Here is a 112,961-nt window from a genome sequence, read left to right as displayed (position 1 = left end):
ATTTACTCACCCTCATGACACCCCAGAAGTGTATGAATTTGTTCTTTTTGCTGAACACAAGCGAAATTGTTTAGAAGAATATCTCAGCTTTGTAAGTCCATTCAATGCAAATGAATTTTGAAGCTCCATAAATCACATAAAGGCAGCATACACGTAATCCATAAGACTCCAGTGGTTAAATCCATGTCTTCAGAAGCGACATGATAGGTGTGGGTGAAACATATCAATATTTAAGTCCTTTTTTTACTCTAAATCTTCACTTTCACATCTGAAAGTCACATGTGATAACTTTAGTTTCACTTTCACATCTGAAGATTTAGAGTAAAAAGGGACTTACATATTGATCTCACCCATTAATGTTAAACTCACCCATAGTTCCATTTATGTTATTCCATAATTTTGGTGACTTTACTATTATTCTAAAATGTGAAAAAAATTAAAAAAAAATAAAAATAAAAATAAAATATATATATATATAATAAAGAATAAGTAAGTGTTTCAAAACTTTTGACTGGTAGTGTTTATATATAGACATTATAAACTTTTTTCTAAGCCACTTGTGTCAGATTTTGCAATGATGCACAAATATGCTGTCAAATGTGACAATGCTGCCACATTCAAATCTGATTGTGCTACAAAGAAAAGACAGAGTACTTATTTTGTTACAGGTTTATTTATTTCAAACATACAACATCAAAATTCCAGCATAAACTCTGTCACACAGGGGTCAGACTCAGACTTCGACCTGTGTGGTATGTTTGTTATATAGACAGGTTTGTCTACACTTGTGAGGGCCAAGTGTCCTTATCAGTTAAAAAAAAAAAAAATGCTCTTAAATGGGTCAGATGATGTTGATCTTAAAATCTAGTGATGTGCACATGTTTGTGTGATGGTTAGGTTTAGGGGTAGAGTTTTGAAATAGAAAATATCATTAGCTTGATATGAAATCAATGGAAGTCAATGAGAGATCACTAATATAATCAAACAAACCTGTATGTGTGTGTGTGTGTGTTTTCTGCATTGTGGATGTTTTATAGGATCACCTCTTCATTTTTGTGTGGTAGTGTTCTGCGTTGCGTCTGATTTATTGATATTTATTTGACAAATGAAAAAAATCTCTGACACCTCAGATTTTTACTACCATTTAGACTTATCGAATCAAGTCCAGATTTTGTGTGTGTGTGTGTTTAGATAGCTAGTGGAGGAAAAGTCACAAAGTCTTGTACCACTCAGATAAATTCTCAGACCATTTTTATTAAAGAAACAAAATCAAAATAGGTAAAAGAAAATTACCCTAACACCACATGAGGGTTAACTGACATATAAGGACATCTATGTGTAATTGGCAAATTAGATAAACTGGTAGGTAAGATAAGCACTATCCTGTTGAAAAAAAAAAAAAAACAGCCAAACCAGCCTAGGTGTTTGGTTGGTCTTATCTGGTTTAAGATCCCAGCCTGGTCAAGCTGGAGCTTAGCTGGGAGGCAAGCGTTCTCCAGCCCGAACTACCTCAAAAAGTGTCCCAAACCCTTCTAAAATCAGCCAATTGAGGCCACATGACCAGCTGCCATTTAAAAAAATAAATAGGAAAAACATTGCATGATCTATTTGTATAAAAGTGATTAGTAGAACACTAATTCGTTAAAAGTGTTTTGTTGCCGTTTTCAGATGAATCAAATGGATTTTAGGGGATTTTATATTTCTGTGTGCGCTTAACTGATCGTGGAACAAACAACCGATTCGCTGGACACGCAGTGGGAGACGCTGTGTTTCGTAGCACAGCACAGACTTTAGCCTCCACATCCCAGGATACCATGCCCACCACCTGAGTAGCGGCTAGAATGGTATCCGGTGGGATAGTAGAGGTCTCGATTTTGAAACATCAAGACAATGAATCGGGCTTGATGAGCCCAGGAGCTAAAAAAGGATGAAGTTGAAATGGGTGAAAAATAGTGCCCAGTGATTCTGTCTAGAGTTAAGATGTTTAGTGCTACGAATGTACTCACTATCTTATGATCAGTCCAGACCACGAAAGGTACCCCCGAACCCTCTAACCAATGATGCCACTCTCCCAAAGCCAGCAAGCAATTCTCTGTTACCAATGTCGTAGTTCTGTTCAGCTGGTGTTAAGCGCTGTGGAATAAAAACACACAGATGCATCTTTCCATCTGAGGAAGAGCACTGCGAAAGGACTGTTCTGACACCAACCTCCGACGCATCGACCTCCACCACAAACTAACATGCAGGGTTGGGAGTTATCAAAATTGGCGCGGTAGAAATCAGCTTCTTTAATTTAGAAAATGTGGCCTCGGTCCGCGGGGACCAACAAAAGTCAGTGTGGGTTGAGGTGAGATCTGTCAAAGGCATGGCAAGTAAGCTGTAATTATGAATAAACTAATGATAGAAATAAGCAAACCCCAGAAACCTCTGCAAAGCCTTGCAAGAATCTGGGGTTGGCCAATCAGAGACAGCTCTGACCTTGGCAGGGTCCATGCACACACCCTCGGACGAAACGATGAACCCCAGGAACGGAAACGACTGTGCATGAAAAGCGCACTTCTCTGCCTTGACGAACAGCCAATTCTCTAGCAGTCACTGAAGCACCTGCCTGATGTGCTGTACATGGTCCTGGATATTCTGAGAGAAGATCAGAATATCATCTAAATAGACAAACACAAAACGGTCAACCATGTCTCTAAGCATGTCATTCATGAGCCCCTGGAAGATGGATTGGCATTGACCAATCCGAAAAGCATAACCAAATATTCTAAGTGCCCCCATGGGTGTTAAAAGCCATCTTCCACTCATCCCCCTCCCTAATCGGGACATGGTAATAAGTGTTGCGTAAGTCCAACTTCGAAAAGACGGACACTCCCTGGAAGAGTTCAAAGGCTGAGAACATCAACGGCAAAGGATAACAATTCTTCACCATGATGTCATTCAGCCCCCGATAATCTATGCAAGGTCTAAGTGAGCCATCCTTCTTCTCCACGAAGAAGAACCCCACCCCTGCTGGTGAAGAGGAAGGGCAGATGAGACCTGCTGCTAGAGAATAATTGATATATCTGTATATGGCCTCCCTATCAGAAGCCGAGAGCGAATACAGATGTCCATGAGGAGGAGAAAAGCCAGGGAGCAATTCAATGGCATGGTCATACGGACGATGAGGAGGAAGGGTCGCAGCCCTCAAGTCATGGTATGCCAATGGTACTCCGGATAAATCCGCCGATTCATCCTGCAACAAAACACAAGACTGGACAGTGAGAGCAGAGTTAAGACAGTGTGACAAACAGTAAGAACTCCAAGCAAGAACAGTATTGGTTGACTAGTCTATGTGTGGGTTGTGCATTACCAACCAAGGATGCCCCAATACTATCGCCGCCAATGGAGATTGGATCAGGTAAAAGGACAACTGCTCCGTATGATTTCCAGAGACGAAGGTGACTGGCTTGGTGGAATGGATGATGATTTTCAAAGGCATGCCGCTGAGGGTGTGGGCAGTGACAGGTTCGTCCAACTAGACCATCGGAACTCGCCATTTGGAAGCCACATCAAAATCCATAAAGTTCTCTTCGGCTCCAGATTTCACCAATGTGGAGACAGTGTGACTGGTTGATCGTACTGCAGCCGGGCCGGGAGAAGCATGCGTAATCTGTGGGTTTTGTCCAGGGGTTCTGCACTCGCCAGTAACCCCCTGACTACTGACAAGCGGTGGCTTTTACTGGACAGGAAATGGAGAAATGACCAGAACGGGCACAATGAAAACAGAGTCCTTGAATGAGGCATCATTGCTTCTTCTTATGAGAAATCTGAGCCCTACCGACCTGCATGGGCTCTGCCTCAGACCGTGATTCCGGTGACCTGGCCAAAACTGTGGACTGGGTATGGTGGTCAGCCACCCGGGTAGGTGGAAAAGGGGGGTGGCGGCGGTGGCGGCGGCGGCGTAGGGCCAGACGTTGATTCACTTGGATGGCCAGATCCACCAAGTCGTCGAAGTGGGAAGGCAGGTCCAAGGGATAGATTTCCTGGATGTCGTTGGAAAACCCATGCAGGAACCAATCCCACTTGGCGTGATTATTCCACTCACAAGATGCAGCAAGGGTGCGGAACACAGCATAGTCCGCGACCCACCGATTTCCCTGAGACAGTCCGGATAAAACCCTTGCCGATTCACAACCTTGAGCCTAGCGATCAAACATCCGGCAGAGCTCCATGGCGAATGCTTGAAATGAAGAGCAACAGGGATGTCTGTTGTCCCACATGGCGGTTCCCCATTCACCGGCCCTTCCGGTGAGGAGCGTGATAATGAATGCCACCTTCATTGTCTCCAACGGGACAGCAGAGGGCTGCAATGTGTAGAACAAGGAACATTGTGAAAGGAAAGTGCTGCAGGACCCCGCCTCACCTGAGAATGGGGCTGGAGCATTGATGCGAGCCTCTGAGCGTTCAGAAACGTGGGGAATGGCTGGAGCCGGTGAGGGCGCTTCTGGGTGTAACCAGAATCAGGAGGCTGGCGGAGTTGTTGAACGGTAAAGGTGAGCTCAGCGAGCTGTGAGGCCATCATCTCCAGAGAAAGAAGCGATCTGATCCTGCTGATGTCCCAGTAAGGCTCCCTGCTAAGACAGGGCAGAGCAAAGAGTAGATTCCTCCGCTGATTGTTCTGTCACAAAGGCGAGACAAAGAGACCCAAGAGCAGAGAAACATTTCAAAGGATTAATTAACAATAAATTATAACTTCAACAGATCCAGGTGAAGTATGGAGATCCTGGCACCGACTGCAGCAGAAGGTGGTGGGTGTGTTTGTTGATGAGTGCACGGGAACAATCAGTGGCGACAGCGCCAGAGACACATGAGGGAGAGAAATAATAAAACAAATAGAACAGACTGACCAACTCACCGGAATCATGACAACACATCTGGGATGGCATGAGAGTGAGTAAATGATTTTTGGGTTTACTATTCATTTAAGTGTGTTGTGTATGTTCATCGTCAATTATGAATGAGTAATACATTTTTTATTAATCAGCCACTAGATGGAGGCAGTATAAATGACTTTGCCTGTGTCTCATGTCCTTTACAAATTTGACTTGGGGCAGTTACCCAGTGTGAGCTGCTGCCCCTATGTGGTACTGTCTTGCACACTCAATTGTTCCTCTTTAATGTTTATGGAATACTCGACTGGTTACAGTTATTCTGGTCCTTATAAAACTTTCATTGTTATTTAATTGGTTTAATTGGTATTAAATATTTTACTTAAACACACTCCAACAATATTTTAGCCTATTTTGCATATTGTTTTATTGCTATTACACATATACTAAACAGACAAAACTCTTCTACACTGAGGACACTTACAAAAGAAAAAAAGGAAATAAGAAATACATAACTGCAAAATGTAAATACAAATAAAGAACAGCAAATATATAGACAGCAAATATACAGTATATATAATTTCCAAAAGATATGGAAGAGGGAAGAAAAAAAAGGATAAGTAAATATTAGGAGAGGAGGATAATAGAATAATAGCAAATACAAATTAAGAACAACAAATATATTTGTCTGTAAACATTACTTTCCATTTACAAACACACACACACACACACACACACACACACACACACATATATAATTAAACATTGCTCAATTAAATTGAATAGCATTTTGTTATGAAATTGTTATGAAGTGCATAAATCTAAAAATTATAATTGACTATTATTATTAATAAGATTGCAGAACCAATTAATTTATGGGTTGCCACATGAAACAAATTTTAGGTTATGCTTTACAGAATGCTTTATTAGTAGTAGTGTGCTACTAATAAATTGTGACATATTTAGATAAGCTAGTCTGTCTAGTATGTACATGATGATGGTTCATGCATCCAACATATTATTAAAGAGATAAATGCAAATGTTTGCCAATTTAGCTTACAGAACAGATTCGAAAATCATGGCGAATGATGGACGTCTAGGCCTATTGTACTGTATCTACAGGTAGGTAGTGCCCAGAAAAGTGCAAAATCTATCTCCACCCTAAAAGTACCCTTGTTGGGCAACAGTAGCCTGCAGAGGCATAGAAACCACCCCCACCCAAAGCTACAGCACGAGCGCCCGTACGTCCCCATTACTTCATTTACAGACTGTCACTTGGAGTGGATATACCGGGAATGGGATCTTCAGCGAGAGCTAAGAAAAACTTTAAATTTTTCCGCGTTTATGCTCTCCAGAGACTCCTCTTTATCTTGAGGGAATAATCAGGAGAGACAGAAAATAGGGGATATTGTATAGGCAATCAATGTGAAGAATTGTAGAATAGTTGCGAGTGTAATAAGTTTCCTGAAAAGAAATACGAATGGGATAAATTTAGTAAACAAGCTTTTATCAAAATCATTTTAATATTCGGAACCTTTCCCTAAATCAATTTGGAAGATTCAATTTAGTCAATCGTTGAAAAATAATTGTCCAATCGTGCGTAAAAGGATAGGACCAATTGAACGCACAACAAAGTGTTTTGTTAATAAGGTTATAAAAAGTTCAGTGGACAAAAATCAGTATTTATATTAATATTTATAAGGGCCACAGTCAGTGATATTTTGGGAAGTTTAATAATTTGCTGAAGGCGTTGCGAGTGTGTATGGAGAGTGGCGTAGACACCTGTGCGTATTCGTTGTATTTTACCAGACGCGGACATGGCGAAGTGGTTTAAAGATTTCCCAACTAGTTTGAAGACTGGATCCGACCGGATCCGTTCAGCTTCGGAATCAGGAACTCAGTCCCGTCCCAAACCGGTTCTGACAGTCGGTACTGGTTCGAAGGGGAGTCTGCGTAAAAATTCTGGAGCGGATAACGGTGGCGGCGGCGGCGGTGGTGTGGGCTCGCTGCTCCACGGAAGAAATCGCAAAAATTCGGCCATCGAGCTTGGACGGAACCACTCAAGCACCGGTTCGATAAAAGACGGGAAGATTTGGGAAATTCTGATCCCTGGAAAAAGTAAGAAGAATACTAAAATGGAGGGATTTGAAGACCATCGCACCCTGCGGACAACCAGCCTGGCTGACGCATACATGAGCAGAATGATCAAAGTTAATGATCCAAAATCAAGTACAGGAGGATCATCTCCAGACAGTGAACGGGCCAAGTCACCAATCAAAACAGAAACGGTAAGTTTGAGTTTGAGAACGGAGCAACAGTATGTAAAATAGCAACAATGATAATTATTGAACTTATATAAGTCTTTATTAATTAGTCCTAAGATTGGTTGTGGTAAAGACAGATTCACAGTAGGTCGCCTTTGATATAACTTTGTTAATCACCTCAATAATTAAAAGATAATTTAGGCTCCATTTGAGGTTCCTCAGATGCCAGATTGGTGGAACCGTTTGGAGAACCTCTAGGTATCTTAAAAAGGATTCTCAAACATCCTATTTATTTACTTAAAGGGCAACAATATAATTTTCAAATGCCCTGAAACCTTTAAAACAACAAAAAGCTAGATATCTATGGTACAAAAAGCCTTTAATATCACATGGCTCAGTACAAAAAAAGAAAAAGAAATGGCCCTGAAACCTTTCCCATATGTTTCCCTTATGAGTTACTGAGAAAAAAATCAGATGTAAATTTAAGAAGTTAAAAGGTTACTAGAGGTTCTCCAGGGGATTCTGTAAGTGTGGCATCTGAGAAACCCCAAATGTTGCTTCAAGAATCATTTAATATTTACAATGAATGTTTCCTGAAAATGCGGTAAAGACAAAAAGAAAGAACAGCCCTGATCTGAGCGATAAATAGGCCTCCGGGAGTGATGTTTCTTTCAGGAGCTTTTTATAAGTTCTTTTTAGTACATGACATATTCCAGTTTTCCCAGTCACACTGTTGACTGTGAGAACCAAAGTAACCTTTTTGTTTTGAAAAATCAATATCTCTCTTCCAGTCCTTTGTTTAAGCAATATCTTCTTCTCCCCACCCTTGGTCCCCTCTTCTCTCTCTCTTTCTTTCTTACACTTCCTCCCTCCCCATGGCTCTCTTCTTTTCCCTATTCCCTTTTCAATGAGCTGCTGTATTATAACCAGACAGAGTGGAGCTGAAAAGCAACAACACAATGAGAACCATTTCCCTGCCTCTCTTCCTGTCTCTTTTCCTAGTCATACACACATGCACACACACACACACATCCATTTCTCTCTTCACTCTATCTTTCTGGGAAACACACATCTGTGCACACACACTCACAAGTTCACACACCCAAGTTCACAAATACGCAAAGAATACAATGCATGCATAACACAATGGCTTAGTCCCTTTCTTCCAGTCCCTAGTGAAGGCAGTGTTTGAAGAATTATGTCACCTGATATACAGGTTGTATCCTCTCCCATTGACGGACATCCCCTCCAGCTACACTTTGAACATTATAGCACAGAAATCAGAATCTCATGAAGTCACACAAAAATATGTCCAGAGGGAGAATGAGAGACAAGCACAAGCTTTCCATCTAGTAAATGAATACTAAAAACTGACAACAAGACGGGACAAAGAATTTCACCCCATACATCCATGTAAGGTGTAATTTTACACCATATTCTGACTAAATGCCTTCTTGCTAGCCAGGTCTGCACTATTTCTGAACGAAATGCAAACTTTACAGAAGCTCCGCTCTACAAGACCGAACACAAATCTTTAATATCTCTTTCTCTTTTCCTCTCACTCTTAATAGATCATCTTGGAGGATTATGCTGACCCTTTTGATGCAGAGAAAACGAGGGAACAGAGAGAGGCTGAAAGGGAAGGAGAGAACGATGGCTACATGGAACCCTATGACGCCCAGCTTATTATAACAGGTACACCACATGCACTATTCTCTTCTTCTGTTTCTCTCCTTCATTGCTTTTGGTCTCTCTTTCATTCTAAAAATGTTTTACTGCACACCATTTGTCAGTATAATGAGTTGTTCATAAAGAGAACCCAAAAAAATCAAGCACGATTTTTAGGGATTTGAAGGGTATGAAAAATCACTGCTCCCTCTCTCTCCCCTCTTTGGTGGTTTCCACGGTGACAGTGTTGTGCTGGGACAATGGGTGCAGTTTCCTCTTTCTGCTTCCTGTTTCCTGTCTGTGTTTCCTTTGCCCCATTCTATGGACAGGAAGTTGACCCCTGCCGTCCCCCCAGTATGCCTGGCTATGCGAGAAAGACCCCCCAACACTCCTCTCTCCCCCCAATCACTTCCCAGAACTCAGGAAGTGGCCTGGTGAGCCAGCCAATCACAGACTTGGTCTGACTTTCCCCTGGTACAACCATTGTTTTCTCACACAATAGGCCAGACACAAAGTGACAGCAAAGAAACAGCGAGTGAGTGGAGAAAGACAGATCTCCAGGCACAACGTTGATACTGAAATTTAGATTTTAGCACAAATAGGTGCATAAGTCTGCTGGGATTCAATTGCACAACCGTTTTAAGTGAAAAGCTAGACAAGGCCTTAGACTATACTTTAGAATATCTGATAATGCAGTGTGATGTGGCTATTTAGCACAGTGTGAGGATGCTTGAAAAATGCTGTTTAATCCTTTTTCTTTTCTTCACTATTCAAAAAGGGAATGAGCAAGACAGATTTCTTTGTGTCACGGAACAGAGTAGTGAAGCGAAGGCTCAATCGCAGAATTGTAATGGGCTTTATTAGAAATAAAATTAAACAAAAAAACAACATCCCTAGGGGAGAAACAAACATCCCAAAAACAGAGTGGAACAGTGTAGGCCAGGCTGGGGAAGGGAGAGCCTCACAGACCAGGCTCAGAACAGGATCCTCCAGAAACCTGCAGCATGGACAGACGGACAGACGGACAGACAGACCGACACGAACAAACTGGAAGAACCTCCATGTGTACATTTGACAACGAACTGGCACAGGACAGAGAACACAGGGAGATTGAATAGGGAAGGAAATGAGGGTAACGAGGGAAGGCAGGTGTAGCTGATAAACTAATAACAAGACAAACGAGGGGGCGGGGTTTAATTTAAGACAGCACAGGCACAAGTACACATGGCAATGAGAAAACAGAAAGCCAAGTGCACTCACAACACTAGTGTCAGGATCCAGCCACAGCTAAAAACAAGACCAACCGAAGTGGCAGGATCCTGACACTAGACACACAAGATGGGTACAAACACAGAACATGGGTGTCAGGATCCTGTCACCACACAATAACATGACTGACCAAAGCAACAGGATCCTGACATCTTTGCAATGGGCATGTTTTGTGTTCTGTAATGTGGTACTATACTTTGTCTGTTGTTTTCTAATGTCCTTTTTATGTGTGAGAACGTTTCTTTTCTCTTTTTATAAACACTGAGCAAATGTGAGTAAAGATTTCCCAGAAATATGGGGCAACAAATTAATAATACCTTTTGCTGCAATTGACCTCAAACAAGGACTACAAAAATATTTATCAATTATTAGATGCAGTTTTATTACAAATAAATAAATACATCTTTTAGGATCAAGTAATATTCTTTATATATATATATATATATATATATATATATATATATATATATATATATGTATGTATATAAAAGTTAAATGCATATTTAAACATTCTGTGGTAACACTTTACAATAAGGTTCCATTTGTTAACAGTAGTTAATGCATTAGGTATAATGAACAAACAATTAACAGTATATTTTTTTACAGCATTTATTAATCTTTATTAATGTTAGTTAATAAAAACACAATTGTTCATTATTAGTTCATGTTAGTTCATAATGCATTATCTAATGTTAACGAATTTAGATTTTTAAAATGCATTATACAGTATGTTGAAATTAACATTGACTAAGAATTTAGTCTGAATCTTAACAGTAAGCTAACATATGAAAGCAAATGATGACAAAATTTGTAAGCTCACCAGGTACAATCTTTTTACAGTGCATCACTTTCACAATCACTGTTTGGTACAGAAGTGTGTGAGAATTGCTGCAAAGCAGCTTGTTTGAAATGAACTTAAGTAATGTTTTGTTAAACCATAAAAACAGGGAGAGAGAGTTAAAGAAAACCCAACTATGTTGATAGTTTGTTTGGCATCTTTAGGGAAATACATTTTTTTTGCACATGGACTGTATACTTGTGAATTGAGCATCTAAGCATTTAAGATCTTTTCTTTAGGCATTTTTAAGCTACACTTGGAAAAAGTGGGAAAGTGGTCTGCAGCACAAAATGTTTTACCGCACATTCAGTGTCCAAAATAGTATGTTCTGTATTGATTGTTAGTGTTTCAAATACATGTGAGAACTATTCGGCATTGTTTTGGAAATTCTATAAACTTCTAGAGACTTATTATAGTTGGAAATAACTTGTTTAACTTTACAAATAACTCTTTCTTTTTGTAAACAGAGCACATTTAAAGGTGTATTCGTGCCTAAGAATGTGTATGATGAGCCTTTGTTGAGTAACTGATGTGATGTCTATGTGTGCCCTTACACAGAGATACGCAGGCGAGGATCAAAGGATTTGCTGAAAGTATGTGTAGTGTTAAACGGAGGAGAAGGTGAGGGGTCCGGACCCCCACAGATCTATGATGTCCCGTATGAGGAGGTTCTGGAGGGCATTCCCTTGACCCGGCCCGAGTCTGATTCCAGACCACCGGCAGAGTATGAACTGCCTTGGGAGTGGAAGAAGGAGCAGATTGTTAGAGCACTGTCAGGTAACTTTCCCTCACTTTGATATTAATGTCATCAAAGTACCATGATACAGTGACAGCAATACTAAAACTTTTTAAAGTCATTTTGTGACCTCTGAGTCGGAAGTGATGCTTCTGTGATTATGGTGGAGCAGTATCTCCTGCATGTTAATATGTGGTAATTGTAATGTTTCTTTCTGTGTATAGCTCAGTTTGATGGAGTTGATCGTATGTCTAAGGAAGAGTCTGGTCCTCCTAATGTGAAACAGCAGACCCTGAGACATAAGAGCTGGACCCCCAAATCTCTGCGACCAAATCCCCCCTCCCCGACTTCCCCATCATCTCCCAACACCACACCAGACAATGAGACCCTGACTGTTGACCCCACCCTGCCCCTGGAAAAACAGAGGTGTGTTTTTAAAAAAAACATTTAGACTTGCAAGTAATATTACAACTGTCACAGGTAACATTTTATACATATTACCTTAACCTTTATTTAAAAAACTCAATGAAAGCACACCAATGAAATTGTAATGCGCTAAAAAGATGTTAACCTAATGTGCTTCATGTGGCAGCATCTAAAATAACTGGTTTGTTTCAAATCCAAAATAGTATTTAATAACACTGAATCAACCTTAATACAGTAGGTTACACCAACAAAAGTGATTTAAAGGGATAGTTCACCCAAAACTAAAATAAATCTCTCATTATTTACTCACCCTCATGCCATCCCAGATGTGTATGACTTTCTTTCTTCTGCAGAATACAAACAAATATTTTTAGAAGAATATTTCAGCTCTGTTTGTCCTCACAATACAAGTGAATTGTGACCAGAACTCAGAAGGTCCAAAAATAACATAAAGGCAGCATAGAAGAAATCCATTTGACTCCAGTGGTTAAATCCTTATCTTCAGAAGTGATATGATAGGTGTGGATGGGAAACAGATAAATATTTAAGTCCTCTTCACTATAAATCTCCACCTTTGACCAGCCCCAACCAGTAGGTGGCTGAATGTGAAAGTCACTTCCACACCAGAATGTGGAAGTATAAGTGTAGATTTACAGTTAAAAAAAAAAAAAAAATAAAAATAAAAAAAAGGACTTGAATATTGATCTGTTTCTTGCCCAAACCTATCATTTCACTTCAGAAGATATGGATTAGCCACCGGAGTCATATGGATTTCTTTAATGCTGCCTTTATGTCCTTTTTGGACATTCAAAATCCTGGTCACCATTCACTTGTATTGTGTGGACCTACAAAACTTAAATATTCTTCTAAAAATCTTTGTTTGTGTTCTGCAGAAGACAGAAAGTCATGCACATCTGTGATGGCATGAGGGTGAGTAAATAATGAGCACATTTTCTTTTTTGGGTGAACTATCCCTTTAAAGGGTTAGATCAGGTAGAAATAGCTCCTTTAGCGGACAAATGCAGGTTACTTTTCACAGAATGGGAACATAATTGTATATTATGGATTTTCATTTGAAATTTTTGCTGTAACTATCTTATTTATAATTTGACAGATTCTATAAATTTTTACATACATATTTGTCTACCTCTTTGTGGTTAGTTGACATGAAATACTTTAAGATGTCCTGTGACAAGCTATACTCCATCTTTTAAAACTACCATTTTAAACATAATTATTTTATAATTATTATGTATTCTGCTTTTATCACTTTAAATTAATTAAAAGACTAAATGGAACTTTAAAAAATAATTTCACTGCAGGACCATTTAAAATGAACTAGTGAACGTGATCAAAAATGGTGAAAATCTTTTATAGGATCTAGGATATACACTTTCCCTTATACATTCATATACATTTTTACCTAAAATTCTTGATGTTGATAAATATCAGTCCATGGACATGTTATGCATCAACTATCCCTCAATAACTGCTAATTCTCTTATACTGTCAATTCTATCTACAGTAATCTATTTTCCGTTCTCTGTTCTTATTACATAATCATTACAATGTTGAATCAAGAATCTCCTCCCCTTTTCTCCTCTCTCTCTGCAGCTGGTATCATGGCAGTGTGAGTCGTCAGGAGGCAGAGGCTCAGCTGCAGCACTGTAGGGAGGCTAGCTTTCTGGTGAGAGACAGCGAATCAGCTACCAGCAAATACTCCATTGCACTCAAGTAAGCATGTGTGCTTGGATGTGTGTTTGATATCAAAAGAAAAAAAATGAGTAACCAGTCTTGCTTAAAAAGCTGACATTGATGATATATAATCAGTTTAACCTTTCACTCTATTGCCCTCTCTTGCTAGGACGAGTCAAGGATGTGTGCATATCATCGTAGCACAGACTAAAGAGTGTGGTTACACACTGGAAAAGAGCAGCTGTGTGTTCCCAAGCATTCCAGAAGTGGTACACCACTACTGTACACAGCGCTTACCCTTCACTGGGGCAGAACACATGACCCTACAGCACCCTGTACCACGCACACACTGAACATATGCACACATACATGCTAAACTTACACACATGCAAAGTGTTTGCGGTTCTCTGGTGCAAAGACATGAATGTACACTACCCTGGTGCCTGCCACTGCCAGCAAACCACAGCTTAATTACTTAAAGGGATAGTTCACCCAAAAATGAAAATTCTTTAATCATTTATTCACCCTGATGTTGTTCCAAACCCATATGATGTTCTTTCTTCTACCATGGAACAATAAAGGAGATGTTAGGCAGAATGATAGCATCAGTTAACATTCACTTTCATTGTATGGAAAAAAGATGCAATTAAAGTGGATGGTGACTGAGGCTAACAATCTGCATCCTTTTGTGGTCATAGGTGTTTGGACAACCTCTAAGAATGTTCTTACTGTACGTATGTGTATTTGTGCATGGAAATGAATTATTGAGCAAGTGGGATTTTCCTAATTTGAGTTTTTGGCCCCCATTGAAACCAAAGAGTTTACTCATATATTACCATAAAGACACCAGAGAGATAACGGTAAGAAAATATATTTTTTTACCAATATCAAACTGTATTTTAAACACCAAAACATAATTTACATAATGTCTATCTGTTGTTGACTTCTTTTTTTAATATATATATCTGTTTCCTCTTCCCTTGTTTAGTGCCTATGATTGCACTAGCTTCATAAGTTCCCAATCATGCTACCGATCTAATTATGTGCCTGAAGGGGCGACTCGCTCCTCATCGCCCCCCTCTGGTAGAGATTCTAAACTGCAACTGTATCACTTGGCAATTGATGCCAATTTGTGACTTCCATTGACTTGACTTAGCTGTCATCAAGGAACATGGATTTAAGTGCCTGCAACAATGACTGTGTATTTAAGTGGGCAAAATCTCTGTTTCACATGTCCTGATTTGATATTTTTAAGATCCTTGGTATAGAATTCATTTAGAATGGTAGTTTAATTAATAATGTAGAATAAAAAGAACAACAACAACAACAACAAAAAAAAAAAACCTCAGAACAAAACAATTGATGCAAGCTGGGATCAATACAGCAAATTCAAGCTGGCTCGTTCATCAGATAAATGAGTCATGGATGTTGATTAGCTATTGTCTGTAATAAAACTTGCTGTTGATTGGTTAAAGTTTGGCAATAAGGGAACATTGAATGGTTTTACTGACCATGCTGTCATGCTTGGATTCATGGCATAATGTATGTGGCACTGACTGGTAACTCACATGAGTGATTACATTTAAATGTATGTTTCCATTTAATTATGTTTAATTGTGAAGGTTTTTAATGCTAAGTCCCTTTGAAGTTGTGAGGTAATTATTGTTACAGTCTAAATGAGAGAAATGGTGAAAGACCATATGTTCACTGAAGATTTTGCCTTTATACAATGTAAGATTGTGCAAAGCCTGAAATAAAGAAGATGACTTTCAACAATTTAAATAAAAGTCTTTCATTCTTTCACACATCAACACAAACAGCTCCTGTAAAAATGCAACATGTATCAGAATGCAAAATCCCATCAAATCTGTGAACCACCCCGATGAAGGGCCCTAAAGACATTGACCAGAGTGTGAAATCAATTCATCTAAGGTAGTCCAGTTCTGTTAATTCATTCAAACTCTCTCAATCTGTCTCCCTTTCAAACTCTATCAGGGTATGTGTGTGTGTGTGTTAGGATGCATGCATACATCTCAATAAGTTGTTGTGCCAAACAGCTTGCCATGCACATGGCTTTTAGACTAGAGATTATGGTTTTGCCATGGTGATTAGTATTTGTTAGGCAGGGAGGTCTACCCTCTTCTGAACAGGTTAGAAATGTCAAGAAAAATAATCTCCTTCTCATCTTGTAACTGATAATGAAACTGAGATACAGTGCATACCGTACACTGCCTTTGCTTATAAGCACATGGCTTTTAGATGGCAGTCCAAAATAGTAATTAATTTGATATTTTGACACCAAGTACAAACAAAATCACTTTTATGTAAGAAAAATAACTCTTTTTAAACTTCTACTTCCTCTACTTCTATTTCTCATGTTCTTTTAAGCTCCAAATGCATAGCTCTAACTGGGTCAAAATTAGCTAGAGGCTAGGAGACATGGTTATATACATTACTGTGTGTGTATGTGTGTTTGTAAGCTTAATGGTGCTCTAAACAAAATTTCGAGAGGAGTATATTCATCTGATACTGTCAATCACAATGCAAAGGTATATAAACACCAATTATATCACTCCTGTGACAATTTTGCGCCATCCAACCACCACCCCAACTCCACCTATTTCTATTCACGACTATGATGTATTAAACGTTTAGATCTTCACTAATTAAGTAGTTCCAATTTAGAGCTTCAGTCATGATGCTCAAGCCCTCAATCACAGACAGGCAAGCCAAGGATTATATGAAAATGTGAACTCATGAATGAATGTTTTTACACCTTCCCCAAAGGGAATATATGTGTTGTCCTTTTATCTGTCCTAAAAGCCAACTGAGATCAAAGAATTAACCATAGTTATTCCCACAAAGTATGTTAGAAACAGGTTCAGTCAAATCAGCGACAAAATAGCATTCATCATGACTGCTGAAGTCAGTCAGTGTGTCAAAATAATGTACATTCTAGAGAGCAGGGAGGAAATACCGGCAGCAAATTGTGGGAGACAGAGAGGGAAGGAGAGATGAAAGGATAAGAGTGGAGGGAAGGTTGAGATAAGCACTCGGGGGTCCCAGACTGTTAATAATTCAAAAAGAGACTCTGAGCACTTGGAGTACTGAAGTTTCCGTGTCAGCTTAATTCTGCAGAGAGAGAGAGAGAGAGAGAGAGAGAGAGAGAGAGAGAGAGAGAGAGAGAGAGAGAGGGAGGGAGAGAGAGAGAGCGAGAGAGAGCACAAAGGTACATACTGAAAATGACATCAGAAATACAGAAAGTTCGGAGGGAAGGAGAGGAGGGCTGTGAGGGAAACTGTGGAGGAAGATGTGGATGGGTGAGCGGAAGTTTAAGAGAACAACAGAAATATAAGCAGGAAACATTATAGGCGGAGGTGATGAACAAGGTGGTGGTGACCAAAAAGCATAAAGCAGATTAAAAAAGAACAAAGGTGGTTCAAAACATAAATACGACTTTGTCATTTGAAAGGAATAGTGTAAGAAAAAAACTGAAAATTCTGTCTGCACTTCTGTGGAACATAATATTAAATATTTTGAAGAATGTTCACACTGCTCTTTTCCATATAATGAGTAGTGACTAGGGGCTGTCAAAAATTGCAAAAATTACAAATATAAAAAATAAAGTAACCATAAATTACTTGTGCACAATATTTGAAGTCTTCTGAAGCCACTTAATAACTTTGTGTGAGGAACATATTGAAATGTAAAGGGACAGTTTACACAAAAAGGAAAACGATGTCATCATTTACTCACCCTCATGTTGTTCCAAACCAATGTTCCGAAGATGTTAGACAGAATGTTTGCCACAGTCACTTCACTGTCATTCAACCTCTTAGAATGAACATTAATATAACAACATTTTTGCAAACTGAGTTTCATGTGCTGCGTTCTACGTTTCACTGCAGTTTCCTGGTAAAATTACAGACCCACCTACATTTACACACTTATTCCAATATGTTTAACTTTCTCTGCAGATCACCTCATAGAGTTGGAATTTGGACTTGGAAGATGAGGTTCGAGCCCAGACAAGCATGCAAGCTGACATGTGAGATGAAAGTGTCATAAAAGCGACATGAAATGACACGGTTGATTCAGAAAATATGCTTTTCATGTCGCATTTGCTTTTAGGACAATAGCAAATGCAAATTAATAATCAAGCAAATGCAACATGAAAGCAACATGAAAAGCATATTTTCTGAAACAACTGCGTCATGTTTAGGTGTTGGTTTAAGGTTAGGATGTTTGTTTTGTTTACCTCTCATTTGCTTTTAGGACACCATTTCACTCGCTTTTGGCACCCCTCGCTGGACATTTCACTGGGAAACTGCAGCGAAGCGTGTAATGAAGCACGTAATTTCGTTTTGCAAAAATGTTGCCATGGTCACGTATTTTCATGCTGCTTTTGTGCCATTCACCTTTTGTGCCAGTCATCTCTCCATTTTTAGTGTTCTCATTTGTTCTTCCACTGCTCTTCAGGACTGACTGATATACATGCACTGTAAGTCAGAATATGGAATGCATTATATTACTGAAAGGTAGAGGCATCCTCAGCCCTGTATGACTCATTGCTGGGCAAGAGCATAGCTGTACACTATGGTGTGAATAGGACATGAATACCTACATAACAGTCAACCAGTGAGTCACCAGTGACCAAGCTTTTGCCTTCCTGCACATTAGTTCCACCTCACTTTCCTTTATATCTCTCTATTAATCCATTCTCTTCTCTCCTTTTTTTTAATGTTTCTCCTCCGACTACTGACTTGGATGTAAAGCAGAGGTCGTCTATAGGGAGCCCCCAAGGGAACGCACAGAAATAGACATTTTGGCTAAAGTGTGTTAGTGTATGTGTAATGGATGAAAGAGAGAGAGAGACATAAACAGAGTGCATGAGAGAGACTTAGGAGACAGGGAGAGCTTGGGAGACCCAATCATCTCCCCTGAAGCAACGGTTATTTCTGGAACGCTGAGCACTGAGTTTTGACACACAGCAACTGCAGAGCCACTGGTTGAAAGGCCAGAAGTAACTGACACGCAGACAAGCGCAGTTGTGATATGAGGAAAGTACTCAGTCATACTGTGATGTTAGCGATGCTGACTGATGGAGAGACAACACCCGTCTCCTATAAACTTGAACCCAACAACCCGCTCCCCTGGGGCAAAACAAATGAAGCATATGGGTCTCCATACACAGCAAACACTTTTACCCCCTTCTGTTGGAGTGATCCAGTCAAACAGCTGTATGGTTGTGAGCAAAATGCGAGTATGATATTTGAATTTTAAGAGTTCCTTGTCTGAAGAATGTTTTTCAATAAAATAGCCTAATTTATTGGGATTCAAGTCCATTCTGAATTGAATAGCGCACTGCAAATGTGTTCAGATGGGCCAAATGACCTTGTGAAGGAACTGGAGCATACATATATAGGGAAAGGAGAATCTGAGGTATGCCTCCCACCCCCGCCCATATCCCTTTTACTCTTCTGTCATCTCGTCGCTTCATCTCTTCTTGTGCACCACGTCTAGTCCTTCATCTACCTGCCTCCTCATAAAACCATGCCCACTCCCTCACAGGGAAGAACGACACGTTCAGCAACCGAAAGCCGCTGACATAACTATGCCAGGTTCCGAATAACGTCGAGAAGAGAGAAAAATTCCCGCGCGTCTACCTCGACAAAGTCACGCTCCGATACGCACGAGCAGACGCGCGCGCAAACGGGAGAGCATTTCACGCGCGGCAGATGCTTCCGCGTCCTCGCTGAGATGATGGCTCTGTGGACGCTGATCTGCATCCTTGCCATTGTGAAAAGTAAGTTCTCTTGTCTATGCAATAGAATTGTGGGGCTTTTATTCGCGCTTTGTTGACTGAGCAACTATTTGAATGGAATTAGTCTATCCTTTACGCATGTTTGCTGTGCAACTATAGTCATGTATGTGATAGAGAGGGATGTAGTGAAGCAAATCGCAGCTCTTCTGGAGATGGAGTGATGTCAGGGAGGAGGGTGTGAATGAATGAGGAGCCGTTCACACCGAACGCGTTTCAATTATTTTTCTACGTAAACATGCCGCTTCGCCGAGTCTCGCTGTGTTTTCAGCGTCTCACGCGTTTAAGACGCCGTCTCTTGAACTTTTAAAAACGCGTCTCGAGACACCTGCGATTTGTTCCATTCGTGGCGCTGCGTCTTTTTCTTCTTTTTTTTTTTTTTTTTTTGTAGCGCATAGAAGTGTTCGGTGTGAACTGCCCTTGCTCGCTCTGCACCGGTGATGCACGAATCTATACAATTACCCTGTTGATGCATTATTGCCATAATATTTCATTCTTGAAAACGGTACATCATTTGAGTGTTGATGGATACATTTTTCATGTAATTTACTAGGCGTCCTCTAAGGTTGTTTGAATAGCTAACGCATTAATATGGAATAACGGCGGCGGCATGTTGCGCAGAAGTGCTGAGCAGCGTTTATGGCACCATAAACGTGAATTATAATAGGCAACGCATCATTATTGCAACGAGCCGCATCCGTAACCACCAGGACTGCAGAGATGTGATTTTTACAGTCTCTCTGGGGTATTTAAGAAGATAACATTTTTGTGTATCACTTAAACATTGCCTTAAAGGAATAGATTACATAGTTGCAAAGACTGTGTTAAATAGGTATATTTATAGACCAGGAGGAGCATGAAAGTAATGAAAATCACAAACGCAGGAATGTAGGTCTAAATTTACAATGTTTGCTATAACCCTTACAGAAATATTTTGATGGCCTGTTAAGGAAAAATAATTATAAACATCCACTACAACAAGCACATATATACACACACAGATCAATTGTGGACTGGTGAAAAAAAAAATCATCTTATAGGTCCTCCTTTCAGGGGCGTAGCAGTCATTTTAAAATGGGGGGGGGGGGGGCACAGCTGTCAGTAGGTGGCTCACACAGACCCAACACTTACAGTGCAGTATTAATATATATTACAGTATATATTAATATATAAGTATGATATAAGTATTATTTTAATATATACATATTATTTAATTTTAATATTTGTAGTATTTTAAAGTATTTAAAATAATTGCAAAATTAGCTGCAAAAATAAAGAGCATCTTGTGGAGCACTTGCTTCTGTTTCACACATGACAATAAAAGACTGAGCACAAGCTGGTCCTGAATAAATTATTTAATCAATTACAATAATGACAATTGTGCATGTGCACAATTTTATTTTTACTCTGTGCTTGTGCATTGTGGGATTTAAATGTATCCAAATGGCTCGAGTGTTTTGACTACATTCACCAAAATTAGTTCAGATCCGTTTAATGATTCAGTGACCGTTTCTGGTGATGCCAGAAGGTGTCTTGGGTGAAATGAGTTAGTCACTGTATCAACAATCAAACAATCAAAAGAAAATTTTAATCTTTAAAATTTGTATGTCTACAGACCTACAAAGAGACTTTAGTAGAGGTTTTAAGCATTATACGAACAAAGAAAATCTATCATTTCCCTACAGTTTGTGAGCTGCTAAGCATGACTTTTATCAAAAGACAACAATAATAGTCTTATAATAATTATAATGAGTTTTAATAACATCCGTATGTTTTCATGTATAAAAAAAGAGTGTCTACATATCTATTCACTTCAGTAAAATGCCTACAGTTTGTCGACTGCACACCAACATAGAGTAGAGGTCTACAACCCGACCCGGGCCCGATGGGACCCAAGAACCCAACGGGTTTCAGACCGGGCTCGGGTCAGTTTTTCAAGTAGGACTTTGGGTTCGGGTTTGTAATGAATGAAAAAATAAACAGGCTTACTGTGCCTTGTTAAAACTGTGTATGTTTACTGTTTCAGTACTGTTATGAATGTTGCCTATATGCTTACATAATATACAGCCTATTGCAACAGTACTTGCTAGAAGAAATTAGATAGTAAGCGATTTCAGGTTTGGGTTGGGTTTGAATTTAAAATCTGACGGTATCGTTCGGGCTGGGTAGGGTTGGGTTTCATTTTAAGGCCCGTGCAGACCTCTAACATAGAGGTAAAAAACAGGAGCTGATATTATAAATAGCTTTACATATTTAACACAAATCTAGTAATCTGCTTAAATTGGCAAAAATAACCGATCAAACTATTACCTCACAAATATAATGTAAAAAGCATAATTTAATGAAGACTCAGGCGCTGATATAAACTCCACTTACAATGTGTGCTTAAAAGAAGGATTGTCCTTTGTTTTTTTCTGCAGTGCATTTTATGTAATGCTGCCAATAAAGAACGATATGCCGATAAATAACTCTCATTTGTGTGTTCCTCATCTCTAGATTATTAATTTAGATCAACAACAATGCAGATAAAAAACATAGATAAATGAGCATTGTTGAAAGCAACTTTGTAGAAATGAATGGAGCCACGTTGATTAGACTGTCTGACTGATGGCCTATAAGGGTTGTTTCAGCTCATCAAACTCACCTGTGATTGGCTGGACTGTTGCTCAATCAGCCCAAAGTAACAAAATGCAAAGAATACCGTATACAAATCTACCATTTGGACTCGGTATGGTGTACGCCCTTGCCTCCTTTATAGTGTCAGACCCCAGAAGGCTAATTCAGTTAATTAACTCTGACTACAAGCAAATGAGTTCAAGAACGAGTGCCCGTGGAATGTGTGGTGAAGGGGTTTGTAAGGGTCAGGAAAGAGAAGGGTCGAGGCTCCACCATCACACATCCATTATGCCCACAACCCTCTTTCCTTCTCTGAGCTCACTGAATAAGCATGTAAAGATTATCTTAATGCTCAACGTAAAGAGAAATATAGTGCATTAACAAAGTGCGCTAGACTCACCGCACTTAATGCAATAACCCACCCAGTCATATTAGATATTCATTAACTGAGTGAACTGAAAAGGTTGTTATCGTGATAGACAGAAATGCATACAGTCTGTGAATGATTATGGTTATATAATACACATAAGGAGCATAGCAGAGATCTGTGGAATTATCTCTTATTAAGTGCCATAAAGTCAGAAGCACTGACCTGTATTGTATGTTTAGCTTTGTCCAGCATACAGCACACCCTATTGTATTGTGTTCCTGTAACACAACTGGCATGGTGCTAATCGCAACACCAAGCTCATGGGTTTGATTCCCGGGGAGCACACACTCCACACTGTTTGTATAACCTAGTGGATTCAGGGATTGTTAAATAATATTTTTGACTTGACTCAAACCAGAAAATTTTGATGTTACAACATGAAGCACATTTGTTTTGCTTAACTTTTTTTTTCAGTGCAATCAAAAAAAAAAAAAAAAAAAAAGTGAAAATGTGTTAACCTGCAATTCTAACCTATAAAAATTATGATATATATATATATATATATATATATATATATATATATATATATATATATATTTTTTTTTTTTTTTTTAACTTGAATAAAAACATTTCATTAGGTGTTACCACATGAAGCACATTTTTTAGGATACTTGAAAAACATTTTTACAGTGTACTTCAAGTGCCCTATCACTTTGGATAAAAGCACCTGACAAATATGTAAATGTAGACATATTGTGCTGTTTATAAAACAAACAAAAACAAACAAACAATTTATTTTTATTTTTTTAATTATGACATAATGTGCTATTTATTAAAAAAATACCTCCTGGTATTCTAGTTAGTAAAACTCTTTCTATGTAAAAGCCCACTATTTTCTGCTTGAGGACTGCTGTGCGTTGAATATGCACTACACGGACACCTTTAACAGTTGCACACGTCTCCGTGTCAACAAATGCATCTCCCGCTTAAAGCATTTAGACGTGCTTCTCCCGCGAACATGGATAGGGGAAAATGTGGTGGCGGACGCTGCGAGCTGGGCCCCATGGAATCCATCTTGGATTTACACTGACACTTAGTGGTGTGGTTTCAGCATGATTCAAACACAATAGTTTTCAGCAACTGATTTCATTTTTTACTATTCACAGTCAACCAGGATAAATTCAATCCATGAGGGAAAATGTCCAATAAAAGGGCAGTTACTGAGATAAAGTGAGTAGTAGGCTATTCAGCTGGTCATGTGATTTCAACATGGCTATGCCCATGAAGGGACCCTCTTCATCTAGAATAAAAAAAGCTTTTATAAGGTTACTGATATGACTGGGGTCTTAATGTCATGTGGTCATGACGTAAATCATTTAGTGGTCATGATTTTATACGTTTCAAAATTACAATTCATTTCTTTAGGAGTAAAACTTTTTAACTGAGAAAAAAATGACTGAATGCACCTTTAAGATGCAAGAAAAGTACTGTACAGACGAGGGGCACATATAAGACAAGAAGGCACTGTATTTGTTTAGGCACCCACACAGCCAGTATATATGGTGAATCAATATTTAGTTCCTCTCACTTTGTCCATTCTACCCACACATTAACAGTAATTAGTGTCAACAACTCTGTCCTGGCATTGCTGAGCTGAATGTCCTGCTGTTCGCACTCTCTTTATTAAGGAGGTGCAGATTTGGCAGTGATTTGAACTAAATACAGCCTCAGCCTTGAGGGAGCTGTAAAAACAGACAAAGCCTGTTGTGGAGTGACTTATAACCCACCTTTATACACCGGCTGGTTGATGGTGGAGACACGGAGGGTCAAGCCCTCTCCACCTCCTGCATTAGAGATCTGCTATTCACTCCATTAGAATACTTCAGCATACCGCTACATAATCCAAAGATGAAATGAATAAAAGATGTTTTTTAAACACTGCCTTGTTGAGAAAGGGAAAGATCAGAGAAACAAAGATGCTGGAAATGGATGGATGCATTCATATGGTGGAACAGCAGGCAGACTGTGCCTTGTAAGAGCTGAGCAAGAATCACAGTGGAGAATGTTGGGTGAGTTGCTTATAAACAGACATATCTCGAACCTGCAGGCTTGCATACTAATCACATTACATGAACGCAAACCTGCCCATGCGTGCATCACCGTCTTTCACATTTGCACAAATGCATAAAGAGATGCACATTTTGAAAGGTCAATAAAGAGCACTGAGCGAGTGTAGGTGAGGATGGGAGGTACACCTCCTGGTCTATTTTTAGCATTGATTATTCACACCTCAGTACACACACACACACACACACACACTCCTCCTCAAAGAGTATGTGACTCTCCCTTGCTTTTGGTTAAACACTGACTCTCAAAGGACTTTCAAGGATGTTTCTGCATCTTCTTTCAGGACACATCTACCAATCTCAACCCCCCACCATTCCTCTGAGTGATAGAGCAGTGTTTGCACTCTGAACATCACTTAAACGTCTCAGTCTAATGGACATCTTTGATATATCTATGTTCAACACATTTTTCTGCATTTCTGTTTGGTATTTTGTGGTTTAGATTTTGTGTAGATTGAGTTGTGATCCTTGATCTCCATGCAAGGTCAACACTTAGCCAGTCTTGATAAGGATGAGATCTGTGGATATGCCTTATCCTTAGACCATTTCAACAGCCAACAAATTAAATAGTGAGGCTTTTCAGTTCCCCACAAATATCCAAACTGTATGCCTTCCTTGCATGCTAATCTTTTAAATTGACTGGTAGATCTATCATAAAACATTAGGGACCCTTGGGTTTTTGTTTGATGTTGAGTTGCTACTTTTCTAATTGCATTCACAAATAAAACGCTGTTAAAAATATTAGATTATATAGGCCAACATGTTCAAAGCCATCTGTTTTTGTCAGCACATTTCTCTATGTGTGTGGATGTGTGGATGCATATTTTTAGGAAGTGCTGGCAGTGTGCGGAATGAGATGATTTGGAAAGAAAGCCTTAATTGCCAGATGTGCTAAGTGAGAAAAAAGAGCATGAAGCCATGACTCTGCAAAGGGACTCATTAATATTTATCACTTTGCCTTATTCTCTCCATGTTCATCTTTAATGCTTTTGTAGTTATGATGCAAAGCCAAAAGCCATGCTCAGATAATTTGTAGAGAAACTGGATGTGCTTGAATCTGAGATTTCTTGAGAACATAATAAAGAAACAAACATAATAGCAAACAAATTTGAGGTTTGAGCTTGTTCTCATGTTTTGGAGAGATTTTGTACCAACATGTCAACCAACTTCAGCTTCTGTGTTGAAAAAATAAGATTGTCAAGGGAAGTCTCAAAGTCTCACTAGTCAAAATCCTACTGTATTTAATCTTAAAACATTTTCTGCCTCTCCAAAAAAAAAAAAAAAAAAAAAAAAGCATTGAAAATAGTGCGTGCCATTACAGTATAGTGATTTTAATAACTTCATAATGATTTATAAATTGAATACACTCAATAACACAACAAGCAGTTAACCCACAACAGAGATGTCATTAAGGAATTGAAAGTGACTGAGAGAGAGAGAAATAGAGAGAGAAAAATAAATCATAAAAAGCAGAGAGACAAAGAGGCATAATCACTGTATTTCCTTTAAAAAAGAATGCTTTACAAAGTCCTCTTTTAACTGGAAATCCTGTGTTATATTCTGACAAGATGTCTATTTTAGAAAATACAGATGTGTCCAAGTCTTGCCAAACCAATGTTCTTCTTTGATAGGCATAACCAAGTTCAGACAAGCCATTCCAAATCACCCAGACGTAAAGCCTGCCAACACAAGCTAGACTAATCGTTAAACCTCAATTAAAAAAACAACAACATTTATTTCAGTGGAGCATAAAGTAATGGTACAGAGGGCAGACAGGCCCAGAAACAGCAGACAGGTGTGTGTGAAGAGAAGCATAAAAATAAAGCACAGAGCTTTTCAAAGGAGAATAATAAGAGTGGCAGGTGCTGTAAAATTAGGGCTGACCTTTAACTTCAAGATGTTCGGCCTTAAGAATACAATGGCATGAGCATATAAAGGGATAGTTCAAAGGGGTAACTCTGTCATCATTTACTCACCCTCCATTCCAATTCCAATCGTTCCAATCCCGTATGACTTACTTTCTTTTGTGGAACACAAATCTTACCATTCACTTTCATTGTATAGAAAAAAAGAAGCAATGAAAGTGAATGCTGATTGAAACTCACATTTTGCCTAACAACTCCTTTTGTGTTTAATGGATGAAAGAAAGTCATGTGGGTTTGGAACAACATGAGTTTGAGTAAATGGTGAACTACCCCTTTAAGTACAAATGCTGTAACTGCATTATTATAGGCATCAAAATTCCATGCATGACAGATGCAACATGATGAAACTTCAGACATACAGTGCATCCGGAAAGTATTCACAGCGCTTCACTTTTTCCACATTTTGTTATGTTACAGCCTTATTCCAAAATGGATTAAATTCATTATTTTCCTCAAAATTCTACAAACAATACCCCATAATGACAATGTGAAAGTAGTTTGTTTGAAATCTTTGCAAATTTATTAAAAATAAAAACGAAAAAAAAAAAATCACGTACATAAGTATTCACAGCCTTTGCCATGACACTCAAAATTGAGCTCAGGTGCATCCTGTTTCCACTGATCATCCTTGAGATGTTTCTACAACTTGATTGGAGTCCACCTGTGGTAAATTCAGTTGATTGGACATGATTTGGAAAGGCACACACCTGTCTATATAAGGTCCCACAGTTAACAGTGCATGTCAGAGCACAAACCAAGCCATGAAGTCCAAGGAATTGTCTGTAGACCTCCGAGACAGGATTGTATCGAGGCACAGATCTGGGGAAGGGTACAGAAAAATTTCTGCAGCATTGAAGGTCCCAATGAGCACAGTGGCCTCCATCATCCGTAAATGGAAGAAGTTTGGAACCACCAGGACTCTTCCTAGAGCTGGCCGCCCGGCCAAACTGAGCGATCGGGGGAGAAGGGCCTTAGTCAGGGAAGTGACCAAGAATGGTCACTCTGACAGAGCTCCAGCATTTCTCTGTGGAGAGAGGAGAACCTTCCAGAGGAACAACCATCTCTGCAGCACTCCACCAATCAGGCCTGTATGGTAGAGTGGCCAGACGGAAGCCAGTCCTCAGTAAAAGGCACATGACAGCCCGCCTGGAGTTTGCCAAAAGGCACCTGAAGGACTCTCAGACCATGAGAAACAAAGATTGAACTCTTTGGCCTGAATGGCAAGCGTCACGTCTGGAGGAAACCAGGCACCGCTCATCACCTGGACAATACCATCCCTACAGTGAAGCATGGTGGTGGCAGCATCATGCTGTGGGGATGTTTTTCAGCAGCAGGAACTGGGAGACTAGTCTGGATCGAGGGAAAGATGAATGCAGCAATGTACAGAGACATCCTTGATGAAAACCTGCTCCAGAGCGCTCTGGACCTCAGACTGGGGTGAAGGTTCATCTTCCAACAGGACAACGACCCTAAGCACACAGCCAAGATAACAAAGGAGTGGCTATGGGACAACTCTGTGAATGTCCTTGAGTGGCCCAGCCAGAGCCCAGACTTGAACCCAATTGAACATCTCTGGAGAGATCTGAAAATGGCTGTGCACCAACGCTCCCCATCCAACCTGATGGAGCTTGAGAGGTCCTGCAAAGAAGAATGGGAGAAACTGCCCAAAAATAGGTGTGCCAAGCTTGTAGCATCATACTCAAAAAGACTTGAGGCTGTAATTGGTGCCAAAGGTGCTTCAACAAAGTATTGAGCAAAGGCTGTGAATACTTATGTACATGTGATTTTGTTTTTTCGTTTTATTATTTTTAATAAATTTGCAAAGATTTCAAACAAACTTCATTCACGTTGCCATTATGAGGAATTGTTTGTAGAATTTTGAGGAAAATAATTAATTTAATCCATTTTGGAATAAGGCTGTAACATAACAAAATGTGGAAAAAGTGAAGCGCTGTGAATACTTTCCGGATGCACTGTAATTATTTTAATGGCACTTATGATATTTCAGAAAATTTCTATCTTTTTTATATGAAAGGGGGCGATGTTAATTCTGCTGAGCAGTTTAACACTGCCTAGTAACATTAAAAGTGACACCGAAGAGTCATGTGACGCCATGCAAGGATCGGACGTGTGAACAGCAAGCTCTGTGCACTTTGCTAGTTTTAACACTTTTAATGAAATAAACCGGTGAGATTCGATACATTCTGTTTCATAACTGTTCTAGGAGGACAATATGTCAAAGAATTCAAAATCCTCGGGCTCTAGAGACATTAAAAGACACTTACATGCTCAAGCTGATACCCCCGAAAGGGCCGCGAGCCAGGGAGTCAGTTTAGTCGGAGAAATGCGGGAAATGCGGCTAGAGTTGCTGGGCATGTCGGCAATGCTGACAAAGGTCGTTGCTGACTTGAAGGATCAGACTGTGATATGTTGATCAATCACTGCCATGGCGGTGAAGTTCTCTGAGATGGTTACAAGAGAGGGGGATGTCGAGAAATGGATCTATATATTTGGAGTCATCGGAGAGGGAATTATCTGCTAATCAGCTAGCAACCAAGGTGGATTTGGAGCATGTCTGGAAGAAGTTGAAGGACATGGAGAACCGTAGCCAGCGGAATAACTTCCATTTGTCGGAATCCCTGAGGCCGAAAATGGTCGAGGTATGGTGAAATTCCTGGATGGGCTCCTTCCGAATCTGCTCGACATAACAGGCCATAAACTGGAAATCGAGCGAGCTCACAGGGTTCCGGCGTGGAGATCCATGGAGGGAGACAGGCCCCAATCAATTCTGGCCAAATTTCTGAGATCATCCAATAAAGATCTTATGTTACACAAGGCGAGGAGTAAAGGAAGGCTTTCTTGGAAAAACCACAGCATTTTCTTGTTCCCAGACTTTGCGAATTCGACAAGAGAGAAATGTGATCGATTCAAGGAATGCAAGAAACTTTAACATCAACGGAAGGTCGCTTTTGCACTGATATTCCCGGCCAAATTGAGAATAAATGCTAAGGAGGGCCATAAAACATTCACATGCCCACAGCGAGCGATGTCCTACATAAAGTCAGTGGAGTGAGTAAGTCATTTTGTGATACTCATGTTGCAGCCAAATGGACCAGCTCATTGATCATTCACTTGACTGTTTGAGGAAACTGAGCGTTTTTTTGGTGCTGGTTCCACGTAGCGACTGGAGTTTATTTTGCAGAGTGGCACACCTTCGGGACAGTTTTGTGGATGAATCAACATGCACTTTGAGTTTGTTTCGCCTATTGGCTGGAGTTTGTTTCATAGATTATCTTTTTCTGTGTAATTCTGTCTCACAAAATTTGTATAGAAACACTGGACTTGAGCAATCCGACGGCAACGTTGTCGTGGGGGGTCCTCGTAGGCGTACACGGACTGTTTGAGTTCAGAGGGATGGACGCCATTTGGCGCTGTCGTGCACAGGGTTAATGCGCACACTTTTCTTTTTTCTGTTTGTTTTGTTCAGGGGGATGTTCGTGTTTTAATGGTCCAATGTTGGAATGTCGTCTTTATAATCTTGTTTTTGACACACTATCTATTTTTCTTATATGTCAAAATGTCAAATGTTAATATGAGTGGATTGTCTCTCTCCATGTGGAATGTGAGCAGGTTGGGGCACCCCATAAAAAGAAGGAAGGTTATTTCTCCTCTTAAGCGTAAGAAATATGATATAGTGTTTCTTCAAGAAACGCACCTTTCTCCACAGGAAGTGGAAAAATTTGGGAAGATATGGGGTGGGCATTTTTTTATAGTGCTGCCTCGAGTAAGAGCAAGGGAGTCATTACACTGATAAGTAAACATCTACAATTCAAATGTCTCAAACAAAGTAAAGATAAATTAGGAATAGTTATTTTTGTTTTAGCTGAAATTCATTTGGCTAATATTTATGCACCTAACGTGGATGATCAGGGCTATTTTATAGATCTTGAAGGGATGTTGCAAGCCGCTGGCACCCCTCATGATATAATATTGGGAGGAGACTTTAATCTTTTGATGGACTCAGTCAAATCAAAATCAAATCACTTTTATTGTCACACAGCCATATACACAAGTGCAATGGTGTGTGAAATTCTTGGGTGCAGTTCCGATCAACATAGTAGTCGTGACAGTGATGAGACATATACCAATTTACAATAAACATCAGATTAACACAACACAATTTAAAGTCTAATATACACATAATTACACACAACAATATACAAATAATAACATACACAGTACAGTATACAATACACACAATATAGATACACATTATTCAATAAAAAAATAAATAAATAAAAAGTATATTGACATTCAGGCTGTCGGTTGATAGTAGTTGTTAAGAGAGAATAAAATATAATAATAATATAATTATGACAGTCCGGTGTGAGATATAAGAGTAAGAGTAATAAAGTGCAGTGCTGATGTATTTTGATCGTGGGAGATCAAGAGTTCAAAAGTCTGATTGCTTGGGGGAAGAAGCTGTCATGAAGTCGGCTGGTGTGTGTCCTGATGCTGCGATACCGCCTGCCTGATGGTAGCAGTGAGAACAGCCCATGGCTCGGGTGGCTGGAGTCTCTGCCTGGTATATTTTTCCTGGAGGGAGGTGAAGCTCACCTCCAATGATGTGTCTGGCAGATCGCACCACCCTTTGCAGTGCTTTGCGATTGTGGGCAGTGCTATTGCCGTACCAGGCGGAGATGCGGCCAGTCAGGATGTTCTTTACAGTGCAGGTGTAGAACCGTGTGAGGATGTGGCAGTTCATTCCAAACTTCCTCAGCCGTCTCAGGAAGAAGAGGCGCTGATGAGCCTTCTTCACAACGACTTCAGTGTGGATGGACCATGTGAGTTCCTCAGTGATGTGGACACCCAGGAACTTGAAGCTGCTGACTTTCTCCACTGGTGCTCCATTGATGGTGATGGGACTGTGTTCTCTGTCTTTTCTTCTGAAGTCCACCACAAGCTCCTTTGTCTTACTGATGTTGAGGGAGAGGTTGTGCTCCTGACACCAGTGTGTCAGAGTGTGCACCTCCTCTCTGTAGGCTGTTTCAGTCCTTGATCATAGTGAAGCAAAAGTGTGCAAGTCCCCTAGAGCAACATTGATGCTTCACAGGATGTGTAAAAATCTTGGTCTTACAGATATTTGGAGAACCCATCTGATAGGGACTATACATTTTTTCATCAGTCCATAAGATTTTTATATATATATATATATAAATATCTAAGTCCCTCATTTCATCTGTTGTTGATTGCTCAATTGGAAACATTTTAGTTTCAGATCATGCCCTGGTGTGTCTAGAGGTGTTGCCACATATGGAGAAAAGGGGAATCATATAGTTGTCGATTTAATGTATCCCTTTTGCAAAACTCCCGAATTCCAACAAATGCTAAAGACTGAAATCAATGTCTATATGGAGACCAACTGGTTCTCAGTATCCTCTGTGGGCATGGCTTGGGAGGCACTTAAGGCGGTTCTTAGGGGCCGGATCATACAGTATGCCTCATTCACCAAAAAATCCAAAGCACAAGACTCGTGAAATTGGAAGGGATTATTAAAAGTGCAGAGGATGAGCTGAAGCGCCAAATGTCGTCAAATGGTCTCAGAGAATTGACCTGATTGAAATACAGATATAATACTATTTTATCACGGAAGGTGGAGTTTTAACTATTCAGGGCAAGACAGTCATACTTTGGGGGGATAATGTGGGAAAATTTCTGGTTAGATATATAAAACAGAGAGAGCCTTTTTCTACCACTCCCTTCTGCTTGTGGTGATATATTTACCACGGCCATGGATATTAATAATGCTTTTAAGAATTCTATCTTGATCTTTATAGTTCCACGTCTTCCTCGTCTTCGTCAAAATCTAATATGAAGATATTAGAAACTTTGTGGAACCCTTAGAACTTCCTAAACTGACGTCTGAGCAAAACAATTCTCTTGATTCTGAGATAACCTTGGAGGAGTTTAGCGAGGTAATTAAGGCCTTGCCTACAGCCAGACGGCTTTGCCGCTGAATTTTTTAGATCTTATGCTACAGAACTGAACCCAAACAATTAATTATTTTTTTAAACAAAACAATACTTATATACATTTTAACTACAAATGTTCACTTCCGTACATCTCTGTGAAGTGTGCTCATGAGAGGGATGACATAAGCTCGTTGGTAAGGTCACACGCGGAGGAGGCAGGAAACGCGTCATTGTTTACAAGAGAAACTTGCACAGACCACAGCCCAAGCGCCGTTCACAAACCAAAACAGTCCAAAACAATTTCAAAACAATATAAAATAATAAAAAAATAATTTCCAAATAATAATAAAAAAACATTACTGCAGTAAATAACCATCCTTTATTTCAGAGCAATGCCATTGCGTTATCTACTTGTGCTTTTTCTTTAGCAGAAATATACAGGCAATATGACTGTCTGGAATTCAAGCCACACAAGATGTAGTAAGTGAAACCAAGTGATTTAAAGTACCCAGGATTTACAGGGTTTATACAGTGAGATCAATGGTACAGGTGATATCACACAGAAGAGAAGCTTCACAAACTGAAGAAGAGGTAACAGGCGAAACAGCAGAGTAAGCACTGAACAGATATCGATGAAGATCAAGAGCAAATACAGACAGGTAAATAAACACTGCGAGTCCTTTGTGTGAGACTTGACAGTGAAGTGGTGTGAAGGTGAGTTATTTATGCAGGCAGTGATGAGCGAGTGAATTGAGTGCAGGTGCGGTGAATTAGAAATCAGGTGATGAGGATCTGAGTGCTGAGGGAGGTGCAGTGCCCGAGGGAGGCATGACAATGACAAAGTTTTCACACATACCTGAGCTTGCTGGAAAAACAGCACAGGCATAGCCGATGAATTCAGATATCGACCCTTTGTTTCTTTCGATAGTTTGAAATCCTCAGGGGTAAAATGTTCACTGCACACCCTCCAATATTTGAGAGAATGTAGAGGTGTACTGATATCCAAGTTCAGCGTGATAAGCCAGAGCTTCAATCGCTCATGATCATGTATAGGCAATCGATGAAAAGTTTATATTTTTCCCGTCGTGCATTTTCTTTGGGGTTTCTGAAGGTTGAAGCATCCAGGATACACACACCAAATTTTACATCATCCCTCTCATGAGCGCGCGTCACAGAGATGTACAAAAGCAAACATTTGTAGTTAAAAAGTATATAAGTATTGTTTTGTTTCTAAAAATAATCAGTGGTTTGGGTTCAGAAGAATTTATTTGTCGACTGGAGTCGTGTGGATTATTTTGATGCACCCTAAATATGCATTTTGGACCATCAAAATAATGGAGTACATTCACTTGCATTGTTTAAAGGAGGAGGCCTGAATTGAAATCCTAAAAATCTTAAATTCTGTTTTGATGAAGAAAGAAACTCAGATACATCTTGGGTGTCCTGAAGGTGAAAAAATTATCAGCAAATTTTCATTTTTAGGTGAACTATTCCTTTGACATCTCTTATACATATAGATCAGGTGGGGTTTATTCTAGGCCGCAGCTCTTCTGATAACATTAGGCATCAATATCATGTGGTCAGTGGCGAATGATCAGACTCCGGTCGATGCCATCTCACTTGACGCCGAAAAGGTGTTTCATATGGTAGAATGGGATTATCTTTTTAAGATTTTGGAAATGTATGGGTTCGGTAATACTTTTATTGGATGGATTAAGTTACTTTATAGACACCTGGTAGCGGCAGTACAAACAAATGGATTAATTTCAGATTATTTTACTCTGGACAGGGTTGCCCTCTTTCCCCATTATTGTTCTGTCTTGCCCTGGAATCATTAGCAGCCACGATAAGAAAGGAGGATGATTTTCCAGAGGTGATGGCGGGAGGTGTGGCGCATAAGCTTTTGCTTTATGCAGATGATATTTTATTATTCGTCTCCGACCCTACTAGATCTATGCCTTGCCAGAATTATTAATTCCTTTTCTAAATTCTCAGGATACAGAGTTTATTGGTCTAAATCTGAAGATTTGGCTCTAACAGCGTACTGCCCAGTGACGGCTTTTCAGCCAGGTGCCTTCCAGTGGCCCAAACAGGGCATTAAGTATTTGGGTATTTTATTCCCAGCAAATTTGTGTGATTTAGTTGGAGTTAATTTTGACCCTTTAATAAAAAGGTTTTCGAGTGATGTGGGCAGGTGGGCTTCATTACATTTATCGATGATTGGGTAGGTTAATGTTATTAAAATGAATTATATTCCAAAATTCAACTACCTGCTACAGTCACTCCCTATAGATGTCCCCCTCTCTTATTTCAAGCAGTTTGATAGCATAGCGAAGTCCTTCATTTGGAATGGTAAACGTCCCAGATTACATTTCAGTAAGTTGCATAGGCCGATTGATAAAGGTGGGCTAGGCCTACCCAAGAATTTTTTTTTATTATTATGCATTCGGTCTTAGACATTTGGCACATTGGTCGCTTCCACCTGAGAGAGCCCCTCTCTGGTTTTGTATTGAACTGGAAGTTCTTGCCCATATTTCGCCATTGCAAAGCCTTTCTATCAAACTACTTGCAGAAGTTAAGTTACACCCCGTTATCTCGCATTTGCACTCGGCATGGACAAAAGTGTCCAGAGTGTTTAATTCGGACATTTATTTAAATGTAGCCTCGAGCATATGGCTGAACCCAAAACTATGTATTAATAAGTCCCCTTTCTGCTGGACAGAGTGGATTGAGAGGGAGGTTAATACGCTCGGTGACCTATATGAGAGTGGAGTGTTGAGATCCTTTGAAAATATGGTTCAGCATTTTGGGATTCCCAGATCTCAGTTCTTTAGGTATTTACAGCTGCGCCACCTGCTCTGTGCTATTTTTGGGAGTAGCATACACCCCCCTAAAGCGGCAGATACTCTGGGAGTGGTGATTACTGCTTTTGGAAAAGGTCATGAGGCATCAGTGTATTACTCCCTGCTAATTCAGAGTCAAGAGGATGGAGCTTCAACTTCTCTCAAGAGATTATAGGAGAAAGATTTAAACTTGGTATTGGAGGAGGGAGTGTGGGCTAGGATTCTAAAAAACATCAAGTCTACATCTAGAGATGCAAGGGTACGCCTTATGCAATTTAAGATTTTACATTGACTCTATTGGACCCCCTCTAGATTGTATAGGCTTTGTCTGAAAGACACACCCACATGCTGGCAATGCCAATCAGAAGATGGGGACACAACCCATGTTTTTTGGTGGTGTGTTAAGATCCAAGAATTTTGGTTTAGGGTTCAGAGTTTTATGTTTGATGTATTGGGCACTCAAATTTCATTTTGCCCCAGACTCTGTATTTTAGGTGGTGGTGCGGTCATTAATATAGGGGATAAACACATACAAATTGAGTCCTAGCCAGTGTTATGATCGGCAGACAGATTGTTCTAAGGGGATGGAAGTCGACTGGAGCACCCTCATTTTAAGAGTGGTGCACAGAGATGGGGAGAATGGCGGCATTCAAGGAAATGTCATGTAGAAGGCTGGGAAACTTAGATTTATTTGATAGAAAATGGGGCAGCTACTTGGCCTTCTTGGAGGGCTCTCGGGGAGGGGCAGTGGAGAGAAAATTATAGTTTTAAATGTGTGTGATTATTATATTGTATTTTGTATTTTGTATTTCAGTAAAAAAAAAAAGGGACACCGAAATGAAAAATAAATAAAAATAAATACATATTCTAAGAGGTAGAATTTGGGGACATATTGTCAACTAGGATTAGCTTATAAAGAAGACAAATGAGCTTATGAGGCAGACTCCCCTTGTATCCTTGTGAAATGTATGCAGTATGTGTGATGCACTGCAATGTGCAGTAACACAATAGCTCTCTTTGGCCGGCAGTTTGTTTGGCCTGTCCGTTATGAGTGTACTTTAGATGCTCAGATCAATACAGTCAGCTCGAAGCATATAATGCACATTGTCCTATTGTTCTTTAATGGACTTTCTTTCTTTCTTTCTTTCTTTCTTTTTTCTCTGTCAAACAGTATGTACTGCAGACTTGCCGTGAACAAATATAGCACATGTGATACCCAGCATAGAGGGACATATTTTGTGCTGAGGATTTTATCCCTAATTTATCAGCTATTCATAGATAGACTCATTGAATATACAGAATGTGACTGTGTGCTTTTTCCACACCTCATGCATTAGCTTTTTTTTTATGTAGGCATGAGATATAATTTCTTAAAATATTCTCTTTTTGGTTCTTCTGTCATTATATTCTAATATATTTCAGTTTTATCTCATTTACTGAAATACCATTGGTCTAGACATGCATAAGTGAATGTAAATATGGTATATGCGATGTGGATTTACACTTTTTCATTTAACATATCCTTTTATTCAAAGAAATTTTATAAATGAGAATAATACATGCAGAAGCAATTAATCCAAAAGTAAACACAATACAAGTAGTGCTACATACCAAATTTCCGCAAATACAGAGTAACATAATGCCAGTTTATTTATTTATTTAAGAGCATAAAAGGTTATTGGCTAGTCAAGTGCTTCGGGAAGAGGTGTGTTTTCAGTTATTTTAAAGATTGCAATGGATTGTGTTGTTTTTGGGTGAAGGTTAAGAGTTTTTCTGCTACCGAGGCATGTGTGTATATGTGAAATATCAAAAGTTTGTGTGTGTATGTGCATGAATGCTTACATACACTGAAAAAAAAAATGTGCTTCATGTGGTGCTTCATCTAAAATTTACTGATTTTATTCAAGACAAAAATATTATTTAACACTGAATCAACCAGAATACATTAGGTTACACCAACAAAACTACTTTTATGGGTTATGGGTTATTTCACAGTATGTCTGTGATTTGAAAAGAGTCCAGTACTAAAATACTGATACAAGTTGTATTAAGTTTGCAGGATTTGCAAGCAGGAAATGCAAATGCACTTATAGAGAGCTGAGAAAGACTCAATCCCACTGCCTGTTTTTATATAACACAACAATCATGCAGAGAGCCTGAGAGAGAGGATCAAAGAGGAAGAGTGGACGAGGGAGAGAAAACATGCTGATTTATTAAAATACCTTCTGCCTGAAAACAACCCCACACAACATTTTCTTAAAGAAGAGAGAGAGGAAATGGATGGATTGCCTGAAGGAGAGAGAAGAGAATGGAGAGGAAAGATAGAGGAATGTTAAAGCTGTGTGAATGGATGGAAGAATAGTCATTACAGCACCTTTATCTGCTTCCTATACTGAAATTTAGGTAAAGACTGAGACATCATCTATGTTTGCTCTACTGTTTGTTTTGGATGTGCTCACAAGTTGTTCACTATACTCTATCCACAAAGCAAATAGACAGTGGGGTCTAAAAGTCTGACTCTGAGATCAGAAGTGAAAATACTTACATTTTGCATTCGTCTAATTACATATTAAAATATTACAAATTATGTAATCAGCGCAACAATTTAAGTGAATAGTTGCATTAAAAATGAACATGAATTTCAGAATTTTCTTTAATGCCAGCATGTACTTGAGCTGTGCAAAACCTGAACCATGTTTCCTCTGCATGATTTGAGAAAAGAGCATCTTGCATTCATTAATGGAAGCAAAGAAATCTGACCTCTTGTACAAAGGAGTTATCATGGTCAGTGTCACAAATGTGTTTATTTGATTAGTGACCTAAATATTGCAGAATCTTAAGTGTTTATTATTCATTTTATGTATTATGTATTAACAGTAACACTTTATTTTAGGGATCAGAAATTAGACAGTCATTAATGACTAATAATTGGACTTGTAAGAGACTAGTTATGGACTTGTTTGGAATTATAAGTTATTTGTTAGGCCTTTGTTTGTTGATTTCTCACCCTTGCTTTATAGCCTCTTTACATTTGTTTCTTCCTAAAAAAATAACTTATTAGGTAAAAACAAAAGATACCAATAGCTAGTAAGGTGCAAATTAAATCCTTTATAGGTTCTACTTACGCTATGTGAATGTGCAACTTTAAAGTATAAAATAAATATAGAAGGCGGAGACTGTTCATGCTTAGTGTAAATAGCAACAAAAAGCATCCTCTTGTTAGGTGCTATTTCCACCCCTAATTAAATACTACCATACATTATAGGGGCATCACTGCAGCATGTTTATTTAGAGTCCCACAAACAGCCTACACCAACCCCTACCCCTAAACCTAACCCTAACTTTCCCTGCTTTGTTGAAATACTATATGCATTCTACATGTATTTGATTCTTATAAGCTGCACATTCACACTGAGAACCTATAAAGGATGTATTTTGAATCATCATACTAGCTACTGATATGTTTTGTTTTTAGCTAAGAAATTAAATGTTATGACAAAAGCAAATATAAAGGGGCTATAAACCAAGAACAAGAAATAAGCCAATAAAGGCTTAAAAAATACTTTATAATGCAAAACAAGTCTGTAACTAGTGTAATTATTAGTCATAAATTACTGTCTAATTTCTGATCCCTGAACTAAAGTGTTACTGTATTAACATTTTTTGTTCTACATTTTTCAAAAACCTAAAACTTTCTTATTATTTCCAGGTTTAAATTAGATTTTGAATCCCAGATTTTTAATGTGGACTCTTTTGGACCCCACTCACAGTACACCACATTCACTAAAATGAATAAATGAATAAAGACAACAAATAACAAAAGTAACACACTCTCATGGTCTTTTTGAAGACTGGAGCAATAAAAGAAGGCAAAGTGAGCAGAAAAGGACACTGCAGTTAGATAGAGACAGAGAGATTTAGAGGGGTGTGCAGGTGGAGATGAGCACAGAGGAGAGAAAGAGAGAGGGAGGTAGTGTTTATGGTGTGTGATAAGAGTCTTCATTGATCTGCTCCGAAAAGCCATTATTCCTGTCCACTGAACACAACAAGCAAGGACAAGCCAGTAAGAGAGAGGAGACAGAGAGAAACAGAAAAAGGGATGGACGAGTAGTTAGTGAGGGAGACAGAGGGAATTTATTATGCTGACCCTGAGAAAGGAGAAAGCAACAAGACAATCTCAATATGCTACATTACCTGTCAGTGCAGAGGACAATCAGTGTGTGTGGTCTAGCAAATGGAAATTATGATGAATTATATACAGTATACTGTATGTGTGTGTGTGTGTGTGTGTTATGAGCTATATAAGGGACATAACTTTATTGCATCGTATGTATAGTGAATGTTACAAATATGCCACTTTTTTGTGTTCACAAATGTTGCATTCATTCTAATAAGTAGTAGTTTAGCAAGGAATGCAAATACATGAGGTCTTGTGTCATTTTATTACTAATACACAGACTGAAGTGAAAATTAAAGCAGCTTTTACTTGATTTGATGAATAAAGCCATTCCACTGGATTGACTCTTAGGTGCTATTAGTCGATTGCAGTAAGCATGCATCATGGGTTTTATAAGTATGAACTGATGGATGTAAAATGTATTGTGATAACTACTTTTAAACAAATTATGGTAACAATATTACACATAATATTTGTAAGAACTTTTCAGATTTTTTAAATGAAATTTCCTTAAATAAATCTTGTGAAATCACCCAAATTAGTTAGTATTTAATCCTTGTTTTTTATTTATTTTTATTTTTTACATTTCTTTAAATAAATCATGTGAAATCACCCAAATTAGTTAGTATTTACTCCTTATTTTTTAAATGAAATCTCTTAAAAAAAGAAATTATGTGAAGTCACCCAAATTAGCCTTGTTTTTAAAAATGAAATCACATTAATTAAATCTAACATGCTTTATTCTTCTAATGATATTAAGCTAATTTATTCATTTTTATCAACTTAAAAATGATAAAAGTGCCATTTTACCACCTTTTTACATGATGCATTTTTTTGAATGCTTTATCAGTTTATATTTTAAATATTATTCCCACTCAAAGCATTTAAATATGAATTTAGATATATTTAGGCAGATCAATAACTTGTACAATAACCCAACAAGATATAAAACCCAAACACACACACCCCTACGGTTAAGTGCTGTATTTATTCTATCAAACAGTAAGCAGTGTACATTACACTAAACAAACTGTTTGAGAAAAAAAAAAAAAAAAAAAAAAAATATATATATATATATATATATATATATATATATATATAGTTTAATTAAAATACACAAATAAAAGCACCATTTAATGAAAAACAAAATTAAGGTCAAGTTTACAAAGGTCAACTTACTGTCAAATTTGTGCTGTAGTCAAAGTCTTATTATGACAAGCCTGCTCTAAAAGGAATAGTTTGCCCAAAAATGAAACATCTCTCATCATTGACTCACCCTCATACAATCCCAGATGTTTATGACTGACTTTCTTCTGCAGAATAAAAAAAAAGATTTTAAGAAAACTTTAGCTCTGTAAGTCCTTAAGTGATAGGTGAACCAAACTTTGAAGATTCTAAAAGCACAAAGACAGCCTAAAATTAATCCATATGACTCTAGTTTAATTCATGTCTTAAGTAATCCAATCAGTTTGGGGTGTGAAAATACCTAAATATAATTTTTATATGAATCATGACATCAGCAGTATCTTTGGCAATCATGAGCAAGGAGTTTTATGTTAGTCTGTTCTTACCCAAAACCGATTAGATAGCTTCAGAAATATTTTTTTATGAATTCATCATATTTAAAAGGTATTAAATACGGGAGTGTAATTTTAAAATGTTTTTATGGATTAAACCACTAGAGTCTTATGGATTACTTTTATGATGTTTCTGTGCTTATTTGTGCCTTGCATGATTTATTTGCATTCTATGGACCTACAGAGGTGAGATCTGTGATTTGTATGTGTTCTGCAGAAGATTGAAAGTCATATAGATCTGGAAAAGCACACATGTGAGTAAATTATGAGAGAATTTTCATTTTTGGGGGAACTATTCCGTTAGGCTATAAAACATATCCTAAAATAACTTTTCAAAAAGAACACATCCATGATATAAAGCTGCTAGACATTAAAGACAAGGTAAAATCTCAAACCTTTAAATGCTTTCCAAAAACAAAAATGCCATACATGACACTTGGCTAACTGGACTGGACTATATATCACACTTGCTGATAAACTTATAACATTCTCCAAAAACATGTCTCTAAAAGATTTGTTTTTGTGAAGAAAAATGGTAATTTGGTAATTATGGTAATAAACAAACAACTTGTCTTGCAAAACCAATGACAGTTATGCTTACTATAAGCTTGTATTATTGTTGAACTTTAAGAACATATCCCTCTATTCAGTGCAGTCTGGACCAAAACCTGGCCCAGAAAAACAAAGAAAAGGCTTTGCTTGCAGAACCAAAAAAAGTAGTTTGTTTTTAAGTGCTTGCAATCTTGGTGGATAACTTGCACACATCCAGTTCTAATAAGATCTTCTGAAAGGCCTCAAATGTATACCTCAGTTGTTTGGGATAGCTGAGGTTTAGGGCATATGTGAATCCCAGAAGAACCGCACAGGCTTTAGCCATATTTTCCAGCCCAGTCATGACTTGTACCCCCTCCAAGATGATGCCAAAATCCTCCTGCTCACCCCTTGTGCTGACAGTAATTAAGTGCTGCAGGAGTTCTTGCTGAACATCTGCATTAGAGCCCTCTAGAACACAAACACACAAGCATTTGATACTTCTCATGTTGCAAGTATCTCTAGCATGTCAGCATTTTAAAAAGTGATGCATGTATTTTTTTATGTTAAAATACTCTTGTATCTCATTTTAATATTCTGAGACAACTATTAGTAAACCATATTTAGCTGATTTCTCCTAAAAGTTTAAACATTGTGACTCTTCAGCTACATCCATAAAATCCATTCTGACTGGCTGTCTGCAATGCAACTGTTATGAGAAGTGGGTGCACAAAATTCAGTTCATCAGATAAAGTTTTGTTAAAAGTTACCAGGCTGTAACAATGAACACCTAGTCCAAAACTATTACTAGTGTATTGCACCTATCACCTCCTTTTGTGTTTCACAGAGAGAAACTTGTCCTGGTTTGGAAAGACATGAGGCTGAGTATTTTTTTTTAATAAATAGACAAAAGTACTAATGCATTTTTTTTCAAAACATCATAAATGTTCACAATAGTTTCAAGTACTTACATCATACTTTTGGAAGAGATCTTTCTCTTCCTCTCCAAGGTAATTTACCAAGCAACAGATTATAACCTGTCTGGTCTGGTCAATGCTTCTACCTGGGTCCTGAAGTGACAAAAGTTTGAAACCGATGAGAAGCATCAATTATACTGAAACTGATTATAGATAACATGTTTTGAAAATACCAGTGACAGCCAAGTGCCTTTTCAATGTCTGTCCAAGTGCTCCGCCTTTGGAGGAGAAAATGCAGATGAGCTTTGGTGCGTAAAGATCCAAAATTTTCATAAATGTTGGTTCCAGATGCACAATAGTGATTCTCTTAAATTCTTAATTTATCTGAAAAACAAAAATAGAATCAGATATTAATGCAGGCATGTGTCATCATGTGTAATGGTGTTAGAGGACATAAAAAATTAAGTATTTCATCATGCAAGGAAATAGAGTTGGTGTTTGATGACCTACCTGAAGGATGTCAAACAGAACAACTCATTGGGAGAGTGAGGTTTGTGCTTTCTACTTTTGTGTGGCACAAACATTCCATAAATATTTGTCTTAAAATCACACTCAGAAAATACACATTCTGCTGTTTCGTAATTCCTGAGATGTTGACCTAAATAGTTCCTTTCTGAAGAAAGAACTAAAAGAAAGCACTGCCCCTGGCTCCAAAGTTTCCAAAGCCAAATGAAATCTGCTCAAATGTGTGCGAAGGGCACCATGACTTTTAAAAGAGCACGGACAGCTGGAATGTGGACAAGGTATAGTATGGCTGTGTGTAAATGGTCCATGCTGTAATCTATAGTGTTTCAAAAGAGCTCCCTTTGAAGTTGCCTTCCATTGGCAAACCTTACACAGCCACACGACCTCAATCTACATCTTACAGCATGTTTGAACAGAAAATAGCCTTAAGATGAAAGTAGAAAGTATGAATGCTTACAAAAATGGAACTACAATACTTCCATGCAGACCTCTAAAAAAAGAAATATAATTAGTTTAATCATTTTAATTACATCTGTAATTTACACTAACAAAAAGTAGTATGCTATTTAAAACATGGTTATGCCTTGTTATATCTGTGCAATGAACACTTATTTAAACATTTTAATTGCTGCCTTTATGAAATGCAAGGCTTTATTTTTGTTAGTTTTAAAGGTTTAGAGAATATTTAAAGGCAGTTGTATGAACAGTATGCTAATGGATGCTACCTAAGAAAATTTAGAGCACATGGATAATAAAAATAAAACAGATAGACCTTGTTGCTGTTTCTATACAAACCATGATCTCTTAGCCAGTAAGTGTAATAATCATGTTACCCATTACCCCTTTTCGTCTTGGGTCACACAAGTTAACAAGTTAGTAGGAAATGTTCATTCAAATATTGTGATGTTACAGGCCAGCTAGCCATGTTTAATGTTCCATTACCCCAAACGTGCATAATTAACATGAAAATACCTTGACAAGCACACATACATTAGCTGTAGTGCATGTTGCTCGCCTCACTTAGGGTGACCAGATGACAAAAAGTCGGGACAACCCCCCTTAAATAATTAGTAGTTCAGATTAGTTTTCATTACAGTTTACAGTGTTTTCTGTCAGTTCAAGTGATGTAGGTGTGTCTGTTGCATTTACTTTGCCATCATACATAATTATAAAATGTATTTAGCTGTGCTGATTAATTATGCAGAAAATATTAAACTTGATTATATTTGAAGAAATTGAGAACTGGTAATTGAAAAGATACACAGTATTATTCTCTTTAATTAAAAGGATAGACAATCCGTTCACGTAATGTCATTTTATTTGTACTTCTGGAAAATATCCCTGAAATACGGGACTGTGCTTTTCCTAACCAAAATAAAACATGATAATTTCTTCCTTTTTAAATAAATAAATGCTTGACCGCATAAAATGCCTGAGAAAAACATGCATCAATCCATACACAGCAGTCAGCTTCTATAGAAGACCAAAACTGCCAAAATTAAAAATAAATAAATACAAATATTTGCATATAATTGTGAAAAAAAAGATATGTATTATTGTATTTATTTATTTACACATCCAAATGTATGTATTTCCTCATTATTTATGCATTTAATTATTTCCAAATCTATTTATTTATACATGTTATTATTATATTATATATTTCCACATTTATTTATTTCCACATTTATATATTTCCAAATTTCTTTCTGTATGCTAATGAAGGGGCATGTTTTCTCCTTCAGACATAGCAATTGAGCTGAGTGCTTCAGAGTGAAGCTTGGAGGCCACAGTGATATCTTGTGGTTGACAAAAGGAAATGCGAGTCTATAGACTTCAAATATAGCCACAGATGTGTGTGGATGTAAATTGTAAAATAAATACATAAATGAGGAAATACATACATGTGGAAATAAATATGGAAATAAATAAATAAAAGAATAAATAAGGAAATAAAATTATAAATACTCATTTATGTCACAATTGAAAATACATTTATTTATATGTACAAATGTTTTCATTTTTTACATTTATTTGGAAATTGATTGATTTATTTATTTTTCATTTAGGCGGTTTTGCTCCTCCATAAAGCTTCATCAGAGGTTGTGAAGCACGTCTTTTCATTTTCTAGTCTTTAACAACCACTTTAGACCAGGGGTTTTCAATCCTGCTCCTGGGGACCCACAGCTCTGCATATTTTGTAAGTCCCCTTTATCTGAAACACCCAGATCAGGTCATGGAGCCTTTACTAATGAGCTAATGATTTCAATCAGTTGTGTTAAATAAGGGTGACATTAAGAATGTGCAGAGATGTGTGTCTCCAAGAACATGTTTGAAAACCACTGGTTTATGGTTTACATACTACTATTTTTTTTTTTTTCCTGTTTCTGTGGTTGCCATGTAAAGTTCACCTTCTTAAATTTTGTTATATGAAAACAAATGAACAGAATTAATTATTTTATAAATCCAAGCTGTTGTCCAGAGATGCAGCAGTCCTCCATCAATATTCTGCTTTTTTAGTGTTTCTGTGTTTTGCAGCTGTGTCTTAGGTTTAAACAAAACTGCTAAACTGATACCACATGGAAATATGAAAATCTGATTCTTTTTAAATGTTAGGTATGCATATTGATCTATCTCTTACAGGCAGTCATGGGGCAGATACAGAAGAGAGACTGGTGGAGCACCTTCTTAATCCAGCTCACTACAACAAACTGATCCGGCCAGCCACCAATGGGTCAGAACTAGTGACAGTGCAACTGATGGTTTCACTGGCCCAGCTCATCAGTGTAGTGAGTGCTTTTTCATTCATTAATACAATGTTTTTGTAATGGTTGCCAGCTGGTATGTGATAGCTGTGCAGTGTGTAAACCTCACTCTCCTGGATTTAAGAGACACACTAGCGACCGAGGCTAGAGGCCATGGCTTTTAAAGCCTCCCTGCTAGTGTGTCCGGCTCCCATGTCGTGGATCGCCGGTTCGAATCCCACTCGGGCGGGTTGAGTATGACTGGTGACATTTACAATGTTTAGAGTGGTAACACTACATGGTTCAATACACTAACATTAATTCATGCATAAAGCACTATTAACAAAAACAAACAATATTTTTTCAGCATTTATTAATCTTGATTAATGTTAATTTATAAATATATTATTGATCTTTTATACAACCCCAATTCCGAAAAAGTTGGGACAGTATGAAAAATGCTAATTCAAACAAAAAGGGATGATTTGTAAATGATAGTCACCCTTTTCTATATTGAAAGCACTACAACTACACATTATATGATGTTTTTCCTTGTGAATTTAATTATAAATGTACAGTAATTTCAAATCAAATGATTGCAACATGCTCCAAAAAAGTTGGGTCAGTTGAGTGTTTACCACTGTGTAACATCACCATTTCTTCTAATAACACTTATTAAACATTTAGGCACTGAAGACACAAGTTTGTTAAGTTTAGAAAGTGGAATTTTCCCCCATTAATCCATTATGTAAGTCTTTAGCTGCATAATTGTACGGGGTCTTTGTTGCCGTATAGCGTGCTTCATAATGCGCCACACATTCTCAATTGGAGATGTTCAGGACTGCAGGCAGGCCAATCTAGCACCCACACTCTCTGCTCACACAGCCATGCACTTGTAACCGGGCAGTACGTGGTTTGAAGTTGTCCTGCTGGAAAATGCAGGGATGTCCCTGGGAAAGACGGTGCTGGATGGCAGTATGTGTTGCTCCAAAATTTTTACATATCTGTCTGCATTCATGGTGTTCTCACAGATGTGCAAGTTACCCATGCCATGGGCACTGACACACCCCTGGCCCATACAGACACTGGCTTTTGGACCTGATGCTGATAACAGCTTGGATGGCCCTTTTCCTCTTTGGCCTGGAGAACACGAGGGCTGCGTTTTTCAAAAACTATTTGAAATGTGGACTCTTCAGACCAAAAAACACAGTTCCACTGTTCTACTTTTCATCTAAGATGAGACCGAGCCCAGAGAAGTTGGCAGAGCTTCTGGACAGTGTTGATGTAGGGCTTCTGCTTTGCATAGTAAAGTCTTATCTTGCATCTGTGGATGCAGCGGCGAGTGGTGTTGACTAACAAAGGTTTACTAAAGTTATACCAAGCCCATGTTCATGATATCCATTACAGATGAATGATGTTTTTTTAAGTCAGTGACGTCTGAGGGATCAGAGATTATGCGCATTCAGAAATGGTTTTCGTCTTGCCCTTTACGCACTGAGATAAAGTGCGTAAAGTGCATATTCCTTGAATCTTTTAACAATATTGTACACTTTAGAGGGTGAAATGCCCAAAATCTTTCCAATTTCTCTTTGGGGAACATTGTTCTCAAAGTGCTGGATTATTTGCTGAAGAATCTGTTGGCAAATTGACAAATCTTGAATGATCCTTGCTCTTGAAGGACTAGGCTGTTTTTGGAGCCTCCTTATATACTATGACACGATTGCCTCACCTGTTTAACGTCTCCGGTTTCACATCACCTTGTTATTTTAACTCGTCAAATTTTTATTGTCTTAAATTGCCCCTTTCTCAACTTTTTTGGAGCGTGTTGCAATCATCTGATTTGAAATTACTGTACATTTTCAAAAAACAAAATGTATCTTGCAGAGTATCTTAAACCAATATGGCAGCAGTGACAGAGCCAGAGCATTTAAATGACACCCTCTTGTCTTTTCAACATCTCTTCTCTCTTCAAATTTGGCTAGTCTTCAATGTGTTATTATACATCTTAGCTGAGTAAGTCTTAGCCTTAAAATGGAGTTGTGACATAATGCAGTTAGGCTCAGGGGCAATTTCTCAGCCTCTTTTTCAGCATGTTTTTGTCAACTTGGCAAGAGAAGGAGCTTGTCAGTACACTGTAGGAAGCAAGTATGGACAACAGGAAATAGCCGTCTTTATTCCCACAGGTGCAGATAATTACCCGTGGTTACTAACCAATCATCATTCTATACTCACGCCTCAGCTGTCAGCCAATTACATGCTTCCTTTATGCCTGTAATGCACTGTAAATCAACAGCTCACTTACCTGGGTTGAAAGCTGGAGAAAAGCAGCGTCATTCCTGTGTAATTCGTCTCTGGAGGGCTAGCTTGCCTTGCTTTTTAACATCCTTGATCCATAAAAGAAATATAAAGAACCATTATGCTAAAAAATGTAGCTCTTTGGTCAATAACAAGACATTTTAAACAATCAAATAGTGAACAATGATAAAAAATCTTTAGAATTCATGACACATCAATATCAAACTATATTATATATCATAGTAGTACATATAACATAAACAATACTGTAAGGGGGTTCAGTGGAAAGGAGGAGGCAAGAACCGGCTTGACAACTTAAATAATAATTTAATAAACAACTTAAACAAACACACAACCAAAAACCACACAGTACAGCTGCCTGCAATTCTCTCTCTCTCGAACTGTCGTCCCCGGCCGCCTTTATCCCTCGCGCGCCCCATCAGGCTGATTGGGGACCAGGTGTGTCTCATTCCAGCCTGGCCCCGCCCTCCTCGGCTCTACAAATACTTTTACAGCACATAGTGTATAACTCTTGGTTAATATTCATTTTAATAAATACTAATACATTTTTAACAATAAACATTACGTTAACATTCGTTTTTGCATTATGAACTGTAAAAAGATAATGTTCAATGTTTGTTCATGATACCTAATGTATTTACTAATGTTACCAAATAAAACCTTTTTGTAAAGTGTTACTGATGTATTGCTTTTTTATATATTAATACATTAGTATACGGTGTGCATTCTGTTATATTGTGATTGTGAACATTGCAGTTTGCAGTGCTATTAATCTTATATGATTGAATTTTATTTATTATGCATTTTGGTTGATTTCTCACTTTCTCTGTTTTTGTGTACAGCATGAGCGAGAACAGATCATGACTACTAACGTCTGGCTCACGCAGGTCAGTACATGCTTACATTACCTTCCTTTGCATTAGATTTTTATTAGGACATAATTTAGTCCCTTGAAGTAATTTATCTCATGGGCACTCCAAATGGGACAATTGGTCCCTACAAAGATACCAAAACACACAAACACATACAGTAAACCCACACACACACACACACACAGAGAAATGTAAACCACATTTATAGCATAATTTATTGCATTTATACCCTTGTAATTATCAGTTTGTACTGTAGACTTTTTCAGTTCAAACCAGTCTGGCCATTCACTGTTGACCTTTCCATCAACAAGGTGTTTCCGTCCACAGAACTGCTGTTCACTGGATGGTTTTTTGTTTTTGTCACCATTCAGAGTAAACTCTAGAAACTGTTATGTGTGAAAATCCCAGGAGATCAGCAGTTACAGAAATACTCAAACCAGCCTGTCTGGCACCAACAATCATGCCACGGTCCAAATCACTGAGATCACATTTTTCCCCATTATGATGGTTGTTTGAACATTAACTGAAGCTCCTGACTCGTATCTGCATGATTATATGCACTGCACTGCTGCCACACGATTGGCTGATTAGATATTCGCATGGATGATTGTTGGTGCCAGATGGGCTGGTTTGAGTGTTTCTATAACTGCTAATCTCCTGGGATTTTCACACACAGCAGTCAACAGAATTTACTCAGAATGGTGCCAAAAACAAAAAACATCCAGTGAGTAGCAGTTCTGCAGATGGAAACGCCTTGTTGATAAGAGAAGTCAACAGAGAATGGCCAGACTGGTTCAAACTGACAAAGTCTACGGTAACTCTGATGACCGTTCTACAATTGTGGCGAGAAGAATAGCATCTCAGAATGCGGGTTGGTGCTGTTTTGGTGGCACGAGAGAGACCTACACAATATTAGGCATGTGGTTTTAATGTTGTGACTGATTGGTGTAAATATACAGTACTAAATAATGTCTTAATGAAAATTTAAGAATGTAGAAAGGTGTTTGTGTGGGTCAGGTAATTGAAAATATCATGAGCTCAGTATAAAATCAAAAGTCAAAGGGTTAAGGCTACGTCCCCACCGTGATAGATAAACAAACATGTGCGAGTGTGTTTGTATGTAGTTTCAGAGTAAAGGGCTACAGTGTAATTACATTAATGGTCACAGTCTGGTCAAAACCCAACAGGAAGTGTGTTAAATTACCTTCATTAGAAATTCATCACTCTTTTTGTATGTATTACTGTAAGACCAGCATTAGTAAGGCTTTGACTTTTGACAGCTCTCAGTTGTGGTACAATCACTCAGCATTTATGGGCTCAAGTAATTATTTCTAATTTGCTAATCTGGTTTATTAAGACATTTCAGATAGTAATGAAATGTGACAGACCATTAATACATACACTAAATACACTGATACACAGAGAGCAGTTGTGTGTGTGACGGATGAACATGATCTTAACACCATGTGAAAATTGGTTACACTGCCTGTTCACAGGTCAGTGAGAAGTGATAGCTTTCATAAAATATGGGACATACTGTCGATTTATAGTGTATTTCAGCTGGTCACTCTATCGTCTATCTTCATTCTGATTGGTTGTCTGCAGGAGTGGCAGGACTACCGGCTAATATGGACCCCAGATGAGTTTGATGGCATGAAGAAGGTCCGCCTTCCCTCCAAACATATTTGGTTACCTGATGTTGTTCTTTACAACAAGTAAGTCTCAAAGACCATCCCACGTTTAATCTTCTCAGTCGATCACATATTCTCTCGTTTTCATATCTGATCCTTTCTTTCCATCACCCATTCCTTTCCATCTCTTGTCCACTCTGTCATCTGAGGGTAGATAACATCCCTGCTTATCTATCTTTGTCTCATTAGTGCTGTTCCTGTGTCGCATTACCTGACCTCACTGTAAATAAAGCATGTTCCTCCTCTCTCACTCTCATGTCACCTAGTGGAAGAAGTTCTAACTTCAACCTAATTAACACCACCCTCCCTCATGTGTTTGTCTTTATTTATCATTGTTAAACCCTAGGCACACATATACCCACATGCACACAAACAGGCCCTAAATCAGGTTAGGAAAATGTTCTTAGTTATCATTCACTGAATCAACCAGAGTGGTTACTGAATTAATATCTAACTCAATTACTAAGCTGCAAATCATCATAACTGTCATTTATGTCTGACTTAAAATGAACCGATAACTATTACTGTGTTCTGTGCGTTTAAACAACTTTAATTAGTATAATTACTGAATGGTTGTTAATATAACAATTGTATTGTTTTGGGGGGGGGGAAGGTATTTAAATAAAGCAATATTAAAACAAATTGTACATCCAATGTTTCCATCACAGTATATGTTGATTGGCCAACACATTGGAAATCAGCCAGTTGTCGGTATTGGTCAAATCTATTAACAGTTGACCTATACTATTTTCTTCTATTTTCATGATATTTCCTGTATTATATGCCAAACAAATGTGATGTGTCTGTATCATATGCCTGAACTATTAAGAGCCAGAATCACAACCATACATGTTCTGTATATTAAAGGGTTAGTTAACCCAAAAATGTAAATTCTGTCAACAAGTGCTGTATGACTTGTTTCTTCCATGGAACACAAAAGAAGTTAGGCAGAATGTTAGAGACTGACAGCCTCAGTCACCATTCACTTGGATTGTAAGGAAAAAGATGCAATAAAAGTGACTGATGTTAACGTTCTGCCTAACATCTCCTTCTGTGTTCCATGGAAGAAAGAAATACAGGTTTTTAACAGTAGAGTAAGTAAATGATGACAGAATTTTCATGTACATTAATGTAGAAATCAGTTCATAACCCCTCTGTTTTCTTCCTAATCAGTGCTGATGGCATGTACGAGGTCTCCTTCTATTCCAACGCTGTCGTCTCCTATGATGGCAGTGTCTTCTGGTTGCCACCAGCGATCTATAAGAGTGCCTGTAAAATCGAGGTGAAGCACTTCCCATTCGACCAGCAGAACTGCACACTAAGCTTCCGCTCATGGACATATGACCGCACAGAAGTAGACCTGGTTCTGCGAGCAGATGTAGCCAGCATGGATGACTTCACACCCAGCGGAGAGTGGGACATCATCGCTCTGCCCGGCCGTCGGAACGAGAACCCCTCCGACCCAACCTACGTAGACATCACTTACGACTTCATCATCCGTCGCAAACCTCTCTTCTACACCATCAATCTCATCATTCCTTGTGTCCTCATCACCTCGCTGGCCATCCTGGTGTTCTACCTGCCTTCGGACTGTGGGGAAAAGATGACTCTGTGTATCTCGGTCCTTCTTGCCCTTACTGTGTTCCTGCTTCTGATCTCCAAGATTGTGCCACCCACATCTCTGGATGTTCCTCTGGTTGGGAAGTATCTGATGTTCACCATGGTACTGGTGACATTCTCCATTGTGACGAGTGTTTGCGTGCTGAACGTGCATCATCGGTCACCCACCACACACACCATGCCACCATGGGTAAAGCTTGTGTTCCTCAACAAGCTCCCTGCTTTGCTCTTCATGCGGCAGCCACGCAACAGCAGTGAAAGGCAGCGTTTACGCCAACGACGATGTGCCAATGAACAGCAGGACGGTGGGCGAGGGGGTCTGGCTGCCGGGCTTATGGCAGGGCTGAGCCTGAGCGGCTCCATGTCTGGGAGCAAAGAGAACAATGAGGCGTGCACTTGCTATGTGAACCGAGCCTCAGTGAAACAGTTTGGGGCAGAGCTGGGTGGAAGTGGAGGGGAAGGAGGGGGGTCAAAAGATGGACTAAACGGGTTAAGGGAAGGGGGAAGAGATGCCAGAGAAGGAGGTTCGAATACATTACAGAGTTCTGCTCTGCCTCGTGGGAAGCAGCAGCCCCCTACTGTCCTCACGCAGGCTTTGCTGGCCCAGGCCTGCCCAGGGTTCGAGGAGGCTGTAGACGGAGTCCGCTTCATTGCAAACCACATGAAGAGTGAGGACGATGACCGTAGTGTGAGTCATGCTCTTTCATAATGTCAAGTCTACACATACTGAATGTGCATATGAATGTTTTCATGTTAGCAATAATTGCAAAGATACACATGTAGCCTTCTATCATTGATAGCAGTATGAATTAGTATATTGTTTTGTGGCTTTTAGTCCATATCTATTAGCTCTGAAGCCATCTATAGGCTAGTGTATTCCTACAAACTGACTATAATAACATTTAATAGATATATGCATTAACAAATGTACACTGTTTCTTTTCTGGGAAAACTGACCAAATATATTGATACTACAATCAATATTTGATACTACACAGATTTTTGTCCAATCAAATTCCCTTTAGTATGAGATTCTCCCTCCCCTAATCCCACCAGCATCTGACAAGCAAATCATGTGCTCCAAATAGGCTAGCATACAGTATATACTGCAGAAATAGCAAGAGTTGTAAGGTTGTAGGCTTGTGCGAATTTAGACATGGTTCATGGCTGTGACTTTTGACTAGGTTATTGGCTATTTAAAAAAGGGATGAGCCCTTCGATATGTCCCGCAGTATGTCCATGTTTCAATAGGAAATATGTAAACAGAAAACTGCGCTAGTGAACTAGTTTCATAGGGTCTTTAAATGACAGATTATTGCCAGTGACAATGCCCCCGAACAAGCTTAGTATGGAGACTCAAACTAGAAATGTGTTAAAACATTTAGTGTCATTCAAACTAGGGGTGGGCGATATGACCAAAATCTTATATCACGATATCACTAATTTTATATCACAATAACGATATATTTCACAATATATTAAAATTTTTCAAAAAATAAAACAAATAATTTTTTATTTTTTTTTAAATTTGGTTATATATTAAATAACCATATTGTAATGCCTATTTTTGAAAAATCTGGTCATTGAATGAAATACTTTATAACTGAAAACTACTTCCTCTTAATAAATTTATCTTTATTTGGAACTTGACAAACATAGTCAGAGTAAAAAATAAATAAATAAATAAACATTGGTGGTATTCAAAAAGTGGTAATCAACTTTACAATGCTACATTTCACATTTCAGTCTGATGTTGTTGAATAGTATTATTATTATAAAACATTTCATTAGGCTCTTAATAGTTTAAGTCATCTCTGTAGCAAAGACGGTTTGTTTTCTAATATCTAACATCATTCTAACTGAATATTATTAAGTGAATCTGAATAGAATTAAGAAAAATCTGCATGACAGAGGACACATAAATGTTTGTGCATGACACATTGTTTTAGCTGTTTTCCTCATCAGTGTTGGTTAGAATATCAGACTCTGTCACTGTTTGAGATGTATGACTTCCTCTATAGTGCTTTAAGGTAAAAAACTCAAAACTCAGAAGAATTCAATGGGTCACGTATGTTTTGAAGTTTGTGCCGCGACAGAGAGAAACCGGGTTGAGTAGCGCAGGTGTCTGTGGAGCCCAATTTGGAAGCCTGCTGGACTCACGGGCACTTTCATGCTTCAGAGATAGTGTGCACGAAAATCCTGTGAAACAGAGCTGCGTGTGTCTGATGAGAAGCATATTTAGAATGCAAGATTAATGGCATTGAATTTGCTATGGCAGGACGAAATTTAGCTTGGGCGGCTGCCGAAAAATGGTCAGTACCTGAAAAACCCTGTTTCTTCAGTTCTCTCAGTCTCACATAAAGCCATTCCGCCTTCCTCTTCCACTTCTCTGACAGAATGTGTACCGTATACATGTTGTGTGAATAGAATGAGGTGCACATTTCTTGCCACACGGTGGCGGTTTTGTGTAACCACGATACAGACGATAATCCAAAATGTATACCAGTTGCCAAATTTCTACCGGTTGTATATTGGCCACCCCTAATTCAAACCAAAAGACTTGATTCAGTGCTTCTAAAATGCAACATATATTACTTCAGACAACATCCACTTTAATCAAGTCATATTTATTTGTATAGCACTTTTCACAACACACATCCTTTCAAAGCTGCTTTACAGGAAAACATGCATTAACTAAAAATGAAACTGTAATATCTATAAAGTCTTAGAGTAATCATTGTGTAGTTTGATTAAATATGATTGTAAATTGTGTATAAAAATGTAATTATTAAATAATAATTGTATTTAGAACCCCTGTGAGCAAGCTGAAGGCGACTGTGGCAAGGAACACAAAACTCCATAAGATGTTGGTTAATGGAGAAAAATAACCTTGGGAGAAACCAGGCTCACTGTGGGGGCCAGTTCCCCTCTGGCTAAACAACATGAATATAATGCCAATATTAGTTATTTGTGTGCAGTGCACGTCATGGTTTAAAATGTGTAAATTAAGTAAGCGTTAAGGTCCAGTGTTCAAAAAAAGACTTTTTATGAACTTTAAGATTAATGACTAATGTCTTTGAAGTCCTGGATTAACTGCAGAAGTTCACATAGATGCATTGTCCTTTGTTAGTTGGCTGATGAAGGCTTTTGATGGCAATTAAATGATAGTCTATGTATTCCATTTCAAGAGTGTAGTCCATCAATAGACAAAGGTAATGCAGGCAGAGATCAATGAGGTGCATCGCAGTTTAACCAGCAGGTCATTTAGGTGAGGTTCGGTGGGGTCCATCCTAAATCCAAGGTTCAGGCAGTGGCATATGAAGTATCCGATGTCTTACAGTTGGAGTTGGCACTAGTTCATCCTCTGAAGTCAAAAGACTTAGCACCGGCTGTAGTTTGTCATCATCACTCAGCGACACGTAGCAGTGGAGTCCTGGCTCTGGTAATATACGAATCCCGTGGTTGAGACATGGAAACAAGTAGAATAATATTGGGTGTAGATGCCATTCCATTTTATGCAAAATGATAGATCATGATAGATGTTTCTGGTTCCGGCAGACCTAACTAAAGCTGCCTAATTGTGAGCTGAAGGATGAATTAGGTTTATGCCTGGATAAATAGATGAGTCTTTAGTCTAGACTTAAACTGAGTGAGTGTGTCTGCATCCCGAACAGTGTTAGGGAGACTATTCCATAGTTTAGGAGCCAATATGAAAAGGATCTACCTCCTTTTGTGGATTTTGATATTCTTGGAATTATTAACAAGCCAGAATTTTGTGATCGTAATAAATGTGATGGAATATAGCGTGTCAGAAGGTCACTTTAGTACTGTGGAGCTAAACCATTCAAAACTTTGTACGTAGTTAACAGAATTTTTAAATTAATACTAAATTTAACAGGTAGCCAATGTAACGATGATAAAATGGGGCTAATATGATCATATTTCTTGGTTCTAGTCAGCACTCTGGCTGCTGCATTTTGTAGGGCTTTACTGGTTGTTTAGATCAGTGTTACTATCAGAAATAATTAATGATTATTTCTTTAGTTATTAAGTCATATTTAAATTAAATAATAGAATCTAACTCATTAAAACTTCATATGGGGCTCCAGTAAATGTAGTGTGCTACGTTTAGGAGCGGGTTTGGTTATTAGCAATAATTAATAATTATCAAAGATAATTATAAATTATTAAAATCAATAGAACATTGATTTGAATCAATGTTAGCTTTTTTTAATCCTTTAAATCAACAATTATCAAAGATAATCGTCAATTGTTAACATCGATGAAACATTAATTAAAATGAACACTAGCTTATTGATCCTTCAAGTTCAACAATCATCAAAGATAATTATCAATTATCAAAAATCAATAGAATATTAATAAGGATTAACATTGACGGGGCACCACCCTGGAATCAGGGACTAATAACCAGATAGTATAACAGTCTCAATATTAGATTGTTCTCTTAGGAAAATCGACATCGATTTTCAAAAAAAAAACAATGAAGGCTTGAATCCGAGCACTGACATCCCCTGTCAGCATCTGACACAGGTGTATGCAAAACAAACCAAAACACTTTGAAATATAACAAAGTTTATTTATGCAGTAATATAAATTAATAATTAATACAATGCAGTCAATAAACTTCCGACTTACAACTACAACTAAACAGTGATATGATTAGATATGGTAACCAAAATAATCCTATAACACATGAGAAAGGTGTGTGTGTGAGAGAGAGAGTGTGTGTGTGTGTAAGGAGGGATGCACACAAAATGGCGGACGTGACTCTCATGGAGAGTATGTCACGCGAGATTTCCGGCCAGAGAATATGGCCGCGAATGTGGGTGGAGAGAAACCGGTCAATGGCGTCTACTAGTTTACCGCGTGTCTCCGCTTGTACGATAACTTAGGGACAAAGCTGAGCTTTATCACGAAGTTATCTACTAGCCAAAAGTGTGCGCGAGAATGTTTGTGAGGGGTTGCGCGTGTGTGTGTGTGTGTGTGTGTGTGTGTGTGTGGTTAGCACGAGAGAGAGAGAGAATTAAGTGATGGTCCCAAAGCCGGTTTCGCAATCGTGGGAGAGAAAGCAGCTGTTAGTTTATCACTCAGAGACACAGTGGACGGCTCGTAAACTGTCCCGTGGTCTTTGATTCTTTAATGGATAATCTCAGTGTGCTGGTCTCACCCACGATGGCGGAAATACACAACAGTCCAATGTGGTTGGACTACAACACAGGAGATCTCATTCATGATAACCGTACATTAAAGTAATACCTTGAGTATTATTATTAGCAATGAGCGGACTCAGCGGTCTGTAAACTGTGCAAGCAATAACCTTGAAACACAAGATTAACACACTAGAATATTCTATCTCTGCCCAGACGTAAACCTCTTACTTGAATCGCATGAGGATGCACCTAGAATGTGTGTTCATCCGTCCATTAACTCCGACTCGATTCCTCGAGGCTCGGGTGATGACGGGAGGCCGTTTCCTCGCTCTGTCGGCGGGCGGTACGGCTGCTGATTCTCGGCGGGCTGGCGGAGAAATCAGCGACGTTGACTTGATTGAAGATGGAAGAGAAATCTTTTCTCTCTTCACTTCTGCAGGCAAACGGATGAAGATGCGGATTGCTCAGCGGTCTCCTTCAGATCCGTTAGAGTGTTTGGTGGAACACAGAGTAATCTCAACTCGTCCAGCGAGATGGAGATTGTATGGCCACAGTTTCAAGTTGGATGTTACTTCATTGTGCCACGAGGTTACACCTGAGAGCAGCGATGAGCTGTGTCTACGCATGGCGAGCAAAGTTGCTGGAAGCAAATCCCGGAAGCATTTCAGAGGTATTTCTACTCCTGATGACATCATGGTTGAGGGGCGTTCTGTCGTGTGCCTCATCCAATAGGAGCTGAGAGTTCGATCCTTTAGTGAGCAAGGCTTCATGGGATTTGTAGTCTGTTTTGGACTCCTATTGTTTGATTTTGGTGCGGTTTTTATCAGTAAGATTTATGAGTGTGTGGTCAGGCTTTTACAATTGTTGGGCCTGCCTTTGTCTTCTATCTGAATACATGTGGCCCAACAATTTTGAACCAATTGAAGTTTATTTATTGAACTTGTTGGACATCCTCCCAGTAATATATTTCAATAATCTAGACTTGAGGTCATGAACACATGAATTCGTTTTTCTGCATCAGCAACAGAGAGCATGTGTCGTAATTTAGCAATATTTCTTAGGTGGAAGAATGCTGTTCTACAAACATTGGAAATTAGATTTTCAAAGGACAGATTGGTATCAAATATACCACCTAAGTTCTTTGCTGTAGAAGACGATGAAACAGTACATCCATCGAGAGTCAAATTATATTTTAGTGGCTTATTTTTAGAGGTTGAAGAAACTCTCTCCATCCATACTGCCATTTTCAAACATTTTCCAAAAGTTGCTCATCCACACTGAAACTTCTGAAAATGCTAAATACCCTCACTGCACATGCTGGAAAAAAAAAGAAAAAAAAAAGAAGCCTGGTTAGAAACACGATTGGCCTTGTGTTCCTCTGGAATTCAGCAATTACGAGTAAGCTTCCTGTCACCTTTGAAGGAATGAAATGTGAAGATTGTAGAGAGTAACATATATCTTTAACAATGCTATCAAATTTGAAAGCAGGCACAACAACACCGCTTCAACATGTGCCACCATCTTGAGTGTTTTTGATTGAATTCATCATATAACTGCATCACATGACAACAAATACATCATAGTTTTCTAATAACTCCGTTTTCTCAGTCCACACTACAATGCGAATACAGCATTTTCAAATGGATCCACTTGGGAGAGCAGTTTTTGAAAAGCTCAGTTTTTGCTGGACAAAAACTTTGTCTCAGTGTGGATGGAAGGACATAAATATGTTTTTTCAAATTTATCCAGATTAATGTGGATGTAGTCTCATTAATCTGGACTAATATGGTCACTTTGATGTTCTCCAAGTGTTTGCATGCTGAACGTGCATCATCGGTCACCCACCACACACACCATTCCAACATGGTTAAAGCTTGTGTTCCTCAACAAGCTCCCTGCTTTGCTCTGCATGCGACAGCCACGCAACAGCAGCGAAAGGCAGCGTTTGCACCAGCATCAACGTACCAGTGAACAGCAGGAAGGTGGGTGAGGGGTCTGGCTGTCAGGCAACCCACACTACCATGACTCCAAACCCCTAACTCAAAACTTTCCAAACCCCTAACTCAAAACTTTCAAAACACATTCATTTTGAGCTCAGTGAAAGCTTACACACGTTCCAACAGACAAATTCAGATCAATATGCAGCTATACACTTGTGGTTTAGGAATAATTTCTGATGTGGAGGCTTTGACAGGCAGTCCTAAAGCATTAAAAAGAGATGTGGTCTTTAGCCAAAGCACAGCTACCCATCAGCACTACACTCACTGTTGGCATTTAAATGGCTTACAGTCCCATTCTGTCAAACACTGTCTGAGTCTCAGCATTACTCACATATGAGACTAGCAATCCTGCTGGATGATCCTAGAGGTGGTGTTTGTAGAGGGTTGTGCATTTTAGAAGCCAAGTGATCTATTTCTAGACAGTCTAGTTGATCATGTTTTATGCGTTTTAGGCCTATTGCTGAATATATTTTGAAATTGAACAAGGTACTTATGTTCTACCTTAAATGTGTCAGAAATGTTTGTTGTGATAGAGTAAATGAACACACAAAATTCCTAATTCATAGTAGATTCTTTGAAGTGTCTGACTTATATCAGTAGTACTAGTGGATATAAAATAATTTTGGAAAGTAGACATGGCTATAATGCTATACTCATTTAAAAGATTTCTTATTGTATAAGCAAGACAATAAGAAATATATTTTAAAATTCATTTGTCACACTGCAGGACCATTTAAAATAAACTAGTGAAGGCAAAAAGTTGTTTAAAAATAATGAAAACCTAAAAGAATGGTGACCAGTTACAGGATTAAGACACTTTCCCTTACATATTCATGTACATTTTTACATTAAAACTTAAAAAAAAAAAAGAGAGAGAGAGAGATCTATGTACACATTGTAAGTCAACTGCATGTTACGTTTGGGCAACCAGTGTATAAAACATTGCATGAATATGTGTTTGTTTCCTATAAATATACAAGGACAGTGTCATTTTCATATTTAATTCATACAATTTGTATTTATACGCATTTTATCTTTGAAATGAGCCATTTTTGTAGCTGTATGAAACTGATATAGTATAACAAACAAGTAAATATAATGATAAACACTGCACCTAGGTAGTGAATGTTATTTTCACCACTTGTTAAACAAGCAGACATTATCTTTTATTGTTGTTTCATAAGAACAGTCAACTGTATATAAAGTGGGCTTGAGCAATTGGTTTCTTCTTAAAAGCATGAATACAGACAGCATGGGGTAAAATTAACAATGCTCAGTAACTCTGTCAATCATCTCGACCAGCACACAATTTCATCCCCATGGTAACAAGGCATCTCCAAGCCAGCTCCCTTGCAGCCTTTGCCGTGGTTACGGTTCAAGTCCCCTGTGTCTCACCTCATCAGAGCAGTGTGGCGGAATGAAGTCTCTGTTCACATTAACCTTTTCCCTCACCCTGTTCTCTCCTCACTTCTCTCTCTATCCCTCACTCACACCCACACATTCACTCCCAATTTCCCATCTTCCGACTACCACTCACTCTGTTTTACGTCAACCTAACATTTCAGATCTGACTCATCTGTGTCCTGAGCTCCCTCTTAAATCTCTCCTTTTTTTTTTTTTTTGACATTTGCCCTTTTAAACTTCGGCTACATTCACACAGCAGCAGAATATGGTTGTCAGTCCAGCTTTAGGGTGCTAAATATGGCTACGTTCACATGTTGGTTAAAAACAACTGATTCAGTGAATTCAATGGACTGCATTGGATTCGACTGACAATCGCATTTTATAACCGAATTGACTCAATTACATTTTCAAGACTCATTACTGTGCTGTGAGTTGGCAAGTTTGGTAAACCTGTGCTGTGTGAACAGCACTTTGCTGCACTACACTCGGATGTATTGCATGTTTTCATGTGGGAGATTAAATGGAGGTATAAGCTTTTTTAGGTTGTTGTGTTATGTAAAACGTAGCTTGTGACTTAGAAAAACACATCTTGAGATCACTGCATTCAGAATTGTGCTCCATCCAGCTGTGTTTAAACTCAAAAATACGTTCTCATCTTGTGTAGTCGCCAGTGTCAGGCAAACCTGAGTTTGGTTTGTTCTCTCTACAGAGTTTCGCTTACTACCTCCTGCTGAAAAGATGGTACTTCAAGCTTGAATTGCTCCAATGGTAGGAACATTTATGGTCCAGGGATATGATTATAATTGTTATTTTTTAAATAATTAATCACACTGAATTAACACGTTAAATCGTCAGACAATTTTAACTTTTGCATTACATAACCAACTTCAGAGCACACGAGTCAACATGTGAGGCGAAAGCAGGCGAAACCTGACCACTAGTATTTAGGTTTAAGGTCTAAAGTAGGGAGGACAGTTTTATTGATTAACAACTTAATGGAGCATTAACCTTAAAAAGTTCATTTGTTTGGGAGAAATTTTTACTTGTTCTTTTTTAGCACCACTCAGTGGTCATTTCACCTTAGAACTGCCTCAGTATGTGTAATGAACCACGTACTGTCATTTTTTGCAAAAATGTCACCACAGTCACGTAATTTTCATCAGAAAATTAGGCTCTATTCATGGCTATTGCAAGAATAAAAAAGGGATGTAACTTTGGTTATTCATACATACAGACAGTATTTAAGCTGCACCTGTAAGATGTTGTATGAACAGGACAAAATGAGAGTCACACCTCTTTGTAAATATGGGTGTCAGTACCAAACACTGACTGTGAGAACGTACCCATCTCAATCCTTCATTTTCTCCTCTTGCTTGTTCTCTTTCTCTTTGCCCTCTGTTCTACAACACATATAAGTCCCTCAATCCACCCATCCTCCCACTCATTTATTTATCTGCTGTTGTCTCTGTCTTACAGGTGAGCGAGGACTGGAAGTATGTCGCTATGGTGATTGATCGCCTGTTCCTTTGGATCTTTGTTTTTGTGTGTGTTTTCGGCACAATCGGAATGTTCCTTCAACCGCTGTTCCAAAACTACACAGCCAAAACCATCACCAACACACCCGGCTGACTAATTAGCAAGCCCTTCCACACCAATGGACACTACCCACCATCAGCTGCGACGAGAGGGCGAAAGGAGAAGAAGGGGTCTGCCCAAGGGGAGGTGAATTGTAACTTACCAACATGTTCCTCTGGACTAACTAGGTTTATATGGACATTTTTGGATTATCACAACAAAAACATGGAAGTGGGTCCAGGATTCTCGTTCAGGGCTCTCGTCCAATCCACCTTCCCTTCCTTTTAGGTGAAAAACCTCACAATCCAAATGGAGAGAAAGGTTACACCTGATTACATTGCTCTGCAGCCAATCAGCACTCTTCTCTGCAAATAGAAAGCCATCCAATGCCCACAAGCTCCACAATGAGCCTTCTGCTGTTTGTTTTCATCTAGCCAGTCATAGACAAATTGAAATGCCTGTTCTTTATCATTTCCAGGGGACTTTCACAGCTAAATTCTTATTTAGAATTTTGTCTTATTTATTTCTTATGGTCTAGAAGCCTGTCATAATCTGTGTATCACAAATACAGCAGCATTATTCTCATTTTTGTGTGAAGACACGAGTGTCTGGTATTTGAAACTGAGCTTTGATGCAGTATTGTATTATTAATACAATCAATGAATTTTACTACTAGAGCACACAACATTAAGGATGCCAGATAAGTGATAAACAGAGTAAGCTTGACAAAGTGGTTTGCAGGGAACAGCAACAATGTCCCGAGGCCTGTGATGAGGAGAGGCCCACTAAGGTCCTCTGTGGTATAGACTCACTGAGCCTTTTAAAAGAAATTCTTTAGCCCCAGTGGGCCTCTCCTCTCCTACTTTGAGTCATTTTAGCACCATGGAGACATTACGGGGTCTAGGAAAGACTAGCTACTGACAAAATTCCTCCTGTCAAATATGAGAGAAACACTGAAATGCCAAACTGTCATGAACATGTTATGAACATGAAATGTCAAGATGAAATGTATGCAATTCTGCAGTTTTTTTAACTCTGTTAAAGCTTTGAGAAGCTGATTGAATATGAGCAGTGCTGAATGGGTGTTAAGCCTCCTATAAAATTAATATTGCTTCCATCATTCCATGCTCTTCTCTCTCTTTCCTCTTTCTTGTCTCATGTCCTTGTCTACCTCTCATCTCTCCTTTCTCTAATCTGTGCTCTTGTATATTGCAACATGCCTATGTGCTTTGTGCAGTTATGTGTGTTGCCACACATAATTGTGAGTGCACATATCTGGACTATATTTATGATTGTAGTCCGTCTCAGCTGCTGTGCAGGAGGACAGTGCTCTTCCACACTAAACCACATTTGTATCAAACTCCCTCCTTAACTTTGTCTTCACTCTATTCACCAGTTCCTTTATTCTGAAATCACACCTGGGTCATCCACACCACAGTACTGCCTCCTTAGAAATACAGAATAGCTGCTTTTGAAAATGTAAAGGCATTGCTTTGGTCTTTGACTTTGGAGATTTTTTTTTATTTCATGTCATTATTTAATGGAAATATACATGTATTTTGCACTGCCGATAACTCATGAACACTGTACTGTTGTGACACTTTTGCGCATGATATCTCAGTGCAAAAAGTCTTATTTACTAATCACCCTCCATCCAGTTTAACTTGGAAACAAATGTGCTGAAATAGCACTGCTTTGTGAGTGATAAGTGTTAAATTCAGTGTGTGTTAAATCAAGTAATTGTCCATTTTTTTAAGCAAAAAATGACAGTGTTATTCCAAACCTGCATGACATTCTTGGAACAGAATAGGCAGTATTAGTCTAATAAGTCACTATTCACATTTATTGTATCTTTTTTCCATTAAATGAATCTGAATTGTGACTGAGGCTGTCATTCTGCCTAACATCTCCTCTTGTGTTCCAAGGAAGAAAGTATTATGGGTTTGGAACAACATGAGGGTAAGTAAATGATGAAAGAACTATCCCTTTAAGTAAGCAATTTCCAAAACTCATCTTTCAGAGAACAGTTTGTACTAACATATTCTTCCAAGGATTAAAATTATTTTCTGGACAATTCATCCTGAGCGCTATAAATGACCTTGTTCGTACATGAGTTGTGCTTTGTTGGCAACTTGATGAGTCCTCTCCAGTCATTATGCTCAGGTCATATCAATCTTCTCATACCTCCTCTCAAATTCCCCTCACCAGCACTGATCTGCAAAAAGCCCTATTATAAACCGCAAAGCTGCATAGCACTGCTGCTCTATTGCATTACCATATCCTGACTGTGCTTTTAAAGATACAACAGCATAAGGGTGAGTCATGCTACACTGAATAAATAAATAAATAAAACATGTTCTTAACCAGTCTTATTGTCTTGATTTCAAGTAAAAATATCTAATCTTCCTTATAACAAGATACATTTACTTGAGAAGCAAAATTATGGGACCCACTTTATAATAGGTGGCCTTAACTACTATACTTAACCATTTTATACAATATACTTAATATGTACATACATGATGTTGCATTGTAATTACATTTAAAGTACTTGCATTTAATTACATTTGTAGTTACACTGTTAACTTTACCCCTACTCTAACCCAACCCTTACCCCAAAACCTAACTCGAACCCCTAATCCTAACCCTACCCTTACTCCGAAACCTACCCGTACCTCAAACTCTGTAGCAGCAAATGTGGGAATTTTGCAGAACAACATGTAGTTTCACGGTAAATACATAGTCTTATATGTATTTAATGTTAGTACATAGTAGTTAAGGCCACCTAATATAAAGTGTGACCAAATAATGTAATAGGACTTGTTTTCAGTGAATATATATCAAAGGGATAGTTCATCCAAAAATTAAAATTCTCTCATCATTTACTCACCCTCATGCCATCTAAGATGTGTACGGCTTTCTTTCTTCTACAGAACATAAATGAAGATTTTTAGAAGAATATTTCAGCTCTGTAGGTCCTTACAATTCAAGGTAATGGTGACCAGGCTTCTCAAGCTCCAAAAAGCAGATCAAGTCAGCAAAAATATAATCCATCAAACTCCAGTGGTTTAATCATTGTCTTCTGAAGTGATCCAGTTGGTTTCGGGTGAGAACAGAGCAAAATATAAGTCCTTTTTCACTGTGCGTTTTGACAGAAGCCTTCTTGGCGATCATGATTTTAAAATCAATTACACTTCCTTAGCGTCATCTAGCGCTCTGCGCATGCGTCAAGCACTAGGAAGTGTAATCGAGCTTGAAATCATGATCATGCCTAGAGACTGCAATGGCAAGCTGTACAGTGAAAAAGGAGTCATATTTTGGTCTGTTCTCACCCAAAACAGATTGGATCACTTTAGAAGACATTGATTAAATAACTGGAGTCATATTGATTGTTTTTATGCTGCCTTTATGTGATACTTGGACCTTCAGAGTTCTGGCGACCATTAACTTGCATTGTGAGGACCAACAAAGCTGAAATATTCTTCTAAAAATCTTCATTTGTGTCCTGCAGAAGAAAAAAAGTCAGACACATCTTGGATGGCATGAGGGTGAGTAAATGATGAGAGAATTTTCATTTTTGGGTGAACTATCCCATTAAATTTAAATATCTTGAAAGCAATTTTTCCTAGCGCAATTGGCAATTTGTTTTTTTCTTGTTTTAAGCATAAACCTCATTATGCTTAAAACAAGCATTTAAGCATAATTAAGCATAATCTAACATTACCTAAATAGTATTTGTTTTTGTTTTTGTTTTGTTTTTTTGTTCATAAATAAAGATTTAGGATTTTTTTCAAATGCCAAAGGGGTAAGGAAAATATACATAATTTAAGATATATGCTCTGTAAATAATTCTGAAAACTTCAAGTCAGTTTATCTTGTTTTAAGAATTTTTACATACAGTATTTTTACTGGAAAACAAGAAAAAAAAGGCTGACTGCGATAGAAAAGAAATTCAGTGCATGGACCTCAAAGGGTAGAAAGTCTCCAATGACTCACTGTGCCCTTGTGTTCACTCACTGACATCAGCAACAGGACATAAGGCAGTACTCACCAAACAGGGCTGTGTCTCTATTCATTAAAACATCCTGTCCATGAGAGAGAGAAAGCAAATCAGCTTTTATATCCATAAGTACTGAAGTCTCTTATTCATCAGAGGAAAACTGCAGTGAAGGGAGGACAAAGCAACAAAGGAGGGTAGGAGAAATACATCTCCCTATAAGTATGTAACACCTTGTCACAATCGAGTCAACCCATTCCCCTGATGAAAAGACAAGTATAGACCAGCATGACTTTAAATGCTGGTCCAGGCTGCCTTATGCTGGTTTGGTTCAGGTCTAGATAGTGGCAAAATAAAAAAAAAAAAGAATAGACAGGACAACTGGCATGATCTTTCAAAACACAACATATGCTGATGGAAAGAAATGCTGGTCTCTTCAACAGGTTCAGTATTGCAATAATATAGAACTGTGACATAATGATTATTCTGTGTCAAATGTGGATGCATGGCCAATAATTGTACACCGTCTTCTTTACACTGACACTGTCCCACCTTCTGTCCTCACGTCACGTCCCACCCTTGGCTGACCTCTCATCACATTCTTCCTTTCAAATAAAAATGAGAAGTTTATAATATAATCTTTTTGTGTTTTACAATTCTTGGCCTTGGTTTTTGAATATATAAGAGTGTGTTATCACAAACAACACTAATTATTTGTGTATATCTTTAGGGTCAATTCTCAAGTTTTTTTCTATGGGATGCAATGCCTTTATAAGTTCTACTGTATTCTCTATCCTGATACTGAACAATACGATAGAGACTACATGTTGGCTTGTGTTTTGTTTTGTCTTTGAGTCCAGGTTCTCCATTCTCACATCCACTTTAATTGCCACCTCCAGACAACATAATAAATGTCTAATTTCAAGTAGGCTGCGCATCCTCTTTTATGAAAACCCTTCAAGCCAACTTTTTAGAAGAGTAGATTAGAGAAAGGAAATGCACATCCACATATTATATTAATGTGACCTTCAGATTATGCTACATGAAACAGGACCTTGCTTTTGTGTGTTCCAATATCCCCTGTGACAAAAATAGTGAATGCTTCATGTAGAATGCAAGCAGATATAGTATATATACACTGGCAGCCAAAAGTTTGGAATAATGTACAGATTTTGCTCTTATGGAAAGGAATTGGTACTTTTATACATCAAAGTGGCATTCAACTGATCACAATGTATAGTCAGGACATTAATAACGTGAAAAATTACTATTACAAAAACTACTTCAAAGAGTTCTCATCAAAAATCCTCCACGTGCAGCAATGACAGCTTTACAGATCCTTGGCATTCTAGTTGTCAGTTTGTCCAGATACTCAGGTGACATTTCACCCCACACTTCCTGTAGCACTTGCCATAGATGTGGCTGTCTTGTCGGGCACTTCTCACACACCTTACAGTCTAGCTGATCCCACAAAAGCTCAATGGGGTTAAGATCCATAACACTCTTTTCCAATTATCTGTTGTCCAATGTCAGTGTTTCTTTGCCCACTCTAACCTTTTCTTTTTGTATTTCTGTTTCAGAAGTGGCTTTTTCTTTGCAATTCTTCCCATAAGGCCTGCACCCCTGAGTCTTCTCTTTACTGTTGTACATGAAACTGGTGTTGAGCGGGTAGAATTCAATGAAGCTGTCAGCTGAGGACATGTGAGGCATCTATTTCTCACACTAGAGACTCTGATGTACTTATCCTCTTGTTTAGTTGTACATCTGGGCCTTCCACATCTCTTTCTGTCCTTGTTAGAGCCAGTTGTCCTTTGTCTTTGAAGACTGTAGTGTACACCTTTGTATGAAATCTTCAGTTTTTTGACAATTATAAGCATTGTATAATCTTCATTCCTTAAAACAATGATTGACTGACAAGTTTCTAGAGAAAGCAGTTTCTTTTTTGCCATTTTTGACCTAATATTGACCTTAGAAGACATGCCAGTCTATTGCATACTGTGGCAACTCAAAAACAAACACAAAGACAATGTTAAGCTTCATTTAATGAACCAAATAGTTTTCAGCTGAGTTTGATATAATGGCAAGTGATTTTCTTGTACCAAATTAGCAATTTAGCATGAATACTCAAGGATAAGGTGTTGGAGTGATGGCTGCTGGAAATGGGGCCTGTCTAGATTTGATAAAAAATGACTTTTTTCAAATAGTGATGGTGCTGTTTTTTACATCAGTAGTGTCCTGACTATACTTTGTGATCAGTTGAATGCCACTTTGGTGAATTAAAGTACCAATTTCCTTCCGAAACAGCAAAATCTGTACATTATTCCAAACTTTTGGCCGCCAGTGAATATATTCTAATAATGAATAAGCATTACCATGCTGTCTTTCCATATATGAGTAAGCTACTGTCTGTAAACATACAGGAAGAATTGGGTTGTCCTTCTAAGCAAATAGCCCAGACCAGCTTGGTATTTCCATACTGCCCCCTAATGGTCAAGACTGAACTTACAATTGACTCTTTTGACAGACTGGTGATGCGTTTCCGCCTTATTTAGGAATGTGAATCTTGTAAAGTTTTTTTTTTTTTTTTTTTTTTTTTTAATGTATAACATTTTACTTTTTGTTATATTACCCTGGATTATTTATTATTATTATTTTTATTATTATTATTATTACAGCAAAAATAGCACTGCTGCGTTTGGGTTTCTACTGTATAATAAAGCTGCTGAGGGTTTCACAGTAAATTTGGCACGTTTCTCTCTTCTGACTGCCGTAATCCATTGCTCTCATTATTTTTGGACAGTTGTGGAAACGTAATAGTTAACTGTTCATTTTTCTGTTGGAGCAAATGGGAATGTAACAATAATATTTGCTGTGGCCTCCCATTCACCGCTATAGTTTGCTTTCGTGTTCCAAACCCGCAAACGTGAAAAGGGGCTGTAAATAACTGGAGGACATTATTACAACAGACACAATGATACAAATGGCATGTAATTAAAGTTTCTTGGGGGGGAAGAACACTATCCCTTATAGCTGCTTTTATGTGTTGTTTATTGTAATATGGAGAGATTGTTTTAAAATGAATAAACTCCAAACTGTTACAAAATAAAAATAAAATTTTAAAAATAAAAAGAAAGAAAGAAAGAAAGAAAGAAAGGAAGGAAGGGAGGAAACATTATTCACATATTCAACAAAGACCATCGCTGAATTAAATCAAATTTCATATGCTTTCATTTCTAATGCAGAGGTTGAAAACATGTTGCACCTGACGGCACATTTCATAAACCCAAAGATGCACTCTATGGATGCAGTGATGATGTAGAGAACTGTTTTCAGCAGGTGGATGTATCAGTAAGCAGGGTTCATACACACACACACATATCCCCCTTCTGCCCTAATCGCCCCTCATCAGCATTCATTGGTCATGTGTTGGCTTTTGTTCAAAGAAATGGATCTCTACTTCTTTTCACCCTTCTTTTCGTCGTTTTGGTGATACTCAAGGAAGAAGTCGTTACAGGCGACGGTGAGGGCACCCACCAGGATGACGAACTCTGTGAAGTCCACCTCACCATCATTGTTTGAATCCAGGTCTCCCATAACTTTATCTACTGCATCCTTATCCTGTGCATTCTGTGAGGGCAAGAGAGAGGATGCAGATTAAAGGGACAGTTCACTCAAAAATAAACATTCTGAAATCATTTTCTTGCCCTCAAGTTGTTGCAAACCCAATTGACTTCTTTCTACCATGGAGCACAAAAGGAGATGCTAGGTAGAATGTTATCCTCAGTCACCACTCACTTTCAATGCATATTTTTTTCTCTCTATACAATGGAAGTGAGTGACTCAGGAGTGACTGAGGCTGCCGATCTCCTTTTGTGCTCCATGGAAGACAAAAAGTCATATGGGTTTGGAACAATGAGGGTGAGTAGGAAATTATGACAGAATTTCAATTTTTGGGTGAACTATCCAATTAACTTTATTAAGAAGCATTCGCAGACTTAGAGAAAAGGTTTTTTTCTCCTCACCCCAAGATAGCTGCCCAGTTCCTGCATGAGCATCTCTTTGAGTTCCGCCTTACTCAGAGTATATTTGTCTCCTTCATTCCCAGAATACTTGTGGAACGTCTGGATCATGAGCTGCATGGCGTTCTCCAGCGTGGAGGCATTCTCTGAGTTGAGAGTGGACATTCTGAAAGGCAAGTGTTATTGGTGAATGCAGAGGATGACTGTATATATATTTAAATGCACTCAAGGATGCATAAAAGGTTTTCTTTAGGGGCTGTATTTCTGGCTCATGTTAAATATTTAAATGCACGCAGCAGGCTTATTTTTTTAGACCACAAAAGTAAAAACACTGCAAAGGATGAGAATGAAAACAGGAGTGGTAATATATTCTGTGCATAACATGCAGTGCATCCCCTCTGTGGCACTCCTTCAGCCTTCCAAATCATCCTATAAGGGACTTAATTTAACTACAGAGTGGAAATGTGACTCGCCTGATAAGGGTGAAATCCTAAACTTGAGAAAACACACAGAACCTGGGGAGGATGTTACCCGGCCAAGTGTAAACTGAGCTAATCTCAGTGCCCACAACTCCACCACACACACATTTAAACAAACACTGCCCTGAGCTTGAGCTGTGCCCAGTCTTGATGGATGCGCTGATAAACATATTCGATTTTAGCCGAAATTTATTGAAGGATACATGATGTAGATGTGGACAAGTGCTTGTATAAATGGAAAAAGTTACCAGAGAGGAAGAAAACACTAACTCTGATACTTTGTAGAGACACATTTATACAGGTAAATAAAGCTAAGCTTTAAGTCACACAAATCATAAGGTGGAAAACTTCAGAATAGCATGGATTTTTAAAAAAGATTAACATTTTAAACCATTTTTGTCAAATTTTCCAGTCTAGTCCTTTGTATCAAACCTTTATTCATCAGTGCATGTTATCTTTATGTTTTTTGCCTTGAGATTGCTTTTGTTTATCAGTCTGGTGCAATATACTATTTGCAGCTCAAACTCAGTTTAAGAAAGAACGAAACAACTCTGCTCTATCACCCCCCAACAGTCCATCCTTGTATCCATCCATCTATCCATCCAATCATCCTCTCCTTTTCCTTACCTTGCTGTTGGGTAATTGCTGCTCTTCTGTTCCTCAAGGAGAGATGAATGCTGGTAAGGAGAACAGGCGATAGGCAGCATCTTATATACCTACCTGGTCCTCCTCCCATCATATCTTTCACTCCTCCTCCCTCTATACATCTAAAGTAATGTGACGTTGATGCTCAGTCTCATAATTTAATGGAAGTTTACTGCTTTGGACGGGTACCCGAGTAACCAAAAAAAAAAAAGCCAAATACATTTTTTTTATTGATTGCAGTGGCGATTTCTCAGGGCCAGCAAAGCCTTCACTGCTGGCCTGACATGCCAAATAAATAAATATTTTTCATCCATTCATTCTCAATCACCTTTTTGCCTATGTATTTTTAATTGCTTTCCACTCTTAATTAATCTACAAACAAATAGAGAAAAACAAAAAGTTTATCCAGTCAGAATTTATTCCTTGATGCTTACAAGCAAAGTGGGACAACTGCTTCACAAATCGCATGCCCAAAGCCGAGCTCGTTTGCCGAAGCAGCACATGAGTCTGAGCTCCACCCCCTCAGGCCTTCAGAATATCTTCAGAATCCCTCAACAGTGCAAATGAATGAGCAACTAAAGTTAGATGGTCAGATTCATCAACCAATCAGATTGATTTATTTGTTCTTGGTAGGTGTGATCTTTTGGATATGTCCCAGTCGAGGCCTTCTAGCTGGCCTTGAGTGACGCAATCACGCTTTAAGTGATGTATGTAATTCAAGAGCAGAAAGTGTAAGATCAAGCTGTCTGACCAGTTGGCTGTCATCACTGCTGGTATCACCATTGAGAAAGAGATCCATATGGATTTAAAAACACGAGATATTCTGCATAACAGTGTGATTGCTTAATTAAACAGGAAAGGAGGACTGATTTTCACTTGAAGTAAATTGTTAAGTGCTTTTTGCATTGTTATAGCAACATCAGGAGTTTTCTAAGTGTAAATTAGGCTGCTTGAGAATTCAGTGTCGGATCAAGTTTTGAAAAGTAGTGCGGATTTTACAACTTCATACCAGGAAAAGTGGAATGGAATGCATCTTTAAGTCAGAATTACAACTTGTAGGCTCATGCAGAAATTCTCAACTCCGATTTCGCAAAGATGCAGGGGCATGATGTCACACAAACATGTCGACATTCAGGGAGATATACAAAGTAAGTGATAATCATTCACTTTATTAAGTAATATTGATAAATGAGTTTGTTTCCACATTACATGATATTAAGGCTTGTTTAACAAACGCCTGCAGAAACAGGTGTATAAAACATTATAATCTCTTTTGATAACCGTACACCTGAAGCACAAATGCTAGCGCTGCAGCATTGTTTATCAGTTGGGTTGCTAGGAGACATCTCTAATGAGAGTCAAACCCCTGCTAAGCTAACGGGAGCGTTGCAGTTCCACATATCGGGGAATGGGATGCATTTATGGTTGGAGATATCAAGTAGGAATATCCCACATTCAACTTGAATGGAACGCAGCATAACCGTGTACCCTGATGAAACGAAATTTATTGCAAGCAACATTTAATCGCAAATATTATTAGACAGATTTTTCCAGGTATTATAGACCTCCTTGGTAGATTCATATGAAAAATTGTGATTTTTGAATGTCTGTTCAGGAGACGTTAATGCTGCAGTTAAAATTAGGCTTGCTTGAGCATTAAGTTTCGTTTCAAGTTCTGGCTTTCGTGCGTGGATGTGTTTTTAAAATGTCAGTTGGTATTACTAGTTAGCTGCGACATAATGTATGATGCCCAAAGGCATAGGGTGTCTTATTCATTGTGAAACTGTGTTTTCTTAATGGCATGAATCACACTGAAGGCCTAGACTTTAAATGCACGGCCACTGATTGATTGTCATTATTTGACTGACTCTGCTTATGTGTGTGTTAATACATACATGTTAAGTGAGCGACTATATACAGTATGTGTCAAAACAAGCTTAGAATTAGGAGCACAAGGATGCCATTTTGGACCATTTTTTTTAAATGTGCAAAATACATAGGTATGACACTTTATTGTGTCATAAATGATAATAGTTGCATGAGTCCATGCTCATATGATGATTCACCATGAAACTGCTGTATATAAACACACCTTGACGACCTGGGATGGACTGAAAGAGGAGCTTTTGGGTAAATAGATCTGTTTGATCCTAAAGGTTAGTTATATGTACTGGTGCTTGTCACATTAAAGTTTTAGAGATGTGAGAGAACAGTTCAGCACCCTGTTCTAAATGATTTATATGCTGTAATTGATGACACAAACATCACATAAAATCAATCAAGGTCCAACACTACAACAGTGTCAGCAGTGATACTGTGAAATATGGTTTAATTATGTGAACTTGAAATTGAACACTGCCGTCAACACATTCTAATTTACCTTTACATTTTCCAAGCATCTTTTAAATTAGCTTCAGCTTTACACTTGATAACACGTATATATATATATATATATATATATATATATATATATATATATATATATATATGTTGTTTAATTATAAAATTAAATTAGTGCCTTGATGTCCTTTCTTGAGTTATAAGCATGATGGCACATATGCCGTAAGATGAAATGGGCTCAGGTGCCTGAAGACTGATTATGTTACAGGCCAGCCAAGGTTATATGGCACAAATGTGGTTACTAACAGCCCAAGGGTCTTTAGAGGTGCTGATTCACTATCAGGTGTGTGTGTGTGCACACGTGTTGAGTGAACATCTGACTAAGTGGTCCTGTCACACCTGATACTGCTGCACAGGTGTTAATTCATCATTAAGCAAACAGTGTCCATACACATCTGCCAGTTAACACATACACATGCATGCATACGCACAAATGGCCAAATTCAAGAAACACAAACAAACACGCACAACGTGTGTTCACATAAAAACAAATGTATTCATGTAAGGGCACAGGCAGAACCTAGAGCAACATGCTGTTTACCTTGTAGTACATGTCAGACGGTCTAACATTTGACTCTGGTGAGCTACGGATGTACAGCTGATGCAATAGTGTACTTACACCACATAAGAACCATATGCTAGTGTGATAAAGCATTTAAATTTGTATACATTATTATTGAAATGTGTTTCTTTATGGCAGGTTACAGCAAAATGTTCTTTTAAAAAGAATCGTGACAGCTAAAATTAGGATTTTGTCAGTATTGTCATGTTTTTATTGAAAGGTTATACCAAAAACATTTTCCATATATGTAGAGTGTTTACATCTTCTCATTTAAAGAAATGTTTCGTGTTCCACACAAGTTATGCTCCATCTACAGCATTGTGGCATAATGCTGATTTTCACAAAAAATAATTTCAACACGTCCCTTCTTTATTTAACATAAGAAAAATGTTAAAATACATATCGTTTTAAGTATAGCCACAAAGTGTAAACATTATACTGTGAGTGTTACATTGATTTTAGTGTGATATAATTAAGTAAGCGAATTTATCCAGTACCAGGATTACAGGGGTTCACTGTCATGATAACAAAGTTATAATATCAGATATAACTTGATACAGATAAGGTTAGTGAGCAATTTTATCACACTAAAATCACTTTATTACATATACTGTGTTCACATCCTACGGCTTTACTTTTGGTACAGTGTGTATTTTAATGTTTAGGAACTGGCCCCATTTACTTTCATTGTACCTTGCTTTTGGCTGTCCAGTTTGGTTATTACTTGAACATAGTATACACTAATCAAGCATCTTTTGCTGCTTGCAAAATAACTAAATTATATTCACATATAAGTCCTGAAATGAATACATGTTACACGGAAAACAGACAAAAGCAAAAAAATTACAATTAAAATAAAATTGGCAACAACGTGTGGAACAAAAGGAATGATTTGATGTAGCACTTATACTTGGCCACTGGTGTAACATTTCATGATAGCTGAATATATGTAAACAGTATTGTAAGTACAATGTAATAGCAGAGACTTTAAAAGTGTTTGAGACCATTATACATTAAGATCAATTTCAAATGTTATACTGTATATATACCATGTATATTATATAAGATTCCAGAATTACACATGTAGTGTCAGTGTGTCATTAACTCAAATGATATCAGTGCTTTTGGGATTCGGCCTGTTGTCCACTGGCTGTGTTGTTCTGTGCTCTCTGTTCACTCATTGAGTTAGCCACATAGCCCACCAGCCTCAGATACTCCTCGAAACTGACTTTCCCATCTTTGTTGTCATCTAGTCCTTTCATCATGTCTTTCACTGCTGAAGCACTGTCTGTGTCCTGAGTGAAACAGAGAGAATGTGGCATCCTTAACAATTTAGCATTGCTTGCTAGTTTAGTTCATCTAGGAATGGAGCATAAATAATTAATTAAATAAAACAGCCAATAAATAATTGCTGAATTTTCCTTTTGGGTGAACTATCCCTTTAAAGCCAAAATTTGTAACTTTTTCTGTGTTAAAATACTTTCTCCTATCAGGCTGGTTTCCAAGAAAACAGCAAACACTGTGTCTCTGGGGCATTATAAAATATTGCTCTGTTTGTTTGAGCAGCCTGACTGTCTAACACACAGTAACATTGACTCAAACAATGGCACAAGTTTGAGTTTGAGGCAGGACTATCTGTTTGCTTTATCAACAGCAGAGGTGAGGAGAAAGCAGGAAAGCTGTTTGAAACAATGCTTATTTTTGCGAATCTGTGTGGTGGAGCTGGAGGCACAGAAATTACACACTTCAACTTGAAGTGTTCTCATTAGTTATATGACATACCGTAACTTTGTTTTACATTTCTCAAAATCGAATCCAAAAGTTTATTTTCAGGTTAAAATTAGATTTTAAATCCCAGATTTTCAATTGGACTGTTGAACCCCACTGTATGTGAGAACTCAGAGAAGCTGCTTACAGCCAGGATGTTGCCCAGCTGTCCCTGGACTAACTTTTGGAAACTCTTCCCACTCAGGCTCTCTTTCCCCCGTGCTGAAGACAGGTACTGCATAACAACCGTCTTAATGGCACTTTCCATATCTGTACCTGTACAGAAGTAAGGATAGGAGAGGTGAGGAGATGAGATGAGAGGACAGCATAAAATATACAATCTGATTCCTTCCGTTGACAAGAAGGTATTTTAAGGACAGAGGCTAAATGTTAGTAAATAACATTTTAGGAACTGGGATAACAAAAAGGATGGGCAGACTCTGGAAAATGAGTGACCTGAGGAGTGGGATGATGTTAGAATAATTAAAGAGCACGAAGAAGGGAGACGGAGAGAGAAGCAGAGGAGGAGCGTGTGGAGCTGTAGAGTGTATACCACAAGACAATGGAACCTATGATCTTTAACAGACATCCAATCTACTCAGGCCACAGGCTCATGTTACCTTTGGGGTTGCCTGCTACCTGTCTGTTACTCTCTCTCTCTCTCTCTTTCTTCTGACAACAAACATACACATCTTAGAAGCTTGCACACACACAGAGACCTTTCTTCTTGGATGAATACTCCTCTTTACCTGCCCTTCCAATACAAAAAATGAAGCAATGAAGTGTAGCCTACTGTATTTCATATTCTTGTAGTCCCCATCGCATATTTGAGACTCTCAAATAATTAATGATCTAATTTGGGTTTCCTTCTAGTGACATTTAGCAGGCTAATCCATGCAAGAGACAGAGGGGATTCATAACAATACAAGGTACAAGGTACAGTGAAACACAAATGACTGGAAGAATTTTAGAATTCCGCAAAACTACGCATATAAAGCAAGTCCTTGTACATTTTTTAACAAACATTTTGTGTGCATTTATGTTAAAAATTGCACTGCAACTGGTCACTATTTCTTTTTAGTGTTTTACAATTTTTAATCACCTTTTTGCCTTTGCTAGTCTATTTTAAATGGTTCTGTGGTGTGAAAAATTTACTTTTAAAAGTACAAATATGCCATCTTACTGTAATAAGAGATCATAAAATCTGCAAGCATAAAGTTAATACAAGCATTAGCTAAATGCTGTTTAAAATAGGATACATCAAGTCACCCTACAGGACATGTCGGATTACTAAAATATTTCATGCTATCTACACATATACAAGAAACAGACTTCTAGAGCTAACTTGGCATGAGAAAATAACGATGCATTCTCAAAAGTAGGTAAAAGCCCTGGATTACTAGACATACTGTATGTTTGAATAACATACTAACACTTTATGTACAATTCCTGGCACAGTTGACACACTCACATACACAAAATTTGTGTGATTATGATGTGGGTACGATGCAGAGGTAATCCTATAGGCCAAACAGGTAAATCTTCCATCTTACAGACGTCACACCTGAATACTTACACTACACCACTAACATTAGTACACTACACCAGTGCTCTGCCATCCTGCCAATTACTGATGCATCTCTATTAACCTAATTAGAGAGAGAGGGAGAGAGAAAGAGAGAGAGAGAGAGAGAGAGAGAGAGAGAGAGAGAGAGAGAGAGAGCAGGGCTAGGACAAAAATAGCATTAAGGAGACCAGGTGAAATTACCTGATAATCTAATTTATCTAAGCAAGCATGACCAAATTTGCGGAGGGAAAGATTATTCGTAGGAATGCAAAATATGGCTGTGAACAAGAGAAGATTGTGTTTGCTTAGCTATAATGAAATTTTGTGTTGCTATTGGTTCATGTTGTTTGGCACTCTGCATGTAGGTGAAACTTGTGAATGAAATGTACATCATTAGGAGTGATACTGAAGCTCAGACTAGGTCAGACAAAAGCAGAACCATCAGACAGGATGATGGACAGGTGCTGCGAGTGATTAGTCCCGAAGGGCCCAAACAAACGGTCATGTAATAAGGTGGCGTGAAATGCAGACACTAACCAAGCCCATGCAATATTATTCACACACTATAGCTACCAAACGGAAATGCATGCAAACAGTGAGATGTAAAGTACTAGAACAGACTTGTTCTAACAAACTTGTGGTAATGCTGCAATCATGATACAAAAATTGTTTGCTCTTTGGCTAAATATAGACCTAACAGTGGCAAAATAAAGTCTCAGTTGCTTTCCTCACACTGCACAAACTCTCTTTACTCTTAAAAGGGCAAGAGAATAAAGATACTCAGGGCCAAAATAATACACTTTCATGTTTTTCTTCAAAAATATTACTATTATGTTCAAATTTACAGTTTGTTTAACTTATGTAAATAACATTGAATAAAGTTAGGAACATTTGCCTTGAGGTCGTCTGGCATCTGCTGCCATGTTACTTTTTGATAAAGAGTTGAAGGATGAGTTTTTATACAAAGTCAGATGACAAAAAAAATTGCAGGGATCCCCTATTCAATCATTTTTTGCTAAATTTGTCCCACTTACTTACTGATTCTCCCCACCCTCACAAATGTTTGTATCCCCAGGATTTTAACTGCATACCAGCATTGATCCTCTAGTTGTCACTCCAGGCCACTTGTGGTTGGCACATGTTGATGTTGACTGAAAAAAAGGCCAACTATTGTTTTTCTGTCACTATATGAAAATGTAAAGAATGAAGATGAGGATGTAATTCACTGAGTAAGGCTTTGTTTTAAAATAGGATGGCTGTTGTACTTGTGCAGGCAGGGTGTGGTTCTTATTGCTTCAAGTTGTTCCCACACACTTCAGTAACAGATTTTCAATCTGCAGAGCTCCTTGCCCTAACTTGACTCAGGGGTCATTCAGACCAAAGACGTTCTTAGCTAAAAACGCAAGATGCAATGCAATGAATAGAACAGAGAGGTTTCAAAACAGAATATTCTTTTTATATAAAGGATTACTTCAGCCAAAAATAATTCTCTCATCATTTACTCACTCTCATGTCATCTTTAAATTGTATGGCTTTCTTTCTTCAGTGGAATACAAATGAAGATTTTTTAACCAAAAATAAAGAATTTTCAAAAATTAAGTCCTCATTCACCAAAACGCTTCACTTCAACCTAGCTGTCCTATGCGAAGATTTACATTTACATTTATTCATTTGGCAGACACTTTTATCCAAAGCGACTTACAAAAGAGGAAAACATAAGCTAATCATCTTAAGGAGACAGTGGTATGAAAAGTGCCATATTACAAAGTTTCACTAGCATCAGAATAGTATTCAAAACAGAATAAAGTGCAACAGGAATTTATTTATTTATTTATTTATTTTATTGTTTTTTAATGACTGGTTAAGTGCTCATGGAATGCAAGAAGATATATCATGCATCTTCACGCTTGATGCATGCACCCTTGCATGTTCAAGCGAGAACCTTCGGTTGTATCTCATACATGTATCTTGGTTGTATCTCACAAGCATGCATGCATGATTGTATTACTTCAGAAGACATGGATTAAACCACTCGAGTTGTATGGATTACTTTTAAGCCGATTTTATGTCCTTGTCCGAGCTTAGAATTTTTGGACCCCACTGACTAAAAAATCTTTGTTTGTGTTCCGAAGAGGAAAGTCATGTGTGAAACCACCTGAGGGTGTTAACGACGCAAGAATTATAATTTTTTTTCCAACGTGACACGCCATCTAAAAAAACCGGAAAAAGTGGTGCCCTCGCGGGTGATGCTGGAAAAAAAACCCAGCGAGATGTGCCGCAATGGTAGAAAAAACAATGTACCCTTTCCACATATCCAGGTTTGGAATGCAGAAGTAAACGATAGCAGGGTAAACTTGTATCCACCTTTTTCTTGAACGTGGTTTTCCACAATTCGACTATTTTTAATTTCCTATCTCTAGTGTTTTCACTCGCATCTGCATATATTCACAGCAGGTATTGTAAAGTTTACGGTATTACATTAGTAAAAATTGTCAAAAAAACATGTGGCTGTATAGTGTCGATACATCACAGAGTCAAGATGACCGTTTTTTGTAGACCTTATTCACGCTAGCGCCATCTTTGATTTTTAATGGGAGTGACAAGGAGGATGTGAGGGATAGACTTACCATCTCTCAATGGCACTAATGGTATAAAGCTGTATAAAGCTCCTAGATCACATCTGATTTTCCACAAATCATGTTGTCTGGAGTTCTTTGTATACTGAATGTTCTCGGACAGATATTTTATCAATGTTTTGCCCGCGGAACGATCCAAAAACACTTTCAATTGCAGGACAGCCCATTGAAGAGATGGTAAGTCTATCCATCACAGCCTCGTTGTCATTCCCATTAAAAATCGAATATGAATAAGGTCTATTGACAGTGCCTCAACTGATTGTGTAGATGTCATGAAGTGATGATCCGAGGTTACGTTGATATCATTAACTACTTTTTAGTGTTGTTATGACAGCCAACAACAGCACAAACTGAGCCTGAAATTCATTTTTACTCCAAAAAACCTTAAATGGTTGTTCTGGATCGCTAGTTTCGGTTAGTTTTAAACTGCCTATCGAGATCAGAAAACATGCAATCAGAATCGTCATGGCGCCACCCAGTGGTTGCTCAGGAAAACTGTGGATAGCAAATTTAATTTTTGCTCACCCGTTGCACCAACAGCAATCCAGCAAAAGCAAATAAATAAATAAATAAATCCACCAGAAGAAAAAACATAGAGCGCAGTGGATTACAGCAGTCAGAAGAGGGAAGACGACACATTTTCTGTCACTCCCTCAGCAGCTGTCTTAAAAATCTCATCGCAGCTATGGTCAGTATTTTTTTTAAACTTAAACATATAATAGGCTACAAATTATAATGTCATAAATTCACACTAAATAAGGGTAACATCTCTTTGCTTTTTTGTCCTTTATAGGCCTTTTTAACAATTTTGTTATTACTGTGCTGATCTTTACTTGAAATTTGTGATATGTAATTTTTCATACTGTCATTTTAATTAAACTTTATTAATACAAATAAATAAATAAATAAAAGTAGCGCGAGCGGACACACGTTCTGAATGGCCACTTAAACAGGAATGTTCTCATTTAATACAGGCTAACTGTAAACTTATATCACAAACCATTGGCAATGTATGTAATTTATACGATATGTTCGAGCTTATTCGAGTGATTTTGTGCGTATAGAACAAGAAGCGTTCTTTCTCTCCGTCAGGTGTGATTTCCTGAACGTAGAGCGAACTGGCAGCACTTTAAGTCAACGCTGAACAAGTTGCCTCGAGCCGCCCTGGGTTATCGGACCCACCATCAGTGCCATCTCTGCATTCATAATTAACGGCACTGTGGTGGCCGTGTCGGTGCTGACATGGAGGTCTTTTGCTTCGTCCGACTGAAAATCGAGCACATTTCCCCTGTACAGTACCCTAAGGTCGACTGCAGTGTTTATCGATCATAAACAAGTCTATTGACCTAACCCGGATGATTTGCAGTAGAAGCCGCGCGCTTGTGCTCTGAGAAAACGCACTGCATTAATAAACAGCAGGTTTCTGATTTCTCCTTTCAGTGTAAAGATAGGCGGCGTAGAGTTACCTCGACATAGAATTGGATAAGCTACTTGTAGTCAACGGACAAAATTAGCCTGCGGTCGCTCGTAAGGATTGAAATATTCACGCAGAACGGAACGGAATGTAACACATTTTCATTGGACATGAAAGTTTATTTACGGAACGCTGGTTGAACGTGATACCCAAGTTCTTTGTTCACAACAATAGAACAAGTTAAATGAGGTGTTGGCTATCCCAAACATAGATTTCGCGTTATATACAAAACTGCGTTACAATACCCGTAAATCATCTCATTCTAAAGCAAATCCACCAAATCTCGTCTAAAACAATAATATCCTATCCAGTTCCACACAAACCTCATAGCATCAAATGGGAATGCTTACCTAGTTTTGTAAAACAAACTTTTCTTCTGCTGATTCTTGCCTCTTCTAAATCAGTAGATGCCTATAAAATGCCTCTTCCGTGAATTCCTATCGTCCCAAGTTGCCTTTTTCATCAAATCGCTGGGCGTATATACTCAGAACTTTATGGGTGGGGAAAACAGGAGAAATTACTCAACAGTGATGTTTGGTTGACATAGCTCCCATGAAAATCAAAGTTTGGAAAATAGGTGAGAGGTGAGTTTTAGAAAGTAAATGATACCGCTTTGCTGGTTTTTCTTCTAACCATCTAAATTCTAAAACATTTACTGATTTAGGCTATGATGTATTGCTCTGGTTTATGGGTTTCTGTGTAAACTCTTTACGGTCCATGCCTAAATAACCGCTGAGTGAGTGTATGCTTATCACAAGTAGGAGCATGTACTTAGTTGTTGCCCAAAAGGTTTAGTGAGTCACTGACAAAGTAAGATCATCATCCAACCACACCTTTTTGGGCCAACATGCTTTGACATTTTTATCAAAGCAAGATTAAGAAGTCATTTTTTACCCTATTGTGCTATATGAAACTACAAATTTGTGTATGCGAGAGAGAGAGAGAGAGAGAGAGAGAGAGAGAGAGAGAGAGAGAGAGAGAGAGAGAGAGAGAGAGAATGTTTGTGTGAAATTGAAAACAGCAGCATACCAGAACACAATTATCGGAAACATGTGCTTTCCCATTACAAAGACAATACTCACAGTCCAGTGATTCTACTACACCGTCTTCACTAAGCCCACAGTATCTGTTTTGGAAGGTACTATGCAAGATTAATGTAAGTTTTGTTTATCTTGGAAAAGCACTGTTTGATATCATAATTAAAGGAATAGTTCCCCTAAAAATGCAATCCCAGATGTGTGACTTTCTTTCTTCTGCCGAACACAGACAAAGATTTTTAGAAGAATATCGCAGCTCTGTAGGTCCATACAAAGAAAGCGAATGGTGACCAGAAATTTGAAGCTCCAAAAAGGACATAAGGGCAGCATAAAAGTAATCCAAACGACTCCAGTGGTTTAATCAATGTTTTCAAAAGTAATATGATAAGTGGAGGTAAGAAACAGATAATTATTTAATTCCTTTTTTACTATAAATTCTCCTCCCTGCCCAGTAGGTGGGGATATGCGCGAAGAAGGCAAATCGACAAAAACAAAAGAAGAATGTGAGATTTTTAGTAAAAAAGAACTTAAATATTGATCTGTTTCTCATCCAAGCCTATCTTATAGCTTCTGAAGACATGGATTTAAACTGGAGCCCAGGGTTGGATCACGCATTGAAACCAGGAAGTAATCGCGTTTCCATAATCAGTGACAAGCGCAATTTGGAGGTAGCATTTTTCCCTCTAACATTACATATTTTTACTTCACTGATGGTAAAATATGTATTTCTCATATATATATATTTAAAAAAAAACAGGCTTCACAATTTGTTTTTGGCACCCCTCCGTGGACATTACTCCCGGAAAATGGAGCTCACATGTGCCCATTCACCCAACAACACTTACCGCTTTGGCCACTGGGGGCAGTGTTCCACAATTTGGTAAGCACAGACCGATTTTAGCGAAAGAAAAGTCAACCTACTGTTTCTGATTCCACTGTGAGATCAGTCTGGCCAGTGTTATGAAAATCTCTGACCTACTAGTTTAAGCTGGCATGCTTCTCTGCTTATTTCTCAGGATGGTCTATGTTAAATATTACATGGATAGTACATTTTCCATGGTAAAGAATACACCTGGATGTATCCTACTACCTTTTTAATAAACATGTTAAAAACATGTTGTCTTGTCTATAACAGAGCAAGACAAAAGAAGCCTCTTTGTTTAACATTGCCCTCTGGTGTTTGAAAGGGGCTATTGCTAGAATTAAATTTTATCCTCTTTACCAAAAAAGGAAAAAAAAGATGGGCGTCCAGTTATTACACAACAGGGGAAAATGACTTTATAAATGGTTTATATATATATATATATACACTGCCATTCAAAATTTGGGGTCACTTGACTGAAATTATTCTCATGATCTTAAAAATCTTTTGATCTGAAGGCATATGCTTAAATGTTTGAAATTAGTTTTTTAGACAAAAATATAATTGTGCCACCATATTAATTTATTTCATTACAAAACTAAAATTTTATTTAAAAAAAGTTTTTGAAATGGATGACTTTTCTAAATAATAAAGAAAAGCAGCCAATAAGTGCCCAACATAGATGGGAACTCCTTCAATACTGTTTTAAAAGCATCCCAGGGTGATACATCAAGAAGTTGGTTGAGAAAATGCCAAGAGTACATGTCTGCAAATTCTAGGCAAAGGGTGACTACTTTGAATATGCTAAAATATTACATAGTTTTTATTTATTTTGTATTTTTTTTATTTTTTTTTAGAAACAACACAATTCCTATAGTTCCATTTCTGTTCTTCCATAGTTTTGATGACTTTACTATTATTCTTAAATGTGAAAAATAATAATAATAAAGAATAAGTGACCCTAAAGTTCTGATCGGTAGTGTATATATATATTATTCTTCTAAATCTAGATGTCTGTGTCTGAGAGAGCGTCTTGCTGAGGTATTACAACAGTTCAAAACTCTAAGCTGGAATATGTGAAATGTTAAAATATGTAGATTTTTTTTATTTTATTTTTTTATTATGTAGATATTCCTGTTTCTTTAACACTTTCTGCTCCCTCTCTGTGTGTTATAGGACTTCCATCATAACAGGAACACAACAACTAACATCTTAGTAATGGGAACTGAAAACATGTCTGTTTTCTATTCTGCAATTAATTTTAGCACCAAAGCTGGGGCATGTGGTTAAATGGTTGTGTTTATGAAGTCAAAGTCAAGCATACAAAAATGTTTATCCCTCCCTCTCTCCATCTCTCCTTCTTTCTCCATCTCCCTCCCTCCATTGTCTGGCAGTCTTTTGTCCTAGACAGTTATAATACACAGTAGTGGCTCAGAATCTTTAGGAAAACAACTTTTGGATAAAATTAAACTTTTAATTTTTTTGCAAGAGTCTCTCAACTGTCATTGCTTGAAAAGCTGTTTTCTATAGCATAATGTAAATAGATGTGCAGGAACTCTGAGACATTGACGACAAATATATTCATGAGAGCAATAATCTCTTATTCATCTTATCAAAGTAACAATCAAGTTCAGATGACAATCAGACAAAAAAACAATAGATTTTAAATAATGCTTTCAATTAACAGGTTAATGTACAGTAGAGTATCAATATACATTTTTCAAATGTGGAATGGATTTCTTGTTCATTCAAGATGTTGTGGCTGGTTGGTACTGTTAGTTTAACTCTGTAGTTTCAAGAAGCATCCTGTAAAACAATTAAATAATATTTTTTCAAATGTAATTTAATCCCTGTAGCATGGTTCTTTTTCAAGCATCTGCTTAGATACTTGTCGGATTATTTAATGTCATCATATTCATAATTCGCATCTTACCAACCTGAGGTTTTCTCACCATATCTTCCTCTGCAGTGTTCCTCCTAAGACGATCCTAGAAGTGCACTCTATCACCTTCGTCCTCTGGCCAGTCCAGATATGTACAGGATCTCACCAGTCTGGCCAAACTATAGAAAATAATGATACAAGTACTAATGCAATTCTTTTAACTAATTAATCAATCTTTTTTAAAAGAGTTCCATAATATGTAAAAAAGTTTAATTACCGATGGAAAGCAGAGAGCTCAAAGGGAGAGATGTGTTCGATGAAGATGAGGATGAGACGGTGTGTCTGCTCTTCCAGCAGCCAGTGGCTAGCCAATTGCATCTCCAGACTGCACCAGTTACTTCGTAGATACCAGCGACTAATCAAACAAACTGTGCACTGGCTGCTGTAGATACTGTTTGCATTGTTGTCCACTATACCTTTCCCCACCTAGAAGATGTTTTACAAGAAATTACTGTGTTAGATTGACAAAGTAATAACATTCTGTTATTCTAAAAACTTAGTTTAATGTTTTTTTTTTTTTTTTTTTTTTCAAAATCCCTAAACTGAGACCAACATTTCTGACACCAACTACTCCTAGAACTTCCAAGCTGCATCCTTCAAACCTGGTACAGACCTTCAGACTGTTTTGCAACAGTGTGCTCTGACTTTTCTAACTGATCTGACATATGATATGAATTTTATTTATGGTATATTCAAAGGAGGCAAAATAATGTTTATGAATTAAAACTCCAACTGTCCAAATAATTTAATGTAAACAAACCCACGCTATACTTTAATCTGCTTTAAGTTGCTCTCTCTCTCTCTCACTTTCTCTCTCTCTCTCTCTCTCTCTCTCTCTCTCTCTCTCTCTCTCTCTCTCTCTCTATATATATATATATATACATATACAGTTGCAATCAAAATTATTCAACCCCCCCTGACCAGCAATCCATTCTGGTGATGTGAATTAAAACACATCAACTAAAACCTCAGTAAACAAAGTAAGTTTTTAATACACATTTGAGTGATTTTGAGAACAAAGAGTTCAGTTTACCCAAATTTTAAAATAAAAAATAACTAATTCTCTTCACAAATGTCATGTCAAAACTATTCAACCCCCAAAGTCAATCATTTGAGCATCTTTTATCCTTAATAACAGCAAATAAATGTTTCAGGTAAGTGTTCTCAGGCTTCGGACACCTCTCTATTAGAATTTTTACACATTTCTCGTGAGCAAAATCTTCCAGCTCATTGACATTCTTTGGTTTCTGTGCTGCCACTGCTTCCTTGAAATCCCAACAAAGGTTTGCAATGGGATTTTAATGATGAACTGAAAGGGCCATTTAAGGACATTCCACGACCTATCCCTGAACCAGATTTTGGACAACTTGGATGTATCCTTGGTGTTATTGTCTTGCTGGAAAGTCCAGTGATCACCAAGCTTCAATTTACACACTGAAGGCATCACATTTTTCATGCCAAAATGGCCTGATACCTGAAAGAATCCATGGTGTCAGTCACATAGTCAGGATAGCCATTTCCTGCAGCTGCAAAACACCCCCATAACAGGACTGACCCACCTCCATGCATGACTGTGAAGATGGTGTCGTTCTTGTCATCACCTTGTCATCTTACTCCAGACGTTCTGCTGACCCATGGGTCTAAAACTCATTTTCAGTTTAGTGTCATAGGTCTATAAAACCTTCTTCCAGGACTCCACAGGTCTTTCCTAATTACTTCTTGAATATTCAAGTCAACATTTCCCTTGGTGAAGTTTTGCTTTCTTCCACACCCCAAGAAGGTTGCTGTTGTACCATATTTAAAAAAATGTATGAATGGTGCTGCCAACTTTGTCTATTGGAAATTGAAGTGCCTTGGAAATGTACTTTTAGCCATGACCTTTCTTGTGTAATGAAATAATCTCCTCTATTAGCTTTTGAGACAGCTTATTTTTAAATGCATTTTTTGCATAGAAATACATTTTTGCTTACAACGCTAAACTTAAAAAATGTTAAAACTTAAATAAGTGCCATTGCAGATTGATGTCTTAATTTTGTTTTAAAACAATTACTTGTGTAGCCTTACATATTTAAGAAACAGCTACATGCAATAGGGGTTGAATAATTATAACATGGCTGTATTTTTATAAAATCCTGCTATTTACAAATATTAGGTTATATATTCACACTATGACTTTGAATGTGTCACTCAACTGATATAGATGTAAAGTTTAAAAATTCTGGGTCATCAGAAAAGCTTACCTTTGTAAATCCTTACTGTCTTGGGGGGGTTGAATAATTTCGATTGCAACTGTATATATATATATATATATATATATATATGACAGTCTGTCTGACTATCTAGCTAGCAGACTATTTGTATGTATGTGATATCTGTATTACCACCAAATTTGTGAAGCCAACATCAAAGTTTGTCTTGACAATCTAGTTTTACAGTTGAGCTGAGTGAGCTACAGTTGAGTGATTATCACTACCAAAACACTATTCCAAGAAAAAGAAAGTGACAAAAGAATGTGGACATCCCATAGTAATACTACAGAATACGGTGACATTTTAGATAATCATGTGCTTTGATTACTCTGTGGCAACAGGGCCCTGGCCTGCACAATATCCAGACCTGAACCCCACTGAACACCTTTGGGATGAATCAGATCACTTACTACAAGCCAGACCCCATCGCCCAACATCAGCGCCTGACCTCACTGATGCTTCTGTGTCTGAATGGGAGCAAATCCCTGCAGCAATGTTTCAGCAAATAGTGGAAAGTCTTTCTGGAAAAGAGGAAGTTGTTAGGGAGGAGCAACCTCCTATTAATAAAATGCTCAACAAGTACATATGGGTGTGTTCCTTGGGTGTCCACATATTTTTGACCACGAATACTTCTGCAGGCTAGTGTAAACTTTTACAGTGTAAACTCAACAATAACAGTGGCATTCTGACGTTTTTATTGTAGTTAATTTCACATGATCAAGAAAACATTATTCTGAGTCTCACCTCAAAGTCTCTGTTGTGAAGACATAGCCTCAGTCTGGGGTGGCCTTGTTCCTCCAGCTTTGGAGCCATCTCCCTCAGAACCCAGGCTTCATCATGGCTACAGAATGACAAGAAGGCATCATACTTCACTTCCACCATCTCTCCATCCACCCCCTCAACTCTTCTCCTCCTCATGTGCCACTGCCTACCAGATCTCTCCAATCATCCTCTCAGACAGAAGAAGAGGACCACAGAAGGCCTGCGAGCAAAGCTATATCCAGCAGCTACTGAAAACAGCAGAGAAATGCTGACAGCTGTGTCTAGATAGCACAAGTACTGTGTGTCTGTCTGGCACAACTTTTCCATGGCTTCCAAAAAGTTCAGTTTCTGGTAGAGCCAGACACATTGCTGCTTCTGTATGTAGACTACCTGCACATTTGTGTTGCTCTCTGCCCAATCAAGAATTCAGCCATTCTCACAATCACACTGGAAGTCCACTCTATCTAGAACAAAGGCTGTTAGCGTGGGCAAAACAGTGTCTGCAGACGAAGGTGAGAGACGAGCTGACACAAGTCTCTGAAATTTGTGGAGCACATGTCCAGACATTCCCTGCCAAACTCATTCATTTTTCCCACCACAGACTCCCAAATGCTTCCAAGCCACTCACTTCAGAACTCTAGAAAAAGACTGGAGTAATTTTGGAACAAAGCCAATGAATGTGCTTGAATTACTTTGATACTGTTTCCTATTAGATTAAGATTCCGTATCCCTGCAAGGACAGTCATTAGCCAGGTCTTTGGCCCCTCTGGACATCCATTGTTCTTAATGGTTGAAATTCCACTGTTTATCACATTAAGGTCCTCAAGATGGGACATGCCAACTGGAAGATAACAAAAAAAATAAAAAAAATAATATTATGATCCTGTTCATAATTCCTGGTAAATTCTAGTTGACTTATCTTAATCAACAGATCAGATATACTGCTGGATACATTAGCTAACCCCAGACCTCCAAGTGCCAATCCTCCAAATTAGTCAAACCAACAAATGCAAGACTTTCCAGGGTGACAGACCTACAATCTACATCACTGAAAAGCATCCACAAATACTTTAGGTTGTAGAGTCCTGAAAAGGCACCAGAATGAACCCTCACCAGACTTCTCCCATCTATCTGTAGAATCTCTGAAGAAGGCAAGTGTGAAAAGGCATTTGCAGGAATGCCTGTTACATCACTGATGATACAGAGCGATCTAACCTGCGGGCCTACCTCTCTGACAGATCTGAGAGCAGGTCTGTAATGCAGTCTGCATATGGACCCATCCCTGGATAATGGCAACAGTGTGGAGTCTTGGGCATGTCCCTGAGGAGATGTTCCTCCAAAGTAATACAGCTTTTTGCAGTGGCGGACTGGGAAGAAAATTCGGCCTGGGATTTTACATAGAAACTGGCCCAAAAGACACACACACCCATTGTGAGGGGCTCAAGATGTCTAATGAATTTCAAATGCTTGTTGCATACACCAAAATTTCTTGTGTTCTTCAAATCTGTTCACATGCTTCTGCTCTGCAGAGATATTTAATCTACGCAGCTATAACCTATCTCTGACTTCACACTGCACTTGTTCAAACCCATATGAACTATTCTGTCCTTTACTTCTTTCACTCTAAAAAAAAATAAAAAAAAAAAAAAAAAAAAAAACAGGTGGACGAATACATAGAGCAGAAATCCCTAGACTCAAGCCCTGCTTGTTTTAGGGGTATTTCTTTTTTTCTCACTGAAGCACCAGCATTGTCTTATTGAATCTTTATTAGGGCATTATTTTAATGGTTACATTAAATTAACAAGAATAAATTGACAAAATGCAGGTAACCGTGTTTGGTGCAACATTTTAACAAATATCTCACTATATAGCTATATTTGATAAGAACTTGGACAGTGTTTTCTCCATGTATTTCCTATAAAATGTGATTGATCTTCTTTAGAATAATTATTAAATTAAACAACTGAAGCAAAACAGCCTATTTAAACTAAACATGATGGCACATTTCATTGTTCTTTGTAATTTTGTTGAGGACCCTTCTATGTGCTTTCACTCTGATCTGTGTAGTCACACTATTTATGAGATTTAGTGTTTAAGGTCATCAAAATAACTGGGGAAGTCAAGAGCCACACCTGAATTTAACACCGAAATGTAAATTTGATTTCAATCTTTTCAAGAAGTCATTATCCAAGGGGTTTGTTTTTTTTAATCGATGAAGTTTATAGTATAACCCTTTAATCAAAAAAGGTTTGACATTGTAAAAAGTAAAAAAATAAAATGACTTGCAGTGAGCATCAAAGCCAATTTTGGAGCCCTTCTTACAGAAATCTAGATTTGCAAAGAATTCATACAAGTTTTATAAGATTTGCACAATTTATACAGGCGATTGACAGAGTGTAGCACAGGAGGAACTGAGAAACCCATTTTCTCTTTAAAATGTTTCTTTCAACTCAGGAACTACAAAGTGATCTAACAATTTGTGATGAGGAGGTAAGGTACAGTGCAAAAGTTTTAGGCACTTGTGAAAAATGTTGCATGAGGATGTCTTCAAAAATAATGCCATAAAAGTTTTCATTTATCAAGTAATGTCATAAAAAGTCGAGTAAACATAAATCAATATTCGGTGTGACCACCTTTACATTTAAAACAGCATCAATTCTCCTAGGTACACCTGGACACAGTTTTTCTTTGTTGTTGGCAGATAAGATGTACCAAGCTTCTTGGAGAATTCACCACAGTTCTTCTATCTGTTTTGGCTGTCTCAATTGCTTCTGTTTCTTCATGTAATCCCAGACTGACTCAATGTACAGTGGGGGTCACTGTGGGGGGCAATGCCATCTCTTGCAGAGCGCCGTTCTTCTATTCTAATCTTTTCTATTTGCAAAATTAATGTTTGTGAGTCTAAAATGTACTTTCCTATTGACACACTAAAGCAGAAGATATAAATAACCATCTTAAGACAAATGTTTTTGTAAAACATCTTAAGTGCCTAAAACTTTTGCACAGTACTGTATATTTACAGGCTGCAATGTGTTGCAAGATCACTTAGTGTGTAAAGAAATACATCATACATAACTGTTTGTATTCATTTATTCTGTAAAAATTTCATAGCAACATTTCCAACTAGCACAACCACTTGAACTCCACTTGCACTGTGGCAACTGTCAGTGTTTAACCAGCTAACATAAAAAGGCAAATAACATTTATTACTTTAATCTGTTGCACCTTTTTTTTTTTCCAATTATGGCAATCAAATTACAATTTAGTAGTCAGTGACAAAACTCTACATGGTGCCTTTATGTAGTAGTTCATTATCATGCTATATTGATTGCTTGATTATAATACTTTACTTTTTTGCATTCAAAAGTTAACCCTGCACAGAATCTGTGAAGCTAGATTACAGAGCTACAAGCAGTTTTGCCTGACAGAAAATAGTTTGACAACTGCAATGGGGACCTTTTAAATGATACGTAAAAAGAATAAAGATGAATTACACAACCTTAAAAAGACAAAATTGTTGATCTTTAACAAACAATCTTCACAACAATGTAAACTAAAATAATTTTAAGAATATTTTTGTTGGCTAAAACATCACTTTTTTACCAATAAAAAAGGTCAAGACAATCTATGTTATTTACCAAAGATATCTTCCATTAAATATAAATAATAGTGCAACACTTTAGGCTGGGAGTCCTAACCCTGACAAGGAACAAAATAATAAAAAAATTTAAATAAGCACAACAAAAGTATGAACAAGAAATGATAAATAGAAACTTTATCAGTCTCCCAAAACAATTCTGTTCAGTTTTTGTACACAAAGTTTAAGCCAAATATAATCTTAAAACGTATTCATTATGTAGCCTCAACATGTAACAGTTACGTGACTATTTTTAGGATTAGAGTAATAAGAGTACAACACAAATCCCAGACCATAAAATGTTGTACTGTAACTCAAACTCAACAAAACTACATTCTTCAGATAAATAAAATGGACAAACATTCCAATTGTGGGTGAGATGTACCACATTTAAACAACAGAAAGCATGTCACTGCTATAAAGTCAACATTGGCAGATCAGTTCCAAGAAAACTGTTTGATATTGCTCCTGACTTCCTTCCCTCTGTCAGTATTGGTTTCTGACTTGGGGATGACTGAATAGCAGACTCTTAATGCATCATCTTTATTAATGGTCAAATAAGCAGGTCAAGTGACATTTTCACATAAAAGCAAAGGAAATGCGAGCATGAACAGCTGCTATGTTTTGAGGAAGGACACCATTACAGAAGCCAGTGGTTGAATAGAAATGCTGTTTTAATGAAAACACGTAGCCTTATTGGTGTATGAACAGATCAATATGGGTATTATACATTCTCTGTTCCAAAGCCAGAAGTCAGGACATAAAGTCTCTAGATGTTTCCATCACTCAGGACCCTTAAATGTTTTACTCTTCCACTCTGTTTCTTCCTCTCTCCCTTCTTCTAGACCTTTCCCACTTCCTCTGGTAGTGCAAATTTCTCCATCGCCTCCCTTTCGAATTCCTCCATCTCATCATTGTCTTCCTTGCTGTCCTCTACCTCGCTCTCCTCTCCTTCAGCCAAGTCCTCTAAAATGTCCCCAACATCTTCAACAAACTCTCTGAATGGCATCTGATCATGAGCAAACACGCCATTCGTGAAGAACTCCTTCACCAACTTACTAAGCTTTTCCTTCCTGGACGTTTGGTCCTCTGGATCCTGGAGCTTGGCCAAGTATTCCTGGAGAAGCATCTCAAAGTCATTTAGGCTGACTGGAGAGAGACCTTCTGCTCGAGCGCAGTCTGCTACACCACTGCATGTCTCCCGCTGCCTGTGATAGTGCTGTATTCTCTTTCTTTGTTTGGCCCAGTAGTTCTCATGGTCATGATTGTGATGTTTGGACGTCTCATCTGTTGGTCCATGCCTGTGTCGCTCCTTATTGCTCCATTCCTTTTCATCCTTGTGTTGTTTCTCTTTTTCATTGTGACTATTCTTCGCCTCATTTTTATAGTAGTATGCCTTGTTCTTTTTCGCTTCCTTTATTCCCTCTCTTTTCCACATTCCATCTTTGGACCACTCCTTCTCTTTTCCTCTCTTTACCCAATGCTTTTCCTCCATTTCCTTTCCACCAAACTCTTTGGGAAATTCTCTCTCACCTCTCCAAATTTTCTCGGTTTTCTCATTCACTTTTCCCTCACTCTTTCCTTTTCTAGACTCCTTTTCACCTTTCTCTTTCAATTCTTTCTTTTTTTCTTTTCTTTCTTTATGGCCATTGTGGCCACCCTCTTTATCGTTTTTCCATTCTTTTTCCTCTTTCCAATCTTTTCGCTCTCCTCTCAGTTTCCATTCCTTCTCATTTCTTCGCTCCCCTCTTTGTTTCCATTCTTTTTCCCCTTTCACTTCCTTGTTCCCAGTCGCTTTCCAGTCCTTCTTGTCTAATCTCCTTTCATCCTGTTCTCCATGTTCGTCTTTCATCCACTTTTTATCTTCTTTCCATTCTTTTTTCTCCTCCCACTCTTTGAAAGCTTTCTTTTCTCCACTTTCTTTTCGCATTTGACCATCCTCTAGTTTTTTGTCCTCCTTCCACTCTTTTTCATCTTTGCCCTCCTCTTGGTTGCGTTTACCTTCTTTCCAATCTTTCTTTTCCATCATCTGTTTGTTTTCATTTTTTCCACATTTTTTCTTTTGACATTCAATTTCTCCCATGCTTTTTTCTTTCTCCCCACTCTTTTTATCCCAATGCTTCTTGATCTTAATTTCTTGCCTTTCTATGGGTGGAACATCTCTTAAGTCTCCAGTAGAGGGCATCCCAGAGGCTGCAACAGGATGCACAGGTTCTGCTTGTCCTGGAACAGAGCAAAGATGACAAATTATAATTAGGTTTCCTTTGTAATTCATGTTTGTGCAAAACTGGGTGAGTGCATGTGTATCTAAAGCTTGTATTCCTGAGATTTTCACACACAACAGTCTCTAGAATTTACTACGAATAGTGCCAAAAACAAAAAACATCCAGTGAGCAGCAGTTCTGTAGACAGACATGCCTTGTTGATCAGAGAGGTCAACAGTGAATGGCCAGACTTGTTTGAACTGACAAAGTCTACGGTAACTCTGATAACTGCCCTGTAAAATTGTGGTGAGAAGAAAAGCATCTCAGAATGCTATTCTGAGATGTGGGTTGGCACCGTTTTGGCGGCACGAGGGGGACCTACACAATATTAGGCAGGTGGTTTTAATGTTGTGGCTGATCGGTGTATGTGTGTACTACACCTGTGCTTTGTGTAATCTGTGAAACAGTCTGTCTCAGATGATCCAGTTCTCTGTGCAGTAATGGCAGGGCCTCCAGCTCTCTCTTTGCTCTCTCACTTTCTTCTTTCATTCTCACGTTCTCTTGCTCCAGCTCTTTCTGAAAAGCAGGTAGCCTGTCTAGTTCTCCTTTTATCTTCTGGTACTGTTTCTCCAGCTCTTCTCTCTTCACACGCTCTTTCTCTCCATCCTCTGCCCGAAGCTGAGCTGCTTTCAGTTCAACTAGATGTTGCTGAGTTTACAAGACAAATAAAGAACACTGAACAACTGAAACACTTCGGAACATTGTATTGTAGCATTATTTCAATAATAAAAAAAGAAATTAAATAGAAATTATAACAGAAAAGTTATTGGATAAATGATTTCCGCTTGCATTATTCTCATTTGCATGCTGCTTTGGATAAAAGCGTGGACTAAATTAACATTCACAACACAAATGTACATAGTCCACCCAGCCATTTTTCGGAAACAGGCTGCAAAAACTAGTCAATAAGAAATCGTCATTTTATTGATGTCAGAACTGTGTATTAACATACCGCCATTCACATTTACATATCAACGGCCATTCAGTGTTCTGCACCTTGGCAGACACTTTGTTAATCACATACAAAGAGGTTAGTCAACCATAAGACGTATTTCACATATAGGCTGCACATTTTAAAAGTACAGTGTCAAAAACAACCCGTTTAATTCTAAGTGGTTCACAGTGGATGTACAACCTTTAAGAACACAACTGACTTGTATAATGTAAGTGTAGAATATGGCCCCTTTAACTGAACAACTCTTACAACTCAACTTCTTATTTAAAGATGGTTTGCACATGCCTGTACCTGAAGCTGTGCCTGTAGTACCAATATTTGCTGATCATCCTTTGCCTGTTTGCTTAAAATATCTGGAGGCTGAAGACCTACAGGTGTGTCTCTGGAGACCTCAGGATTCAGCCACTCCTATCACACACAAAAACAAATTCAACTGACTACATAAAAACAATGTGTTTAAGGTCTAAAAAGGAGACTGCCAAGGAGAGAAAATTTTCTGACCTGATTTGTAGGATCTTTCAGCTCTCCAACATCAATGTCCCCTTCTGAGGAAGAAACAGGAGATAAAGCAACTCAAACATACATCATTATTAATGAGAAAGGTCAACCCAAAAAAAAAGTCCGCTATCATTTACTCACCCTCATGTTGTTCCAATCCAACCCATATAACTTAGGTGGAATGTTTGACTTGATTTTATTCATTTTTCAGTAGGTTAGTCCCCATTCCCTTTCACTGTATGAAAAAAAAAATGCAATGAAAGTGAATGGTGACTGAGGCTACCATTCTGCTTAAAATCTTTGTTTTACTAGAAAGAAAAAAATTTCATAAAAGGGCTTGAATCAGCATGAGGGGTGAGTAAAACAATTAAATTTCCATATTCCAAAAAAATCAAATTAACATTGGGCCATGTGATAAAGATGGGAAGTACAAAAGTAACATCAATTTCACACATAGCATCCAATACAGACAATGTGCAAAGGATAAAAACCGTAAACCAGTGGTTTGGAAATTAAATGTAATGTGCAATCTAAAATCTTGTCTATTCATTCTCAATGTTTAGTGTATGCATAATTTAATTCACTGCAATTTAATCTGACATGGTCTTTCATTCACAGTGGTTCACAGTTGTTTTGCATCCACTTGACATTACAGGAAATTAAACATACTGCATAAAAAGCAACAGCCATAATGACTTCTATCGTACAGAGCTAAAAGACTTTGATAGAAAAACAATGAAAAATGTGTCCTGTAGCTCTATATGAACACCTATAACTTTTAATGTATTTAAAAGCTTCAGAGACCGAAGGTTTTAGGTTTAAGGACTGAAAATTAGAAGGTATTAAAAAAAAAAAAGGTTCTTATTAAAACTCCGGATATCAAAAGTATATTTTGACGTTTGTAAATATTTTGTAAAAATGTAAAGATCAAATAATTTGTTGGTTAGTATTTAGCAATTTATTAAAAATATTTTTACTCTAATAGTGATTGGATGAGTCAGGTTAAGGTCACCTGTCTCTGAACTTTCTATACTGATACTCCAAGTTGCTACAGTACATTGCATGGCAATCATTAACAGCCTCCAATTAGGATAACAACCTACATTATTTAATGGAAGTATTCTGATTATTATTAATAATAAACTTAATTAAATGCTGGGAGTTTTATTTTTTTTAATAATATTGCAGTTGCAGTCATTTCATAAAAGAAATAAGGAGCGTGTAGTGCCTTAGAACACCCCTTACCTGTGGGGAAATCACTGTAATGCAAAGCCTCGTGGATTATTGCTTTAAACATTTTGAGCACAGCACCAAAAGACACACACGGTAAGTAATTTAATGAGTTTATGTCCAGCACATGGTCAGGTAAGCAAGAGCACATGCATGTTTTCAACTGCAGCAACCGTTCACCAGCAAATTACTGTTAGCTAAAGCATCTCATTTCTAAACCCTTGCAACATCAAACACACATTCTCTCTCTTCACCTACCGTCATCCGGGTCCATGAGCAAACCTGTGGAATAATACACCTCAGTCTCAACACAGGAATTATTCAAATTCACTCTCTGATATGGGGCTATTCCAAATGAACATTTGGTCACTACCCTTTAAGACCTACTGTACAATATCCAAAAATGAATGCCAGTTTGTCCAGGTGCATTTAGAGATGCTACAAACTAGCATTAAGAATGTACGGTGAAGTATAACACACCTATTTCTCCCAAATTAGATTCTGCATATGTACTTCATGTAGTGACTGAAAGCTTAATAATTGTGGCCCAAGAGCATCATCTTTATTATACTACAGTATATGATGACATACAGTATTTAAACATATATGAAGCAGAGAATAATCCAATCACAGATTACTTTTCACAAATATATTGTTCAGACACATATACCATTACTAACGGTACAAGTACACTGCAAAAAATTATTTTCAAGTCAAGTATTTGTCTTAAAATTCTCTAAACATTCTTAAAACGTGATTTATTAACTTGTCAAGCAAAATGGCATATGTCTTGTTTTAAGAGAAATCTGACAGAATTAATTGAACTTTAGAATTAAACAAGAAACAAATCTGCCAATGAGGCAAGACAAATAAACTTTCCTTTTGAATTAAGTTTATTTTTCTTACCCCATTGGCAAGCAATTTTTACTTGTTTTAAGCATTTATCTTACTAGAGTCTGTAAGATTTCTCTCAAAACAAGACTTAAAATCTTTAGGAAGTTTGATTGTCAAGTAAATAAATCATGTTTTAAGAATGTTTAGATCATTTTTACTGGAAAACAAGATAAAAATACTTGTCTTGAAAAATATTTGTTGCAGTGTATGGCAACCACTAAATTGTACTTTCTAAACCAAGAGAACAGTACAGCAATCTACAGGCCAAGAGTCTCAAATGTTTTAAAAGAACAAGAAAACAGGGGGCTTATGCCTCATACTCACCAGAGAAGAAAATGGCTGCTAGGCCTAAAAGAATGACAGCTGCAAGGATGCACTTGTTCAAAGAAAAGAATGTTTCCTCCTCTCTTTGAGGGGGTTGGAACTCTTCCTCATCCCCCTCTTCATCATCATCTTCCTCAGTCTTGCCCTGGTCCAAAGAGCCCAGGTGGGAGATGTTCCTCTTTCGTAAAACATCTCCCTCCTTTCCTTTTGTTTCCAACACTTCTACATCTGGCTTGGACTCTATGGAATACAGGCACATGATTATTCAGGAATATTACTGAGTACTTCATAACATGATTTGCACATGATTCAGCAATCCAAATAAATCCCATTTTACATAAAATAAAACAGAAGCTAAGTTATTAGAGCAGCTATATCACACTTTTGTGCCATGGATGCTTCATATGTGTGGTATAATAGCTTTTACATACATAACAGTAGCTAATGTGTTTTGCACTAGTACGATGTGTTTCTGGATGAACATCCATTGTTGGTCCTGGAACAAAATTTTTATTAACCAATCATATCCCTTTTAATTGTTGGGGAAGGGTTAGAGCTATGATTGGTTGATAGGAATGTTGCTCCAGGAGAAAAATAAAAGGTTCATTGAGAAAAAATTCCTACTGGTTAATAGCATTGTGCATGCAAATGTAGCATATATCTGTTTGACAGATGGCATACACAATCTATAATCTCATAATTTGCATAGGCATTTTGAATAGCCTAATCGCTAGTTTTCTGGTATTGGTTGGGACAGATATATGACAATTACGGTTGAATTGAGACAACACTCCTGCACTGAGACTGAGGCTCCATTTCTGGAACTCCCCATTGTGGTAAAATGGCCTGTGCCTTCACAACTGTGCTTTCGTGCTCTAGCTGATTTTGGATTGCAAAAACACTTAAAAAAAAAAAAAAAGCCACTTCAAAGCATTTCCAGGAAAAATTGTAAAACGTTTGTCACACAGAAAGTTCATGTTTTTGCAGTAGGTATTCCACAGAGTCATTCAACTGACATTACTTCTACTGAACTAAAGCCCAGTGCACATTGCAATGCACACTGTACAATTATGGCCACAATTTTGCTGTCTGAGACAAAATGGCACAGTGTACACCCAGCTTAAGTAAATTCAAAGATGATTACAATGAAAAATAAATACAATGATATGTCCGTGAGTGCACATATACCATTTAAAGAGATATAATAAAGACAGAATGAGCAAGTACAAAAACTTCAAGTCTGCAATGTCCTAAGGATGCAGGTAAATGCAAATGTTTACTGAAACATGGAATAAACAGTTTAGAGAATAATGTGCCCAAAATGAAATCAGAGCCGACTCGCTGTATATAAAGTACAACATTAAATAGAAAAAGCAGTCAAGCTGTCACCAGTCATCATGCAAGTCCATCATCATTTCATATCAGACCTGCAAACTGCAGTTAGTCTCAATTTTGACCACCAATGCTTAAAATATATACAGTACATATACAACAAGAGAAAGACACAAAGTATTAAAAACATTTTAACTCATTTAAATCAAATTAACAAAAAATGTAAACACAGAACTAGATGCAATAAATTATGCAACACTTTTGCAGGATTTTCCTTGTACTTCTCACCTTCTGTTATGGTCTTTCTAAGATGAGACTCCTCGGTTTTAAATTCCTCTCCTCCCTGACAAACTGAGGCAGGAAATGTGCTTGATCCAGAGATAGGATGTGTGTGTGTGAACGAGTCAGAGAATGAATCGCCATCAGTTCTGGGAGAAACTAGGCTCTCCGAGTAACCTGAAAGGGCACTTAATTCCTCATGGTCAGCGGTCCAGGAGCCGAGGTCCTCAACAGTGCTGCTGACAGAGGTAGAGTCCTCATTGACATGTGCTGCATTTAGTTGGGCTTGACCCTCACTGGTTTCTGGAGGCGTTACCTGAATCATTTGGCAGACCAAAATGTAACTAGACAGGTGACGTTAGCTGGACAAAGCCTATTCTGAAAGTTTAAACTAGTTTTAGAAGTTTTATGTTTGATTGTTATACAAATATTACAGTAAGACAAACAGCCAGCTAGCTAGCTACACAGTCAGACAGACTGAAACATAAATCTGTCACAGACAGACAGATATAGAGAGATCAGTGGGCTTTTCTTGGTTTGTTTACATTTTAATTTTTGACAGTTGGGAGTTTGAATCAACAAGCATTCCATCATTTTAAGTCTATAGGATTTTTCCCAACCCAGCTACGACTTCGAAGGCTGCTCAAAATTCTGCAGTGCAACGGAGCACAACTCACATAGTTTTCCATAAAATTCAACCCAAATCATTATCAAAGGACATTGATTACTTACTCTAGCCATTACTACATAATATATTGTGTATGTTTCTTTCAAATTGCAACACAGTTTTTTCAGTTACTAATATGAGTCTGTTTCAAAACTTAGAGAGCTGCCTCACTACTACATAAGCAGCTGTCTTCTACGGCAGCATCCTTACTAAAACGATGCCTCATAAGAGAGCGACTTGGAATGCTCTACATAGGCGGTAGCTCCGCGCATAATTTAAACAGCACTCCTCATGCACAGACACTCGACTCGCAACTGGTTTCAATACAGGTGATGCGAGTGAAATGACACAATCCTGAGCCTCAATACGTAGGCACACACACATTTTGGGTAAAATAGTCGGTTTTGTGTCATATTAAACTATTATTTATCTATAATTTTCAGTAATGAATGGATAAGTACACTCACCGACCACATTATTAGGTACACCTGTACAACTAATTCATGCGATTATCTAATCAGCCAATCGTTTGGCAGCAGTGCAATGCATAATCATGCAGATACAGGTCAGGAGCTTCAGTTAATGTTCACATCAACCATCAGAATAGGGAAAAAATGTGATCTCAGTGATTTGGACCGTGGCATGATTGTTGGTGCCAGACGGGCTGGATTGAGTATTTCTGTAACTGTTGATCTCCTGGGATTTTCACAGACAACAGTCTCTAGAATTTACTCAGAATGGTGTCAAAAACAAAAACAAACAGTGAGTGGCAGTTCTGCAGACAGAAACTCCTTGTTGATGAGACAGGTCAACGGAAAATGGCCAGACCGGTTCGAGCTGATAGAAAGTCTACGGTAACTCAGAAAACCACTCTGTACAATTGTAGTTAGCAGGCTAGCATCTCAGAATGCACAACATGTCGAACCTTTAGGTGGATGGGCTACAACAGCTGAAGACCACGTCGGGTTCCACTTCTGTCAGTCAAGAACAGAAAGCTGAGGCAAGTCATACATGTTTAAAACAACGTGAGAGTGTGTAAACGATTACCTATTCCTTTTAAGTCATCTAATGTTGTGACTATCTAGAGTTTAAATCATTTGAAGGGTATAGAAGACAATATAAATAGTCTTTTCTCGCAATCTTTTCTCAGATCAAATAATATCTGAGATACATGGGGGTCTGTTCCAAAACAGCTAATGAGCTAATCACAGTGCATTGAGATTGGATACCCAGGGAAGGATACATTCGATGCCACACTGGCCAGAGTGAGATATCTTAGAAGCAGCAAAATTAAGATACCTACCTTTTGGAACAGCCGTCACATATTAGCGTGCTTATCATGTCTTAATGAGCTGCCTCTGGGGGCAGCATTTTAGGTTTCAGAACAGACCCAGGGTTTATATTTAATTTGTTAGAGGAAAGACACCTGAGGTAGCTCTGGAGGCTGATTTTCCTTTGCATGCTCTGACGCATGGGTGTGAGCTGGATCAGACTGCTCCTGGGTTGATGGCTTTGCCTGAGGCTGGAGCTCAGCTGCTTCAGAGGAGTGCTGCACCAGGTCATTATGGCCCTCTGTTGAAGGCTCAGGTGCTGTTGAAGAGGATGTCTCTCCCTCAATCTTAGTACTTTCAGCTACTGGACCCACATTCTCAACTCCAGACTCCTGCACATGGAAATAGATCATTGCTTTATTTACTGAACTCACTCAAGCTCTCAAATCTAAGCTCTTCCAAACTCTTATCAAGATATCTATCGGACACATCAACAGTGAACTGATTATAAAGCGATTAAAGGGATAGTTCACCCAAAAATGAAAATTCTCTCATCATTTACTGACCTGCATGCCATCCCACATTTGTATGAATTTCTTTCTTCTGCTGAACACAAAGATTTTTAGAAGTATATCTCAGCTCTGTAAGTCCATACAATGCAAGTGAATGGTGGCCAGAATTTAAATCTCCAAAAAGCACATAAAAGCAGCATAAAACTAATCCATAAGACTCCAGTGGTTTAATCCATGTCTTCAGAAGTGATATGTTAGGTATGGGTGAGAAACAGATACAGACAATATTTAAGTCCTTTTTTACTATAAATCTCCACCTTTAACAAGTCCTGTCCAGTAGGTGGTGATAAGCACGAAGAATGCGATTCGCCAAAAAACAAAAGAAAAATGTGGATGTGAAAGTGGCAATTTATAGTAAAAATCTCACCCACGCTGTTAATTTCACTTCTGAAGATTTGGATTAAACCACTGGAGTCGTATGGATTACATTTATACTTTGTGATTTTTGGAATTTTAAAAGTTCTGGCCACCATTCACTTGTATTGTGTGGACCTACAGAACTGAAATATTCTTCCAAAACTCATTTGTTCTGCAGAAAAAAGTCATACACATCTGGGATGGCATGAGGGTGAGTAAATGAGAATTTTCATTTTTGGGTGAACTATCCCTTTAACAGTTTGTTCTATTATATCAAAGAATTATAGTTTTCAAACCACAGAGACTTTCCTCCCATGCCATGAAACACATACCTTTACCTCTGGAGTAAGATGAGTCTGGGTGTTGCCATTGGCACTGTTGCTGTTATCAGACATTGCCCCCTAGTGGCTTTGTCCAGCAACTGAAAACCAGTTACGGGTTAGTCACCAAAGCTCTCAGAAAAAGGATCATCAACTCGGTTTACATTCAGCTACATCAAAAGACAAATACAAGAGAATGTGTAATCTGAATTGTGAGATGAGTTGTTGAATAAGACCATGATCTCAAGTCACAAATGTTAAAAGGAAAAGTTCACCCAAAATTACAATTCTTTCATTTCATTTCATCACCCTAAAGTTGTTCCAAACCCATATAGACTTTCTATCTTCCATGGAAGACAAAGGGAGATGTTAGGAAGTATGTTAGCCTCAATCATCTTTCATTTTTACTCCAGTTGTCTATCAGACATGTAGACCAAACAGAAGATGTTTAAATAGGCTTATAGAGATAGGGTAATGAGCGAGTTCAGTAAAGAGAGTGACTGCACTACAGGCCCCTAAGTGTAAAAGAGACATGAAACTGAGGGAGAGAGTGGGAATAGTCCCAGCTAGAAGTGTAGTTAAAGAGTTTTCACTTCATTAGTATTATCTTCATGTTGTTCCATTGGTTACACCATCCGTTCCCTGGCTGGCAAATACTTTGGCAAAGAACTGGGTAACTAAGGATGTCAGTCACACAAGAGAAACAGTCCCAAAGGCATTAAAGGAAGAGTAGTGGAGTTATATTCATTGTGACAGCACTAAAAAAAAAAAAAAAGGAATACTTCTAGAATACCAGTGAGAAAACTAAGACAGACATTGGCGTCTTTTCCAACTAGGTCAACTGTCATCTCAGTTATTCACAGCAAGTTGTTCAAATGGTTTTTCACAAATGAAAAAACGTTCTAATTACTTATGAATATTCAGTAGATTTAGTTTAATCAATCAAGCATAGGCTTCTGTGAAGCCAAACAGTAAATGTTTGGGCAACTTTTAAAACTATGAGGCCTAGTCACCGATGTAACACTTTGTGACACACTTCACTCTTTAACAAGGATCTTTTTTCCCTATCCCAGTAATTTAGGTCTGCTAATAATGTGACTCCCATGAGAGATTTTTGGATTGTAGCCATGAGAGTTGATGGATGAAATAGAGCTAAAAACAGCTAAAAAAAATAAATAAAAAAAATAAAAAAACAGAAAGCAGCACAAAGATGCACCTAACTGAACTAGCGTTATTGGAGAAAAGTCTGATATTAGGAAAATACTGAACTGCAATATTAATTTGCAGTTAGCATCTGACATGTACTGCATGAACTTGTCATGCAGATCTTCTGAAAACACTGGTACCATTTTTACATTCACAGACAGACAAGAGCCGAACTTTCCCAAGCTTCTTATTGTCTTCAATGAAGTACACTGCAAGTGCAATACTTACAAGCATTTACCATGATAGTTTCCACAAAATACCACAGCTACTAATTATCATTACTACAACAGTGACAAGGAGATCCTGTATTAATTTATGATAAATATTTATGATGTCAAAAAAATTGATTACTAATAATTAAATTCTATTTCTACAGTAGCAATAACAACTTTGACAGCACTATGAAATTTTGGTGGAAGCTATGGTTACCATGGAAAAATGTTGTAAGGTACACTAGTATGGAAACAAATTGAGTTGATACAGTAATGGAAAAGTTTCATTCGTTCACTTGTCACTCTTATCTCTCATCATCTCTTCCGAAATAAAATGCCCATATAAGGAAACACTTCATGTCATAAGATAAGAACACGGGCACAAAGAAAGATGCTTTCTATGCGACATGAAAACTGTGCTGCATGCCATCATATGAACTACGTACGTTTGTATGTTAACAAGGATATTGTATGAACTTCTGCGTAAATTTCGAGAAGACCAGATTGACAAAAAGGGAGTGTTCAGTTCAAAAACCGCAGACAAATAATGTCTGAGTCGCGCTTTACATAAAGACATGCACATGCCGGAAATACAAAGAAACAAACGCACAAAGTTCACGAACAGACAAAGTATAAGTACAGCTGCAAACAGAACCATACCTCACAACTCTACAAACTCTGTCCGTCTGTTATATCGCTGTTTTCACCACAACTCTCTCTTGTCTCGTGCAAAGTTGCAAACTAAATCGTGCAGTTCTGTTGTCACGCCTCTCTGGTCCCTGAAGTTCTCCACCAATCACCACTTGACATTCGTCTTTATCCCGCCCATATTCTGCGTTCTCCACCAATAACAGCATTCTATATCCTCCAATACACTTTTGTCTTGACTGACACGCACATGTGACATGAAAATGAGGTGCATGTGTTGTACTAATTGCGTTTCAAAATGCCTTATTTGCTTTAACAAGCACCACTTTTACAATTTTGCTCATATCGGAACAAACCCTAATCCTAAGCATCGGCGTTACTAGACCCTTTTTAGGAGGGCTTCAGCCCCTCTAAAATCACCTCAGACCCCCCTTAAAATCGGTGACTTTGCAATCAGCCTTTAAGTGTTTTTTAAACAGTTGCAGCCGCAACGCTGCATTTGTTTGAAGCGCGAGGCGCTATGGTGGCTTTTCTAACCTGTAAAGACTGACTAAAGCGCGAGCCAATAGCGATTGACAGAGAGGAGGCATGTCGCTCGTTTAGTTCGGTTATCTCGTTTAACAAGCAGAGAAAAGGGCTGAACTAGAGTAAAAGTGACTAATGACAATACAGTGACATCAGGACATACAAAACCTGTTAGCCTAAAAGTAATGTGTTGTCTTTTTTGTATATTCCTGGACGGTAATGCACTGCAGTTCACAAAATGATATGCTTTGTTGTCATTTGTGGCGAAAATGCTTATGATATTAAAACTTTGATAAAGTCTCTTAGTAGACACGCTGATTTGAACAAAGTATAATTAGACTTGTTTCAGTCTCTGTGCTTTATCAATAGTTAATGACTCAAAACACATAAAAGACACATTTGTTGCCATCTACTGGCGTAAAAGAGTGATTTACAAACATGGTTATCTGAACGAATAAGTGAACAAATCTTAACTAATCTTGTGTGTGTGTGTGTAAAATATATTTTTGGAGTGATTTTCTCTTTTGAACGAATTCAGAAGACTCGAATTACGAGTTAAATGACATACAGAGAAACATCAGGAGTTAATTCACTCCACTAAAGATCAACCAAGCTAAATGTGATATTTATTGTAATAATAGTTTTTGTGGTGTTTGGTATAAGTTTATATATATATATATATATATATATATATATATATATATATATATATATATATATATATGTATAAAAAAAATTATTTGTTAATTAATGTAAAATAAAATAGAAATTGTATTTGAATGGTTCTTTATATGGTTTCAGTGTCATTTAAAGCTAGGGTGTGCAATCTTTTCCAGAAACATTTTTTGTTATACTGGTTGAAAGTCTCTTCACATCCTGATAGCAATCAATAATTTAAGTGGTCTAAATGTAAATATATATATATATATATTCTGTGGAAGGGACAGGACTAAAAAAATGATCGACCAATCATTGCATTCGGTCCGAATATAATGATAGGATGTCCTTCCTGTCTGTCAATTAGTGATGGGACGATCGGATAATTTTACTGACTTGAATCTTTGAGTCTCGTTCAGCAAAATGAACGAATCTTTATTCAAGTCATTTCGTTAATTTCGTTAATTTGAGCAGAATTATATTAAAATGTTACATTTTCAATAGCCAAATCCCCCCCAACACGTCTACTTAAGCAAACTTTGATTATAGTCCCAATAAGGAAAAACTGATTATGCAGCCAAGGACAAATTATGAGAAACAGACAGAGTAGTTCACCTCTGGAATCTTCTTGTCGGAGTCGCTCGTTCTTTTGTCACTGCATAGTGTATACGGCTGTCACGTGACAAAAGAACGAACGACTCGGACCAGAAGACTCCAGAGGTGAACTACACTGACACAAAAGGTAGACATTTGTATCACATACAGTCAGTAGTGGGTAAGGGAAGAGTATCAGGTGGGAGAAGATTTGAGGAGAACATAATTACAAGATTAAGATTGGGGCATACAAGGTTGAACAGTTCAATGCATTTAGTAGGCAAACATCCAACGGGTCTGTGGTGTTAACGAAACAGCTGAGCATGTTGTAATGCACTGTAGTAAATATACTGTTGAAAGGAATGAGTGGATGGATGAACTAGTAAATAAGGGTGATCGGTTTACAATTAAAAATTTACTAAATCCAGTTAGAAACATAACACCATTATTGTTACAATATTTGGGAAGTACAGGTTTGCACAAACATATATAAGTATGTAGGTTAAGAAATGTTTTTTTTTCCCCCTCATTTATTTTACCCCTCCATGGGGGCTGAGTGTGGGCACGGAGGAGCTGAACACGCAGCGCCGGACGAATCCTCAGCCTCTATGCGGGTATAAGAATTAAGGGTGATTGTATGTAGGTTGGTGGAGTAAGGTAAATCAGGAGATTGTATGTAGAGTGTTAGTGGTCCATTTGGGTGATAGGTGGCGGTAATGCACTTATGTGTTTGCGATCCGCCGTAAAACAAGAAGATGATGAAGAAGAAGAAGAAGAAGAAGCGATGTGAACTAATCATTTCTGTTTCCTGTACAGCGCCTATGCGGTTTTCACGTAACAAACGAACGGAGGTTGCGCAATGCACATGCGCAGCCAACACAAAATGAACGAATCACTCTCTGAGACTACTCGTTCTTCTAAGTCACATAAAAGATTCGTTCAAAATGAACGCTGTGCAGAGCGAGCGCGAGAATGGAAGGCGAACCGCAGCTACCTTATGTTCCTCCTGAACCACCAGTAAAAGGAAACAAGAAAAGAAAGACGATGTTAGAAACTTCTACAACGAAAAAATATCTGGATCAAGAACGTGCTAAAAGCAGAATTAATATTGGCATTGCTTTAACCCGCGGGAGGCAACTGCGGGACTCAAAGTGTCTGAAAAATTATCGTTTGATTTGTTTTTGATATATTTTGTTAATGTAATGAAGTATTTAGCTCATGTAGTTTGTGTACCTGTGTGATAGAGGAGGCGTGGCTTTGGAGACATCTCTGAAGCGAGGGCGGGCTCTATGCTTTCAAAGCTAGCTTGCTAACTGCTAGCCTCTCTGGATTACACACCCTAGCTTTAACTACTTTATAAGTGTGTTTATTATAGAAAATGACAAAATTCTGAATGAGTATTAGCCAGCTATCTTGAATGATGTAAACACAGTAAAAAACAAAAAATAAAACTCTGTCTGCTAAAGAGTGGAATACATTAAATGTGCACATTAATAGTGTCATTGGGGGCTGAGCCCCCCTGAGATTGAAATCCTACATTCGCCCCTGATCCTAAGTATTAAACTATTGCACCGTTTGTGCCACTGACTTGAATGATACCTCAAGTCGTACGGTTTGTGAAGAGGAGTGCTATTACTTTAAAAAAATAAATAAAAAAATAATATTTAGGATTATAGGACGATAAAACTACATAATCCCATACATTTACTAAAAGATGGATCTTTGTCTTGAGCCAGTTAGCAACAATTCAAAACATCTTAGCAACCGCATAGCAACATGCTAAAACCACCCATGACAAATTAACAATCTCCTTCAACACCCTAGATTTAATAGAATACAATAAATGTGTGCCATCAGCACATATGACAGAACATGACAAAAGGTTCTCCCAAACTACTACTTTGTGTCAAATGTTTTGTATGCATACCCTCAGCATATTCATGGCATATTGTCTAGCTTGTTTTTTGAACCAAATGAGAAGTTAATGTATTTTTTTTTTTTTTTTTTGTTTTGGTTTTTTGGCAAGTAATAGTTTCTTTATATAAAAACTGTTATATTATACCATCAAAATTGTTTGTGCCTTAAATGTTCAAACATTTTAAGAGGCTAAATTAGCTATAGCCAGCTTAACCCTCCTATTTTCTTAAGAAACGGCACCCTTCGATTGTCCTTCATTTGTTCCATATACATCAAATCTCCCACTTCATCTTGTAAATAATAATAAACCTTATTACTCATTAAACCTCATCTGTTGAAATAATATGTACAAAACTCTTCATCTGGTAAATATAGGCTTTAAAAAGCTTAATTTGGTAAATTATTAATTATAGAGCATTCAATGTGAAGAAGCCAAGTCTCTGTATTTTCAAAATAACAGCCCCTTATGTGTTTGGGGCCTGTTTACAGTTAAAAGTTTCATCTTCTGCACCAAATCTTATTTTTATGATAATTATTATTATTTTTCTTATTAATCTGATTATTATTCGGATTTTGGTTGAACAATAAACTGCATCTGGGATTTTATTCATTTTGTAGCCTTAATGTTTGTGCCCATTATAGTAAGGAAAGAAAGACTAAGAACTTTTTAATATTCTCTAAATTGATTTTAAAAACTATCGGCGGATCAATAGTTTGTCAGCCTTTTCCACCATATTAGTTATAGTATTGGCAAAATCCACTATCTGTCGACCTCCACATATGTACAACGGCACTAAAGCAAAAAAATAAATAAATTAAAAAAAAATAAAAATAAATACATTTATTGTGGTCCTAAGGTGTATGATGATAGAGGAAAACAGTAGCCGAGGAGTATGTGGAGCCCATCCAGCCAAGGAAAACAGCAAGGGAAAAGAAGATAAGTGGGAGTAAACACCACGTGAAATTGACTGGAGCCACACAGAAGGTAGAGTGGGAGATAATAAACTCAGATCTGATTAGAGCCCTAGAAGGGATGAGGAGCACCACTTAGAAGAAGCTAGACAAAATGGGGGGGTATCATCTATGACTATGGAGCAGAACGCTATGGAGTAAGGAAGAAAAAGTAAAAGGCACCAATGTTGGAAAGCAAGTCCTGTTGAACGACTGATCCGAGAGAGGTAACTTAAGAAGTTGTGGAGGAAGGCTTCCAACAGGGAGAAAGAAGACATCAATGTACTCCAAAGATACATCAAATGCCACCTGACAAGATGAGCAGATAACATGCGGAAATCACGCAAAAAAAACAGAACGAGTAAGATCACGCTTCTTCAAATGCCCTTTAAAATGTGTGAAAAATGTGTTTGCTTGGGAGGAAGCTTGGAAATGTCAAAACAAGATCTGGAGGAACATTTAGAAAGGACATATTCAAAGGAAAAGAGGTATGAACAGACATCTATTCTTTCAGACAATCCACCAGTTGAACAGCCGTAATACCGGATGGACGCGAGCCCCCCAAATTGGAGAGAGGTGGAGCACTCAGTAAAACGGGCAAGCACATAATCTGCCCCAGGGCCTAATGTGGTTCCATATAAAGTATATAAGAGTGCTCAAGATATTCTACACTTCCTCTGGAAACGAATCGATCTGTCTCTCACCCACACCTATCATATTGCTTCTGAAGATATTGATTTAACCACTGGGGTCTTATGGATTACTTTTAAGTGACCTTCATGTGATTTTTGGAGCTTCAAAGGTCTGGCCATAGGTGAATTATGGACCGAGCCAACGGGGCAAGTGCCCAGGGGCCCTTGACTACCAGAGGCCTGGGGGGCCCTGGGCTTCAAGGTCTCGCGGCCCATCAACTTTAAAAACAAATGTTTATATATGCTTAAATATGTGGGCCCCACAGCTTATTCAAGGCCCCGTCAACAGTGCCCTGTGACTATGAGGGCCCCTGGCCCTCTTATAGGACACTTTTGCTTTCCTTTTTCTAATTACTGTACATTTTTTGAGCCACTCTTTATTATGCCACACATATCATATTTGATACATGACTTTCTAGTCTCTACATCATCACTATTTGTATGAGATGTCTACTGTCTCCTAGTGAAAGTTTCCATGCTCTTCTGGAAATAGAAGACCTTGTTATATAATTTCAAAAATAGCTACCTTCATATTTTGATACATTCATCTTTTTTATGTGAAATCTTTGCTCATTTTGATCAAGTAAAATTAACAATAGCGTTTAAATTGATACTGATATTTCAAAATGAGTATTTATTGAATTCAAGCAACATGTGCTTAAAATGTCATTATTTTAAAGAAAAATAGGTTTAAAAAATATAATTTTCTGACTATCATTTCATATGTTGGGCTTTATATGGTTAAGCTTTTTTCCTTGTATAAAAGGGCTGTTGAACAAAAACGTTTATCATACAGTACCATTCATTGCTATAACCGCACGTTTGCCCTAAATTACAAAAAATAACTTGGCTTAGGTGGTTAAGAAAAAGAAGATTGATATTTTATTTTGTGTTGGACAAAAGTACTGATTAAACTAGATACATAAAGTTTGTCAAGATAAACTATAATGTTGGTTTGACAAATCCTTGTCTGAAAGTCTCAGATTGTTTTTAAATGCTTGAAGTTAAAAAAATTACTGGTCTTACAGAAAGAAAGAAAGAATGAACGAAGAGAGCATCTTACAGCAGATTAAAGGGCTTGTGTGTAAGTTTTGACAGCTGAAGTTTGAAATCACAAACATTAAAAAACAGACTCTTAACTCATCTTAACATTCTGTCAATGTAATGTAGTCTAGGAGATTTTTGGACACTTAGAAAAGGCTTAAATGATGCCTTTGCAGAACTTTTTTGATGGGAGAATAATAATGGTAGCCAAGCTGTAGGATTGTTCCAAACTGAATTTCCAATAAAATGACCAAATGACCACAACTTTTTGAGCCCCACAACTTTCAGCCCTTTGAAGCTCTCACAATGGAGACTAAAGTCTTTGAAGGAAATAGGGATGATCACTTCATTCAAATGAGTTAGAAAATATATGGCAGTGAGAGCCAGAACTGCCTGAACTCTTTGCCAAGTTTCATCAAACCCATGTGCAGATGCTGTAGGAGTCTATTTGTTAAATTCTTCAATATTTAAAGTGTTTGATGAAGTTAAAATATGTCATAATGTATTATTGCCCCTTTAAATATATGCACATTTACACATTTATCATACATTTTGTTACATGCTTGTTTTTTTGTATGCATAATTTTGAGTTTACGATATGTTTAACAAACGTTAAAATGGTAATGTCTCTTTAAGAATAGTGGCTGTTCAGTGAAAATGTTTCGGCTGAGCGGTTTCTTTACCACATCCTTGCCATGTTTGAATTAATCTGACTGTAAATAACAGAACAGATATTAAAGTAGATTTAAATCAATGAAAATAGATTATGTAGATCTCAGCTTTAAAAGATAATTGGACCGGGGGGCCCTTGCTAGTCATAATCCGCCCCTGGGTCTGGCCACCATTCGCTTGCATTTTAAGGACTCACAGAGTTGAGATATTCTTCTAAAAATCTTAATTTTGTGTTCTGTAGATGAAAGAAAGTCATTTACGTACATCTGGGATGCATTGAGGGTG

The 112,961-nt window shown here is 37.9% G+C and overlaps 5 protein-coding genes, 1 long non-coding RNA gene and 2 pseudogenes across 8 annotated transcripts; 3 read left to right on the top strand and 5 right to left on the bottom strand.

Annotated features, from left to right (window-relative positions):
• The first annotated feature begins 6,108 nt into the window (after positions 1-6,108).
• On the top strand, positions 6,109-15,543 carry LOC127452904 (SH2 domain-containing adapter protein E-like). Its single transcript, XM_051718780.1, has 6 exons — positions 6,109-7,159; positions 8,707-8,830; positions 11,469-11,687; positions 11,871-12,072; positions 13,687-13,806; positions 13,937-15,543. The coding sequence occupies exons 1-6, from the start codon at positions 6,689-6,691 to the stop codon at positions 14,118-14,120; spliced, it is 1,320 nt and encodes a 439-aa protein (XP_051574740.1). The 5' UTR covers positions 6,109-6,688; the 3' UTR covers positions 14,121-15,543.
• A 3,875-nt stretch (positions 15,544-19,418) lies between these two features.
• Positions 19,419-64,923, top strand: LOC127452902 (neuronal acetylcholine receptor subunit beta-2-like). Its single transcript, XM_051718773.1, has 6 exons — positions 19,419-19,573; positions 45,811-45,956; positions 49,070-49,114; positions 50,705-50,814; positions 51,964-53,098; positions 62,462-64,923. The coding sequence occupies exons 1-6, from the start codon at positions 19,528-19,530 to the stop codon at positions 62,612-62,614; spliced, it is 1,635 nt and encodes a 544-aa protein (XP_051574733.1). The 5' UTR covers positions 19,419-19,527; the 3' UTR covers positions 62,615-64,923.
• A 4,798-nt stretch (positions 64,924-69,721) lies between these two features.
• On the bottom strand, positions 69,722-71,720 carry s100t (S100 calcium binding protein T). Its single transcript, XM_051718795.1, has 3 exons — positions 71,683-71,720; positions 70,580-70,742; positions 69,722-70,184 (listed from the first exon to the last, which is right to left on the bottom strand). The coding sequence occupies exons 2-3, from the start codon at positions 70,739-70,741 to the stop codon at positions 70,011-70,013; spliced, it is 336 nt and encodes a 111-aa protein (XP_051574755.1). The 5' UTR covers position 70,742; positions 71,683-71,720; the 3' UTR covers positions 69,722-70,010.
• Positions 71,721-74,844: 3,124 nt separating this feature from the next.
• LOC127452918 (protein S100-A16-like) lies at positions 74,845-82,606 on the bottom strand. The gene is made up of 3 exons (XM_051718798.1): positions 82,457-82,606; positions 76,578-76,705; positions 74,845-75,957 (listed from the first exon to the last, which is right to left on the bottom strand). Exons 2-3 carry the CDS (start codon positions 76,695-76,697, stop codon positions 75,778-75,780), a joined length of 300 nt encoding a protein of 99 aa, XP_051574758.1. The 5' UTR covers positions 76,698-76,705; positions 82,457-82,606; the 3' UTR covers positions 74,845-75,777.
• A 772-nt stretch (positions 82,607-83,378) lies between these two features.
• On the top strand, positions 83,379-85,802 carry LOC127452921 (uncharacterized). Its single transcript, XR_007899328.1, has 4 exons — positions 83,379-83,537; positions 83,699-83,811; positions 83,901-84,023; positions 85,182-85,802. It is a non-coding gene; the product is annotated as an uncharacterized LOC127452921 (long non-coding RNA).
• LOC127452666 (toll-like receptor 13) lies at positions 85,800-89,525 on the bottom strand (annotated as a pseudogene).
• A 62-nt stretch (positions 89,526-89,587) lies between these two features.
• Positions 89,588-91,256, bottom strand: LOC127452907 (peroxidasin homolog; annotated as a pseudogene).
• A 774-nt stretch (positions 91,257-92,030) lies between these two features.
• Positions 92,031-105,765, bottom strand: pbxip1b (pre-B-cell leukemia homeobox interacting protein 1b). Of its 3 annotated transcripts, none has more exons than XM_051718754.1 (10): positions 105,637-105,765; positions 103,571-103,659; positions 102,465-102,701; positions 100,381-100,687; positions 98,761-99,000; positions 97,801-97,824; positions 96,316-96,359; positions 96,106-96,222; positions 95,240-95,507; positions 92,031-94,818 (listed from the first exon to the last, which is right to left on the bottom strand). In XM_051718754.1, the coding sequence occupies exons 2-10, from the start codon at positions 103,631-103,633 to the stop codon at positions 93,437-93,439; spliced, it is 2,682 nt and encodes an 893-aa protein (XP_051574714.1). In that variant the 5' UTR covers positions 103,634-103,659; positions 105,637-105,765; the 3' UTR covers positions 92,031-93,436. The 3 variants fall into 3 exon arrangements, with proteins under 3 accessions (XP_051574714.1, XP_051574715.1, XP_051574716.1); XM_051718755.1 differs by having other exon boundaries at positions 103,571-103,728; positions 105,637-105,750; XM_051718756.1 differs by lacking the exon at positions 97,801-97,824.
• Between the last annotated feature and the right edge of the window lie 7,196 nt (positions 105,766-112,961).

Source organism: Myxocyprinus asiaticus, chromosome 15, assembly GCF_019703515.2.
Source record: "Myxocyprinus asiaticus isolate MX2 ecotype Aquarium Trade chromosome 15, UBuf_Myxa_2, whole genome shotgun sequence".
Classification (NCBI taxonomy): Eukaryota; Metazoa; Chordata; class Actinopteri; order Cypriniformes; family Catostomidae; genus Myxocyprinus; species Myxocyprinus asiaticus.
The sequence above is the reverse complement of the archived record's forward strand: the minus strand, read 5'-3'. Positions and strand labels throughout refer to the sequence as shown.

What these genes read in the sequence shown, in the direction of transcription:
- LOC127452904 (XM_051718780.1), top strand. Translation starts at nt 6,689, where the DNA reads ATGGCGAAGTGGTTTAAAGATTTCCCAACTAGTTTGAAGACTGGATCC. An exon ending in CACCAATCAAAACAGAAACG is followed by an intron (nt 7,160 to 8,706) that starts GTAAGTTTGAGT and finishes CACTCTTAATAG; the next exon opens with ATCATCTTGGAGGATTATGC. An exon ending in CGCCCAGCTTATTATAACAG is followed by an intron (nt 8,831 to 11,468) that starts GTACACCACATG and finishes GCCCTTACACAG; the next exon opens with AGATACGCAGGCGAGGATCA.
- LOC127452902 (XM_051718773.1), top strand. Translation starts at nt 19,528, where the DNA reads ATGATGGCTCTGTGGACGCTGATCTGCATCCTTGCCATTGTGAAAA. An exon ending in TGGCCCAGCTCATCAGTGTA is followed by an intron (nt 45,957 to 49,069) that starts GTGAGTGCTTTT and finishes TTTTGTGTACAG; the next exon opens with CATGAGCGAGAACAGATCAT. An exon ending in GTGAGGACGATGACCGTAGT is followed by an intron (nt 53,099 to 62,461) that starts GTGAGTCATGCT and finishes TCTGTCTTACAG; the next exon opens with GTGAGCGAGGACTGGAAGTA.
- s100t (XM_051718795.1), bottom strand. Translation starts at nt 70,741, where the DNA reads ATGTCCACTCTCAACTCAGAGAATGCCTCCACGCTGGAGAACGCCATG. An exon ending in AACTGGGCAGCTATCTTGGG is followed by an intron (nt 70,185 to 70,579) that starts GTGAGGAGAAAA and finishes TTGCCCTCACAG; the next exon opens with AATGCACAGGATAAGGATGC.
- LOC127452918 (XM_051718798.1), bottom strand. Translation starts at nt 76,697, where the DNA reads ATGGAAAGTGCCATTAAGACGGTTGTTATGCAGTACCTGTCTTCAGCA. An exon ending in AGCTGGGCAACATCCTGGCT is followed by an intron (nt 75,958 to 76,577) that starts GTAAGCAGCTTC and finishes TGTTTCACTCAG; the next exon opens with GACACAGACAGTGCTTCAGC.
- pbxip1b (XM_051718754.1), bottom strand. Translation starts at nt 103,633, where the DNA reads ATGTCTGATAACAGCAACAGTGCCAATGGCAACACCCAGACTCATCTT. An exon ending in ATCTTACTCCAGAGGTAAAG is followed by an intron (nt 102,702 to 103,570) that starts GTATGTGTTTCA and finishes TTCCATGTGCAG; the next exon opens with GAGTCTGGAGTTGAGAATGT. An exon ending in AGCAGCCATTTTCTTCTCTG is followed by an intron (nt 97,825 to 98,760) that starts GTGAGTATGAGG and finishes ATTATTCCACAG; the next exon opens with GTTTGCTCATGGACCCGGAT.